This window comes from Raphanus sativus, chromosome 5 (assembly GCF_000801105.2).
Source record: "Raphanus sativus cultivar WK10039 chromosome 5, ASM80110v3, whole genome shotgun sequence".
Classification (NCBI taxonomy): domain Eukaryota; kingdom Viridiplantae; phylum Streptophyta; class Magnoliopsida; order Brassicales; family Brassicaceae; genus Raphanus; species Raphanus sativus.
Window position 1 is genome coordinate 8,735,251 of NC_079515.1, and position 115,281 is coordinate 8,850,531.

Sequence of the window (115,281 nt, forward strand, 5' to 3'; positions counted from 1 at the left end):
TTTCTGGGACTCATTCCCAAAAGGCCTCGTACTAATCAGAGTTGGACATCCCTTTATATACTAGACATTATTTGTCTAAACTTCCAATGTGGGACTTTATTTGCATTCACAACAAACCTCCTCTCAAACCAAGTACCACATGAACCCTTGGTTTCCAACCTCCAGCGAAACCTGGCACACTTCTTGTACCGCCGTAATCACCAACGGGACTCTTCACCTAACCTTTGTTACACCATTAGGATTTATCCACCTAACCTTTACTGCACCATTAGGACATTCACCACCTAATCCTTGCAGCACCGTTAGGAATATCCACCTAATCTTGTATCGTAGTTAGGGAGAGACTTTCGATACAAGTCTCCGACACCACTTATTCGCGAAGTCATCTTGAGGATTCTCCTCCCACAACCGAAGTTCCCAGGATCTTTGACTGGCTTCTGCTACGCACCCCGCCCTTCCCATCGAAGTGGAGGCTCTTCGAACTTGAAGGGTATTTTGGTCTTCTAGCAGATGTTCGTCATCCCGGCTCTGATACCAATTGTTGTGAATACAAACTCATGTCCAACTCTCTATTGTCCGATTAGTACGATATTGTCCACTTTGGGCCCGAAGGCAAAGCCCGCATGGATTTGTTTCTGGGACTCCTTCCCAAAAGGCCTCGTACTAATCAGAGTTGGACATCCCTTTATATACTAGACATTATTTGTCTAAACTTCCAATGTGGGACTTTGTTTGCATTCCCAACAAACCTCCTCTCAAACCAAGTACCACATCAACCTTGGTTTCCAACTTCCAGCGAAACCTGGCACACTTCTTGTACCGCCGTAATCACCAACGGGACTCTTCACCTAACCCTTGTTACACCATTAGGATTTATCCACCTAACCCTTACTGCACCATTAGGACATTCACCACCTAATCCTTGCAGCACCATTAAGAATATCCACCTAATCTTGTATTGTTGTTAGGGAGAGACTTTCGATATAAGTCTCCGGCACCACTTAATCGCGAAGTCACCTTGAGAATTCTCTTCCCACAACCGAAGCTTCCAGGATCTTTGACTGGCCTCTGCTACGCACCCCGCCCTTCCCATCGAAGTGGAGGCTCTTCGAACTTGAAGGGTATTTTGGTCTTCTTGCATATGTTCGTCATCCCGGCTCTGATACCAATTGTTGAGATTGTGAAAGCCATGTCCAACTCTATTTATCCGATTAGTACGATATTGTCCACTTTGGGCCCGAAGGCAAAGCCCGCACGGATTTGTTTCTGGGACTCCTTCCCAAAAGGCCTCGTACTAATCAGAGTTGGACATCCCTTTATATACTAGACATTATTTGTCTAAACTTCCAATGTGGGACTTTGTTTGCATTCCCAACACTATGATATTATTTGAAAAGTGTTTTTGCTTATTTTTCATTTTCTTCAAAATTTTAGGAATAAGCAATAGTTCTTATAATTTAATAAAAATTCTATATTATATTTATATAATTTAATATTAAAATTTTTGAAAAATAAATTATGAAACAATTACGATAATTACATGTATAATCCACATATTTATATTATTTTATCTATATTATTATTGAAAATTAAAATTTTCTTTCTTTCATGCCACTAAAATATAAATAATTTTTCTATAAAACTAATTAAGAATTATTTTTGTTTATTTTCAAGTTTTCCTAGACCCCAACGGGTGACCATGTTTAGGGAAAAAAAAGATGATGAATTCTTTGTTCCTCTAATTTTATACCATTCATGTTGGTTTTTTTGTCAATTTTATTACATGTAGGTCTCACCAAATTTCTCTATTTTCCTCATGTTTAGATGAGTTTATGAAGAAATTTAATCCTTCTAAATTTTGATGAGGAACAAATAGAATTTTTTTAAAACAGATTATTCATCGTCATTCCTCCTTTTATAATTTATTCATTTTTTCAAATGAAAATTTGTTCATTTATTTTTTCATTTTTTTGATTCATCAAAGTGTCACCAATTGAAGATTTAGGAGTGATCAATAGTTTTAATAATTTCAATAAATATCTATCATTATATATTTTAATAATAAACAGTTTAAAAACTATAGCTCTTTAATAATCTAAATTTGTTCTATTTTATTATTTTTAGTTGAGTCATTAATTTATTAACTTAAATAATATAGATATTTCAAATTTGTAATTAGAATTATCTTTATTTCTACTTTAACGTCTTAGTACCAATTCTTATTTGTCAGGTGATGTAAAACGTTTTAATTAGTGAACTTTTTTGTCATATGTAAATACTAGATATTATGTGTAAACGTTATTGAATTATTATGCTTCATATTTTTTTCAAACAAAAAATATATATACATAATAAATTGGACGTCAAAGTATTTGATTAAAAAATTAACGTTTTCACAATTATCAAACAGATAATTTCCTAGATATTATTTACCAAATAATTTTTTTTACATATCATCACCATAATCATTCTAGCAAAAAAATGATGAAATAGCTCACTTAAATTATGACATGGATCCTACTTAATGATGATATAGCTTAACACATCTAGTACTCAAAATTCAATTAAATAAATTAAAATATAAAATATTAAGTATATAATTATTAACATAATTCAAAGATTCAGTATATAATTATTACCATAATTTAAAGATATAAATAAAATAATTTAAGTTAAATATGGGATCAATATTAAACTTACACTTTGAACAATTCAATTAAAAAGCAACTAAATTTATTTATTATTTTAGTATTTTATATATATTTTAATGCTTATAATGAAAATTTATCTAAATATGATAAAATTATAAGAAAGTATTTCATTCCTAAATTTATATCTCATAATTTAATTGTTTTATATACTGTAAATACAACAAGTGCTCTATATTAGAACATTTATAGTGTTTTAAATTTTGCATAAAAACATTTATATTTCAAAGAATATACTATTTTATTTATACATAGTTAATTAAAAAGATGTGTGTTTTCTCATAATCGAAGGTTTTGCTAATAGGAATATAATATGAAATACTGAAAGATAGCCTAGATTTTTTGTTTAAAATTTTAGAATACCATATTAAAAATATTTTAAATTGATTATCACATATGATGTGAAACTTAAATAAAAATATATATTAAATTTAAATATTATTGGATATATATTAGTTCACACAAGGTGTAGGCACTAACCTAGTTAACTTTTTAATGGAGCAATATTTGATGATTTGTCAAATTATGAAGTAGTACTACTTATATAGTTAAATTAGATATTTGTGACAAGCCTAATAATATACTCTAAATGTGAGTAATAGTACACTATCATCTTACGAATATTTATTACCACATGTATTATTAATTTAAAATCATGATAAGTTATGGTTTATACTCTAAATAAATTAAATATAAAATAAAAATTATTCATATATAAAAATTAATCTATAATCTAATAATAATTAGTCTATATATTATGAATTCAAAGATCACAATAATTTATAGTTTATGCTCTAAATAAATTTAATTGAACATCAAATATTTGTATATGAAATTTTTGATCTATAATCTAATAATATTATCTATTATTTTAAATATTATTTTTGGATGAAAATATAATATATACATAATTATATTTTTGATCTTGATGTTTTGTTCACACATGTGAGCATCATCTTCTTGTATATCTTATCAATTCAAAAATCAACATAATAAGTTATTGTTTATGTTTTCGAAAATTTTAAATCAAATATCAAATTATTTACATATGACGAAGCTTTTCCATCAATATATATACCTGTTATTGTGTTGAAATTTTAAAATCATTCATATATTAGGAATATTTTAAAAAGTATCTTTATATGAATGTTTTTACTTGATTAACATTTAATTATAATTGTTCATGTATATGACGAAGCTTTTCCATCGATATGTATACATACCTGTTATTGTGTTGAAATTTTAAAATCATTCATATATTAGAAATATTTTAGGAAGCATCTTTATACAATTTTTTTTACTTGATTAACATTTAATTATATTTTTTATGTATATGACGAAGCTTTTCCATCAATATACATATATATATATATATATATATAAATACATGTGTTGAAATTTTAAAATCATTCACATATTAGAAATATTTAGAAAGTGTCTTTATACAAATATTTTTACTTGATTAACATTTAATTACAATTGTTTTATATCTTAATTTATAACTTTTATCATAGAAAATATTATTTCCAGATAACGACACAATATAGATAAGAATTATTTTTAAATGTGTTTTTAATATTATTAGATTAATTTATAATCAGTTATCAAATATATAAATTCTTTATATATATATATATATATATATAAACTGGTTAAGTTTAACAACGATTTTAACCTCTCTAACTTTTAACAAAACAAAATCTTTTTTATACCTTTTTAACTGCTATTTTTACTTTATATCTAACAATTAAGGAAAAGTGAAAAAAATCTAACAGATAAGGAAAAATGAAAAATAATCTAACAAATATGGGAAAATGCAAAACAAAATCTAATAATTAAGAAAAGTGAAAGTTGTATATAATTATTAATTAGTTTTCTCTTGTTGTTAATCACTGATTAATATGCATTCATAGATATAGAAAAGGCTGGTCAAAAGACTTCTAAAGATGAGAATAAAAAATGGGAAAAAACCACAAGCTAAAAAACAAAGCAATTAACATTTCAAGGCAGTTAGTTAATATCATGCAATGCTCTTAGGTGTGACAACGTCATGCGTTACTTTTTGCATCCACACACTGAAAACCCAGTACGCAAATTACTTTTGTTATATAAACAAAGCTATATACTAATGTATTTCCTCACAATCATCAGATTCAAGAACATTTTACCCAGAGAGCAAAACAACAGTTCTTAATCATCCAAAAAAAAAAACAACAACAGTTCTTTAGGAGTAATTTTCTGACAATGTCTTCTCTTGCTCACTTACACGTTCTTGTTTTTCTCTATGCTCTGCTCTTTTACTCAGCCGATTCTCGCAAACACCAATTACTTCATGATACTGGATCTGAAGATGGTGCAAAAGGCACAAGATGGGCTGTTCTAATTGCTGGGTCAAATTATTACTATAACTACAGGCATCAGGTTTTTTATTTGTTATCAGAAGTTTTTAAATTTTAACTATAAGAAGAAAAGGTGATTCTAAAGAGATTCTTCTATGAACAAAATCTACTGTTGTTTTGGTTCACAGGCTGACATATGCCATGCATATCAGATATTGCGAAAAGGCGGTCTAAAAGATGAAAACATTATAGTGTTTATGTATGATGATATCGCGTTTAACTCAGAGAATCCCAGGCCTGGAGTTATCATCAATAGACCTGATGGGCCCGATGTTTATGAAGGAGTTCCTAAGGTTCTTATTTTCTTACTTTTTATGCATTTTATATACTTATAAATGAATCAACATATTAAGATTTAAGATTTTGTTGGTCTTTGTGGTTGATACAGGACTACACTAAAGAAGCTGTTAACGTGAAGAACTTTTATAATGTGATACTTGGAAACGAAAGTGGTATCACAGGAGGAAGTGGAAAAGTTGTTAAAAGTGGTCCTAATGATACTATATTCATCTACTATGCTGACCATGGATCTCCTGGTTTACTATGTATTTTATCATGAATCTTCATCTGTTTTTTTTTTTAATGAATGTTTAAAGTAATTCAAAAAATCAGTTGGTACGTCAAGTGAAACAGTGTTTGAATGTGAAACCTATACACAAGTTTGAATCTACAACTATCATTAAGATGTTTCTCATGATTATACTAATAGGCGATTTCTTGATCCATGTTTATTATTCTCAGCAATGCCTAATGGTGAAGATCTCCATGCAAAAGATTTCATCAAAGTCTTGGAGAAGATGCATAGGCTTAAAAGATACAAGAAGATGGTAGTAATAACTCATTTCATTCATTGTCATCTGTCTAGCATCTTTTTATATAGTGTTCTGTTCTTGAATCTTTGAGTTGTTATGTGTTTGTGATGTTAGCTGATTTATGTTGAAGCATGTGAGGCTGGAAGTATGTTTGAAGGGATTTTAAAGAGCAACCTAAACATATTTGCTGTAACTGCTTCTAATGCGACAGAGAGCAGTTATGGAACCTACTGTGCTGGTGAATATCCTACCCCTCCTCTTGAATATAATGGTGTTTGTCTCGGCGATACATTTAGCATCTCTTGGCTTGAGGACAGGTACTTCAACCAAAAAAAAACCTCAAATCTCTATGTAATATCAGATGATTTTATTGTTCGAGAATCACTTCTTTTTGTTCAAATGTTTCTCTGTTTTGTGTTTTTGGGGGCAGTGACCTTCATGACATGAGCAAAGAGACGTTGAAACAGCAATACAAAGTTGTAAAGAGAAGAACAGGTCCTGATGCTGAACCAGGGATGAGTTCTAATGTCTGCCATTTCGGATCAGGGAAGCTTCTTAAAGACTATCTTGTCTCTTACATTGGAACCAATCCTGAAAACGAAAACTTCACTTTCTCTGGATTCACTGCTCCACAAATCTCTAGTTCAAGCTTCGTTAATGCTCGCGATATCCCTTTGTTATATCTCCAGAGCAAGGTAAAGTCTGATCTTTCAAGAAGGAATAATAAACAAAAGAGGTGCATGTTTTTGATGTTTCACTATTTATCTTTCAGATTCAAAGATCTCCAATGGAGTCACCTGAAAGACAAGAACTTCAGAAGAAACTATTTGAAGAAATGAATCATAGGCAACAAATCGATCACAACATTATAGAGATTCTGAGACTTTCACTTAAGCAAGAAAATGTCTTAAATCTCTTAACTTCTACAAGAACAACAGGGCAACCTCTTGTAGACGACTGGGATTGCTTCAAGACTCTGGTAACCAACCAAATCTCAAATCTTGTTTACTTGTGTACTACGCAATAACTATTAAACTAGTATATTATCAAATGAAAATCGCAGGTTAATAGCTTCAAGAATCACTGCGGAGCAACTATAGATTACGGTTTGAAGTATACAGGAGCGCTTGCCAATATCTGTAATATGGGAGTGGATGTGAATCAAACTGTTTCAGCTATTGAACAAGCTTGTGTACATTAAATAAAATGATGTGCATAAATAATGTGATCGACTTTAAAATATGAAAAGTATTGCATAAGATATATGATCTGTGGAGATGGTTAATGCCTATTTTTACTTGATAACGCGAATGTTTTGGTGTAAATTTGTGAACTGGATTCACCGGACAATAACCTCGTACCAACTGTACGGTACAGACTACTGTATTTTGGTTGGTGTTGCCAATAATAGTCTTCTTACATAGCTTGTGGTCCAAGACATAAAAGGTAGACAGATCATTCAAAACAAGAAAAAAGAAATAAAGAAACAAGAGCAACTAGGGCTTCTATAACCTAGCTTGTTCTTTATTTTTCATTTTTTCTATGAAGATAACAACTTCAAGGAGATCTTTACAGTTCTATGATCTATCAAATGAAAAGTCATTAGACTTTGATTAAATAAAATATTTTTTTGACACAATTTTCTGTTTGGTTTTGCTTATCTTTTGAATCATACAACCGAAAAATGATATCGCTAGATTTCATCGTACGCCTCAAGAACCAGGAGAAGAGAAGGAACAGAAGATCTGAAAGGAACATAAAGGCGAGTCTTCTCTCAGGGGAATTGTCTGATGGTAGGAGACGAGCCAGAGACCAAAACGCTGTACCGAGAGGGCATCTTGCGGTCTATGTGGGTGATGGGATGCAGAGGTTCGTGATACCGACCAAGTATCTTCAGTATCCTGAGTTTAAAGTTTTGATGGATGAAGTAGCGGACGAGTTTGGTTATGAACATGAAGGAGGGATTCATATCCCTTGTGAGGAAAGTGTTTTTGAAGAGATTTTGATTAGATACATGTCTTGTGACAAGAAGAAATAAAGTGTACATACTATATAATAATTAATAATATGATCATCTTTTTAATACTCCCCTACACTGTCTTGTCACAAGCAGAAGACATACTTATTCTTGGTAATGAAAATGGCTAATCAAGGGACAAAAACAATGCCATGTTCCTTAATGGTGTCGATAACAATCCCTAGCTTCCCTTCAATCCTCTCCCCCTTTCTAGGCTCATAAGACACAGCATAGACGTCTGCTTCCATAGAACGCTCAGCGATGAGCTTGCCGATGAGCCTGCAGGCTTCGTCATCGACAAGAGAGGGTATGTTGGTCCTTATGTCTCTAGCGTTAGTGGTGGCAACCGAGATGACTTTGCTTGTAGGTCTATGCATCACTTTGGCGTGTATGAACTTCCTGGAGAAGAAGACGTTGAGCAGGAAAGGTCTCATGTACATGTCTGTTCTTTGCTTCCATGACTTCTTGTTTGGTCTTTTCGCTGCTTCGCCTCGTGATCTTCTAGTCCACGCAGCTTGCACAAATGAGTCCTGAACAAATCAATCCATCAATACACAACTCTTGTTGATGAAAGAAACAAACTTTGAAGGAACCCAACAGATAAAGTAATGAACTTTGAAGAGAAATCAACAAGAACCCTAGATTCTGACTTCAACCCACAGAAATTACAGAACCAGCTCAAACAGACAAGAACACAAAGTAAGCTTCCAAACGAAATCAAGAACAGCATAAAGCTAAATAAGGCAGGCCATTTACGAAGCTATAGTTAGTGGATTATGTAGAGACAAACGCAATGAGAAGGCTTTTAACCTTCTTGACAATGGGAGACGAGATAACAGAGCCGATATCGATGGAGAACTTGGGAAATGAAGATTGCCATGAGAGCGAAGAGCCGAGTTTGCTGGAGCGAGTTGAACGAGTGAGACTCGAGTCGAAGGGGACGAGCGAGCAAGTTGATGAGATCAAGCAAGACATCTTCGTCGAGCTTTGATTGTGAGAAAGTTAACTGGTCGGATAAGACTCGGCGGCTCACTTCACCGTCTCGATTAACATATTTTTTTACAAACCGTATTCTGAAAACGTTGGACCGAACCGGCTGATTAAATCCTGATTGAACCGGTTCAACCGGTTCCAAAGAACCCAAAAGATTTTTTTTTTTTTTTTTGGTCAAAGAAAACAAAAGATATTTTGGATAAAATAAAGGGACAGAAATGAGCACACCCCACACCACATAAACCCTAAAAAACTTAAATCTTTCCCCATAAAATCTAAACACCAGCTTCACTTGCAGAATGTTGGCAGAGACTCCATTTCTGTCTCAACCTCAAACAAAACTCTTTTAGATCTTCTCTTCATAATCTAAAAAAGTTTGTTCTTTTTTATAGTTATGTTTTAATTGCATATTCTCTCTTTTAGCCCCTTTTTGGATCTCCTGTTCTGTCTCTCTCTGCCTAAAAAATATCTTTCAGGCAGATTAAACAGGAGTCAGATAGATATATATATATATATATAGAGAGAGAGAGAGATAATGACAATGGTTGTTCCAAAAGAAGCGTTCGTTGGTATGGTGAAGGACTCTGTTTCCTCCGCTCCATCGGAGTCTCCTATTAGTCTCCAGCCTCAGTTTCCTGACTTTACCATTCCTGTTAAAGTGAGTTCCTTTTTGTTTCCTCTCCTTCTCGCTTATGAGTCTTGTGTTATTGTGTTCTGGTGTATGTCTAATGGGAAACCAATATGTGATATGATGTGAGGCAAATCCTTATTTGCCCCTATATCTCATATGTCAATCTCTACAGGACACATTTTTTCTTTTAATTTTATATGTCAAACCAATATGTTTCTCTCTGTTGTGTGTTTTGTTGATTCAGGACTTCTTCAAGTCTAGGGAAGCTCGTGAGTTTCTGAGTGGGGCTTTAGCTGGAGCTATGACTAAAGCTGTTCTTGCTCCACTTGAGACTATAAGGTCTGTCATTACTCCACACTTGTTCTCTCCTCAACGAATAATGTTTTAACTTTTGTCTTTGTGGTGTGTGGACACCTGGCAGGACGAGAATGATTGTTGGTGTTGGATCGAGAACCATTCCAGGTAGCTTTGTGGAGATCATTCAGAAGCAAGGATGGGTAGGTCTCTGGGCTGGCAACGAGATCAACATGATTCGTATCATCCCAACTCAAGCCATCGAGTTGAGCACTTTCGAGTGCGTGAAGCGTGTAATGACATCAGCGCAAGAGAAGCTGAAGAAGATTGAGCAGGCGAAGATTGAGATCGGTGACTTTAGTTTCAGTCCGTCCATTTCTTGGCTCTCTCCCGTTGCTGTTGCTGGTGCAGCTGCAGGTGTTGCCAGTACACTTGTTTGCCATCCTCTCGAAGTCCTCAAGGTTCGATCAAAACTCCATTGATGTAAAAAGCTTTTCTTGTTGCTGTTGTTAGTGTTGATAAGAGACTGATTTTTTTCTATGATTCTTTTTTTACCAGGATAGATTGACTGTGAGTCCTGAGATTTATCCAAGCTTAAGACTTGCGGTTCCAAGGATTTTTAGAGAAGATGGAATCCGTGGATTCTACGCTGGCTTGGGGCCAACACTGGTCGGGATGCTTCCTTACAGCACATGTTATTACTTCATGTATGACACAATGAAAACCACTTACTGCAAATCCAAGAACAAGAAGGCTTTAAGCCGTCCAGAGATGCTTCTTCTTGGAGCTCTAGCCGGTAAAAAAAATGAATAAAATAAAAAGTTTCTTTTGTTTTTTTTCTTTCTCGACTCAAAGTCATGTAAATGTGGTGTGTCAGGTCTAACGGCTAGCACCATTAGCTTCCCGTTGGAAGTGGCGAGGAAGCGGTTGATGGTGGGAGCTTTGAAAGGGGAATGCCCACCCAACATGGCTGCGGCAATAGCAGAAGTAGTGAAGGAAAGAGGAGTGATGGGACTCTACAGAGGTTGGGGAGCAAGTTGTTTGAAAGTCATGCCGTCTTCAGGCATCACTTGGGTCTTCTATGAAGCCTGGAAGGATATTTTGCTCGCCTCCAACACCAAGCCACTCATATAATGACGAAATTGAAACTTAGATTACTATTGTTGTTACTTGAAGTTTAGCCGCTTCATCACATTTACTGTGGTGGCACATGAGATGTTTTTTTGGCACTTGGGAGTGTTTTGATTCCCATGAGAAGTGAGAAGCTGAGTTCTTTTTTGTTAAGGCTATAAACAATCTCTATGTGCTTACACAAGTGAAAAGAGAAAGAGCAAATCAACTTTAATCACAAATTATGTCCACACATAATATACACAAACCATCACACTTTCATCCATAGTTACAAGCACATATATACACATAAGCATTTTCCAAATACATATTTATTCTTCTAACAAACATTGTCCAAATCTGTAAACCCAAATGAAACCTCCTGCCTAACCTTCTGTTCCTCCTTCTGAAGCTTCACTCTCTACAACAATGAAACAGAACATTAGAGCATAAACTTAAGTTTTTGGTTTCAAAGAAAACAAACAAATACCTTCACCAAACAGTTGTTCGAAGCGGGCTACTATGTGTTTCCCATATGTGTACTTCCTCAAACTCTCGAGATGAATTTTCATTCGCTGCACCAGAATCTCCCTTTGCTCATCTTTACTGATCTCCAAGACTTTCTGGACCACATAATTTGCATACTGATCTTTCATCATCGCCTGCGGAAGAAAATAGTATATATGTTAAAACAAGTCCAGTGTGGTTTCACAGACCTTTCTTTACGGGTTTGTGTTCTTACCAGCAAGTGATTGTCTTCCTCGGATTTTCCCATTATCTCTTCAATCAGCAACTCTCTCTCGGTACTATCAGCATGTTCCAGACACTTCTCCACAACGTTTGACGCGTATTTGTGCTGACTCATCTGAACAACATTCCCTGTCAACTTCTCAATAATCTGTCTTCTTTCGTCAGGCTTCCCTCTCTCCAGGACATGCTATAAAGACACAAAAAAAACCAAAGACTAAGAACAAAATGAGATACAAGAACATGCCAAGGGAGACACTTATCCATACCTGAGTGACATAATTCCCATACTGATCATGAGCAAGAGCAAAAGCAGACTCCAAGATTTCATCGATTATACAACGAGTCTCCTCATCATCTGAGCAGTGCTCCAAGATTCTCTATAGCAAAAACAGAAGGAGAAATAAGTGAATATTTCAAGTCACAACACAAAAGAAAAGCCTCACTCTTATTCCATTTACCTGGATGACTCGGCATCCATAAGGATGAGTAGAAAGAGTGGCAACCTGACCACGGAAAGCTGCAATTATAAATCCAATCCTAGAGGCAGGCATACTCTCTATACACTTTTGAATAACATGATTCCCGTTCTGATCTCTAACGCACTTCAGCACATTCCCATCGAGCTCACGAGTCAGTTCTGTCTTTTGGTCAACATCTATCACTTCAAGTGCCTATAAATATCATATCATATAATACATATAACGAACTTAACAACCATTTACTTCAGACATTGACATTTATATGTAGAAACTAATATTATTTACTCATTTTACCTTTTGTATCACACGACATCCATACATCTGCAAGCTTAGAGAAACCATCTGACCAGCAAGTTGCTTCACAAGTTCTTCCCTCTGCGCTGGAGTTCCATGTTCTATGAACTGTGCAAACAAACATCACTATGTATCAACAAACTTATAATGAAGAAGAAAAAACTTTTCAATTTAGAAGAAAAAGTGGGCTCACTTTTTGGATAACATAATTTCCAAAGACGTCAGTCATCAATTTCGAAGCTTGTGGAAGAACCTCACTGAAAACAGATGCCTTCTCCTCATCAGAGCAGTGCTCCAACTTCTGTTGAATAAACCGGCTGCCATGCTGATCAACGCTGAAGTTAACAAAAAAACGAATATTATCTTTTGATGCTCTCAAAATACTAACTCAGGAATTAAAGAAAACAGAATAGAAACACTGCCTGAATTCAATAACACGCCCTGCGATATCAGACAGCTCCATTTTACGAGCGTTTGGAGACTTGAGTTCATCAAGAAAAGAATGTCTTTTAAAATCATCGACGCTGCTGCTGCTGCTGCCTCCTACTCCTCTGTTCCCTTGCCATCCACCAGGGTAAATCCCTGTGTTTCTACTAGCTCCTTGTTGTTGATGATACCTTGTTTCACTTCGTCTTCCAAAGTGGCTCATCATCCCACCACCAACCGGTGAGGATGGCATCACTGGACTAGCAAGAGGTGATCCCTGATACTGCGGCATGACTCTCACACCAGGCGGCACTGCAAAGTAGTTTCCCATGTGCCGCGGACTTTGCAACCCAAAACTTGGACTCAGTTGATTGCTCTGAGGTTCTTGATTGGTCATAAACCCACCAGCTTGTTGGTCTTTCTGCCCAAAAGAATCAGTGCTGGTCTGAAACGAAGGAGAATACGGGTCTGCTTGAGACTGTTGATAGTATTGCAACTGAAAAGGATCCACGAAAGGAGTGTGCTGCTGTCCAGTAGGTGAAAAGGATCCTCGAGAGAAGGAGTTGTTGTATCCCGAAGAAGGCGAGGAGATGTCATACGGCATAGGAACGGTAGCTTCATGAGATGGGTATCCACTCATGTACTGAGGGACAACACCAGAGACAGGAGGGTGGTAACCGCTGTAATTATACTGCGGGAGGTACATACCAGAGGACTGAAAGTTATGATTGTAAAACGGGCTCAGTGATGTCATATATGCTGCTGTTGATGATGTATACATATGAGGCGATGGCAAACCATGAGGAGGAGATTGGAAACTCGAATGTACCTCTCCAGTAGCAATCCTAGGCAAGTTCTGCATCATGTCGTGCGTACCACCCATCCTAGGATAGGTCATTTGTTGTGGCGAACTAGCTTGAACTTGATACGATGAAGGTGTGTATTGAACAGGTACTCTCCTTCCCTGAGATTGCTGTTCTTCTTGGTTCCTCATCATTCTAGAAGCAGCAGAGGATGGACCAGAAGCATCAAAAGCAGATAGATTGTTGTCCTCGTGGTGGCTCGCTACCCTCGCGTTTGATCTCTCTTTCTGCGTGTTAGTAGAACTCTGTGAGCCCAAATCAGTGGTAAAAGTATCCTCACTAGCAACAGCCTCCACAGAGAGAGAATCTGTTTCCCTCAGAAGACTCACCGAACTTATATCAGACTCTGGTACTCTTCTTGTGCTTTCTGGAGCTATACCAGAAGAAATGGCTTCTGCTATTGGATGATTCCCTGCCGAATGAGGCCGCTTGAACACAAAAGAAAGTGTTAAAGAGAGAATCTTCCTTTAAGACCTTTAAGATCAAAAGTCTAATAAGTGATAGAATCAAGCTATACCTGAATGATATCAGCAAAGCTCTTACGACGAGCAGGGAAAGAAGCATAAGTAAGTTGCTCACCAGAAGAAGCCTCCTCCTCAGGCTCCTCTCTATGTGTCGAAAGCGCAGTTCTAGAAGCAAGCAAGGAAGAAGATCTTACACCCATATCATCCCAAGATGCTGTTGGACTACCATCACCAACCCCACCCAAATGACGCAGCAAGTGCTGATTCTCACGTGAGATCAACGGAGGAGGAAGCCTCGGATTCAAGTTGATGTTGGACAAATAGTAAGCTACATAAGCAGGATCGCCACGTATCTCTTCTTCAGAGCCGTAACTCTCAATAGCCCTACTGAAAACATCAGAGCTGCTACTACTACTACCACTACCTTCCTGTTGTTTCAAGAGATTCCTAAGAGCTGCAAATGAACCTTCCATGCTAGGCGGCGCGCTCCCACTCCTACTAGGGATCTTCCCTGTATGATCACCACCACCACCACTACCACTATCCAATCTGTTTCTTTCCATAAGGAACCTTAAATCTTCAACAGCCATATCATGTGAACCAAATATCCCACTAGTATCCCTAGAGGAACCCTGCCAACTTTTCAAATGATCACCTTCCACCATCCTCATAGCGCTCTGCGTCGTCGTCATACTTTCTATACATCAAACAACAAACAAAAGAAGTAAAAGCTAAAACCATAGTCCATAACAGAATCAAAAGCTGAGAACTTTATAAGATAATGATCCTTGAATTTTTCCCACAAAAGTCCCAAACTTTGGATAATCAACGTTTATTTTGTAATCTAACCATAAAGGATCGAAATTTCAGACCATTTCATAAGCTGAAAACTTAGTCAACCCTAAACCATCATCAAGGATCATCCATCTTTTTAAAAAAAAAAAAAGCAAACGAAGCCTTTGGACTATTTTTTTATCAACCTCAGTAGATCGTATAGCAAGTCTATATCCAAGGATCAAAATTCTAAAGACACAACATACTTTAACTTTAATCCTTCTTTATTCATAAACTAGCTCCCTTCCTTACTTGTGTGACTTGTGGAATAAACAAAAGTAGATAAACAGAGGCTTGATACAGAGAGTTAAAGAGTTTACCTGATGGTGATGTTTAAGCCTCCATGAAAGTATTTTCAATCAAAAAGCTCGAGATGATATGTCTCAGAGAAGAGACCTTAGAGAGAGAGATTAAAACTAACCCCTTTGAAAAGTTTGTCTCAAAGTCGAGCGAGTCACCAAGTCAAGAGTTTTTTTTTTTTTTTTTTTTTTTTTTTTTTTTTTTTTTTTTTTTTTATTTTAATTCTTTCCCCCAAGGCAATTATTGGGGATGTTTAATTTTAATTTTTACACATTTACATTACCACTAGATTACTTGTAGATCGTTTCTCTCTCTCCCCAAAAAAACCTCTCGCATCTCTCTAAAACACACGACGGAACCCTAACTCCGGCCCGGTTAATCCGGTGCCGGAGGCATCTCTCCTTCCTTTTCTCTCTTTTTTTCTTTGCTTTCTCTCCTCTTCCTTGATCTTGGCTGATATGCTCGTGTGCTCTGGGTCGGAGTTCCTCTCAAAGTTTTTGATTGAAACTGACAGTGGTAAGATCTGGCGCTTGGAGTCGCGGCGAGGTCAACGAGATGGCGGGAGGAAGAAAGTCGGCTTTTAGGGTTATTGGAAGAAACAGATCTGGTTTTCCCCTTTTTCAGATCTCGTTGATTCCGGTCCGGTGACGGCGCGTGGCTCGGGAGACGCCCTCTGCTCCTTGATTCTACGTCTCCAGAAGACGGTGAGGCGAGCGGAGGAAGACTCGACGGCGGATGGACAGGGTATCGTTCTCTGATTTTGGAGAACACATGAACAATGACTCCCGCCGATAAAAATGGTCAACAGGAAGATATTATAGCGGTGGTTCATGGTGGTGACACATTACCCTAGTGCTGAAAGTTTTATCTTTTGGTGTGTGTCTCACTTCTCTGAAAGTCCGAAGAGCTATACCGACCGGCGTTCTACGGAGCCGAAACCCGATTTTCATTCGGATCTTGTGTCCGTTTTAGGCTGAGGGTCGCAACGTTCGAAGACCAAGAGAATGAGGAGGTCCCGATTATGCACTTTGGTGAAGAGGCTATTGGGTCATGAGCTTTAATGTCGATCATTAGGATCCTTAGCAGTTCCAATCTTATTTCGGTGAAGTCTGTAATTCTGTTGTGTTAGTAGACGTTTGATGTACCATGAGGTCAATTTAGGTGTGGTAGAAGAGATGAATCAGTCCGAGTCGTGTATTGATTTCATTCTCATGGTGGTCCAATATGCATTGAGTTAAGGTTAGGTAATGTTAGTTCCAATCAAGTGAGCTAGGATGATACTAGACCAACTCAATGCATTTGTGGTGAAAGTCTATTGTGGTCAAGTATGTTCTTGTATCATGATTTGGTTAATGATTTGGTTAATGAAAGTAGTTGTTGAGTTAAAAAAAAAAAAAAAATTTTAATTTTTACGTATTTAAACAACACTAACCTCAAAAAAAATTAAGAATCACGACGGATTCGCACACGAAGATGTCCTCTTAGCTGAGTAATGACTGAAGTACCCCCTATCGGTTTCTCTATCATGGTGGTAAAGCAAAGCTCTTTTATCGTCATTTTGTTCTAGAATTGATGAATAGGTTCGCCACGTGTTGACACACTTCTAATTGAAAGAGATACGTTCACGTGGCTCTGTCTCTGTTGCCTGTTGCTTTGCTACCACCAAACACACACACTTTAGTTTCTTTTTCTTTTTCCCTCTTACACAAATGTTAAAACTTTTTACAGGAATTTAAAACTTTAATAACAGACGCTTATAATGTTCATTTATCATTTATAGTTCTTAGGATTTGGTTTAAATATTTAAGCATGATGGTGAAGAAAAGATCTTTAGTGATTTGTCCAAAAACAATGAAAGTGATGGAAAAAGAATTAAGATTTGTCCATCACCATCATTAGATCTAGCTTCCCATCAACAAGACAAACATTGGATTCTTTCATATGTGCTTTACATCCACACGACAACACATGAGAAAAAATGGTCCCTTAATACTAAAATCTAATGACCGGAAAAAAAAAGCAAACTGTTATTGGATGTGGAACATCTTAATGCAGAGATAATTAAGCTAATGTAACAACACAATTACTTCAAAATGGTGTTAACATCATTATTATTATTATTATCAACAAGAAGGGAAAAGAACTGGAGATGGGTGTCTTTGAAGCTTCCCACCAGAAAAGTTGAGTTTCTTCATCTTCTCTTCACACCATAGCAGCTGCTCTTTACTGATTTTCCCCATCCTCAAAACCCTTGTTGCTAGTTTGATGTCAATGCCTGCAAACAAGAGCTGGACTCCTTCCCATGTCTGAGGCCAAGACTTCTTTCTAAGCCCTTTTGTCTTCTTGGACAGCTCCTTGGCTTTCGCCCTCTTCTGCAAAGGGACACTCCAATCTTGTGAGAGAGACAACCCAAAGAAGCATTTATAGAGACAGACATTGCTTAAAAGATAAACCATACCTTTTCAATAGATGACTGAACTAGTTGCAAAGGGGTTGTGGAATTCATATTGTGGTTACCAAACAAGTTGTTAACCCCATTTGGTTTCTTCTTATCCATCTTCAAGAAAACATTGAATGTAAGGATAGTGCTTTCAATGATTTTGATGAGATCCTCAGCTAGGACCATGAACTCTGTATCTTTCTCCATCTCCGTTTTATCCGTCCCTGAGATGTTTCAACTTAAAGTGTTTGTTACTACTTTCACTAAAGGTTGTAAAGTGGTGGAAACGCAAAACTACCTTGGATCTTGGGAGCTTGAAGTAGCTTAGGCATTGCGTTTCTGGCACGTGCATAAAGCTCAGATCTAGATCCCTGCTCAAACGGTTCATTCTCTATGTACCTCTGCAACAAGACGAGGAACTGCTGAAACTGTTGAGCGGTATGGTTGTAGCAAGTCAAGGTTTCGGGTTGGCATGAGATCAAGTGGCTAAGCTGCGTGTACTGACAGTGAAGTGCTTCCCAAGTGAGGCAGAGCTGAGCAACGTAGGCCGTCTCAAGATCTTGAAAAGGGTCGATCCCTGTCTGCTGCTGCAGATGCTGCTCCATATCTTCATCCTCGGGAACATCAAACCTTTTCAGAGAAAGACATCGAAAAGGAGATGGCAGCTTCTTGGATGCAGATCTTGGAGATGGAGTCGAAGGAGATGCAATGCCTAAGAAAGCGTGAAGAACAAGGTTAATAAGGCATTACAGAATATCATAGCTTAGGTTAAGGTTATTATTACCAGATTCTTTAAGCTGGTTGGAGCTTAAGCGATCGAATAAGAGCATACGCTCGCAATACTTTTCATAGACAGCATCGAAACCTCCCCACCATTGAAGTCCTTCAGCGACCACATCTCTCCACACAGTTGATGAACACTTGTCTTCTCCTTCTCCTTCATCTTCGCCTAGATAAGACTCCTTGTCTTCTTCTTCTTCGTCTTCTTCAGGTATCAAGACCATGAAACTGTTTCTCCTCAGCTCCTTTAGCCTTCTCTTAACCTCATTGGTGATGAAATCGTCGTCTTCGTCGTCGCCGTCTTGGATCTCGTCTGATTTTGCGGAATCTGTCACAGTGTTGTTGTCACTCCTTGGTTGATCTTGCTCATCTTTCTTCTCCTTGTCTAGGTTTGGCTTCCTTGACTTGAGAAAGTTTCCAACTTTCAAGAAGTTCATTTCCTCGAACACTTGGAAGAGAGAGAGTGTCTTTCTTAGATCTAAATTCAGATTCTTTGGATCAGAGAATCGAAGAAATCACAAAATGGAGGAAATGCATGATGATGAATCTAGAAAGATCTCAACAGAAACTCCTTTTTTTTTTTGTATGAAACTTCAGATTCGGAATCCTCTACCAAGCAAATAAGAACACTCTGCTAAACCTATCTAGACAGTCCACTGAAGCTACACTTAGAGAGTGTGATGGAGAAAAAAAAAAAAGACAGAAAGGTTTGAACTTTAAGTAAGTAGGCAAGCAAAATTGAAAGATGAGAGAGACGAAGACCAAAGACAAAGACAGGAGCTATCAAATGAAAGAGAGATTGGTGAACAATTTGCAATAGAGCGAGAGAGAGAGAGAGAGAGCTTTGTTATGTCTTTTAGTCCTAATCAAGTTTTATATTTGTCCTTTACTCCTAATCAAGTTTTATATTAAGGAGAACAAGGATAATGTGAGAAGAGGTATTGTTTTCGAAACAGATCTCATTAGATTCATAATTAGCTTTTTTGCGATTTCAAATTCCCAAGAAAAGAAAAAAAACCCTTACCAAGAGGAAGAGGTTCTTTCTTGGGTCAATTGACCCGACCCTTTTTTTCCTTTTTTCTTATAGGTCGAAATATTATTTCACTTTCATTAAAGTCTTATTTCTTTTATTAATACTAACAAAGAAGAAAATAGTAATTTGAAAAGAAAAATTAAAAAGAAGAAGAAAAAAAAAGGTCTTTTTGGTTATGGTCTGAGCAGCGAGAGAGATCTAAGAAAAACGTGGGGGCAATTGGGGTTAAACAGTACAGAGAATATTGTCAGTAAAAGCCACAATCTCTAGTTTGGTCACAATCACGTTGCCTCTCTTCTCTAAAATTTACTTCTTTAACCTTCTCTCCCACATCTCTCTGTATCTATTCTATTCTACGACCCTGGTGTACTGAAAAATAGTGGGCTTCTCTTTATTGGGTTTCTCTTCTTCCTATCCATTCAATTCTCTAGTCTTAATTGATTACGTTTTGTTTTTTTTGTTGGTTGATATAAAATAGAATTGGTTTGGGTTTGGAATCTAACTCCAGTTTCCGGTTCGGTCTTGGATTAGATTAAACCGAATCAGGGAGCCTGGTGGTGGGCATGGATCCATGTGTTCATTGCTCAGTTGTCTTTGTCTTGTCTTGTCTGTTTGTTTGTTTTTATTTCCTCTGCCACGTCGTCTCTTCTATCTCACAAACTAGTTTCTTTTCTCTTCTTCTCCAGGGACGTCCTCACCTCTGGTAAGTTAATTCTATCGTTCGCTGATGGAAACCGTTACTACCATTTGTACGATCAGATTGAATCAGATTCTTTTGGCTCCGTTTTTCTTTCCAATGAATCAGATTGATACGATCATATCTTTTAGTATGTTTTTTTCTTGTTATGTTAAATCTATATTCCTTTTTTGCAACTGAACTAAAATGTTATCCTAATCCGTCTTCTTAGTCTTTGTTGTTTGCCGTATGAAATTGTCTAACAATCTTATTATATATATGTGAGATTCTATGTTACTGTTGTGTTTGTTACTCTTAATAGGCATTACCAAGTTACTAAATGGGTACTTATCACAACAACAAAAAATGTTTTGTTTATCCCTCTGTAGTTCCTGAATTTTTGGAGACCTCCTCCTCATATGTAAAAAAAAAACGTGTTGTTTCAGGATTGTCAAATGTCAATGAACCGAAATAAAGATAAAGTTGTCCCAACAATTAAAGATGATAGTCCATTTGGGTATCTACAAGAAGATCTCTTGATAGAGATATTCATCAGAGTTCCAATATTAGACTGGGAACAAATATCCTCCGTTAGAAAGCAGTGGGCTCATTTGTTCCGTGGAGAATGCTTATGGCAGGCCGCTTTGAACCGGTCGTATCCTCTTGCTAGCAAAACTCAGAGATGGACTGGACCAATCAGTCAAGGGTCAAGCAAACGGTTTATAAAGATGCTAGCTGAAACGTTTCATTCTTCCATATATCTTATTTAGGTAGATTCAAGAAACTTAAATAGAGTTTTTAGCTTTGCAGGAGATTTGTGGCTCTATACATCAGCAGAAACATATTAGGCGTGGATACAGACATAGATGAAATGCTGGGACATATTTACTTATTCTTGAAAGATCGGCTTCAACTTTCAACTACGCCTGCTTCTGGCATTCTGCACGGAACCATGATCGGTAAACTATGTTCTCTATTAGTATGCCATCGAGACTGCTTAATGAACCCCAAACATGTTACCTTATGTTACTGGTGGCAGACCAATTGATTGTTTGTGGCAAATCCAAAGAAGAAGCTGATGAGCTCGTTACAAAGATTTGGCTGGCTCTTCTCGACAATTTAGAGGACACAAAACATACCTTTCTTGTTCTGAAGTCCATTGCACAAGAATATGATGTAAGAGAAACACACATAAATCCTTTTAGTTTTTTGTAGAGAAAACTAACTAAACTCATTATCTGATTATCAAGTTGCAGGGGTTTCTTCCATATCCATATTCAAGACCGATCAAAGTGCAGTGGAAAGTGTTTGAGAAACTGTTTGTGGACTTCCGCGACTTGTTGTTTGATCATTCAGAGTACTGCGACTTAATAGGAATCGCCAAGAAGAAGTTTCAGACATTACCACATCTTTGGTTAGGCTATTAACTTAAACCAAGTCTCCATCTTCTGTAAGAAAAACGTATAAAACACTGATTCTTTATGGGTCATGTAATATTCATGTTTGCTTTCCAAAAGTAGAAAAGTCAAAAAAACCTTTCAAAGACTCTTTTAACAAATCTCTTCCTTGTTAGCAAACCCACTTCTTCAAATATGGTTCTCATAAAAGTGATAACGTTTCTTGCTCTCTTCGTCTCTCTACTACCACCGTCGTCCTTGGCCTTGCCCCAGGCCAAAGATGGTGGTGGACACGTCTCGTTACTCGTCTCTCAAACGGGTCTTGACTTCGCTAAAGACTTCCTCGTCCACAAGGTGATATCCACGACCCTTCCGCTTCAGCTACCTGAGATAGAGAAGAAGGTTAAGATTCCTTTGGTTGGGAAAGTAAGGATGGGTCTGACGAACATAAAGATATACGCGGTTGATGTTCGGTCGTCGAGGGTCGAGACCGGAGGAGATGGAATGGTTTTGAGTGTTTCAGGGGCGACGGCAGATGTGAGCATGGACTGGTCTTATGCTTACAAAGCTTCCTTCTTTCATATCTCTGATCATGGTGTTGCTTCTGTTAAGGTAACAGTAGAAACAAAGTTATGTTCTTTATGATATGTGTCTTGTTCTTTTGTGTTCATCTCATTTGAGTAAATGATGATGATGATGATTGTGATGATGAATGGAAGGTTAAAGGAATGGATTTGAGAAGCAGTGTCAGTTTGGTTGGTGAAAATGGAAGTCTAAAGATTGCTTCAAGGGATAGTGATTGTAAAGTGAAGAGCATTGGTATTCATATCAATGGTGGTGCTTCTTGGCTATATCAAGGGTATATATATATCACTTGCAGCTTTTAGTCTCTAAAGATTAAAAGAAAAAACAAAAAGACTCTTAACATTTGTTTTTTGTTTGCTAGGGTGGTTGATGCATTTGAGAAGAAGATTATTTCAACTATTGAAGAGACTGTTTCTACTAAGATTCTGGAGAAGATGAAGAAGCTTGATGCTAAGTTGCAGTCACTTCCAAAAGAGAGGAAGATTGATGACAATGTTGCTGTGAACCTCACTTTTACAGGAAGCCCTGTCTTGGATGATTCTTCTGTTGAATTTGGAATCAATGGTTTGTTGTTCATGCCAAATGGTGATGGTGGTAAAGCTTCAGGATCTCGGTCTTCTTCTTCTTCTTCCTCTTTTCCCAAGGTTAAAAGAATGATGGGAATTGCAATTAAAGAAGAAGTTTTCAACTCTGCAACACTTGTCTACTTCATTGTAAGAGAGTTCCAAAAGATGAGTTTGGTGGAACAATAAAAGTTTCTAAAGCTTGTATTCTTTTTTTTTTGAATCCTCTAGGCAAGGAAGATGCATGTGGATATCGAGCAAACGAAGAACGGGTCGGCTCTAAGCACATCTGACTGGAAACTCATACTTCCAGAGCTCTACAAACAATATCCAAATGTTAAAATGATGCTTAACATGTCGGTTACATCTCCTCCCGCTGTCAACATCAGAGAGACTGGCATTGATGGAATCATTGATTTAGAGATATCAATCGATGTCCAAAACTCTGGGGTAGTCCTATCCGTGGCACGCATGTCAACGGTATATGCTAATAATAATAAAATAATCCACAAACAATCTAGTTAAGAAGCAAGCAGTCCATGATCACTAAAAAAGGTCAGAATGTTTGCAGGTTCTTGAAGTTGCGGGTACTGCAGAGATAGCAGAGAACAATTTAGCAGGTAGCCTCAGAATAAAAGGTTTCAATGCAACAATGACTTGGAGTAAACTTGGAGATCTTCAAGCAAACTATATTCAGGTAAAAGTTGTGTGTTTCTTGTAGATCATAAGACTATTATTGCTTGAGACTAACTAAACTGGGATGTTTCTTGCTCTTTTTGTTTAGGATGTAGCGTCGACGATTCTTGAATCCTTGTTTTTGCCGTACGTAAACGCACGTCTGAAAAGAGGTTTCCCTTTGCCGTTTACGCACGGTTTCAAGATCAAAAACACAGAGATAGTCTATGTTGAAAATGGCATTATGGTCGGCAGTGATGTAGCCTTTGGTTAGATTAATGAACGGTCTCTCAAGGTGATTGATACCTAAAAAGCTGGTGCTATTTCTGTATAAAGCTGCGTTGTAAATCTGTAAGTAAGACTTAAAAGCATCAGCATGTATATATCTCTCAGGTACTAGTTTGAATTACCTAATACATGTTAGAACAACATTTATACTGTTTATACAGCTTGTAGATAATTTACGTAGTTTATACTGTTTGTGTATAATATAAATACAAGTTACGCGTTAAAAAAACATTTACATTTATACTGTTTATAATTTTATTAACAACAATTATACTGTTTGTGTATATGTATATACAAGTTAAAGTCTTTTATATAGTTTTGTTAATTAAAATGCTAAATATAAATTTAATGAAAAAATAATTGTGTTTATTAAATTGTTGTTGATTTAAAATTATTAAAAAAATAATCAAATAAAATATTGCTATTTTAATTAAATTCTTCATATGTGTAAAATCTTAAAAACATTTATTAATTTGAAACAAATGCAGTAAAAATTTCCTTACATCTAGTTGGGCCGAAATACATATTTTTATCAGTTATGGGCCTATTTTGAGAAAATCTTTCAGTTATGGGCCTATTTTGTATATATGGGCCCAAATACATATTTTTTTGGAGAAAATCTATTTATTGATTTATTTCTTCCAAATAAAGTTAAATAAGAAAAAACTTTTTAATCTCTCTCTAGAGAAAAGAAAGTCATCATCAACTTTCTCTCTCTAACTATCCTCGGCCTCTCTCTCCTTGGTGTCATTGGGTATTATCATCATCAAACTCGTTACAACAACTCACAGAGTCATACAATTCTACCCGCCAATAATAAAAAGGAAGCTCCTTTTCAAACTTTATAAAACCCAATCTAGGGTTTCTCCTCTCGATCTTCTTCTAGGGTTTCTCCTCAATGGATGTGGATGTTCCGGTTAACGGCAACGGAGGAGAACCAATGTCTCCTCCTCCTCTTCCTGCGAAAAAGCGACGCTTTAACGAAGATATGAACAGAGTGGCGGAGATTGTGCTGGTTTTGTCGGCGCTGGGGAGGATGCGAGGAGGGAAAGCCCCGACGGAGATGGAACTCGAGCTGATGGTCGAAGCTAGGTCGAAGCTAGCGGAGATGTGTCAAGAGTTCACTCCTAAGGATATCATCGGGGGCGGTGATGTTAGAGGTGTGATTGAAGATCTGGGTTTGAATCGTAATGGCCAGAGATTAGGTTTCCGAGCTCCTGAGATCAGTATCTCCGAGAAGCTGTCTCTTGGCAAAAGAAAGGTTGGAGCTTTTGTTTTTAGATTCTTGAAAGGATGTCATTTTTTTTTCTTTGTGGGGTTTTTGATCATGAACTTTTTTTTTTCTACAGATGGAAGAAGCAAAACAGTTTCTGACGCCTATGGTATCTCACTTGTCACGGCCTAACAATGGTGTTGCGTCTCCAGGTCTTGGTACGGCTTATGCATACTGTACGCTTTTAAAAAAAAAAAAAACCATAGACCTATGTTTTCAGGCATCGTGAATGTTTCTTTGCCATTTGTTTCTGCAGGTAAGAGTGTTTCTGTGGCTAATAAGTGCACTAGTGGTGAAGGTACTGCTGTTAATCCAGCTGGGAGCCATCTCAGGCCTAAGATGGTGCTTAATGGTGCTGCTCCTCAGGGCACTGGTAAGTGCAACTCTTTGTTTTTCTTTGTAGTGATAAGAAATTGATAGCCTTTTGACTTTGAAAATAGCTTAGTATGGTTGGTTTGCTATGGCTTTATACTGTAAGAGTTGTACACTTACTAAAGGGGATTAAAATAACCATATACTCAGATGCTATCATAAGGTTCTTAGCTCTGTAGCTCTAACTAGTCTTCTATGCTCAGAAATATGAATACTTTTCGTGAATGTGATCATTTTCTTGCTTTGGAGTTTGCAAAGCTTACTGTTTATGACTTGTGAAAAATGATAAATATTGCTTCCTAGTTCTCTAATAGCTTCATAATCGCTGATATTAATTTTTCAAATTTTACTTGTTTAGGTGTTCCTGCAAATTACTATGCTGGATCCTGGTCTACCCAACCTCAATCAACCATATCACTCGTTTCTGCACCAAGTAAGAAGGTGCCTATTCAAAGTTCTGTCAGGGTAAGAGATCCAACCTCTAGGCCAGTCATGTCTCAAGCTCCACATGGTACATTCCCCGTCACAAATCAGCCGATGCAGGGAGTGCAATACGGTCAGACTTCTTCGTTTCAAAACAACCATAGTGTAGTCGCTAAGATAGTCCATAATGTTCTGCATCCACGGGTCAAACAGTCTCCTGTGTGGATTCCACCGTCCAGAGATTACATGAGCAGCGCGATGACATGCCAGATGTGTGAAGTTACCATCATTGAAGTGGAGACTGTACTGATTTGTGACGCCTGTGAAAAAGCATACCACTTGAAATGTCTGAAGGCGAACAATTTGAAAGGGGTTCCAAAATCTGAATGGCATTGCTCAAAGTGTGTGCATGCAGCCAATGGGAAGCCATTCCCTCCTAAATACGGCCGTGCTGTTAATACGGCTAGTGCAAAGAAGGTTGGTTCAGTGGATACGAAGGTTAATCTACAGAAACCAATTGTAACTACGGGTCCCAGAGTACAAAATGTTCCTGGCTTTGTTGCTGGAGCAGCAACTACATCTCGTTCTGTGACTGCTAGTGTGAATGCAAATACAACTGCAATGACCACTAACACTGGGACACAAAGCTTTAAGGATAGTCTTATCCGTTGTAGTAATTCTCCAGCACTGGCATCTCTTACCAAGACTCCAAATCGTACAGCGATTGCAAATAAAAGTACTGGGATAAACAATGGCTTCATATCAAAAACTCTGAAACCAGGTGGCACTATGAGTAGTAGCACTTCTCCATTGCCTGTTGGTAACCTGGTTCCTGTGAATGCAATCTCAAACGCTACTTTGAGTGCGCCAGTAACTTGTAGCCTTGTAGCAGAAGCCCCATCAGTTACCGGAAATGGAGACAGCAGCTCAAGCGCCTCTGGTGCTGCTGACCAATCTATGCGAAAAACGGAGCTTACAACTCAAGCGCAGGCATTGACCGTTACTTCAAGTGGCAATTCTCAACCGGAAGTGTCACAATCTGAGACTGCAAAACCAACTGAAGATGCAGCTATAGGTCAATCATTAAAAGCTGATGATGGACTCCAAGCTCCTATGGAAAATGTTTCTAGGTGTGAGAGTCCATCAGAGTCTCTGAATGATAAAACAACGCCAGTGAACGGCCAAGAATCAAGCAAGGATGCCACTGAGGAAGTTGCTTCTGAAACTTGCCAGAACCACTCAACAGAAACCCCAACGGCAGTTGAATCAGATCATGACTTGAAGATGACTGCCGAACCATCCATGCCAAAAGAGAATCCAGCTTACCAGACAGAGGAAACAGCGTCCCAGCCTCCTTCAGTGTCATCTAACTGTCAGTCACAAACCGAGAAGGAAACAGCAAATGCTCGAGATACTGTACAGAATGCCCCGGGAGATTCGCAAGAAGGCAAAGTGTTGAATGGTTTAGATGCTAGACATAATGAACAGCCTTCAGATCCTTAGTTTGATAAATGAGATTCGATTAAGGAAGCAAACGCTGCGTAAAATTTTTGAGCAATTAACATGGGCTCAAACTTCACCAGCAACTGTTATCTTCTTTCAACTTTAGTTGTCGATGATATAAAAGTGAACAAAAAAAGTTGTCGATGATAGGAATATACATCTCATCTGTTAGGTAAAAGCAGAGGAATGCTCAGAACATTTGGAGCAATGAACTTGCGAAAGCAATAGCAATAATAGATATGATGGTTTTGATATAACATATGGGTGTACTTGCATATGTGTTCTAAATCTTTAAAGTTTTCGGAATTAATAGAATCAAGATACAGGGTTAACCTTGAACCTATGAATTAAAGTTACTTGTATATTAGTTCAAACCAATTTGGATTCTACAATTCATGTTTAGAATTCATTTGTTTTACTGGGAACTGATTGTCCTCTCACGAGTCCCGAGTCGTTCCAAACTTCTCAAATATTATTGTTAGATGAAATGATACATGTGTTACAAAAAAAAGAAGATGAAATGATACATAATCCAAAAGTGCACCAACATAAACCAAACTATGTTAAGACTTGATATTGATACTCAGTACTTTTGATTTTGTGTCTTTATAGTGTACAAGTCTTTTAAGATGAGTGCATGGTTTGGGTTAAAACAGTAAGCACATAGCTAAAACTGGGGGATGATGGGTATTAATCATAAGGGTTTTTGAAATTTTTCAAGAGCTCCGGAATGTTATACCCCAACATATCATCAACAGTCTGCAACATTTTTGGCTTTAGCTTCTCAAACTTGTCGAAGTTGTAACCACTTAGCACCTCCCTAAAATGGTCCACGTTTGGGAAATCTCCTTTTGGTAAATGATGCTCTCTTTGTACCTGTTTCCATGTCACACTTATTGTCACTAAGGTTCTCGGGATTAGAAATTTGCATATTTATAAAGATCCTTAGATATCAGATTAACCTTTCCAAAGACTTCTTCCAAGTTATCCATCAGTCTCTGTTGAGTTTTGGCTTTTCCCATTATGGCTGGCATCTCTTTCTTTAAATGGCTGATGATGTACGCATGTATCTTTGCAGCTCTTGCCCGTTTCACAAACTCATTTATCTGTTTATACAGAGAGAGAACACGGTTAGATCCAATCGGAGGGGAGGAAGGAAGAGAAGGAAGCTTCACAGTCACACTCACTCGACGATCACAAGCTTTCTTTGGAATGTTTTTCAAATCAGAGAGAAGGTCATCTTGCTCCATTTCAAACAATTCTCTCCCAGTTGGACCAGTCGCAGCTTCATTTATGGGCTTATCACTGAAGGAGCTGTTTAGAGCAAGCAAACAAGAACAACAAAACATCAAATTCAGTTTCAAACCGCCGCTTTTTTGTTAAGCAAACCACTGCCAACAAGGTAAAGATACAGGTAGAATTTACCCAATGTAGACACGGACAACCTCAGGAGTATTGAGAACTTTCCCAAGTGACCACATGAGAGCTCCATACACCCTCATTAGCTATACAAGACAGAGAGACAAGGGTGTAAATGTATCAGAACGTGGAAAACAATCAAAAGGAGTGTGTGAAAGAAGGAACGGATTGGAGGGTCAACCTGTTGAGTGTCCACTTGGTCAGCCTTATTCAAAACAACGCGGATCTTGTCATCATGGCCGCGTAAAGATGAAATAACCCGCTTGAACTCATCGCTTACATCCAGCTTGTGTGGATCGAACAGGAGGAGGATGAGATCGCACTTCGAGGCAAACCATGACGTAACACCAGTGAATTCATATGCTCGCTGTGTCCGTTGCTTTTCTCCTGATAAAACTCCGGGAGTGTCAACAAATGTTACGTGCTCCAGCAGCTTTAACAAAAATGAATGGATCAAAAAGTTATCAGTAAATCAATATACGCAATAATAAAGAAAAATCTCTAATGGGAAGCGTGAGGTTATACATACAGGATGAGGCATCTGAGAACATTCAAACTTTGACAAAAAGGCAGTCCCAAAAGTTGTAAGACCATTGAATGGCATATCTGCTTGAACCGCTACTGTGTTCCCTGGAATGCTTCTTTCATCAGGTCCAGACTGTGAAACACAATAAACTCATCACAATCACCTTTTATGCAAGGTGGAAATGAAATGCCGGAATGGTTAATACATCCTCCCACAAATGAAACCATTAGTAAACTACAAATTACCATACCATGACAACAACAAATCTGTCAGTAGTTGGTTCCGGTCCGATATGAGCTCCTGAAACCATTATAGTTGATGTTACAAGAAGCAGTTTTATAGCGTAGATCTGCTTTTATCCTTTTTAACATCTAACCTACTTAAGTCCCAGAAAGAGAAGGAGAGAGGATAAGGTGGATAACTTGCCTGGATAATTTGATTTAAGCATATGCTTAATGAACGTTGTTTTCCCTGTGGAGTACTGACCCAGAAGCATTACCATAGGTTTTGCATCAAAATCACTGTTCGTCTAAGCAAAACACAAAGTAATTAGTTCGATGGACAGTTCAATACCATTATCCAGAATTATTGTTAGAGAGTACCAATATGCAATGCCATCTTACCAACACAGGGGATACAAAATCGTTAAACTGATAAGCAACTTCAAGTGGCTTTAGCTTTTGAATGTACAACCTCTTCAAGCCATCAACTATAGATGTTACGGAGGACAGAGATATCTGAGACACCAAGATGTTAAGTTTCAAAAACTGTAGATGTTATTAACTAAAACAGTTGTAAGCAGCTAAGAAATGATCTTTTTGAATCCATAATAAAGATTAGGTAAGTACGACAATCAAACAAATACAATAACTTCTAGATATGGAAGCATTGGTAGTTAAATAGTCTGGTTGGAGAAAAAAACAAACCTTTTTTGAAGATTTTGAAGAGAACCAATGAGATGTAAGCGATGGATCTGCAGCAGGAGTACCTGAACAATAATGAGTCAAATGAGATATAAAAACTACGAAACTTGAAACTGTTCTGTTTTAATATAACGAGATTCGTCGTACCAGTCGGATCACTCGACTTCGGTGAATGCTTCTTCTTCTTCTGTGTTAAATTGCACAGACATAAGTAACATTTATTAAAACTCGAAAGACATGAAATGGGAAAACGCAGGCCCAAAATACTAACCGCCATTAATACAATGAGACCATCCATAACAGGAGGATTCATATTTTTGAAATCAACTGCAATTAAACCAGAAGAAACATGTCAGGAACTAGAACAATATATTAAACTAGCCTTACGAAGCTAATATACATTGAGCGTATACTGCGATGAAAACAAATAACTGATTCTAGTTTTTGATCAACATACCGTCGCTATGAAGAACTTCATGAGATATCTCATGTCCAGTTTGAGCCAAAGAAACAAGCTGAATGATAATAAGAATAGATAAGATTCACACAATTTAAAAAAAAAATGGGAGATGCAAACATGAAGCTAGGAACCTGCATAGCAACGATGAACTCTTTGAAACCAAGATACCCTTGCCTCTTAGCATCTGCAATTGCCCACACCTACGAGAAGAAGACTTCATCAATAAGTGTAGAAGCAATCAATTCGATAACGAATCTCCGTACCTGCTTCAACTCAGGTCGAGGCAAATTGGACATGGAGAAGAACTTGATCGCATCGCCACCAGTAATGCGTCCATCTCCGTCTGCTCAAACAGAGGAAGCTATCAGCTGCCATAGATTGAATCTAGAGAATCCTACGACTGAAGAAACGATCAAAAAGTGAAGACCTGAATCGGCGAATTCGAACCAGTCCTTGTAGATGATTTGATTCGCCTTGGAGCAAGAACCAGCTGCGACGGAATCGATCTCCATCTCCGATTTCGAAAATCTGGAGATGTGTGTGAATCCAGTCCAGATTTGCAGAGGTATTATTCAAAGTTCAGAAAAGGGGAGTTTTGAATACGTGAGATTACGGTTTCTGAGACAGCGGGTTCTTCGTCCCGACGCCAAGGGAGGGGACGGAGATTTAGAAATGCAAGAAACTGCCCTTTATTTATATAAAGTTGTACATTTGCCCCCAATTCTTTTGATTGATCGTAGTAGCCCCTATTAGTTATTGATGCCAAATATTTCTGTTTGGTTCTCAGTTATTTATTGCTAGAAAACTTTCCTCCAAAACATAGAAATTTTATTATAGAGGTTGATTTGCTTTTTAATATATATATATATATAGAGTTTCCTATTTATAAAAAAATATAGATATTAACCATTTCTATCTCTAAATATAGAGGTAAAAAGTATGATTTTCTATATTTTTCTCTAAAACAGAATTTTTTTTATTATTGAGACATACAGTAAGAGTAAATTCACATCTATAATAAAAACATATATTTAAGAGGAAAATGTAGATGTTTTAAGACTTTAACCCTAAAAGCATCTCCAATCCCATTTTATTTTTCTACACTAAAATAAAATTTAAAGTAAAAATTCTTCAATAATACTTCATTTTCTATTCTATAATAGATAAAAAAATATTTACTAGATATATAAATTAACTTGTTTTTTTATCATCACTCTATTTTTTATTCTAAATTATAGTAGTATTAGAACAACACCTCTATTATAAAATTATTATATTTAAAATAAAAATAGAATAAATCATTGGCGATTGTCTTAGTAAATATTCTTTTCTGCCAACGTAAATACAAAATATTTTGAGACAATGAGTCAGATTTATATGATAATGGAAATTAATAGATTCTTAATGAAAATATATGGAGTATATTCAATCTAAAATTTGAGATGATTTGATTTTTACCGAGGTTTTAGGTGATTTCAATGAATTGAGACATTAAAATATTTTTTGTTAAACCACCCTAAAATATCACCTAAAACTATGAGATTTGGATTTTTTTTTAACTAAGAAACTCCACTCAAACATTCTAAATTCTTTTGAAAATTTTAAAACTCTATAACTTAAAATATTTTCAATAAAGTGGATTGCACAGTATAAAATTTTAAGTTCAATAACACTATATTTCAAAAGTTTTTAAAATTCATATTTAAATGATAATAGATTTGTCATTTTGATAAAAATCACCTAAAACTCTCAGTTGAATGCACCTCGTAGTGTTTTGAAATCTACAAAACAATTGACCTGATTTAAAATCTGTTTTTCTATTAAAATATATGTATATATACCAAAAAAAAAATAGAATGCACTAGGGGTGGGCGTTCGGGTACTCATTCGGCTTTCGGTTCAGTCCATTCGGGTTTTGGATTTTCGGAGTCAAAGATTTCAGCCCCATTCGGGTATTTATAAATGTCGGTTCGGGTTCGGTTCGGATCTTTGCGGGTTTGGTTCGGGTTCGGATAACCCATTTAAATTATTTTTAAAATTTTGAAATTCATTATATACTTTAAATTTTCAAAATCTATAAGAAAGGTAATATATTACATATAAACTTTAATAACAAACTAGATTTTGACCCGCCCTTTAGAGGGCGGGACAATCGTTTTGTTTTAAAATTATGTTCTTGTTTGATTTTTTCATAAGTGTGTTTAGGCATGAGTATCCGGGTTAAGATCGATTATTGTTAATAAATTTGGTTTGATCCAACATATATATATGGGTGACCTCCCGGGAATGAGATCGATTTTTTCAAAGCGCGGGATAATTTCTTATTTAACTATTTTGATTTAAAAACAAAGAGTGGGCATTTGGTACTAATTCTGGTTTTGTTTGGGTTTATATTGGTTAAAGATTTCAGTTTCATTCGGAAATTCAGTTTGAATTGAGTTCGAATCTTTGTAGGCTTGGTTCGCGTTTTGATAACCCGTTTAAATCTTTTAAAAAAACTTAAAATTCATACACTTTAAATTTCTCAAAATTTAAAAACTAATATATTGCATGTAAGTTTAATACATAAATTGGTTTAACTTGAATATTTAGATATAGAATCAATACATATTTCAAATATTTTTGATGTTTTGAATATTATTATTTATTTTTGATATTTATTTTTGACTATTTATATATTTTTAATATTTTGGAAAATTTCAAAACAGCTCAAATTTTAGATATTTTTATAAATTAAACCTAAAAAAATTGCTATAAATATATATACATATAAAATTTAATTTAGATACCCAAAATAGTTTTGTTTGGGTTTGATTAAATTTTGGTTCTATAAATACTAAATTTTTAATTCATTCAAATATTTAATTAATTTCGATCGGATACAATTCTATTTTTTGGATCAAATTCAGTTAGTTTTTTTTATTTGGATTTTTTTCCAACCCTAGTAAAAGCAACAAAGATTTTTGGTATAGTTTTATATAAATTCTTAATTGCTATAATATGTGATTCTAGTCAAACATATTTTATTTAGACTTGGGCTAACATATTATATCATCAATTCTAAAATAGTTATTGCATGGAATAATCATCATCTATCTTATTAAAAGAGAAGTACCCAATAAAAAATACTCCTTAATTTTCAGTTTTATTTACAATGGCATGCCACTGAGAATTAACTAAGTTTCCTATTTTAATGCTTGTCTTTTTCAGTTTATTTAATGTGTTTTCCAAAATTATTATTGTCTTTTCTGATTTAGATTCATTAATTATTGTTGTCTTTTCTGATTAATAAATATATTTTCCTTATTTGAATTTAAATAATAGATTTAAACATTTAATATTTTTTTCTGATTTAAATAATAAATTTCCTTAATCATATATTAACCAAAATCGATTTCTCTATATATTTTGTATTAACTTATTAAATATTAAAATCACATAACATAATCAATTTATATAACATATAAATATAATATAAAATAATTTATTCATATATTATTAGTATAATGGTTTCAAAATATAAGTTCAATTAGTTATAAATACTGGATTTGTTTATATGATATACTGTGATATAATAGACAATTAAAATCATAAAATATAATTATTTAACATAATAAATAAAAAAAATATTTTTAAAAATGTAATATTAACAATAATGTTATAGAGTTTAATGTACATATATATATTATATCATTAGTTCACAGAAAAAATTAAAGTGAAAAAAATATTTATACAGTTACGGGTCGAATCTATAAATAAATAACAACAGCGCAAGATTATTTTCTTTAATAAATTTATTTTAACAGAAATTATAGTTATAAATATGTTTATATATTTTATATTTTTATAAATTTATTTTATTTGTTTATAAGAGATGCTAAGATTTTAGAATTAAAAAAAATATGACCCGATTTTATATTATTTTAGTTAGAAAATTTAAAATTTATATCTGAATATTTAATTAAATTTTTAATTTTAACTTTTTATTATTACTACCAAAATTTATTTTTAGTCTAAAATTTATGTTTAAAATATCGTAAATTCATCATTTAATATAAACAAAAAAACTAAAAATATAAAATAAACACCCGTCCGGTCGGACGGGTCAAGGTCTAGTTACTCATTAAACCCCGATCCAGTTCCGGGGTTGAACCGGTAAACCCAGCGACCAATATAAATCCGGTTCGAATTTTCTAAAAAAAAACCAAAATTTAAAAACCCAATAAAATCCGCTAAAAATCACTAAAACCGGAAACCCGGTTACTGGTTGAAACATTAGTTAAACCAATAGAAAGCTTTTATTTTTGAATTATGTTTTTAAATATATTTTGTATAATTTCTAATTAAAAAATTATGTTTTTCAGTTTTGTTATTGACAATTTATTAATGATATTTTACTTTTGGTATATTTTGTATTTGAAATTTAATTTATCACTTTAAACTTGCAATTATTATGAATTTTTAAATTCAGAAACCCTTTTCCAGATATTCAGGTATAACCAAATCCTGTGAAGATCAAATCCCCAATCTCCGCATAATGAAACAATAAAAACAGTCAAAATGTAAACTAAGTTTTGATATTTTTGTTAGATGTCATAAATCTTAACTTGTTACAAAAAAAATTGAATAAACTAAAGTATTTTTATGGAAGCCCCCTTGGTCCAGTGGTTTGACTAAGGGTTCAATTGCTTCTATATCCGGAGGTCTGGGGTTCAAACCTCAGAAAATACCACATTATGCAGATTATGGAGAAACATGTTACATGAGATCTTTAGTTTGGTGCATGGTGTACCATCGAACATGGATCTCATAGGACGGCTCAGAGTGGTGCAGTCAGGCGGGTATTTTCACAGGATGGTAGAATTGTCGGCTGTAAAATCGTCTTTGTAATATTCTCACCATTGTAATAGCATAATTAATCGATAATAATCGACTCAGACGTTCAAAAAAAGTATCTTTAATATTTTGTATGTTAAATAAAAATAAATATAGAAGCTAAAGTTAAATATTTGTTAAACATAAAATATATACATATCTAAATTATTATTTTGTTTATAAAAATATTTGAAAATGCTTAGTGTAGTTCTATGTTTTTATTTTGTAGCTAATATATTATTATATATAATAAAATTAATTATTTTATTAATTTGAGGTTCATCCGTGATCGATCCGATAACCCGAAAGGTCATCTGATTCAGCATCTGAATCTGGTTTTAAAACATTCGGATCTGGTTTTAAAACATTGCTCAGACGTGGACTAACATTCTACGTCATCATTATTTTCTATTATAATATGTGATTTTAATCAAACATATTTTTCAACTGGAACACTAATTTAATTCACACAAATTTTATATTTTTATATCACCCTACAAAATTTATCTTGTTCCAAGTTTTAAAGACAGCTTCTAAAAGCTTCAGGAATAACCTGCTTGACTTAAGCTCCTTGCAACCTTCCTAATTAAGTAATTTCTGTATTAATCACCTTAAGCATTGAGAAGGAGTTTTTGAGATGAACCACTTCTTCTTCAAACGTCTCTCGGTAAAGCATTATTTCAGATCTTTGAAATGCAAATGGTACTCCCACAAGCACTCTGAGAAATTTCTCAGCAGAGCCAAGTTCATCTAATACTCCTTAGTAGCTACACAGCTTCAACTCTTCTTCTTTATTTAGACGGCATCATCTTCACAAATACTTGTAGTTGCTGTAAACACAACCCTTCCCCTGAAACAAAAGAACGGTTTACAATCAGATGAGATCCACAACGATTCGAGCTGATCCTGGCTTACTTTTTCCCAAAGCGGAGCAAATTTAATCGCTTCTTGCGTTAAGGGCTTTCAAGAAAATGGTAAAGTTCTGAAATCTTTTAGGTTCAAGAAAGTGTTTTCCTGGTGATGGTTGCACTTCCCTTCTTCGTTCTTTGTGGAGATTTGCATTGTGTATCCAAATAGCGACTCGATCATCTCTTCCTCCAATCTGTGTATCCACAAGACAAATACATAATCATACATTCTAAAAAGCTTTAGTTAATTGTGTCTAAGGCCAAAGCAAGTTGTAAACTTACTCGAAAGAGATTTATTAAGCATATAATAGACCATAGTCCGGTGCTGTGAGCCCTGACTTTATCCCAATGAAGTACTTTCAGCATAGGTAATGTTGCTTCATCTTTACCTAAAGGTCTACGCTGAAAAAAAAATCAAGAGACAAAGGAGGAGCAGCCATTTTGTTCATTACTTGAGCTTGTGTCGTGGAAATGACAGAGTGCGAAGAACTCTGTTTCGAAACTGCGGAAGTGGTGGCGGAGGAGTTATTCCGAAACCCTTTTCCAGACATTCAGGTATAACCAAATCCTGTGAAGATCAAATCCCCAATCTCTGCATAATGAAACAATAAAAAACAGTCAAAATGTAAACTAAGGTTTGAAAATCCAATCAAAACCTTTCTGGATCCATAATATCAAACAATAAAACTTCCTTGGTGGTTCTATGGCACATCTTTAACAATACATTAATCCATAATAAGATGCCCTGAGATCAAAATCAACTAACCTCTTCATCGCTTTCATCCTCAATTCCACAAAGAGTAGACCTTTCTTAGAAACAGTCGTTTTTGATTCTTGATGTTAATTCCTTTGATCGATTTATAAAAGAAAACAATGTCGATAGCATCGTTCTCAAACGTATGACTCTTGAATTAAGATCATAAAAGAAAAGCCCTAATAGCCATCACCCGAGAAAGCTTTTTCCGGCTCGAAAACTTCGGGTAGAGATACGTTACAGTTGCTATAATTACGTTGATTCGGATTTTTTCAAATCATTAAAATTGATAATCATTTAATATTAAAACCATACTTTATAAATAATTCAGTGGCATAAAATAGTAAATAAGTACAAAAAGAAGGGGACCTCAAAAAAGGCCCTTTAGTTTTAATAGTATAGATATGTCAAAATACCTAAATTTAACATATGTATTGGTTTTCTTTGAATATTTGGATAGAGAATCAATATATATTTAACTATTTTGGTGTTTTTAGTATACTTTAGCTATTTTAAACATTTACTTTTTACTATTTTCATATATTTTTCGAGTATTTTAGAAAACTTAAAAGTATCTTATATATTTTGAATGTTTTTAGTATACATTATATCTAAAAATAATTTATATATTTAAGTATATAAATCTATTTCGGATACATTCGGGTACCCGAAATACTTCGGTTCGGATTGGGTTCGGTTTTGGTTTTTTAAATACCAAAATTTTGAACCCGTTCGGATATTTAATTAGTTTTGGTTCGGGTTCAGTGCTCCTTTTTCGGATCGGGTTCGGTTCAGTTTTTCGGGTTCAGATTTTTTGCCCAGCCCTAGAATGCACAAAACAGAACTTTGAGAACTTTCAAGTTTATACTTCAAAAAGAGAACTTTGAAGTATTAAGTTTATACTTCAAAAGAGAACTTTCAGATTCGTTTCAAATCTTGCAAGTAAACTGACTTAAATTTTGTTTTTTTTATTGAACTAACAAAGAAAACAGATTCAGAAAACAAAATCACAAAGTCAAATATAACAAGTTCAAACTCACAAAACAGAGGCAACAAAGGTATGGGACTTTGTAAGACCAAATATAATTTACCGTAGGATCTCTCGTTGAACATATGAAACTTGTTACAACCTCAACGCATTAAAGAACAAACAAGATGATTTACAAATGATCAAAAAAAATTAGGAAATGGTATATGTTACAAAGAGCCTCTGTGTACACCCACATATGTAAGCAAAATATCATCCAACAAGGGGAGCCAAAACTTCGATGATCCAAAAAATGCTTCAAGAAATCCCAATGGTCTTACCCAAAAGCCAGAGAACAAGTGACATTTCAATCCCGAATATAGTATGAAGAGTACTTCTATCAAGTGTAAACCCAAACACCGTGATTCCTGCTTTGTTGTTCTCAAAGTAATTCACTGCAACAACCAACAAAATGTTGCGAAGATGAGTATAATTAACTAGACATGTCAAAGATAATGAGATTTGGTGTGAATAATGTTACCTAGAGCTTGTCGTTTTTGGAATGATATGGTGCTATAAGCATAAGCAGGGATGAGATCATTGTTATCAAAATCATCTTCTTCATCTCCATAATCCTCACTGTCATCTATATCTCCAGTATCAACACCTGTTGCATAGTACCCGTGTCCGCTTGCTCTATCAACCAACCGTGGAGTCTCTCCATCCACTGTCTCAAAAGACTCTATTGTCGCGCAGACATGCCACTTAGCAGCAAGGCAAGTAACCGCCTGAGCCTTGTGTGTGATCTTTGAAGCACTTCGTAGTAGAATGAGCAGCGCAGTGAGTAGGGTCATTGAACATAGCTGAGAGAAACAAAAGAGTTAGCAAAATTTGTCATCAAGATTCTATGGCAAGTTTTAAAAGAACAAAACTCACTGCGAGTTCTCCAGCTCTGTAGATATTCAATTCAGCATATGCCTTAGTGGTGATAAGCAGAGAGTAAAACTGACTTCCGGTGACAAGAATCAAGGACAACAATATGAAGGTTCTGTATCTGTGACTAATGATCCTCAGGTGACGTCTGATGCGGAGATGTTCAGACAAGATTGTACCAACGTCCGAATCCATCTGAAAGACCTGAGCGAAGTCTTGGAGCCTAAGGATCTGGAGATGGCAGATGAGACGGAACAGGACACAAACAAGGAAGATCACGGTAGTACGGTATAGCCAGGAACAGAGCTCCATAACACAAGCGACCGTATCACTCAAGATAACGTTACCAAGAAATGGAATCTGAGAAGCTCCTGAAGCGTACCACCATATCTTGTACGAACTCATAGCTAAGAAACAAGGAGTGACGAAGTAGGACAGAATCTTAACCGATCTCTGCATAAATTCAAGAAATGAAACTAAAATTTCAAGAAAATCAAATCAAGAATGCAAAAAAAAAAAAAAAAAAACTTGCGTTGAGCTGATTGGTGTATCCACGCCTCACAGTCTCGCTCTCGTCCCAAAGCTTATCGAAGAAGAGGAACCGTCGGAGACCATATTTACTAACGAATCTAGAGAGGCAGAGGAAAGAAAGAGCAGCGAAGCTGCTGAGAGAAAGCTGGACAATGGAATCGTACGGCCTCGAGTGATGACTATCGCAGTCAGCGCAAGCGAGCATGAAGTGAGACGTGGCAGGAACAACGATCGTGAAAACAACGAACATGGACCAAGAGAGAACCGCCGTCCAGGGGCTCGACTGATCCACGCACATCCATCTCAGATACTTCCGGAAACTCTGGAGCTCGTCCTGCGCGTGGGAGACACATCGCGTGAACTTGCTTTCACGGTTGATCAACGGCTCTCGTCCTCCTCCTCCTCCTCCTGCTGTTCCGACATTGTCGATGATGTCCGCCATGATGAACTTGTTCTCTGTTTTCTTTCCAAATATGATTTGATGACGCGGTAATTGGAAGCAGAAAGGACAGAATCAGGAACAGGTATAGTAGTTGAGGTTATTTATAGACATGATTGATGCTTACGTGGCATTTTGACAACTCATAAAGATACAACTACAAATTGTTAACCACTTGCTTATGATGAGAGACTTACGGAAACGGAAACAGGCACATTGTATTTTTTTTTCTCATTGACAGACACATTATGAGTTTGAGATACTTTTTGGCAACAGCTGTCATTTTCTTGACCATTACTGCCCTTGTGTGGCGTAAGTATATTGTTTTCTCTCTTGTTTCCTTTATAATTAATTGTTACGTGGTTTCTCGGTTTGTAACTAGTGGAAGACTCAGTTGCAATTAATGTTCAAGGTACTTTGGATGTGATAAAGTAAAATTGATTTGGACCGTCTGTTACTTTGAAATTCTCCTTTAGATGTTTAATTTCGGTGTCTTTCCTTTGTATTTCTTCTTCAACTCTTTCATGTTCGTTAATCAGTTTTCATGGACAAGGTTTCATGGACAAGATTTTGTTGATGGATTTATGTGGACGATATATTATGGTCAAGGTTCATGTTCTAACAAAGTTCCCAGACATTGCATACTAAAGCTTGCACTTGTTTGTACAAAATTTTGAAATTCAAACATCCAATAGCATATCTTCTTTATGAAAACGTTAACACAATTCTTCTTGTCCATAACTATTTCCTCCTCCATCTCCGTTACCACTTTTGTTTTGATCACCACCTCCACTATCACCTACACTTCTATTACCACTTTTGTATCCACCTTCGAGAAACCGTCTGCAACTCTTATGATGATATCAACACAAGTCTGACCACAAGAGCCTCATCCACAACTCTTCCGACCACATAAACAACATCCACACACACATTGACCAAGAGAGCCATCGTCACCTCCATGCATACCACCACCTCCACTATCTCCTCCACCTCCATTATCCACAACTCTTCCGACCACATCAACAATATCCACACACACATTTCCAAAAGATCCACTGTCACCTCCATAACCCCCACCGCCTCCGCTATCTCCTCCACCTCCATTATTAACTTTGTATCCACTACATGCACCTCCATAACCACCAACACCTCCACTATGGTATCCACCACTGCCTCCACGATCTCCTCCACCTCCATTACCACCTTCCACCACCGCTACCTCCATAACCACCACCGCCTCCACTATAGCATCCACCGCCATCTCCACCACGGTGTCCAATACCTCTTCCATTTGACTGAGCACCACCGTTCATAACTATCACCGCCTTGTTCAAGATGGTGAGAGACGTTTGTATTCTGGGATCTCCGGATCTAAAAAAATTTTTTGAATCAACCGTCTCTCACATACAATTGAATCAAAGTGTATCACAACAGGCAGTTAGTTGCTTAGATAGATTGTGTGGACTAACCTTCCATGTCGAGAGACCACGGTGTCAATGGAGATGATTGGAGAGGGTAAGTAGAGAATTGTTGGGGTCGAGGTTTAGATTAACGGCAGTGATGGAGATGATTACTGAAGGGTATGATGAAGAAGGAGAGAGATTGAGAAGATGAAGAAGAAGGGGATTCCAAAATCAAAAGGAGATCTGAAGAGGAGAGTATCAATAGTCATTGCTCAAAAAAAAGAGTATCAATAGTCTAGATAATAATTAGGTTTTCTCGTTTTTCAATTTTAGATTGAAAAGTACAAAGAGGAAAGAGCTCTTGAGAATATCGATAATGTTTATTATCATTATTTTCATTATTATTATTTTTTTTTTAACTAGAGTCAAGTTAAATATAATGTTTGGTTAGAAGGTTTAGTTGAGGGTTATAAGAGTAAAAGAAATGGGTGGAAAGTGTGTGATATAGAAATGTATTCTTTTATGATATTAAAACGTCATAATGTGTCTCTGAGAGTAATATTCTCGCTTATGATTGATTACATCGCGTCTCTGTGTGGAGCCAAAGTGTAAATCTGAGTTTAACAAGCGAACTTTTGTTGTTGAACCATTTGTAAGATTTGACTTTGGTTTTGTAATAAAACAAAAAGAAAATGTAGTTATTCGTAAGACAATCATGATTTTGACAATCACGGGACACGTAGTATTGCTGATAAAGTTTTTTTCTTTTCCTTTAGAGATTTTTTTAGTTTTATAACCTAACTACACTAATGGTTTAAGAGCATGAATTAGTTTGCTTCTGACATTATGGGTCTAAATGGCAACATGTGTAACAACTGCGGTGCAGTATAGTACAGTTTGTAGATATTCAGACCCTATGTAAACATTATGCTAACCGGAGATTTAAAGAAAAATCAAAGTATAATTCTTTTCAGTCATAAAAAGGGTACAAACTCTTCCTAATTTATAAAATATGTATACATGTCAAATAGCTATTGCTTTTCTATTTGTAACAAAATTGATGTAATCAGTTTATTTTTAAATAATTGTCCACATTTCTTAGTTTTTAAAAGCGGAAAATCGCATAGAAAACCTTCAAAGTGTCACTTACTAGCACTTTAAACTTTGGAGGTTTTTCACTAACACTTTTAACCCTCAAAGTGACATTTGTATCATAAAAAACTTCAAACGCAAAAATTTGACTTGTTCAGCAGGTAATTTTTCAAAAGTAATTATTTAATTAATAAAATAAAATAAATAAATGAATAATAAATTTGAAAAATAAATAAAAATCGAAAATTTTAATAAAATTCATAAAATGAAAACATAAATCAAAAATTAAATTATAATTTTAGAAAACTAAATAAATATTTTAAAATTAAGTAATTTTCTAAAATTTTAATAAAACAAAAATAATTAAAAATTAATAATAAATAAGATTAAATTTAAATAGAGAAGAACTGAATAAAAAGTTCACAATTTTTTTAAAAATATAAAATTAAAAATATATTTTTTAATTATAAGATTTTTTTTCAAAAAATATATCGTATCATCGTGGACTATAACAATTTCTAATATATCACTAGTGACGATGGTGGTTTCTCACATAACCATTAACAATGACGATAATTGTCATATCTCCAATGACAATTTCCAATATCATCATTGAAAATAATATTTATGAAAATATATTATTTAATTAATAAAATAAATAAAAATCAGAAAATTAAAAAAATCGTAAGATTTAATTAAAAAATCATAAGTTAAATAAAAATCAGAAACCATCATCGTCACTAGTGATATATTTGAAATTGTTATTGTCCACGATGATATGATATATTTTTTGAAAAAAAAATCTTATAATTAAAAAAATATATTTTGAATTTTCTATTTTTAAAAAATTTATGAACTTTTTATACAGATCTTCTCTATTTAAATTTAATCTTATTTATTATAAAATTTTAGTTATTTTTATTTTATTAAAATATTATTTATTTTCTAAAGTTTAATTTAATTTTTCATTTTTGTGAATTTTATTAAAATTTTCGATTTTATTTATTTTTTGAATTTTTTATTTATTTATTTTATTTATTTATTTATTTTATTTATTTTATTAATTAAATAATTATATTTTAAAGTTTATCTGCGGAACAGGTCAATTTTTTTATTTGAAGGTTTTTTATGATACAAATGTCACTTTGAAGGTTAAAAGTGTTAGTGAAAAATTTTCAGGGTTTAAAGTGCTAGTAAATGACACTACGAGGGATTTTTATGAGATTTTCCCTTTTTAAAAGTGAATTTCTTTGTCTTATGGACTACACTTTTTATTATTATCATTTATCGGCGGGAGAAAATACGTGGTGATTAAAAAGTAATACAAAATATGAAGAGTTGAAAGAATACAAAGATGCTAGTGAACAAAACAGGCTGTAGGACAGTGACATGTGATGTTGTAATATTTAAGCCGTAGATTACGCAGATCACCGTACCTACGGCGCCACGTATGTTGTCAAGCTGTTCCTAATCACCATTAAATTAATTTGATGTCTAAACAAAGAAAGAAAATATATAATTAGATCAAACTCACCTAGTAAACTCTCAATTTGTCTTCTTAATCTTTTAATCATACGATTACTTAAACAAATTGCAAATCCCCGGCGGCATGTTTTAAGTTCATTGGAAGGATGATGGAATCTATTTAGAAGGCACTAGAAATGAATATAAATAAATAAGTAATATTTTTACAATTTTAAAAGAATTATCAATTTGTTCCGAACACTTTATGGGCTTGGTTTCTGATTGCTTGTGACCTTGTGAATGGCTACCCATTCATGTCTGTGGTGTAAATTTTTCTTAAAAATATAATACTATCAAGGCAAGACAGAGTTTAATGTATTCGCAATTATCTTTCTTCAAATGGAGAGGTTGTATATATTTTATTTTCTCAATAGTGAAACACGTTGAGTTGTTAGAGCATCTCTATTGAGAGTTCTTGAGGGGGGGGTTCATACATTTCCCAAGAAAAAAAATATTAAAATAAACAAATTTTATGAATTTTTCTCCAGCGAAGCTCTTTCCGGTGAACCCCTCTCTCCTGAAGTTCATCACTGTAGTGTGGACTCCACGTGTCATGGCGGCCCACGATTGGTCTATTTTTTTTTTTTAAATCAAAAAGAAAAATAAAAAAGTTTAATAATTAAAAATTAAAAAGATGAACCCCAAGAAGGGATTCACCAATGGAGATGCTCTTAGATTGAAGATTTTCTTTATTGAAGAGTAAACGATTGTTACATATTAATATATTATGATTCTTAACTCTAGTACAAACTATGATACCTTTGTAGTACTACTTTGCGTTTTATTACGAGTATATGTTACAAACAGTTTTCTTTTTGTCAACATGTTACAAACAGTTTAGCATACACGAAAATGAATGATAATCGTATGGACGTATTGACAGTTTCATGGTAAATATGCAGTTAGCAGCTGATGGATCTTAAGATTCAAACTTTTCGGTATGCCATGATCAGAGGCGGTTCTATGTAGTTGCATAAAACCAAAATTTTGCCCCATAATACCATTACACCATATATTTTGATATCTTTATATATATATATAGATTCGGTGCATAAATCTAGCATTTCATGAGCTTTTATTACTGCCCTCATCCTAATTTCTAATTTTTTTTTTTTGTGACGAACTGCACGCAGCGTATGTTATTAAGTGGTGAATGAAGTGGGAGAGATCTGTAGAAACGGGCCGGCATAAGCCTTTATGGGATGACAGAATTTCTGTCACAAAAATACAAGTCGCGCCCGGAACACGCAACCCACTAAGCCATTTCTCGTATAAAAATTGTGTTTAGACATCTTCAGACGTTGTCAGAAATTCTTAAATCTCCAACGGACAATTTTATAATTTGCGACTGGTTTTTGTTAGTACATCTTCTCAAGAAATTAGCTGATAATATATTGTTTTTTGATGGTTTGGATAAGAAAGAATCTATTGAAGATTATGATTTAGCATATGCATGCTATAAGTTATTCTGAGGAAATATCTGAACAATTTTTAAGTTAGAAGAAGCTAAAATGTAATACCCAAAATATTCGATCCTACAGCAAACGTAGCCATTATGAGAAACTCAAGCTTGAACCCCTCAATTCTCGAAAGGCTACAACAGTAAAGGAACATACTTTTTGACCAGAATTTCGAACCCCAATAAGAAAAGAGAAAGTGACTAGAGAATTGAGTTAGGTTCAAGCAATAAATCTTTACAGTAAATAACAAGACACATCATGGCTTTTTACCTCAAAGCCGGAAAAAAAACAAATACAAAAAGATCGGTTTTACTTCAAACCCAGAAGATTCACTGTCTGAATCCGTAGCAGAGAAGTAAAGTAGATACCAAATCCGGGACAACTCAACCAGCAAACTCTTTAATCAGATGGTCAAAACATAATTCTAACACCCAACGGCATTTACAGATCGACATCACCTCAGCCACCAAACTTTAACCTAATGATTTGGCCTTTGCTCATTGAGCTTTATCAATCACCCAACTCACTCACCGCCCATTGACCATGCCCATCTCCATCTCCACACGAAAGAGAAAGTCTTTCTCGTCTCCAAGCATCTGCAACTAAAAGGCTGAATGAACAAACATCAGGCTTAGCACTAACAATGAGTATTCCAACTTCTTTCTTCGAATCACCCAATCTAAGGTAGCAAAGCCGCTTTCACCATTTTCTTTCTTTCAAAGCTTATTACCACAAGGTGAAGGCATTCGGATCTTCTGCACATGTCTCAGTAGCTCAGATTTCTAAAGTAGAAACCCTAAATGTAACAAGAACAAAGACAAAACAAGTTTCTGTGTTTACAGAGCAAACTGTTTATAACAATGCAGCCTCATACCCCAAAACATAAAGCACATCAAGGATACTCTAAAAAAATGTACAGACATTGGATTTGAATCATTAAGAATCATCATCAGCCATAGAATGTTACATGTAACAAAGGGTTGATCTTAATAAGAAACAGACAAATGAAAACATAGATCTGGTTCTTACAGTAACAGATCTTACACACAATCTCTCTCTCTTTTATATATCGTCACCCATCTTCGTTGTCATTGTGATTCCAACAACGATGAAATCATCATCATCGCTGCTCCCTTTTTTTTTTGTTTAATTCCTTGTTTTAATTTTACTTTCAATATAAGATCAAAGGAAAATTAAAAATTTTGAGATTTGGTAAATCTTTTTTTTAAGTACCCACACAAATCAAAGACGTAGATCGGTGCAGTGGAGATCATCATCGAATAAGTCAACGCCATCCAACGGCGGATAATTAAGATCAAACTGAAACGGCGGTTTCCTTCTCGAAACGATGTCGTCTCCGTCATCAATCACCGACGACGACGAATCGCAGCCGCTGTGGCAATCCTCGGGAGCCACCGGCGGAGTCCGCGGATACCTCTTCGCCGTCGCCTGCTTCGCCACGGAAGAAGAAGACGGCCTCTGTCCGCTGAACGATTTAACGGTGCTGCTCATGCTGCTGCTCGCCGGGCGGCTGATAATCTGGTTCTGCTGCTGCTCGCCTCCTCCGCCGTATAACCGATGGTCCATGAACGGATCGATCTGGTTCCGATTCGCGGCGGAGCGGTGGTAGAGCGGCGGTTGTTGGAGAGGGGAAGAAGGAGAGCAGTCGATGGGGAAGTTGGTTTTGGCCTTGGGACCACGGAGGTTACGAGCGGCTTGATCGTAGGCTCGGGCGGCTTCGACGGCGGAGTCGAACGTGCCGAGCCAGACTCGGGACTTCTTTAACGGATCGCGGATCTCGGCGGCGAATCGGCCCCATGGTCTCTTCCTGACGCCTCTGTACCTCGGCTCCTTCGCGGATCCGTTGGCGGTTACCGGAAGGGCGGGTGGAACGGCGGAGGAGACTCTCCCTTTCCTCATGGTTGGAGAAACCAGAAGTAATGTGGTTGAGAAGAGATCTGTTGTCTGAAGAAGAAGATGAAGAAGAAGATGGAGGGACAAGGGTAGCAGTTGGAAAAACAAAACCAAAAAAAACTCTCTTACAGCATAAAGTCATTTTAAAAAAAAAATCAATATATTATTATTTCTTTTTAAAAATTATTTAAAGAGTTTTTTACTGTTATTATTTGTAATAAACAATAATTTGTGGTTGGAATAGTTTTTTTTTTTTCATTCTCTACCTTCCATCCCAACCAGACCGACCAAATCGTTTTAACTTCGATTCTTTTTTTCCTTTTTGCTTTAAACTTTTTTTTTTGTCAACTGCTTTAAACTTTTATTCGCTGTTTATTTATATTTGTTGTTCGAAAAAATAATAATCTCATTTTTTGGTTTTAGAAACAAAATATGAAAGTCTTGAAAAGAGTTCACATGAGATATGTCTTGAAGAAAGCAAAAGAGGGTAAGCACTTGCTCTCTGTCCCGACCCTGACCACAACCTATAGAGTATTAAAATTTTCTTTGTTTATTAATTTTTATTATTTTAATCGCCTAAAAAGACCAAATAGTCGAGCGCAATGACTAAAACACCCTCGTCTGTTTTTTTTCTTTTTTGAATTTAAAATAATATTATAACAATTATGAAATTATGAAGTGAGGTCTTCTCCTTCCTTGGGACCCTACACGAAAACGAGACGCGCTCTGCCTTGTGAAAAGTAAATGATTTTGAGGAAATGCATTAATGCAGTACACACGGATTTGCTGTTCGTATACACTGAATAAAACTCTCTCGTTTTGAACCCAATTTTTTATATAAAAAAAACACATTTAAAGAAAAAGAATCAACATTGCTCACCTCTTAAAAAACTTGGTTTTCATAATAGCCTACTGAGGGATTTGATGAGTAGTTTGAGGTTTTTTCTTGTGGCTTCATCGCCTGTGAATCCCAGAATATCTGAGCTTATGCTCTACAATGAAACAATCAGAAACCGTGTTAAACCACTTTCTTTAACTTGTTCATAAGCTCTCTTACTTTTGTTGAATAATAGCAAAAAGTTACCTCGACGTTCTTCAGAGTGTAAACCAGAGTGTAGATTGACTTCTGGATTAGTTCTGTATTCTCAGGTGTCATAATCGACGAATGAACCTTTCTGCAATGCAAAAAAATTGAAAAACGTAAACTTTTATCCCTCAAGAAGATTTACATTCTCGCAATCTTACTACCAGATTATCTAACCACAGAGTTCATCTCTCAGTCAGGCATTAGTATGGTAACGAGCTGTGACATAGATGTGGTCTTAGTAAATGCATTAAAGTGATAGAAACAGCAAACTTTGGTTTCAGAAGATAAAAAGGGCAAACAAGATCATCAACTGTTCCAGATTGTAAGACAGTAGATCAAATCCGACACTTCATTTGACATGGAGCTAGTAAGATAGACACATCTATAAAAAGTTCTGCGGTGAATCTTGTTCTGAAGTTAGTCCACAAATATAATGTTTAAGCCACAAAATATACCAAAAAACAGAGATGTAATTCAAGGGCATGATTGAGTATCTAAAAAGTTGACACTTTCTATGTGAACTTCCTCACAAGACTATCTAACCTAAAGCCCCAATTTTGGTGACAAAGACTAAGAGTCATTACCTCATATCGTCAGAAGCTTGGGTAAGGCTTCGAGTAAGAGACTCAACTTCCTTGAGCAAACCGCTGTCACGAAACTCAGAGAGCAAAGGTTGAGCATCTTCAGCCATGGCTTGAATCTGTGACATTACTACATCAAAACCCCAACCGGTTAAGCATATTGACAATACATATATTTTCCCTCCCTCCCTCATTCTTCTCAATCTTATTTAATAGTATAAATTAGAACCAGCAAAAACTACTCATATCACCTTTCTGAGCAATGGTTTCGCTTCTTCAATAACCGACGCTGCTCTCTCAGCAAGCGTATACGCATTGACAACACCAATCGCCTCTACTTCACGTCCAATACGAGTGAATATCCCAACCAGTGCATCTAAACTCACCCCTTGCTCTCCCTTTATCTTCTGCCTATCACAAACAATCAGACCTTCTCTACCACATTCCGGATCCAGAGGCCCAACAGAAGGTTCCGGTATAGGATTCCTCGGCGTGATATCGATCATGGTTTCCATCAGAAGACCAGACTGATTCACCTCCACCAATGAATTCTTAGGGATGATGATCTTATCATCTTCAATCTACATAAAAAAAAAAAACCTAACATAAGAAATAGAAAACAAAACATATGATTCAAAAGAACAAAACCAAAAAAAAGCCCATACCTCAGCAACAGCTTCAATGTTCTTCAACGAAGGATTCACACGGATAACCGTACCAACAGTCACACCACGGATCCTAACCGGCGTCCCCGTGCAAATACCAGAGGCTTGACTAAGCTCAAACACGGTCTGATACTTCCTGAACTTGGACCGCATTTGAAACCCTCGCATCCAAGCCCAGCTAAGCGCAAGAAGCGTAGCTCCGGAGACGATAAACAAACCGACCCCACCTTCCCAAACACTTCTCTTACCAAACCCAAAATCACTCAGAGGTTTCAAAGTCTGTCTCCAGATATTCCTCGGGACATCCAAAACAACGGTGAGAGGACTCTTCCCTTCTTCATCAGACGATGGTTGACCGTGTGAATTGGATGCAGCTCTGACCACTAAATGCCTAGTTCTAGGTTTGGGTGGGAGATAAGGAAGCCCATTGGGAGAAACTCGAGGGCGAGCCATCATTGAAGACGATGGCATTAGTGATGATGAGGGAACTTGAATTACAGGATTCCCAATCATCTTCCAAAAAAAAACTAAAGTTCCAATTTTTACGACCTGCAGAGGTGTTAAAGAGATTGTTCAACAAACCAGGGAAAGACAAAGAACATGTGAATTGCCTGAAACTTCTACTTTATTGATCGAAAGAGAGATAGATAGATACCTTGGCTCGAGGGAGGTTTTATTACCGAACTGCTGTCGTGAATCTGAGAATGGCTTCAAAGACTTGCTGCTAGGAAGATAGTACACATAGACGGCAAATCCCATGTGTTATTTTTTTACCTTATTAATAAAAATAAATCGCTGTAAAAGTACTTTACTAATAATAATAAATAATAATAAAAAATTATACTAGTTAAAGTGTAAAAGGGAGTTGTGGAAAGAGGGGCAGTTTCGTAATAATAAAAAGTATACAGTGAATTGAACCACTCTTAATCTGATGTACTACTTGTAATGCTTCGCCCTTTGGAGAAGCGGTAAGACAGAAGTGTTTGCTTTCCCGTTTGAATACAAATGGTGGATAATAACTCATAATCAATTTATTCATAAAGCTTAACAACAACACTTCCTCGGATAAGGTCGATTAATGTAATGTCAAGATCAACAAACCAACCATCATTATCTTCTTTGAAGTAACATCATGCTGAACACACAAACACTGAGTTTGAGTTTCAGATTTTATTTATTGCGAGACCTTACGCTGATGATACGTCTCTTGTGTCACACAAGCTTCGGTACACTGAAGGAGGATCTTTTACTTTTAGACCATCTTTTTACCAACCGACAAGCAGTAACTTAAGAAGAGCCATTCTAATGAACAAACCATTCTTTGCTTGTCTGAAGTAGGCAGCCCTTGGATCAGCGTCAACATCTGGAGTGATCTGTGCAAATAAAATTACAGAGATTGAGGATTGTGTGACGGTTCATAGCAAGAGAAAAAGAAGAGGTTTTTATCAACTTACTTCATCCAATCTAGGTAAGGGATGCATGATAACAGCATTTTTCTGCATCACTCCTAACAGTGCCTTGTCTACGATATACTTCCCACGAGCTGCTTCGTAAAGGTCAAGCCTTTCTCCAAACCGCTCTCTCTGGATTCTGGTTTGGTAAACTACGTCACACTTGGATGCTACTTCCATTAAATCTGAGCTTTCTTCCCATTCCACACCATTTGATGTCAAATACTCTTTTATATCATCCTACCCCATTCACATAATTAAAAAAACATTTAAGCAACAAACCAAAATGATGTTTCCGAATAACTTGAGTAATTTTTCTTCAAGTTTGATGAGGGTGAGAAGTTTTAGTAAGACTACTAACCTTCATCTTAACAATTTCAGGGGAAACAAAGTATATCTTCACGTCTTTAAATTTGGCAAGCAAGTACGCAAGGGACCGTACTGTCCTTCCATTGGCAAGATCACCAACTAAGGCTACACTGATGCCATCTAGTTTCCCAATTTCACTTTGGATGGTATAGACATCCAAGAGAGCCTTCACAAGACATGAGAAACCAGGATATAAAGCGAGAAAACTAAAAGGCTAATAAAGGTTATGATGAACACAACAGACCTGAGTGGGATGCTCTCCAGGACCATCACCTGCGTTAATGACAGGTATATTGGCAGTAGCTGCAGCTCTTTTAGCAGCACCGCTTTCAAAATGTCGCATCACTATTATATCTGAGTAACCCTCCACCGTTCTTATCGTGTCTGAAAAAAGCCCCCCCCACACAATCAACAAGGTCAAAAGAGTACCAATAATTATATACTTAGCTGAAAAGATGAGAGATACCTTCAAGTGTTTCCCCTTTAGCAGCAGATGAGAACTCTCTAGCGTTCTCAGTAGTCAAGACTTCTCCTCCCAAACGTTTCATGGCAGATTCGAAGGAGAGCCTGGTACGCGTGGAAGGCTCGTAAAAGAGGGTAGCCATTAGATAACCCTTGAGTAACTCACTCTGAGAAGAGCTCTTTTCTATCTTCTCCATCTCACGTGCAACATCGAAGATAGCACTTAGCATCTCCCTATCAAACTGTTGCCCTTCAATCACGTCACTGAGCTGAAACTTCTTCCCAGGGGTAAACAGCTCCTTCGTCTCCACTTGCATAGCATGACACCTGGTTGCTAGGATGGGAGCAATGTTTCTGGTCAGATTCCAAGTAGAACTTTTCTTGGGATGTGTAGTCAAACAAATCTTCGAGCTTTCGAAAGGACTCGAGAGATGAGTTCTTGGGAACTCATTGCTGCAAGCTAAAGCTTTTGGAAAAACTGAGGGCCCGCAAAGTGTGGCTGAAGTAAGTGATGATGTGATAGACATTGTGGTTAGATTACACACTTCCAGAATCTGCAAAGGTTATATTGGTTTACTTATAATACATCAACAAATGAGAAGAGAAAAGGAACTACCAAATGTAACAATGAAACATACTGATGGAAATATTATCTCTTTTGTAAAAGAAGTAACCATAACCATGCTTTCACATTTGTACTATTCAATTTAACTATAAACTTTTTTTAATATGAGAATATTGATCTTTCTCTTATCATAATCTGAAAATAGCAAAGTCCAATTTTTTTTCTACAATAACGTAATCAAAAGCGACCAGCAGAACAGAATCTCAGGAATTTACAAAGAGAAAAACTTGCACAGACCTTAAGGATCGTTTAAATCAGTAGAGCAGTGAAGTAGTGAGACTCTTCCGTCACTGTATAACGCCGCCGAGAGAGAAAAAGTTCAGTTTTTTAGCCGGAGAACTGACGGCGGGAGCCGGAGGAGGAGCGTAGGGTTTATAGATATGAATTCGAGACGTTTTTGGAATAGCGGAGGGAAGAAAACGATTATTGTTGGTGGGCTTATAAGGCCCCAAAAGGCCCAACTAGATAGTTAGTCAGGTAATCATGGTATGACCCACCGGTCAAGGTTTGGATTCTGTTTATTTATCATATACATAATATTATTTATGTTTATGTTTATTATTATTTATTATTATTTAATTTATTGTATATTTAAGTGATTTAGAGTCTGACAAAGAAAACAAAAACTTAAAATTTACATCAACATCCTACCCTAAAACTGAAGAAACCCACTAACGAATATATAATATGGTCTCATCTCTGAAAATCTTTCAGTTAACCTCTGGTATACTCTGCAAAACCGGTTTCCATAACCGGTGCTGGTTGCATTCTTCAGTTTTACGATCAAGACCAGGCGCTGCAGCAGAACCGGTTAAGTCATGGACGTTGACTTTACTAAGCAAATCTTGGAGTTGCTTCTTCGTTAGTCTGATCTTGATCTCGTAACGAGATGGATCACATGATTTACCGTCTTCTGTGACAGTTTCTGTTTTGCTAGCCTTAATGGAGGTCTTCTTAGAGCTATGATGATGACGATGGTCTTCTTCATCTTGTGTGGTGAAATCATCCCAATCTTCACCAGCCCAGTGCATTTCTGACTCGTGCCTTAGACAATTCCCCATTCTTTCTTTTCTTCTCTGTGGAAGTATAATTAAGTGAGGTCAGAGATGATTTATATAGGACGTAGGTAGAAGGTGGTGGGATATTAGAATCATATAAATAAGATAAAGATTAGATCAAATGCAACAAGAACATACACTATTTGCCACGTCGGATTTAATAGTACTTTTGTCCCACGTGGACACGTACTGTTTGTTGAACTGATCACGATCACCAGCTTCTGTCATTTTTTTCCATGTGTCTTTCGCGGCTTGGATGTTCGGCTTGGATATTTTTGTTGATTATAATTTGTTATTTTTATTTCCAGTGTGTCGGTGAAAATACAAAGCCCATGGAAGATGGAAGAAGAAGGATGATAATTGTATACCTAACGTGACGTCTGACGAAATCAGAAATTCACACGAGAGTTTGTATATCACATGGCTAAAGAAACATGTAAAGCATGAATCTTCTCCATTTCCATTATCCAATACTCCCTTTTTCATTATTTACAGGAAACTATTTTGAGTAAAAATTCTACAGGAAGCTTTGTTTGTATATGAACAGATTTCATTTATCATTTTCCCAAAAAGACATTTCTTTACAATTTTGAGCATGTAAAATATATAACACATGTATGTTCAGAAATATACATATATGTAATGTATAACTTATATAAAGCGGATATGAACTATTACTTTCGGTCTATTTGAATATCTGAGAGAAGATCTATTCATGAGCTGCACCTGATATATGAGATTAAGTCTATGTTTTTAATAGATCCAGATTTAATTTTTCAGAACGGGTTTTTTGATTAAATGCCAGTGGAAAAGTCTGAAACGCTAACATGTTTTAGATTCGATCCTCCTATTGTGTGAAACTAAGTTACATTATTATATCCACCTAACCTAGATATACATCTATGCTTTAGAATCTATTTTGAATACCTTAGAAAATAAGTTAATTTGTGGATTTACGACTCCTAGATTCAACTAAATTTAAAAAAAAATAGTTTACAAAAAAAAACTCATATAACGCAACCATCCAAATCATAATATTTATCCGGAAATGCTAATTTAATTTTTATAGTATATATGATTAATGTAAATGTATTAATATAAATATTCACATTCTTTTTAAAACAAAAAGATAATTTTGTATAAGATTATATTTGAGGTAAAAGACTATTAACATGTAAAAATCTAAGACATCATAACACTGAAAATATATGAAATTTTATAATTTATTTTAGGAAGGTGTTATTTATATACACACAAAAAAACAATTAGAAATGTGGATCGAGCCGAGCTTGGAGGAAGCCGAGTGAAGTGAAGTGTGAACACGGCACTTGAGGAGGGATCTTCAAAGTGTGAACGCAGGCAAAGGGAACAGAATCTCTGAAGCCAAAGATGCCATCCAATTTTTCAATTACTCGACTAAGCCATAAGACATTATTATCTAATCTATTAAAACTGAAGTACACTTAGAATTTAGGTCTAAGTTTTCTTCAATATTTACATTCTTATGCCACTACTCTTAAAACACATTAGTTTCATTTAAAACTTTTCCTTGAAATTAAAAACATGCCACTTAACCCATACAATACAAGCCCATCTAATTATAATATTTACCCGTTCAAATATCGTTGAGCAAAAATTATGAAACACATGCGTTTTGGTCGATTTACTAAGTAGTTTAAAATCTTTTTTCTTGACTGAGTAAACATGACAAAAAAAATTGGAAGTAAATTTAGAAATCGTAGTTTTGATAAAAGACAAAAAAATAGATATCATAAAGCGAGAAACTCTGAAAAAAAAATCTTAAAGTGAAAAACTCTAACGTAGGACTAGGCAAAAAATTCGAATCGGAAGAACCGAACCGAACCCGATCCAAAAAGTAGCACCAAATCCGAACCGAAATTGATTAAATATCCGAACGGATTCAAAATTTTGGTATTTAAAGAATCGAAACCAAATCGATCCGAACCAAAGTATTTTGGGTACATAATTTATCCGAAATAGATTTATATAACTAAATATATTAATTATTTTCAGAAATAATGTATAGTAAAAACATCCAAAATATATAAAATACTTTTAAGTTTTCTAAAATACTTAAGAATATGTCTAAAATAGAAAAAATATACTTAAAACACCAAAAATACTTAAATATCTATTCATTTTATATCCAAATATTCAAAAAATCAATTTATATGTTAAGTTTAAGTATTTTGACATATGTTTTTCAAATTTATATGTAATATATAATTTTGTTATAGATTTTAAAAAATTTAAAGTATATATGAATTTTAAAATTTTAAAAACAATTTAAATGAGTTATCCGAACCCGAACCAAACCAGAAAAGATTCGAACCGAACCGGAACCGAAATTTAAAAATACCCGAATGGGGCTGAAATCTTTGACCCCAAAACAAGAAACCCGAATAGATATGAAACCGAACCCGAATGGATACCCGAACGTCTATCCCTACTCTAACATGTCACTGATCAATAAACATCAAAATTTTGTTTTAAATTAACAAGAGGAGGACAGGCCACAAAATATTCGATTGTACAATTAATATTCGATATTTATGAAAAAAATAAAAATAAAATAACACCCGCACGGGTGTGCGGGTCAAAGACTAGTTTATCATTTATTCACATGCACGTCTCCGCCACCTTTAACCCCCATAATTTTCACTACACTTTACTTTTCTCTCGATTAGTTTTAAATGTAGAGGTGGCCTTGGATTAATCGTTTTCCATTTTTTTTTGGTCAAAATTATTCGTTTTCCATTTAGTTCCCCTATTTAAAATTATAAAAATGGTTCAACCTTGATAGCTATAATGCCATTTGACCGTACTATTGTTGGTGTGAAACAAACAAAAAACTTCGTATTGTTTATTTGTCCATTACTTTTTTTTACAAAAGTTTTTTTTATTTCTTACAAAATGTTATTGGTAAGTAAACTTGGACATGCCAAAAATAATGAAATTAAAGAACTAAATCGATCCTAGCAAGCTGAACAAATAGCATTTCTATTTATTATGGAAACATATTAGTTTTTCACATATGGACCGAGCTTAACATCAGTGTTAGTGTGTTACCCTACAAATATTTTTTTAAATATACTTTCAAACGTAACTCAACAACTAATATACAAGACGAAATATCATTTATTAAAAGTCAAAATCTCAAAGTTGGTGCTACGTCAAACTTATCACACTATACTAGTATACTACAACTAGCTTTTTATGTAGTATCGAATCGACCAAGAGCTCGAAGTTGGTGCTACACCGAATTTATCCTATTACTAGTAGTTTTTGTTTTCTGTATTATCGATCACTTTGAACCACAGAATCAAGTAATATTTCTAGGCGAACCTGAATTGTAGGGATGTATTGGTTGATCTATCGATCTCTCGCACGTCTTATTTCTTTTGTAAATCAAAACCGAATTATAAATATGTTAGAGAATCTTGGTGTTCATACCCACTATATAGATACGACAAACATGATCATTTCTATATAAATGCTTTAATATAATAATATCTATCCGTATATATTTATATTCTTATTGTAAGATAAAATATTACAATACATACATAGCTTAGTGCCTAGTGGAGTTAGGGAATCAATACGATGTGTCTGTTTTCAATTGCTGTGCATTTTTAGCTTTAATTTCTAGGTGTTACATTACATATCTTTTAATTATTTCAGCTGATCTAGTCGCATGGTAGTTCCACCAGCCATTTCTATGATTTTTTTCCAATCATTTCATTATACTAAAATAAACAAATTGAGTAGCATACGTCCTAGTCTTAGAATAGTGACGATTCAAACTGAGATTCTAATTATTTCTATTGACCTGGTGACTAAGTCCATCCGAAGACTTTTTGATGGAAGACTAAGGTTTAGAACTAGTCTTTCGTCCATAAAAATGAAATCTTAAGATGAAAACTAGATAGGAACTTCCCTGGCGTTTGTACAATATTAAGTTTCAAATATAATAAACGATTTATATATTCAACGATCTACATACACATTGGCACGGCACATAAGACCCATGCAATGCTTAAACGGGACCATGCTACAAATATGTAATGAGGTATATATGGATCAATGATTCAATGTACGCAACCGCAGATAGTATTCAAGTTGTTCTGTCTCGATATATATAACAGATAAAAAGGATAAATCTAATAAATCCAATAATCCAGCTAATAGTGTTCAGATTGTTCATTGTATAATCCATATAACAATAGATACCAATGATGGCCACCGATCCACCACACAAGACAAGGGCACATGAACAAATTAAAGGCTCATAGTTGAGGATTGAACCCCTACTACAACATCTAAATCCTTCGTAAGTAAATGGGCCTTGATTTCATCATATATGTTGTTGGGCTTTTGATGCTGAAAGAATCATACACATAAAAATGTTTCCTTTTGCTCTCTCACCCCATGATTTGGACATGTGAAAGTAATCAATTTTATACAAATCAAAGATACTGTAGTATCCATCCCCACACCTCACTCATATGCATCTTGTTTCTGTGTCACAGTTCCAAATCAAGCAAGTCTGCATCAATCATCACGAGCTCTCAACCTTCCATTTCCATATCCATCTCTCTCTCTCTCTCTCTCTCTCTCTCTCACGCATTTTGCGTAGCTTTCAGATTCTTAGTTGAACCTCAAATTCGACAGCTACATTACCCGCCACAGGACCGAATCGGAAGATGAAACCGAGATCGACCCGTCAGCGAAGATCCGGCGTCACCGGCAGGAGGAATACCAGACCGGAGACTTCTCCAGTGAAATGTAAAGCGGAGGATCGGAACAGGGAGCGATGCTGCGCGGTTGAAGAGGATGAGGATGATGATGGTGATTGGAGCAATCAGGCTGATGAGACACAGAGCAAGGAAGGAAGGGGAAGTGTGAAACCTGATACTGGAAGGAAACTCGCGGCGGGAGTGTGGCGGTTGCAAGCCCCCGATGCGGTTTCTAGCGGTGGAGATGAGAGGAGGAGAATGGATGCGTTAGGGTTTCGGGTACCCTTTTTAAAGTTTTGAGCTTTTGGCTCTTTCTACGGTTCTCCGTTTTCTGAAAGTTTTGAACTTTTTGGTTTAGCTTTGAATCAAAAGATTGGTTTGATTATAGGATCTCCACACTAGCCGTCACTGTTTGATCATATTTCTGGAATCTGATATACTCTGTTTTTTTTGGTGTGATGGATCTGAAGTACTCTGTTTTTAGTTCATATGGAAGATTAAAATTTTCTATGGTGTTATCCTTCAGGGAAGTGGTTGTGGACATTTGGGTCCTCTGTTTTTCTACCATCATGATCACAAACATTCTGGCTTTCAAACTAACAATTTAAGAAGCATCCCTTGTCCTCCAACAAAGGGTGGGTTCTTGTGTAAGGTGTGTTTTCATATCCTTAAGCTCCAAGTGTCTCAATCTTGAAATGCTTCAACTGTCACTTTTACATGTTGCTTGATCGTAAGTTAATCTTGTGGTTAACATCAAGTTTAAGAGAGTTTAGAGTTGTTTCTTGACCTAGTATAGATATCTGCCTTTGGTTTGTTAACAGGAGCCTGCACATTTTATACTCTGCACATTTCTTTCCATGTGACTGTTTCTCTTTAATCATCTCCTTTTCGTGGGAGGTTCTTGATCTGAAATATTTAACTTCTTCTTCTGCTGTTAACAGGAGCCTTCGATACCATTTCCTGACTCCGCGATGGAGGCGGCAACAAAATGGGATCCTATACGCTTAGATGCAAGGGATGACCTCCACCAAATCTACAGCAACGTGAAGCTGATTGATCAACAAGGGAATGCTGCTTCTTCTGTTGAGCTGAAACTTGAGGAAGCTCGTGCTCGCATCCAGGATCTCGAGAGTGAGAAGCGATCTCAGAGAAAGAAGCTTGAGCAGTTCCTGAGGAAAGTCAGCGAGGAGAGGGCGGCTTGGCGGAGCAAGGAGCATGAGAAGGTCCGAGCATTCATTGATGACATGAAAGATGGCATCAACCGTGAAAAGAAAGCTCGTCAGAGATTAGAAGCTGTTAATCTAAAACTAGTCAATGAGCTTGCAGATTCAAAGCTGGCTGTGAAGCGTCACATGCATGATTACCAAAAGGAAAGGAAGGCAAGAGAGTTAATGGAAGAAGTCTGCGATGAGCTTGCTAAGGAGATAGAAGAAGATAAAGCTGAGATTGATGCATTGAAGAGTGAATCCGTGAGTTTGAGAGAGGAAGTAGACGACGAGAGAAGAATGCTGCAGATGGCTGAGGTTTGGCGTGAGGAACGTGTCCAAATGAAGCTCATTGATGCCAAAATAACACTCGAGGAGAAGTACTCGCAAATGAACAAGCTCGTAGGAGACTTGGAGGCGTTTCTCAGTTCAAGAAATGATACTACAAGTGTGAAAGAGGTGAGAGAGGCTGAAGTGTTAAGAGAGACGGTTGCATCAGTCAGTAATGTGCAAGAAGTCAAGGAGTTTACGTATGAACCTTCAAAACCGGATGATATCTTCATGTTATTTGAAGATATGAACTTGGGTGAAGCCAACCAAGATGAAGAAGGCCACGGTTCAGAAGTTGACAGGGTAAGCTCAGATGTCAATTTGATCAACAATGGGAGACACTCTAATGCCTTCACCGACCAGAATGGTGAGTTTGAAGAAGAAGATGACAGTGGTTGGGAAACTGTGAGCCATCAGGAAGAACACAGATCAAGTTTCTCTCCAGATGAGAGCGCCCATTTCAGTAGCAACAATCATCAACGTGACAGCAATGTAACGGCGAATGGCACAGAGTTTCAGAAGACTCCATTAAGAGAAATAAAAGAAGTATGCTCGGTTCCTAGAAGGCAAACCAAGAAAGTGTCGTCAATGGCGAAGCTATGGAGTTCATTAGAAGGTATAAACGGAAGGGTTTCAAACGCGAGAAAGTCAAATGCGGGGATGGTTTCACCAGGGAAAGGCGGATTCAGCAGGTTGGACTTGGTGGGCTCGTCACCGGACTCAGCATATGCTAATGTAAACCGAGGAGGGATGAAAGGGTGCATAGAGTGGCCTAGAGGTACTACACATAAGAACAGCGTAAAGACAAAGCTTATGGAAACACAAGTCGAGAGACAAAAGGTTCAGCTGAAACATGTCCTTGAGCATAAGATCTAGGCTACTACATACTCTGAAACTAGTCTTTGTGGCTGAGCAGCAGCTCAACTGCTATTACCATTGTCTTGTGATCTAGCCGGTGAAGCCAATCACGGTGGTGTATTGATGGTAGCTATAGCAAAATAACCTTGTGTTTGATTACTGCCATAGGTTGGCTGAGCTAGCTTTAGCGACAAACCCAACTACTTGTTGGTTGCTAGGAGCAAAGACTTTAATGGTACTTTTCTTTGACCAATTTTGTGGCCATCTTAGCCCAAATTGAGATGTTAGGTCAATGATATATCTTCTTATATTTTACTACTACATTGTCAATATACTTGTAAAACTGTATGATGCATGTCTCTAGCTATAACTTTACCATTCACAATAATGGAGAGAAGTATCTTTAAATGAGACCTTGAGCGTTATCCTTTTCCCGTTGAGGTACAAATTCTAGCTTCATATAATCCATGTCAAACCACAACCTGTGGATATTTGCATTTAGTGTTTTTGGCTGTGGTAGCATTGCCAGACCTAGATGCTTAGTTATGTCTGTCTCCGAAAGAAACGACACTCTTTATATCAGAATTTTCTTTTGAAGTAAAGCTCAAAAATCAAAATTGTCAGAAGATAAAAAAGTAAAGCTCAAAAATCAAAATTGTCGGAAGATAAAAAAGGTAAAACTCCAAATATTAGGTAAAATAGAGGAAATTAGTGATATATATCCAAAAAGTTGCGTAATGTGGCAAGTAATCAATCACCTTAAGCTGGTACTATTACTAAATCTATCACCCTAAGATAAGAGTAAGTTTGGTTACTATTTGTTATTCTTTCATGCTATCTTTCGGGCCGTCTCGCATTATCTATGTACCCTATTCAAAAAATATTAATAGTATATATAACGATGTAATAGATTAGTTTAAAAAATTTATAGCTTTAGCTATAATTTTTATTTGAAATTATAAACTCTAAATTTTGCAGCATGTCTAAAATTTTAGAATTTTATATCATGATTTATATATTTAGTTTCAAAAATTCTTAATTTTTTTTTAATTTTTGACTTAGACCATTTTCGACCGTTCCACTTGTACGTGCTGTTAGACGGCACTGTCAAGAGACACCAACCTTCTAACTCCCAATAATAAGATTGATGAAGATAAAGGCATTTTTTCCATAGACGGAAGGATAAACTTGAAGAAAACGACATACTTTGAGAGGTATTTTGCAATATTCCCATGATAAATATAACCACCACCACCTTTATTGTCAACCAAACAAAGATGCTTCAACTTTTAGTTTTTACATTTCAAACACGAGGCAACAAACACAGCAGTTAGGTATTAAGAATAAAGAATCAACAGTAGTGTCATGCAATATAACTTCATAATTATCTGGAGTCTTCCTAGCATCTAGAGCATCTAGAGATGTCAAATGAGCGGACTATAAATGGGTGGCCCGTGTCCAAATTGATATGGTCTGAAATGGACAGGTCCATTTTGATCCGTAACTAAATTTTTGTCCATATGGACGAACCCAATTATATCATGGACAATATTGGGTTTAACCAATTGGACAATGGGCGGCCCAAAAATCTAAAATACCTAAGTTTAGCAAATTTGGAAAACACAATTTTTTCCGACATTTTCCTTCCTAAAACCTAAAGATTTGATTTTTACATGTTTATGTGTGATTTTTATTTTGGAAAAACACAATTACCCGCGAAAATCGAAAACCGTAATTTTCCGTCAAAACCGAAAAATATAGTTGCCGCCAAAACTGGAAAAACGTAATTTCCCGCCAAAACTGGAAAAACGTAATTTCCCGCCAAAACCGAAAAATGTAATTTCTGCTAAAACCGAAAAATCCAATTTCCCACCAAAACCGAAAACGCAATTTCTCGTCAAAACCGGAAAAACGCAATTTCTCGTCAAAACCGGAAAAACACAATTTCCCACCAAAATTGGAAAAACGTAATTTCCCGCCAAACCCCGAAAAATACAATTTCTGCCAAAACCGAAAAATCTAATTTCCCGTCAAAACTGAAAACGCAATTTTTCGTCTAAACCGGAAAACACACAATTTCCCACCAAAACCGAAAAACGTAATTTCCCGGCAAAACCGAAAAATACAATTTCTGCCAAAACGGAAAACCCAATTTCCCGCCAAAACCAAAAACATAATTTCTCGTCAAAACCGGAAAACACAATTTCCCACCAAAACCGGAAAAACGTAATTTCTCGTCCAAACTAAAAAACGCAATTTTCTGAAAACACACAATTTTCCGCCGAAACCGGAAAATGCAATTTCTCGCGAAAACTGGAAAACGTAATTTCCTGCGAAAACCGAAAAACACAATTTCCCAAAAAAATCAAAAGAACTGAAATTATGTTGTTTACATTAAATGGACGTATGGATCCCATGAACAGCCCAACAAATCATGGTCTTATTTGGTTATGATCTCATTTGGACATGGTTTTATTTGGGTTTCGACCAAAAATGTCCAGCAAAAAAATGAAGCCCATTCGGACACGCCCAGACCCGCCCGGCCCGCCCAATTGACATCTCTACTAGCATCTCCCTCTACTCTATATAACTCTCACTAGTCTCTGTTCTCTGCACTCGACTCACATCTAGTATAACAATAAAAGATGAAGAGTCACTACACAAAGACCGTTTCTTCTGTAGTTCTCTTGTTTTGTCTCTTCATCACGTCTGCCTCTTCAAGTTCCTTCATACGGCAAGTCACTGATGACTTCATCACAAACTTGCAACGTACGCACAACTCTTTTCCTCTTATATACCATATAGTTTATGGGTGTGTAAGTCTTTTTGGGACTATTTTTTATAACATTGTGACACATCAAATGCTATCTTCTCTGTCTCAAAACAGATGGTGATGGAGATGGACCAGACCCAATCCGAGGAGAAGCGCACTACTTGCGTAAACATGTTCAAGATGGAGATGGACCAGACCCAATTCAAGGAGAAGCCCATTACTTACATAACCATGATCAAGAGATCTCATCACGTGACTATAAGGTCTCAGCTTCAAACACAGTGAAGGGTCTAAGAAGTCGTCCACCATCTTCTTACTCTCTAAAGATGGAGTCGTTCAACACGCTACTCAAGTCAAAATACTCGGAGAGATATGTATCTCGTCCTTTCTCAGCCGCTGGCTATAACTGGTATATACCTTTGATAACCTGATCTTCATTCACTCAGATTAAGTAGTATATACTAAAAAAACATAAAAAATACAGGACACTTGTTGTGTATCCGAACGGGAACAAGAATGACAAAGGTGCAGGGTACCTCTCGCTTTACGCAGCCATAGAAAACTCCACTCTCGCTCCACATGAAGAGGTTTACGTTGATCTCAGGTTTTACGTCTTCAACAAGAAACAGAAGAAGTATTTTACCATCCAAGGTTTTTTTTTGCTAATTTAAAACCTATGAAAATATGATATTTTTAACAAGAAAAATGCTATTATATACACTAATATCTATGTCTTGTTACTGCAGATACCGATGTATGGAGATTTAATATCTTCAAAACGATGTGGGGGTTCTCTCAGGTTCTCCCTGGTTATACATTTAAAAGTCCGTATAACGGATACCTCTACGATGGAGATCACTGTGAGTTTGGTGTTGATGTGACCATACCCTCTGTCTTTCAAACATCAGAACTTTTTTCAGTCACTGGTAACTTCAAAAACCCTACATTCACCTGGACACTTCTGAAGTTCTCCACATTGCTCGAAGATACTTACTTCTCTGATGTGTTCTCCATCGGAGGAAGACGTTGGTGAGTCTCATGACATTATTTCAAAGTAGAATCTCTTTTGAGTTAGTTGAAGTAAAAGGGTATAGTAACAACCAAAATTTCCTAAAAGTTGGTTAAAGCGGCGCCTATGCGTCGCACAATTTTGTTATAGCCAAAATGATTTCTAAAAATATAATTTAAGCCGTTGAAATCTGTTTAAATCATACTCCATCAGTTTTGTGTCAAATCATATTATGACTAATTGAATTATCAATTTCACCATCAGTTTTGTGTCAAATCATAATTTTCTTTTCTCTAATTTTCTTTCTTAGTACAATTTTAAAAGTTTGTCTGAGTTTTTTGTATATCTATATTTTATCAAAGCAATTTTGTAATTAAATATGAAAATATCACATCTAAATATAAAATATAGGTAAGAAATATTGTTAACGTGCAGACTTTGACTAGATTTTCAAATAATCAGTTTAATCTTTAATTTTCTTTGAAACGTTTAGTTACCGTCTAACGTTTCTTTTGAACGTTGGTAACACCTAACAAGTTATCTTTTATATGGTCAGGAATATACAAGTGAATCCAAGTGGTCGTGACAAGGGAAAGGGAAAAGCTTTGTCCATGTATCTTATCGTTAATAAGACCGAGGAACTCAGACCCTATGAGAGAATTTATGTTCGAGCCAAGCTTCGAGTTCTTAACAAATTCAAATTCAGAAACGTTGAAAGGCAAAGTAAGCAGATGATATTTATACATATATATGCACATATTAATAGCTATGAATTATTATTAATGAGTGCTTTTTACGTGATATTTTTGTAGTTGATAACTGGTTCAGTCGCTGGGAAACTGGACGTGCATATGGTTGGGGTTCTAGTGAATTTGTCCCTCTCTCTAATCTCAGAGATTTATCAAAGGGCTTCCTTGTTGATGATAAGTTGACTGTCCAAGTCGAAATTGAAACCGTTTCTAAAACCATGTACTTTCCAAGTTAGAGTTTCTCTAACCACGTACGGACATGCAACTCCATGTGTTTGCTTTGTTAACTGTTTTCAACCACCTAAGTACTAATAAGTCCGTCTATGTGTTTCAATAAGTGAGTTTGTATTAATAAGTACGTGTTTGTGTTACAATAAATGAGTCTGTATTCTCATCATGCATCTATCAAACATCTCTCGTCTTTAAGCACCAGGAAGTTTTAATTTACCGCAACCCAAAACCTTTTTTTGTTGGTAACACAACGCAACCCAAAACTTTCTAGAGGTTAACGTGTATGGAAGTGTTTTGTCTCTTCAAGTATGAAAAGAAAATACAAAGCATTTATTTTATCTCAACATTTACATCAAAAAAGAAAGAAAATACAAAGCATGTGGGGACGATTTAAACCCTCAACGCCGAAAATTGAAACCAAGTTATATTAATATTGGAATTCAAATGCTCATTGCAAAAGAAAAAAGGTTACAAAATTGAAAAGTACTATGGATTTTTATGTATTACTCGTCTTTATGGAAAGATCGTTACAAAATACACCTAACAAAGGCGACAACAACTGGAATCTGATTCTACAAAATCTGAATGATTTCTCTTATTGGAGAATATAATAATAACACTATCCAAAGGCTTCTTAACTGTATACAATCTTCTATGTTCGACGTGGAGAGACGCTTCTTGTCTCTTTTTTTTTGTTTGCTTTGATCACAAAAGACTTCAATTTTTATTATACTCTCTCTTATGTTTCAAAAAGATTTTATTGTTTTATAATATAAAATATTTACAAATTTAAATAATTTTAGTTTTATCAAAAACTTATATTTTTTTATCTTTTATTATATATATTTATAATTAAATAAACTAATTTTAAATTATATTTGATGATTTTTTTAGTTTTTTTTAACACCAGAGTGATTTTGATTAAAAAAAAGTAGTTTGGCAAGGTAAGATATTCAAATAATATGAAACGGAGTATATTATAAATAACAAACGACTATGTTGTAAATTGTACCTAAAACTTCAAACGCCAATATCAGATGGGATCAAAAGTCAGTGATAATAATCACAGACAACGTTAGTAAACCAATTTGATATTTCAAATTTATGATTGAGAACCCCAAAATCATTTGCACAAGTTAATTTAACGCTTGTAACATATAAACTGGAGTACCTTCTGATTAAATTGAACACCAGATATGAACCTCAAATCATTAAGGAATTCTAATCAAATATTGTACTTAATACATATTAAGTCAACAGCACACGAAGGTCCTAAAACAAAACCATTTATTCTTGATTAAGGTAGTTTGCAACCAACCTAATGGTTGATATTATAATCCCACCTAAACCATGGTTTCCTCTTATTTGTTCTGACATTATCCGAATCTAAACCCTTCCTGGATGAGATTTGATGGTGCTCTAGAGTGTTGCAATACATTCAATCTCAATCTTGGCGTTTAGTGGCAAGGCTGCGACTTGATATGTGGATCTTGCTGGAGAAGGAGCTGGGAAGTCTGCACCAGGAAGAAAAAAAAAATGGTTCCCACTAGTTTCAAAACCAGTTAATAGAACAAAAGTAAGGACACTAATGGATCGTATCAACGAACTCACATTTGGCGTAAATCTCGTTCACTTTCTTGAAGTCGGCTAAGTCAGCAAGCCTGTTGAAATAAAAACAAAAGAGATCAGTTTTTTTTGTTTTTCTTCTTAGATTAAATAACTTGCAAGGATAATGATTCTGTTTTAACACAACATACATGATGGTTGTCTTCACCACGGAGGAGTAATCAACACCACTAGCTTTCAGTATCTCCCCCATGTTCTTGAGGACCTTCAATATTCCAAAAAATGACAATTATAGAAGCAATCACACAAAGGTGAACAGAGCAACTCAAAACCTCGGTAACACTAGGAGTAAATCTCAAGACTAAAAAATACCAAATCAATCAGTTCAAAAGCTCATAAGTCCCAGAGGCTTCTTCTAGTGTCGTGAAGGTAGATTAATCTCAGCTTGAGTTAAGCACAATAATTATATTTCAGTCACATTTCTGTTTGTCAAACAACATCTAAGACAACCTAACATCTTCTGCCTTTACTTTGGACTAGATCACCAAACTAGTGTAAGCAAAAGAAATCATTATAGAGACCGACCATGGTGGTGAGAGTTTAAAAGCAACTTCACCTGCTCAGTCTGATCTTCAACGTCGTCCGAAACAAACTTTCCAGTCTAGCAGTCCACACAGAACCAAAAAAAAAAGAAGCATCTTAGAACCCCCACAATATTGGTAATATAATTATAAAATAAACTACAAAGCCGTGAAACAGAGACCTCAGGTATAAGACCAAGAACACCGGAGACGAAAACGAGATTGTTGGCTTTGATGGCCTGAGAGTATGGTCCCAAAGCAGCTGGTGCTTTCTCTGTAGCCACCACTTCCTTCTTACCTTCATTTAATAAAAAAAAACACTATCAATAACACAACATTAGACATTGTCTTATGAAACTTTAACGGAAACACTGAAAGGTTTAAAACCCAATACTAATCAACAGATGAATTCAAGATAATCGATATCAAAATCAAAACTTTCGATCCGGACAATCATCAAAATCACAACTTTAGGCACTGCCACCAATATGAGAGATGTATAGTGGTTACCAGAAGCAGCAGAAGCTGAGACAGTGAGAGAAGCGAAAGGAGGAGGAGATCTCGAAGAAGACATTCGGAAGAGAGAAACACCAGCGAGTGTTGTTGCGCAGCCTGCACCTGCGGCGAACAAAGGGCTACGAGTGGAGGAGCGAAGTGCGGCGGAGATGTCGAGAGTTTGAGGGTTTATGGATCTGAAGACCGACCAAGTCATTTCACTCTCTCTCTCTCTCCCCGGCGCTGTCGAGAGGTACAAAAAGGGCAGAGTGAGTGAGATAGAAGAATGGTAGGTGAAGGAGAAAAGACTTTAAGCTAATGTCCGAAGCGATGTGGATTTTAAGCAGATGATACTCGTGCTCCTCATCCTCCTTTTCGTCTTCCAAAATATCTTTTTCATTTCCGACTTTACCCTTAGTTAGGTACACTGTGTTAGCTCAGAAATAATTAAAAAGGCCTTTTATTTTACAACTGGATAGTCATTTTTATATTGTGGAGTTTGGACCCACTACACCATGAAGCCCATATCTATCCCATAGCGTGTTATTTATTGCCTTCCAATTTTTTAAAAACATCTTGGATTGGATTTTTGTTCATTTGGCATGTTAACTCTGACAAGAACGCATTTAGCTTTATAGAGTTAGATCACGATATTATCTGATTTGAGTTTAAAATATTTCCCATTAGTATTAAGGCATCACAGTATCGCATGTTACCAGATTGACCAAGGTCCAAGTGAAATGATGTGAGAAGTGTTTTTAGCATATTTTTACATGGAATTTGCTTAGGAAAATACATATTTAAATTTGTAATTTTTTTATGAAAGATGGTCTCTACAAATGGGGCAACTGACTTGCCTAAGGAACCACTCATCTATGCATTTCATATGAAACGTGTGGCCACATCTCTCTAGCTTTCTTCCCGCTTGTCCTTCTTCCCAATCCTACCCACCAATCAATTAATATAACTACGTATGATGATGAAATTATGATTACATTTAATAACGTACGTCCTGATTTTGGTTACAAATTCATTACCTGTAAGCAAATCGAACAACTCGAAGTTGTTTGATGATCACTTGAACAACTGAAGTAAAACGTGGGGATGTTCTTGATAGAGTTCACCGTTAACCCTTTTGGTTCTTGGTCATAGTGGTACATGTCTGATATTTCCAAATAACTTGTGTCCAATCCCATTATCTGCAATATAGTAGTTTGTTGATTCTTTTAATCTTCTTGTTTTAGAAAAAAAGATCAAAAACTCAATTTTCTTGGCATTGAATTGAGATGGGCACACCATCAACTAATACAAAACTATTATATTACACATGGTCAAATTTCACAACCGAAATTAAAACTAAAAATGTTTATTAAAACGAGATGAAAAAAATAGAAGAATAGAAAAGGGAGTACTTACTTGCCATTGATATGCTTTGAGCACAGCTGGTCTAACCAATCCCATGATGGCTTTCCCATTCATTATTCTCCTTATTAAAGCACTAACCTGCTCAGATCTTCTTCTTCTTATTATTATTATTATCAGCAAACTAGTGTTACCAAAGCATATGATTGATTTGCCTTTAATTGGTTGTATATAGAATGACAGTGACCTTGGACAAAGGCTGATCACTATGTAGCATTAGTCCAAAGAGTTGGACCGCGGTGATAACTCCAGCGACAACTCCTAGCACACCACCTCGAATAAACCCAATATCTGTGGTTTGACCTTCCATGGCTCCTGCAATGGTGGCTACCACAACACTAGCTGCATCAAAGATAGTGACAATTAGTGATCTTAACTATGAAATAGGTATACATAAGAATGTGGATAAAATCAAGCCATGTGATATGTTAAACACTACACTACTAAAAGGAAACTGTCTTTTGAAAAAGAATGTATAAAATATAAGATGTAGGGAATCCATAGATAAGATAACTTATTGAATTCAATTAAGGTAGTAGGCATGAATACATAGTGGGTGTGGCCATATCACACAAAGTTTGGACCCCCACCATCTTACTATATATGTACTCAACGAATTTAAAGCTTATTGTACTGTACATTCTTGTGTTTGTTTGTTTTTCTGTCAACTGAACTCTTATTAAGTCAAATTTCGAATAGGTTGTCTTGTCTTCCTCGACAACTAGTCATTTAGGTGAAAATTTTAAAGCGAATGAAATGCAAACAAAATCCCGACTTCAGATAGTTTCTGGAAAGAAAAAGAATTGCTTATCTACTGAACGCTCTAGAATGCTTGAGAAGATGAAGATCCATGAACCTTCTCTTTAATTCTTTTCATCATACACACACAAGCTAAGTAATGTGATAATGTGAATATTATCGCAAGTAATCTTATAATATACCTAAAGAAAGGTTTTTTTTTGGAAAATGATTCTTCACGTTTTATCTTTAATTCTTTATAAGTATGTTAAAGATATTAAAGATAAAACGTGAATAATCATTTTCCAAAAAAAACCTTTCTTTATAAGTATGTTAAACTAAAGCCCTTTTTCAAAAAAAAAAAAAAAGTATGTTAAACTAATGGGCATGTATGTAGAAGAGCAAAAATAGAAGAAACCATTAAATGATGATTAGCTGATTAAGATCACTTGTAGGATTACCGGAAGCAAGAATGAGGATGAATAAGCCCAAGAAAACTCTTTTGATTGCTCTAATCAACATTATGTGAACCGTGCCAAGAATCCAAAAGGGAACATCGTATGTGAATTTTTGAAGAATCATCTGAGCAATGCACATGAAGAACTATTATATTTTTATGTGATTTAGTTTGTTTTATGGGGGGTGAGAGCTTGAATTGGAGAGTGGAGTGGAGAGTGGAAGAAGAGCCTTTTATAAAGAGAAAAAGAAAAGAAAAGAGAAGGATTTGCATTTAAGAAGCTGACCTACCCATACTCCTAATCTACATTGCATAGAGCATCTCTATTGGTGCATGCATGCATTCGCCCACAGAGTCTTAAACTAAATAGTAAGAGAATTAATGGAGAAGTTAATGCAGCTTTTGAAAAATGGATGGCAAGGCATGGGATAAGCTTGGCATGAGTCCAGTTTAAGTCCCAGCATGATGTGAAAATGAGTTGTCATTTTATTTCCCATATCAGATCAATAGTCCTCCTATTTTTTTTTTTTAAACTTTCAATGTTAAATTCTTATACAGTGTTGTTGCATCACTGCATGTAGTAAAAGAAAGGGAAATTTGATCACATGTAGATATAGATAACACAGACCAAAATTAAGTTTATACCCGTAACAACTAAGATGTTATGATATTTATATAATAATTGCTATCGTATCTTTACCCACTTTCACTTTTCCTTTTTAATTAATTTTATAAGTTTAAAAATTAAGTATTCAAAACTTTTTATTTACTTGTAAAAACATAAATTCTTTTGTATATGCCATGTTTTTTATTTTGTAGAACTAACATATATTTAAAAAATTAAATATGTACATCCATATTAAGATTTTGTTATATTATATTCTATTTACAAAACATAGAATATAATTGTAATTATACACTCTTTCTTTTGCTCAATTTCTGCTTTGCTCTCTTCCCTTGTTTCCCTCCCTTCTCTGTCTCTTTATAATATATAGTGTTAGAATAATGTATTGTTGTATTCTATTCTATAGTTATATTTCTGTTAAAAATGATATATTCCATATTGATATTATAAATATATCATATCTAATTGTTAAAACGATCTATTCTATATCGATATTATGTTAAAACGATATACTCAATAGTTGTATTTCTATTAAAACGATATATTTCTATATTGATATTATAAATAGAATAGTTTGTGACATACAAATGTTCATGCGCTAAGTTGGACACTAATGTCCATTTATGTGGTAAATTGACATAATTTCCAAGTTATGGATATATTGTTAATTCTTTGCGTATTATGGTAATACAAAAATTCTCCCTAAAAGAAACAAGTAAACATTTTTAATCAATGGAGTGATCAATTTGTATTGGTCGCTCTTATTATACTAAAAGGTTTAAGACTTTAAGCAATCATACAACAATTTTGCATAAAGAATGAGGACTTATCATCATAAAAATGTATGAACATATACATTACAGTAGATGAGCTGGAAGTGGCATTGAAGGAATATGGAATGGGAGACGACGCAACAATCAAAGAAGTTCTCTCAAATGTCGACTCTGATAACACAAGTAAAACATGTCCTCTTGTTCTTTCAAGAAAACTAGTCTTGATTCCATAATGTTTTGCTGGTCATGCATGATGGTAGAATCAACTATGAAGAATTCTGCGCCATGATGACAAGTGGAAATCCACAACAACAACAACAACCCCGACTATTCTAGGGGACATTGCTCAATATGATTCAAGTCTTTTTGTTTGTTTTTTCTTGTAATCCCAGAGATTCTCAAGATCAAGGGATAAACGGTTTGTATCCAATCAAGAGGAGCTGTTTTGATATTTATTCAGACAACGACCACATTAAAACAGGAAGATACTCAAAACTCTTAATGATTGTGTTTTGTACCATTCCTTAAGTGTTTTGTCCTTTGTGGGTTCTGTACCCCAGTACCAAGGCTGTTGTGATAAACAGAGGGAGAGAGGTTACATTCTTTTTAAATGACTATAAATATAACAGTGTATATTAAATTTCAAGGAAGATTTGAATCAAACCAAACTACAATTCTCGGACATTCCCATCAATTACTTCTGTAAACCACAAACCCCAAAACAGCAACAAAAACCAAACTAATACTACTACAACAATACACACAGACATTTGCCTGACACAAGACAAGAGGTCGTCTTCTTTTCTCCTCAACTATCACCCTAATAGAAGTTTTTCTTCTTCACCTGAATAACTTAGATTTGCACTTTTGCAACTTTGCAACATCAATCAAGAACTCATTAAAGATAATTGGATTTTCTTAGGGCTCTTATCATGTGGTAGGCTGACGAGTTTTCAGCTTTCTTTTTCCTGGATTCCTCATCCCCCTTTATATATAATGGACTCTCTTCACTAGGTATCTTTATTCTAGCTGAACACAAAAATCTCTTCCCATTAACCGACCCTCTTTCTTCCTCAACACTGAGAAAAAAAAGAGTTAGACACAGTAACAAAGTGTTTAAGCAACGGAAACTCTTATTGACTAGCAAACATGTTCTGCAACTATGGATTATCAAACATGCTCTGCTTTTCCCGTATATTAAAAACTCTAGAAAGACTAGAACTAGTCAAAGATTCATATCAATATTAGACTTTGGATCATGGTACCTGTAAATTGGTTTAGGCCACTTTTTCTTGGAGCAAATTTCATACAACTTCCTTTTAGCATCTTCAAGTTCAACCTCCACACTAGCCTCATCAATAACCATAGCAATAGGCGTACATTCAGAAAATTTCCTTACTGCTTCCTTAGCAGCGAGCAGCTTGGCGATATCTTTGTTCTCAGCACTTCCAGAACCAAACAACTCATCATCAAGATATACGCCAGCGACATTGCTTTTGCCTTCTTTCAAATACTTGATCTCAAGTCGCTTGTCGTGTTTATGACATAACTGGAAAATCATACTAATAGGCTGAGGTTCCCGCTGCAGTTCATCTAGTGTCCTTATAGGTTCCAAAAGACCCCTAAAGATCTGTAAATCGAAAGCCTTAACATTAAGCAATCAATGTCTAACTACCGTCTAGCTAGCGTATTATTGAACGTTTTAAGGATGATAGAAAGAGAGACAAGGCACAGACCACCCAGAATCTTTGCAGATCAAAGTTGACATCTATGTAAACAGCTCCTGCTATAGACTCCACGAGGTCAGCGAGAACTTTGGGAGCTTTCACTAATCCACCATAGTAGACTGAATCATCCTCTTTACACACAGCCTCTGAGAACTCTGTAACCTATCAAAACAACACCAAAGTAAACATATCATTCTGTTCCGACCAAAACAATCACTCTTGTATTCTGTTCCGACCAAAACAATCACTCTTGTTCCGACCAAAGTCAAGATTCAAAAAAATAGAACAAGATCTGGTTAACCTTTTCATCTAACGAAGGAGCATTGCGTCGGAGAAACCGGTACAGACCGTGTTTGAGTGCGACACGAGCGAACTTCTCGTTACTCACGTTGGCAGCTCTCAGCTGAGACAGCACGTGGGGTTCGAGGTTAGGGTAAGCGAGGTACAAGTAGTTCGTGAGGGCAGAGCTTATGGCGCTGTCACCTAACCACTCGAGCCTTTCGTAAGAAGGAAAGTCGACGCAAGATGTGTGCGTTAGCGCTTCCTCGAGAAGACTCTTGTTCGTGAAACTGTAGTTCACGATCTTCTCCACGGCTTGCAGAGACTCCATCTTCTCCGACGAAAGCGAATAGGATAAGTTAGAGGGAGTGATCGTAGGAGAGTTGAAATCCGGAAAGAGAAAGTGATCCATGGAGAGGGAAAGAATCTATAAAGCGAACTCCAAGCGACGCCAGTTCTTTTGCTTTCTCAATATTTTTAAATGTTTTTTTCCCAATTTAATTACTTTTGACTTTTCATCGACTAACAGAAAAACATTAAATACAAAAATAAAAGATTTTAAATAGAGTTGTTTACGTTCTAAGACACAATATGTCTTTTTCTATCACTTAAAGACACATAGCACATGTGAGACACTTTTTCTTGGAAGTATCTGAGTGCTAATGACATGCATACCCTTTAAGACATATCTAGTTAAATTGTGAAACAAAAAGAACGCTTTGGTTTCGTTCTGGATAAATATTAAATACATTAATTTGTTTTTTTTTCCTTTTAATATATTATTAAATAATTTTCCCACCTATGTATTTGTATAATGAATTTTTTGTTTTATAATAAACATTTAGCTTTTTTATTTGGTCCTATTAATTATAATATTTTTTCTTTATATTTTAACGTCCATATGTATATATTAAATTTGAACTTTTATAAAACTGAATTAAGTGGACGTATAGTATTATGGATAATATGTCGTGGACAGTGCAATGTGGACAGTGTTATTTCGACAAATGAATTGTGGATGGTATGTATGTGGAATGAAAGTATATGTTGGATTATATAAGTGATGACCATGATCTACTAAAATAATTAACCATTTAGAACAATAACATGAAAAGAATAGAAAAGCACACTAATGTAATTCTTGTAAAGAAGGGGAAACAAAAATAACCATTTAGGATATTTTTTGATATAACAAAACATAAACTGATGAAGTTGTTCATAGGCTAGTTGTGTGGACAAAAGAGATGTGGATATGAAAGTTGGGTGTGGACGAGTTGTGAACATGAGAGTTGGGTGTGGACGAGTTGGGGACACATGAATTGGGTGTGGACGAGTTGATACAACCTTAATTCTTCATATCCACCGCCGCATCCGCCATCACCGCTTCCAGTTCTTCACATCCACCGCCGCATCTGCCACCACATCCGCCATCACGCTGCATCCGCCATCACCAGTTCTTCACATCCTCCACCACTCTCATCCGTGAAGCTCTCCTCTTAACCAATCAATGCACATGGATCTCGATCAGAAAGAAGAAACTAAAGACAATATAAAACAATAAGATCTTAATTTAGAAAAGACTCATCAAATAACAGACACAATTTCATCACCGCAAGATAAAAGCTTTAAGCTTGGATAAAACACATCAAAACATACGTATTCAATTAAACACCACATGACTAAAGGTTCCAATTTTGAAAAGAAAAACTAATTATATAACTGATATAAGAACAATCATCAATGAACCATAAATCTTTAATTGCAAGAGACCTGTCAAAAAGAAAAAGAAGCAAAAAGATCTCACTTTGCTCTCAATAAATTAAGGTTCGTAACTCCTAGCCATCTAAAAAAAGAAAAGTGTTGCCTTTAATAATCAATCTCAAATCTTCTTAACTTTCAGAACATAATGGTCACATGAATCAAGATATCAGGAATAAGTTTTAGCATCATGTAATAGAGATTGAGATTTAATCGAAGATTAGTTTGTGAATTGAGACCATATCTGGAAAAATAATTTTTTCTGGGTTTGTTTTTTATTTTTAAAGTGTGGATGAAAGGAAAAGGTTTAGATTGGAGAGAAAGAAACTTTTGTTGGAAAAGGGAAACAAGAGTGAATTGTTTTTACAGGGTATATTGGTCTTTGAACAATAAGAAAGTGTGTGGCAAGTGATAAGTGTCGTATTGTGTTATTGTAAAGTCAAAAAGTGTCTATGAGTGTAATTTTTTCTTTTAAATATATGAGTCGTCGTCAGTGTTCTCAAAATGAAGCTGTAACCGAAGTTGAAACTGTTAGACTCGTACAAATCAAAATATGGTTCGACGGGGGTTTAACCGAATTAAATATTTTTTGAATAAAGATCTATTCAATCGAATTTAGTTAATTTTAATCATAAATTATATTTAAATAGTTTGTTAGTTGGTTTTGGCAAGTTTTATAAATATAACTGAATTTAATTACTAAAGATTTGCAGTATAATTAATTATGAAATAAAATTTAAATACAGAATAAAATTAAAATGAAATTTAAAATATAATTAATATTTTAATTTACATATTTATATTTTACTGTGAGTTATGAAACTTTTTTAAAAAATATTCCCTCCGTTTTCTTTTATAAGTTGTTTTAGAGGAATTTTTTTGTTCCAGATTATATGACGTTTTGGGTTTTCTATATAAAATTTATTAACAGTTAATGTTGTATGAACAATGATAATATGTCTTCTATTTTTCATTGATTGATTTGTGGTTATATAAATAATTAATATGTTTTTGTCTAGAAAATATAAGAAATTTATGTTTTTTTTAATTTATGTGTAAGATTCTAAAATGATTTATAAAAGAAAACGTAGGGAATATTAAATATAATAAAAGTTGATGTTTTATTTGTTTATAGTTATAAACTTATAGTAATTAAAAGAATAACTTTTAATAGTAAACTAGATTTTGACCCGCCCTTCAAAGGGCGGGTATATGTCTTGTTTTATATATTTTTAAAAAAATAATTTAATTTAATTTTTGTGTTTTATAATTATATTAGTGTTTAATATTAATTTAATTTAATATATTTTTGGTGACTATATTCAATATATCAAGTTGCATAACTATACATTTGTATCATATGCATTTCAGAAACCATTTTAAAACTTTATTCCTAAAGTTTGCAACATATTATATTTACTTGATAGTTACCTAACATAATTTAGTCAAGAATATTTATATCCCAATCGCCCTAAAAATAAAAGTCCCATATTCTATTAGGCATGATGTATATATTCGAATGGTTTTTAAATTAGTATATTCGAAACTAATATCAAACTCAACCCGCAACTAAAACCGAACAAATTTTTTTGAAAAATGTTTAAAGAAATATTTTTAACATATTCTGTTATATATATGTAGTTGGGTTAAAATGGTCTTCACTAACTTTAAGTAGAATCACATTTAATAAATATTTTATTCGAATAACCTATTTAAAACTCGTTAAACTAAATGAGTTCATATGAATATTTATTTCCATTAAAAATTCACTTAAACCAGTTAAACCCCGTCAATCATCAAATTAAATTTTATTAATAACCCACTTCCACCATTAATTAATATCAATATTAGTTAACTTTATTAGTTAACTTTTAAAGTTTCATAAGAAATATATTTCCATCGTTTATATATATTTCTGTTTTAATTTTAATATATATATATATATATATTCCAAAATATTAATATTTGTAAGCAAAACAATTTTGTGTTGTATATTCAAAGGACGGGTATATTTTTGTTTTATATTTTAGAAAAAAAATCATATTTGTGTCTTTAATCATATTATTTTTTGTAATAATATTGTGTAAAATATTTTTCTTAAATTACTAATAAAAAGGTTTAATAATTGTATCTATTCTATTAATTTTGCAGTTTGCCCTATTGATATATATTGGGTCCAATAAATATAAAACAAATTAAACAATCTGTACAACCATAATCATCTTCTAATAATCGATGCCTATTTTATAACTTCCACTACAATATTTTCGGCACCACTTCTTTTTTTACCTATATTAACCTGACAGTTATATATATTATATACAATAACAATTATTCATTTCTTTTCCTTTTGGGTTTATACCAAAATTGTGATCGCTAATCTATGTTTATTTATTAAAATATCAATGTGATATTATCATGTATTCGGTTACATTTTCTTTTTGTCAGTATTCCACCTAAATTAATTTCTTTAGTTTTTACATATTTCTTTTCATTTGACATACAAAATATCAAAAATAGTTTAGAGTATTTAAATTATTTTTGGAACAAATTAAGATTTATAACATCTAACAAATATTATCAAGACTTAAAAAATCATAAATATTTATATGTGTAATGTGAATAACAAATTAATTTCAAATTCAAAGTAAATCAAAAATAAAACATTATTAATATATTAACTGAAACAAAACTGAAAAACCTAACTTATTTAACAAAAACTATACAAAACAGGTTTTAGAAACATAATTAAGAACTAAAGGAAAAAAGTAAAAGTAAAATTTATCTATTAGTTCAACCAATGGTTTAATCGATAATTGGTTTCTGGGGTTTAACGAGTTTTAGCGGGTTTTATTAGGTTTTAAAAATATTAGTTTTTCTTCACAAAATCCAAACTTTATTTATCTTGGATCACCGGATTTATCAGTTTAACCGTGGGTCCGTATCAGTTTTCAAAACACTGAGTATGAAACTTTGGTTTTTGGTTGATTCCGAGTCGGGTCTTTTTGAGTACGAATATTCTTAACTAATTATGTTAAGTAACTACTAAGAAATATAATATGTTGTAAATTTTATGAATAAAATTTAAAAATTTTAAAATGGTTTCTGAAATGCATATGGCATAGGTGTATAATTATACAACTTGACATATTTAATATAGATACTAAAAAGATATTAAATTAAATTAATATATTACAAATATAATTTTAAAAACACACACAAATTTAAAACTTAAGTTTCTCAAAAAAAAACAAAAAATATACCCGTCTTTTAAAAAGGCGGGTCATAATCAATACTATTAAAATATGAAGATGTCCTGTTGATAATAGTTGGGTCCAATAAAAAAAATATCATTGCTATATATAACTGCTTATGTGTGTATATAACGTTATCTGGAAAAAAAGATAATTGTTCACGGTTACAAAACGTAAGATACAATAACTAACAATTTTTATAACTGCTTTTTTGGTAAAATCTAGAAAAAAATATACAATTCTTTTATATACACACGCATATAAATAACAAAAATATTTTCATAACCACTAATATCCTATTTTTTAAGCAATACGTACATAACAAATTCTATTTTCACAAAACCAAATATATCCTACTAAATTCTGATAGTATTGCATATTGAGATTATATTTACAAAATCAATTTGCGGGTGCAGGTTATAATTATTTTATGCGGGGTTGAGAATGGGTTGGTGGATTCTGGATCGCGGCTACCCGTCGATCCGTAAAGTATTTAAAAATAATAATTAAAAAGTAAATATTTTTTTTAAATACAGGAATTTGAAAATAATAATTTAAAATTTAAATCATGTATAAATTTTTTAATATAAATATATTTTTTATAATAACTAAATTAAATAATAATTTTTAAAATATATATAACCCGCAGATAACCACAAAATTAAGCGGAGCGGGTAAGGATACAAAATTATTTGTTTGCGGATTGTGCGAGTCATATTTTTTAACCAAAACAAAATTAAAATCCGCGGGTTGGCGGGTCAGCGCGGCGAGTTTGACCCGTAACCCAGTTTTAACTGTGCGTATATCAGATCAATTTTTAAATTGTTATTATTTAATAAAATATATTTTGATTAAAATTTATACACAAATATAATTACGAAAAATACAAATATAATCAGAAATAAAAACAAATATCAAAAATTAAATTTAAAACAAAAATAAATTCGATTTTTAATACTGCAAAATTAATAGAATAGATTATAAATAAATTCGATTTTTATCTATTCAATCTAAATATGTTCCCCGATTGAAGGTTTAATCTGACCGCCGGTTCCGTCTGGTTCAAAAACACTGGTCGTCGTCATTAAAAGGGCAATAAATAAAAATAAGCGGTTTAAACCCTAAACGGATTGTTGTCTTCCTCATTGCATCGTTGATGAGGTTGAGGTGTGTTCTCTGATGATATCTCGATTATAGTTCAGAGAAGATCGGTGGTGTTTCGAGGTTAGCCTCCTTCTCTGTTTTTTATCTAGCTATTCATTTAAAAGTTTTGATTTTGAGATTTTTTTTGTTTATTCATTTATAAAGATCGTTCCTTTGATGTCGTATAGCGACTTTTATCGCGTATTCACTCACAATCGTTATTTTCTAAATGGGTTTGCTGTAAAAGTTGGGGTTTTGAAGTTTTGTTTGAGTGGATCAGAGTGTGAACTTTGTTTTATGGGAAGCTGTGTTTGATTTTTTGTTGTTGTTGTTGTTGGGATTTTAGGTTTTGGTCATGGAGGGAGAAGAAAGTGTGTTGGATGCTATATATGAAGAAGATGACGGGTTTGATACCATGGAAGATGTTGATATGGTTGATGTGGAAGAAGGGGAGATTTTCGCAGAGCATGATTTACATTCTGGAGAGAGACATAATGGTGACGACAAGGATAAAGAAGGGATCTTGGGTACCAAGGATGGGCAGAATCAGCCAAACAAGAACAAGAGGAAGAAGAATAAGAAGAAGAAACGAAGGAATGGTCCTGTGATGGGCAAACCCATGGATTTAGACAGGTATCTATCTCTGAATCCTTTTTGTTCTTCTGTAACTCTTGCCTGATTTTTCGACCTCTTGTGTGATTTTTTTGAAGTTTTATGTTCATTTTGTTGGATATGGTTTGTGGCAGGTTTGTTAGGGATACTTGTAGACGCCTCAAGGAGAAGAAGTCTTACATGGTTTACACTGCTGTTGGGTGTCTTGGAATTCCTGCCTTGAGTGATCTTGTCAATGAGGTATTAATACGATATAACTTTACTTCAAGATGCTTTCTTTGCTATTTCAACTGGAATCATGTGATTTAAATTGACATATTGTGATTTCATTTCATCTATGACTATGAGCGAGATCAACAGTGTCAAACGAGAGATGACTGTCTATCCTATCAAACCACGCTTTGTGGATTCTCCTCTGTTGCTCGCTCTATTTGCTTGAACTTGGTTTTAAAGATTTATATTCCGGTTTGTCCTACTAAAGTTATTGAGATATGATTGGTGATGGCAAAATTTGTATGTTTGTCTCAGGTGGAAGCAATCGAGACATGTGGAGGTCAGGTGACTGCTGATGGCAGTAGGAAACGGTCAGGAGGTGGTGTGTTGTGGAACATCATCAAAGCGAGACAGCCCGCATCTTACAGAGAGATAATGAAAAAGACCAAGGAGTTTGAGGTTTGTTCTTGCCTATTGTCTTATCACAACATGCTTTGATATATATCGTGTTTCTTTAGCTTAACATTGTTATGCCATGTTTTCTTCACTACGCCTCTCACCTCTCTCTGTGTCTTAAACTATTCAAACATTGCAGAAGCAGTTTAGGTACCCAAACACAAGACCGAAGTTAGGGCCGAAAAGAGATGAGGGTAGCTCCTCCGAAGGACTTGCCTCTGCAAATGCATCTTCTGATGAAGCTCTGGGCACTGAGATGTGTGCTATGCCTGTAGCTGAGCAGACTGAATCCAACCCGCAGAAAAAAAGGAAGTCTGTTCATGAGAGGATCAGAGTTCCTGTTTCATATGATGACCTTTTCGGAGAAGTACCTGTGGATACTTCAGAAGCACAAGCACAAGACTCTTCTGTTTAAGTTCTTCACGTTATAACATGTTTGCCTTGGAATTTTTTTTTTGGACTGGGTAAACAATTATAAGTTTATATAACTAAGCAGCTGGGTTACTTGCGGAAAGCAAAGATTTTGTTGAGAAATATATTAACCGATCTATAATACCCACTACCAAAAGCTATCTACCTAAAAAAGTTACTACATAGGATCAGTCAAAGCCATACAATATTGATATGTTAAAGTTTCCGTAACATGCCGCTGGTTTAAAAGATTTGTTTTCTTGTTTCTTCATCTCTCATCTATGAAGGCCATTATTCTCAATTCCCATCACTGCTTGCAATGGCCATGTCTACATATCACCTCTCGTACTGACGTTGGGTTCAGAGCTAGCTTCAAACATGTTGGTGTTTGTATTCGCCATACATGGCGAGAGGATCATATTCGGAGAATCCGGGTCAACTTGTAAACCTGGATATATAAAAATGGAGTTTGAATATATGAACTTGTAAATGGTAAGTAACAGGGAGAAAGGGAGAGCTGACTTGTGCAGTCCTGCTAGGTAAAGACACCTCTAAGCAATTTCTTTGACCATCAATTCTGCAAAAACGTGGATTTGGTTCAGAATGATCAACAGACCACATCTTATTTCAATGAGAACTAGGACTTCTAGGAATAAACTATGTGAGAATTTAAAACCTCCTGCTAATCGAACGTTGAAGATACTGGTCCTGCTGTAGAAGTCCTTGACCCCCATATTTTGTTTCATCAGAGTTCAATATCATCTGCAGAATCCAGGTAATATTTTCAGGTGAAATGGAAAAAAAAAACTTATAGGCTCTTATTATGATGGATGAATATATATACAGAAAGGAAAAAAAACTTACGGTATATTCACCAGCTTCCTCTACGCCGACACCATACTTTTCATATGAATCCGATGGGTGGAAGTTAAAGATAAACAGGAAAGGACCCCTCGAGAATGAAATTACCTATAGATGATGAACAATACGTTGTAATCCTGATGCATATTTTTGGCACTCTCATTTTGCTATTGTTAATTTCTGATTTCGTAATTCTGTAAATGTGTTTAGAGAAACCTATCATCCGAGAGGGCAACTGGTTGTATTTCTTTTGTTGCCACTAGCTAGAAAATATATTGTATATAAAGAAGGCATATGCAAACACTAGCATGCCAGTGGGCGCTTTGAATTATATTATCTTCTGGTTCATACGCTACACCCAAACAATTTTTTTTAAGTAGAAAAAAAAGAAAGGAAAAGGAGTCAAAAATACCATATTTGTATCATTAACATGGTGGATGCTGGGTAGACCTCTTGAAAGGATGCCCTTGCTTTTATCCAAGTCCATTACGTCCTACAAATATAAAAAATAAGATCAGTAACTATGATGCATTTCTTCTGATCCAAGAGCAAATAGGGCTGCAACAATTTTCTACTCCTTACATGTATGAATGTACAATTTTAATAAGGATGTGTACATCTACAAGGAAGCAAGATATATATACAAAACTAGTTGCCATTGAGCATCATCGACAGTAAATCTTTTCAAGGTCAAGTTCTCGAGTATTAGTGATAACAATCATTCCACTCCTTCACAGACCAGTGCAGTATTGAATTGCTATGACATTTTACATACACAAGCAGTTTTCCAGAGAAAGTACCAGATTGATGGATTTGGAAGCAGTAGTTGTATAAAGAAGTGTGACGGAAGATACCTTGTCAAATGAAAACAACTGATGATGGATTCCACTTTCCAGCAGGTCCCAACGGCGGTTAGCCAGTGAAAACGAGAATTTATTGCTCTGTGTAGGAAACTCAACCCTCTGACACAAGCGTGATACGTCAGAAACATGACAGATTATAGTCTTTAGAACAGTGAGAACATGGAAAGTTACCTCAGGATGTCCAAATTCGTTTCCCATGAAGTTGAGGTAAGCACGGCCACCAATTGTAAACGTAAGAAGTCTAATCATCTGGTTTAAACAAAGATAAAAGAAACAAAGCTTTCAGATAAAATTTCTTTGGCTGGATGCAGTTCGTCTTAAGAGTTGGAATAAGACAATATTCTTCTCTTAATGAGAGCTGGATGCAGTTTAGAAGTAGGAGATATAAAAGCAGTAAACCTAGCGCAGAGAATATTTGAGGCAACAATATGCTTTGGTAAAAACAGAGGCTAGTAATTAGACAATCTTCCCGATTTCATCTTTTCACTTTTCAATGCAAAATTAAAGAGTAGGCATTCAGTCTCATCCTACAGTAGTTCTCATCACGAATAAGGATTATGCTAGGTTGTGGATGTAGTGTGTAAAGGAGTAGAAGATATCTAACGAAAGGGGTACCTTATGTAGTGAAACCCCCCTGTCTAGCAACTTTATCTCCTTTTGGACTCCACCAAGCAAGATTTCGGCGAATGAACGCCCTCCCGATATGGACTAGTGGGGGAAAGTAGAACACACAACAATGTCAATGCAACCTAAAAGTAAAGTGGTATAGTAGATAGCATAAAGGTTTAGACATCTAAAGTTGTAAAGTAAATACTTGGTTGTGACTTTCGGCATAGCTGAGCATCTTGTCCGTATACTCTTTGTTAGCCACCAATGTACTGACAATCTGCAGAACTGGCGAAACATCAGAAAAAATGGACCAAAGTCTTGTTCTGTCATATCTAACAATGAAACTTAAAAAGATAAGACCTTGCTCATGCTCCATTCACTATCCGGTACGCTGTCAAGGAGAGAAACCCACATTTCTGTCGCAGAAAGGTTCACATAATAATCAAACCCTAGTCCACCTTGAGAAACTGGCTCACACAACCCAGGGTAATATGTTGCCTAATAGCAAAAAGAAACTTCATTAAGTTTCACACTGATTGCATAATGGAACCCCAATGATGCAGATCAGCAGAAAAAAGAAAAAACTAAACAAACTTATTAATTTTGAACCACTGTACAGCTGAGATTCATAAAAGATAATTAGTCAGAAAACTGTTTTCACTGCCTATGGTCAACTTCATTGGACACACACAAGCCAGTCGACACAGTGGTCTGCTGTTATGGGTTGTACACGAGAAAACACATACATGCATGTTATCTTCTGCTCATCGATTTTCATTAAACTAGTAATTAAACAAAATTATGTGTTATCATTTTAAACAAAACTATGGCTTAACCTGAAACCAATGCCTAAGCGCCATATGCCCAAACTAACTATGCTTTAAATAAGGAACATTAAAATGATGTGTAACTTATTGACAAAAGAAGAATGATGTGTAGCTTACATCCTCAGCAATTGTTATTATATCTGGATGTAGATCGTGCAGGATTTCATTGGCCATAATGAGGTACATGAGAGCATCTCGGTCAACATACTGATTGCAATAGCTGCAGCAGGACAAACATCAACAATTTGACCAAACTGTCACCGAAATCCAAATTACACAAAGCATCTAAAGAAATGTAGATGTCTTACTCATCAAAACCGCTATTAAAGGGAGCAAAACCATTGTGCGTGTAGATCATCGAGGCAAGTGAGTGAAATTGGTAGCCATCAACTTGATACTCTGTGATCCACCTACAAAATCCAATTGCAACAGCAATCAGAGATTCCTATCCTAGAAGTGCAAGATACTTTTCTGCTAGACCAAAAGAGTGAGTACACCCAATACATCATTATTCACATAACAATGTGGTTGCCTTTACCAGTTCAGATTTGAAATGAGAAAATGAAAAACATCCAAGTCGCCGTATTTGAACATCCGTGTGCCCCAGTGTTTGTGATGCCCCCTTTTACCTATTTGCAAGATAAAAATTGGAACATGGTGTTTTAAGAAACGCAGTCATATTCAGCTATATACGAACATATTTGAGGGCATCTTTAGACTTCAAAAGAATATGAATATACTTTGGTTGTAGCACAATAACTATGTTGCTTACTTTCCAGTTACATAGCAATGACTAGGCCATCAACACATTAAACATTAAGGAATGCATGAGCTCTGTTTGAACATCCAAAGGCATGAAATATATTAAAGTAAATTGCCATTTAGAACATTACCATAATGAAAATAGCAATCGTTTGAACCATCAAAAAGCGAAAGCCCAACCATTTGATCAGCTGCTGCATAAGAATGCACAATGTCTAAGAAGACAAGGAGTCCTAGGCCTGTATGTACATTAGTTCAAATTTATTATATATATGCTTCATCAACAACATGTTTGACTCAAAGGTTCTGCAAGAGACGCGAGAAATACTTACCATGTGCTTCATCAACTAATCGTTTGAAGTCATCTGGGGTTCCAAATCGGCTACTGACAGCAAAGAAATTAGTAACCTGAAATGGTGATGGATAGAAATTATGGAAAATGAGGAAATAAACCTTCAAAAAGCTTTCATGCACAACAGAAAACGAAGCCAAAGATGATGTATAAATCAGCAGTTGCCCTATTAGGATAAAATCAGTCAATAAAAGATAAGCTAAAGAGAGGTGTTTAGCATGCTGACCCTATAACCGACGGTATAATAATCCTTGTGCTCAGGGATACCAATCAACTGGATTGCATTGTATCCTGCTCTTTTCACATGAGGGAGGACCTGATGTTTCATAAGACACAGAAAGACTTAAGATATGTGCATAACAAGATTGCATTTGCAAGAATACAATGGACGCACTAGGAGGTACCTTGTTGGTAAATTCTTCGAAAGATGAGATTTTCGCCTCAGACCCACTGATTCCAACATGACATTCATATATGCGCAAGGACTTTGGTTTGTCTGGCTTGGAGTGTTTCCACTTGTATGCAGATTCAGGAGAAGGTTCCCAGTGAATGGCATAAGCTTGCTTTCCCTCATCCTCTGTTTAGAGATCAGTGGCTCAATGCTACATTATCAACAACATAACAAATAAAGATGGCAGACGCTATCAATACCTGGTTGCACATACGTAGCCCAAGCAGGGACCCGTTCAAGCGGTCCATCAGGAGTATTGAAATACAATCTATACTTGCTTCCATGTGGAACAGCAGGAATGTATTTATTCAACCACGCCTTCCTTCCTTTACGCGTCTCTAACCAATAAGGAATCGGAGGTGACTTCTCATAAAACTTCTTAGTCCATTCCGGAGATGTCACGACGTTATAGATATCATATGGTTTGCCTCGACCGTCATCAATGATGTCGCATGGAGGTAGATTACTTGGTGGATCATTCTTATGCTCCTCTTTGTACTGCTTGTACCTCGTCTCTGCATCCGGTATATCTCCTAGATCCTCTAACGTCTGTGGACTGTTGGGACCAAACAGCTGCTCGTATAGTTTTGCAGGAACTTCATAACGGTTCTTAATGAACCGGTCCTCACCAGGCTCCCAATACTCATCGTTAGCTTTCTGGAAAACCTCTTCAGCTGTTACACCGCTGTCACCTTTATCATAGTCATCGACGTAGTTATACTGCTGGAAGTATAGTTCTTCTGGCTCTTCGCCTTCTCTCAACTTATCTTCGAGAATGATGAACCAATACCCGTAGTCATCATGGCCAAACAGTCCTTCTCTGGCGGAGTTTTCAGTTGGAGACCATCCGTTGAAATCTCCAATAATAGCACCATAGCGAGCACCTGGTGTTAAGAGTTAAGTTAGAGTATTATTATCAAGTAAAGAAACTGAGTAATGAAGTTGTTGTCAGAGACAGAACCTGGACCCCAGTCCATGAAATCAACACGGTGCTCCATGTGTCTATGCATCCCAAGTAACTCAAACCTACAAAAGAGTAGAGAAGAATGATATTCATTAGACAACACCCATCTTGGTAGCTAATAGTAAGTGTGATACTATATACCCTGAAGCAAGATCTCTGAGATCGAAGTGACGCTTGAGAATCTCATCTTTAAGGTCTTTTAAAGCTTTATGCCTACAAAAGGAACAGGCTTTTTTTATATTAGATAACTGTAGCAAAGATTACAGCTTTGAAACTCGTTCTTCTCTGTTTTATAAGTGTTAGCAAAGAGATAAAGTTTCGAACTTTATAGAAAGGTTACAACTTTTGAACTCTTTCTTCTACCATTTTGTGATCAAAGTTGAGATTTTTTTTTATTTTAAACCTTTCTCGGAGAAACTGAGCGAAGATTCTGTCAGCGATTCCGAGTTTGGTGAGGAACCCAACTGGGTTTACTCCTGACTCGGCGTCGCTAGTAGTGCTCTGACTCTGACTCTTCTTCTTCTTTTGCTGTTGCTGGCGTGGTTGGTCAGCGGCGAAGCACGTGACTTTCACCTTGATTTTTCTGGGGAAGTTGAGTCCGGCGGCTCCCAGGCGCGTCTTCTCGGGAACGAAACGGTTGTTTGGGTAGAAAGAAAAGCTGGTTTGATTAGAGAGGGAAACCATTGTTCGGTTTGGTGCCAGAGAGAGAGCGAGCGAGAGAGATTTGTTTAATATACACACACACTCACTCTCAGGGTTTAAGATAAGAGGTTTCTTGAGGAGTCGACTCTTGATGAGCACGAGTTCACTCGCCCTTTGGATTTTTTTTTCTCCTGGATTTGAATTGAACCAAACCGAATGCAATGTAAAACCGGTTCAATCTTACAAACCGATTGATGGGAACACCGAACGTGGATTAAGTTGGGGTTATTGGTTCTAGTATTTTAATAGATTTAGAAATCTATGGAGAATTTAGAAATTTTCAATAAATTCATTGATTTTAAAATCAAAAAAGTATATTTCAGAATCAATGATATATATTCTAAAATCAAAGTGATATAGATTTAAAAATCAAAACAAGTGGATTTGTGATAAGTTTAGCCTTATAATAAAATAAAAATATAAAAAGCCAAAACATATGTTTTCCCATTTCACATATCATATATTATTTTATAATATAAAGAAGAGCTTATAGTTTATTTAGAAATTTGTTAAATACGTCTATCTCTGGTTTGAGATATTGAGGAGGACGACAAATGCTTCGAACTGGAATGACTAGCTAGTTATTATAGTCTGGAATTTTCTTGCAATAACTAGCTATTTAGATCCTAGTTATATTATTATGTTGCATTAGTAACCATTTGATCTAGTACACCGGCAAAGTGTCAATCCACGTCTATAAAACAAAAAATAAAATAAAAAATAGAAAAACTCGGAGAAAACCAATAAAACAAATCCACTCAAAATGACAAGGTATAACATGATATTTGCCCCTTTGTATTTTACTCTTAAAGTCACTTATAAATCTAACCAAATCCAAATCTAAATCAAATATTTAAAGAAATCCCTACTATTGAATAACACTTGATTTTAAAATTTATTTTAAAATCACAGAACTAATAACACCTGATTTGAATATATATTCAAAATCATATAACCAATAACACTAGATTTAATTTGGATTTTCAAATCCATTAAAATGTACAAACCAATTACACCTCCTAAGAACCTTGTATAATGATGTTAGGTGTATTTTACTAATATAATGATGTTAAGAGACAAAGTGTAGAGACACATAAAAATGAGTACATTATTGCTAGGACTTGTAGTTGTATCTTAAGAATTATTTTTTTCAAAATATTTATTTAAAATTAATATTAAACAGTAGAATAAAAAACAGGAAAAAAAATAGAAACTTGGAAAAAGAAAAAAAATTACAAAAAAGAAATATTAAGGAAACCAACATTTTATTGAATTCATAAAAACTAAAACATCATATCTAATTTTCAAGATGTCCAAACATTTCCCATATATTTTCAATCAAATCTTGTTTTAATTGGTGATGAATATGTGGATCCTTGACTTCTTCGCGACGACCATCCACAATAGGTTGTTTTGTAGACTTTTTAACGGTAAATGTAAATTCTTCATCTTGAAATTCTTCAACAGTGTCTGAATCCCGTTCATCTTCGACAATCATATTATAGAGTATGAGACAAGCTTTCATAATATTTTTAATTTTTTTGTTATCCCATAAATTAGATGGATTTCTAACAACGGCAAACCTAGCTTGTAGGACTCCAAAGGCACGCTCAACATCTTTTCGAACGGATTCTTGTTTTTTAGCAAATAAAGAATTTTTCGGACCCTGTGGTAGTGTGATAGATTGAATAAAAGTTGCCCATTTTGGATAAATACCATCCGTCAGATAGTAAGCCAAATTGTACTCCCTTCCGTTGACATATAAGTTTACTTCCGGAGCTATCCCGTTAATAATGTCATCAAAAACAGGTGATCGATCAAGAATATTAAGATCGTTCATGGTACCTGGAGCTCCAAAAAAAACGTGCCATATCCAGAGGTCATATGAAGCAACCGCCTCCAACACTAATGTTGGTTTTCCGGTTCCGCGTGAATACATTCCTTTCCAAGTGCTGGGGCAATTCTTCCACTTCCAATGCATACAGTCGATGCTTCCAACCATCCCGGGAAATCCACGTTCTTCACCAATTTGGAGTAGTCTTTGAAGATCCTCCGGTGTGGGTTGTCTGAGGTATTGATCGCCAAACAAGTGGATTATTGCGGCGGTAAAATGGTGCAAACATTTAGCAGCTGTTGTTTCACCAAGTCGTACATATTCGTCAACTGTATCAGCTCCACCACCATACGCCAATTGACGAATAGCTGCGGTACATTTCTGGAGCGGAGATAGACTCGACCTACCGACTGCATCTTGTGTTGGTCGAAAATACTCTACTTCTGTAGAGAGACGATGCACAATACTCAAGAACAAAGACTTGTTCATTCGAAAACGTCGCCTGAATAAATTGTGCGGGTATGTCGGAGTTTCGCTAAAATAATCATTCCAAAGCCTGGTGTTGCCATCTTCCCGGTTTCTCTCGATAAAAATTCGTTTTTCCGCTCTTTTGGTTCTGGAATAGGATTGTTGGTAAAAAATTCCTCGAACGGAACTTCTAAATCTGCATCGTCATTTATGTTGTAATGATAATGGTAATGGGAAGAAGATGCCATTTAAGTGGAGAAAAAATGTATGAGTAAAAGATGGGGGATTTGTGTATTTGTAAACACACGGCATTTGTCATATTTATAGCTTAAGTATGAGATAGTCATCTTGATGTTGGGAAAATCCCGTGATGATGGTTCTTGTGATATTTTAGACTCAAACAAAAACATGTGATTGTTAGTTAAAATAGTAGTATGCATGTGATCTTTTTACACTCGTGTTGTAACCATAACACGTAGAGAAAAGGCATGTGATCTTTTTACACTTGCTAGTGTACCAACCACACGTAGAGAAAAGGCATGTGATACAAAAGATACAAGTTGAAATAAAAACATACATGTTACTACAAGTACAAGATACAAGTTCATACAAGTTTAATACAAGATACAAGTTCATACAAGTTTAATACAAGATACAAGTTCATACAAGTACATGTTAACATACAAGTTCACAAGATACTACAAGTTCATTACAAGATACTAGAAGTTACTACAAGTGCAAGATACTAGAAGTTACACTAAAAACCGAGTACAAGTTTAAACCGAGTACAAGTTAAACAAGACATACAACAAGCAGTAGCTTATGACCAGCACTACTTCAAGATAATCACCATCCCTATTATCACTAACACAACAAGCATAGCACCTAGAACGAGTTCAAAGCGTTTCCCAATTCTCTCAAGCCTCACCAACTTCTGCTCTGTCTCGTTATGCAGTAGCTTAGCCTCATCAAGCTGAGTTTCGTAGTCACTCAGAAATGAGAGATAATCAACCTTATCACTGAGCTGCTGACACAGTGTGGATATGGCTCTGATCTCCTCTGTAGCCGCCACATCCCACCACTTCCAGACATGGCAGTCTCCGTCGTCTCTGTTCGCACAGGTGTAGAACCTCCTCCCAGGATCAGTTGCTGTGTAGGAAGTGGCGGTATGTGGTTCACCACCACAGTAGCACTCTTTCGGGAAGCCAAACTCTACTTCAGGCTGGGGGGGTACTGACGCCGCGCTGCATCAATCTCAGCTTGGTCGAGGAGTATATCAGCCTCTGTTTCGCTGTACCCACTATCGGCGTCGGCGTCGTTGTCATAATAATCCTCTGACCATGATGGCTGCGTATAGCTGTAGTTTCCCATTTTCCTTTAACCTGCAATGAAAAGAACAACACACTATTTTATTTCATATATTTAAAAGCACATATATTTCAAACATATATTTATATGGATAGTAGAGAACAGGGAACACACGATTTTATTTCATAAAGTAGACAAGGGAGTTCAAACATTAAAAGCATAGTTCAAAGAAAACAGAAAATTCAAATAAAACAACAAGTTAACACATATGATTCATAGTTAGAAATACTGGGCAAGCAGTTTATCCTTGACTATTTCTTCAGCCTCCGTGAGTGACTCCTTCTTAGCAAGGAGAGTGTCAAGTATGGAGAGCTTGCATAGTTTCTCCTTCTGAGCTAGATCAACCATCTTCAGGCTGCACATGTCCTTATACTCCTCAAAAGACTTCCCTTTAGCATTGTTCCTTCTTGCTTTTGCCGCCTTTATACCTTCAGGGCGCTTCTCATGTTCATCAACACTGGCACTGGCACTGGCACTGGCAGTGGCACTCGAAGCTTGTGGATGGACGTCAGTTGTTTTCCTCTTACCAGTAGCATTTGTGTTGAGACACATCCATTTCTGTTCATACCTCAAGATACACCAAGCATGCTCTAGAGTAAACTTGGTGTTATAGTCCTTGAAGTAGATCACATGAGCCTCCTTTAACACGTCGTTCTCATTCTGCCCGCTTGTTTGTCGTCTCTCTGCAGCAGCGTAAGCTCCACAGAACTTGTTCACCTTCCCATTGATCTTTGACCACCTCTGCTTTAGATTCTTATGAGAGCTCGCACCACCACTCTGGGTAACGTGAGGACTTGCTGCGTAGTATGCTTCAACTCGTCTCCAGAAGGTGCCCATCTTTTGCTCGTTTGCAACTATGGGGTCCTTAGAAGTGTTTAGCCAGGCGCTAATCAGAACCTCATCATCCGCTGGCGTCCATTTCTTTCTCTCCCGAGCCACCGGCGGTGTGTCTTCAGTTACAGCTGGAGCCTCTGAGTGTTGGGAACTGAAAGGAGGGATGTCGGGTTCTCCAACACTAGAGGGAAAACTTTCAAAAGGAAAGTTTTGAAAGTTTTCTTGAGAGAAAACTACATTTTCTCCTTGACTGGTTAGAAGCCCTACGTAATTACTACGATATTGGTATATGGATTCGTTGAATCCATGTCAGGATTCGTTGAATCCATAGCAGTTTTTTTTAAAGAAGAGAGAAAGAGGAGTAAGGATATTAGCTACATAAGGATGGGATTTTATAGTTCAATAATGCTTTATTACAAGTAATATGTGACAACCACCAAACCATTATCTACCAAGGTCTAATCGTGAGTTATTACCATTAACAACTACACTACTTATTACACAACAAACACCTACAATCGTGAGTTATTATAAACAAACTACTAACCTACAAGTGATTTTTAGTTACAAGTAACTAAACAAACAATCGTTAGCATTAACTAATAAGTAACTACAAACTACAAGTGATTTTTAGTTACTACTCTACAAGTGACTACTACAAACTACAACCTACAAGTGAATTTTAGTTACAACCTACAAGTGATTTTTTAGTTACAACCTACAACTAAAATTAACTACTCTACAAGTAACTAGGTGACCACAACATCCCAACTAAAACGAGCTACTCTATGATCAAAAGCTACAACAATTTAAACCAACAATGAAACTACAACAAGCTTTTAACAAATCACAACAATGAAACCAACATGATCAAAAGCTTTTTAACAAATCACAACAATGAAACCGAGTACTCTATATAACCAATCACAAAAATTAAAACCGACTACTCTATCAACCATATTTTTTCTTAGATCAAGTACACAATTATTACCCAAATTTTAGCAAAAATATTACACACTTATCAGATTCCACAATTATCAGATTCCACATCACAACAGTTAAACCAACAATTGAAACCGATCAATGTAAAAGTTAAACCAACAATTGAAACCGGAATCAACTAGCAACAACAACAGATGCGGAGGAGATAGATCGACGTACCTATTTTTCTGTCTCAGTCGAGAGAATCGATGTCGAGAATCGGAGAAGGATCCACCGCGATGTTTGTCTGAGTCGAGAGAGAGATGCAGGAGCCCACGTCGTTGATTCGCCGTGGAACACGCCGTCGGCAGAGAGAGAGCGGAGAGAACACAGAGAATCGCCAAGGGAGTCGCCTTTGAGAAGAGAGAGCGGAGAGAACAAGATAGGTTTGTCAAACGACAAAGTTCTTTTGCCCTAATTGCTCTGTCCAATCTCATGCTGACACATGTCTGAAGGACCAGCCCAATTTGTATCCAAACCAAGGACGTTGTGCGATGTCTCTTAGCTTAATTCACCATTTTTCATTTATTTTTAGCCCAAAAACATAAGGACCAGGGCTTTAGAGCCCGCGATAAGCATGCTCTCAGGGTTTAAGATAAGAGGTTTCTTGAGGAGTCGACTCTTGATGAGCACGAGTTCACTCGCCCTTTGGATTTTTTTTCTCCTGGATTTGAATTGAACCAAACCGAGTGCAATGTAAAACCGGTTCAATCTTACAAACCGATTGATGGGAACACCGAACGTGGATTAAGTGGGGGTTATTGGTTCTAGTATTTTAATAGATTTAGAAATCCATGGAGAATTTAGAAATTTTCAATAAATTCATTGATTTTAAAATCAAAAAAGTATATTTCAGAATCAATGATATATATTCTAAAATCAAAGTGATATAGATTTAAAAATCAAAACAAGTGGATTTGTGATAAGTTTAGCCTTATAATAAAATAAAAATATAAAAAGCCAAAACATATGTTTTCCCATTTCACATATCATATATTATTTTATAATATAAAGAAGAGCTTATAGTTTATTTAGAAATTTGTTAAATACGTCTATCTCTGGTTTGAGATATTGAGGAGGACGACAAATGCTTCGAACTGGAATGACTAGCTAGTTATTATAGTCTGGAATTTTCTTGCAATAACTAGCTATTTAGATCCTAGTTATATTATTATGTTGCATTAGTAACCATTTGATCTAGTACACCGGCAAAGTGTCAATCCACGTCTATAAAACAAAAAATAAAATAAAAAATAGAAAGACTCGGAGAAAACCAATAAAACAAATCCACTCAAAATGACAAGGTATAACATGATATTTGCCCCTTTGTATTTTACTCTTAAAATCACTTATAAATCTAACCAAATCCAAATCTAAATCAAATATTTAAAGAAATCCCTACTATTGAATAACACTTGATTTTAAAATTTATTTTAAAATCACAGAACTAATAACACCTGATTTGAATATATATTCAAAATCATATAACCAATAATACTAGATTTAATTTGGATTTTCAAATCCATTAAAATGTACAAACCAATAACACCTCCTAAGAATTTTTTTTTTGTGGACTAAGAATTTCATAAAGTCTTAGAACATAAGTGGGGCTTATTGGATTAGACATTCGAAAGAATTCTGGTTTTTTAACAAATACTAGATTTTGATCCGCGCTTTTAAAGCGCGGGATTATTTCTGTTAACGAATTTGTTAGTCCTTTTTTCACTAAAATCTTTAGGCATGAGCATCTGGTTTTCGATTCAGTTCAATTATTTTTTTCTTAGTTTTCGGTTAGGTTCTGGTTCGGTTATTGTTTTTGAATTTTTTCGGTTGAAGAGATAAAGGAACCGTTATGTATGTATGAATTTGTGTTTCATTTTGGTTTGGTTATTTTAAATTTAGATTTGGTTTGGATAACAAATTTAGGAATCCAATAAAATTCGAGTTTAATTCGATTCTGGTTCTGGTTTGGTTCTATTTTTGGATAATTTTGAGTATTACGGGTAAAAATCACATTTTAAGGATTTTTCTAAAATATTAGATAACTCGTATAATTTTAAATTTTTGGATAAAAAAAATATTCGGGTGGTTCAGTTTTATTAGGGAATTAGAATAGTTTCAAATATTTGGAATAAAAAGTAATATTATAAAGCGGGGTTTTTGGGTAGTTCATTTATAAATAGTTATTTATAATATTTGATAATTTACAAAATGAAATAAAATATAATAGTTTTAAGTATATAAATTGTATTTTGGATTGTTTTATTTTCGGTTTGGTTTCAATTTTTCTGTTCCAAAAATATAAAAACTGTTCAGATATTGGTGAGTTTAATCAATTTTTCTGTTCCAAAAGACCATAATCTAGAGCTGACCTTAAAGCGACAACTCCAATAACTTCCATAACGTAAATGACGAAACCTAGAGCTGACCTTTTTGATTAAATGATTATATATATTCATTTGAGGTAAATGACGAAATTTGATTGGTATAACTTATTTCCATATATTTTAAACTAAAAAAGGTAATGGCAAAGTTTGTAAATAACTTAGAGATTCTACTTTAATAGTATAGATTACGGTATTTCATCAATAATATTTATCAAGAATTATTCTAAACTATCTAAAAAATGATTTGTAGTTAAAGTTCAGTTAGAAAAAAGACCATCTAATCTATACTATTATTTGCGAAGTAATTTTTTGCAATCGAGCTCTCACGTTAAAAGTTAGAGTGGTTAATATCGATATTACCCTTAATGAATTTTATGTATAATTAATTACATAATCAAAAACGAAATTTTATTATTAATATTAATTTTTTTTTAAAGTAAGATAATTCTTATGTAATCTGTTGTTATCTTAAAATATTTTTCAATTATAAAAGAAGTTAAAAGTAAGATATAAAACAATCTATAATAATTAAGTGGTTAAAATCAATATTACCTTTAATGAATTTTATATATAATTAAATATATAATTAAAAACGATTTTATTAATATTATTAGAATTTTTTAAATAAGATAATAGTTATATATTGTGTTGTTATCTTAAATTTTATTTTTTCAATTATAAAAGATAAAAAATAATATATAAATGATTTATAATTAAATATTAACCAACTAAAACCATTGTGTATAAATATATCTTCTAGAATATTTCTAATATGTGAATGTTTTCTTTTACAATATTAACACAATTATAAATATATATTTTTAATGAAATGTTTTTGCCATATATATATAATTTGATGTTTAATTTTTGAAAATATAAATAATAAATTATCATATTACTTTTTAAATTAATAAAATAAAAATATTAAATATTTGTAAAATGGTCAAGCCCGCACGTGCGGGCAAAACATCTAGTGAGATGGTTTTTCACAAAAATAAAAAAGGATTTCATCTTTTTCGTTTTATCGTCGGCTAAAAAATACAAACTCTGTAATCTCATCAAGCTGCCACCACCACCGGCACCGGCTGTCGTCATCCCTGACCACCTTCCATTCTCACTAGTCGGAGATGTTTTTTCTAGAGAAATTGCCAAAAATACCATTTTCATAGTACCACTTTTCATGTTTACACTAACCACTTTTACCACTACTTTTAATGAAGGGTTTAGATTTGAATGTTTAGGATTTAGGGTTTAGATTTGATGTTTTAGGGTTTAAGGTATATAGTTTAGGGTTTAGAGTTGAGGATTTAAAGTTTAGAGTTGAGGATTTAGGGTTTATAGTTTAGACTTTAGAGTTTAGGGTTTAGGATATTGAATTTAGGGTATATAGTTTAGGGTTTAGGGTTTAGAGTTGAAGATTTTGGGTTTAGGGTTTAGAATTGGAAGTTTAGGATTTAGAATTTTGGATTAGAATTTTGAAAATCATATAAAAACAAAGATGTAAGAGTCTTTACCATTTTAATAAATAAGGTATTTTTGAAAATGTGTTTTTAGTGGTGGTAAAAATGAATAATGGTATCTTGAAAGTGGTATTTTTGAAAATTCCCCTTTTTTCTATGTCGGTTATTGGATCCACCACTAGAGATACACTATACATGATTCTGTTCTATTCATCTAACAAATTTTTGTTTACTTGATCTTGATCTGATGATGATTCAAACGGGCAAGTATTCAACTGTGATAAATCAGAAGCTAAAAAGAAATTATTTATGTAGACAGGTTTTTTCGTTGATGTAGTTCCATTTGAAGCTTGAATGATGTGCACGTGTCAAAGGGAGGATTAACAAAGCTTTTGTCTAGTCGTGATAGAAAAGTTTCTAGTTTCAAAATTTTATCCGTTCAATTCATTAAAAAACTTAAAAGTTTATTTATATCTAAAACTCTTAAAACCCTTTTTAATCACCTTCTAAAGTTTTATGTAAATCCCGAGTTTTTAGAAATTCCTTTGAATTTTGTATATAATGAATCCCTCTCAAATCATCACTTCAATAAGCCCCCAAAAGGTTTCAACTTTCAACCAAATTTTTGTACATTGAATATTTGGCATTTGAGTTCGGATCTAGTTTTATAGTCTATGTTTAGTTGAGTTCGATTAATAATAATATTGCAAATTCAAATATATTTTTATAATTCTATCTAATCTTCATTTTAAATGTGAACTTATTTCAAGTTAAATTCATGATGTTTCAGATTTGGATACTTTTGTAAATTAAATAAAGATAAATGTGAAATTGAGTATTTAGATTTGCTTATTTAGGTCTTAAATGGTTAACTGGGTTGTTTTTTTTTTTGGGGGGGGGGGGGGGGGGAGGTGCCGAGGTGTTTCAAAAAAATTAGGTTTTCATATTTTTTCGGATACTCTCCTTGGAAGGAGAGGGATTAAGATGATACCAGTTACTCATACGGTCCTGCATGATCCTTCAGATATTTATACAGATAGGATGCAATAAATATTTGAATATTTTGGTCTGATTCAGTACAAATGCTCAGGTGTAGTTTTGAAGTTCAAATCAATTTTGATAAATTATTTACAGATTTATAGTTGAATTCCTGACGCCAATTTGTTTGGCATTAAGCAGCTGTTTTGGTCTTCTTTACTGCAACCTCCAAGTTTCTCCTTGTAATTTGAAGCTCTCTTGTGTAGTAATGCATTCTGTCTATCACCATTGCCAAGAACAACACAGTCCCTTTTTCACACAGAAGATTCAAAAGAAAGCAATCAAGAATACATCAAAAACCCAGGCAAAAATTATGTATGAAATGAAATAGTGTTTTTTATTTATATTACCCATGAGGAAGGCTTCTAGGAGGCGATTCGCAAACATGACTTGATCAGTCGGGTTGGCTACACCACCAGACTCGGACACCCTTCTGTTGATCTGAATCGTGCTGAACAGAACAGAGCCAAACAGCACAAGCATAGTGACTGCAACCGTTTTTGTAACCAGTGGTCCTCGGCCTCGCTTCAACAAGTCTAGTAATTTCACCACCACTCTTCTTACCGGAGTCCCAAACCCAAGTGTTAATATTAGAACGGCTTCGATTGATACGACCGTGAATAGAAGCTGGAACATCTCTATGAACATCTTTTTAGTGACATGGAGAGGTTGTTTAGAATGGATCAGATACAAATTTGCTTGAGTTTGTTATAAACAGTGTTGAAAGAGAACGTGTTGTTGAGTATAAAGAATATCAAAGTTGCTTGATGCAATGGATATGTATAATGTAGGAGTAGAACTAAGCCTTTGGAATCGAATGAAACTGTATACTTTATGTGCTCTCAAGAAGCGTTAGATTTTGGTTTTGCAAAGTTATCTTGTATTACACGAAAATATTAAATATTCATACCCACAAAAACATCAATATTCTTTTAACTTGGCAAAAATATCCAATCTTGCGATCAGTCTACCATATAGGGAAAATGTAAAATGTTTATTTCGAATTAAAAGAACATTAAATCATCCCATCACCCAATATAACATCAGATGTGATTTGACCAAAAACAATGTGTCCGAGTGACTGCACCACCGCTAGAAGGTCCAAGTGTGGCAGACGTAAGCTCTGTGGAGGATTGTACTTGAACCGAGGAGCAATGCAAAGAAGGCGCGCAAGGAGTGATGAGTCAATTATTTTGGAGATGATGGGTCTGCTACACATTATGAAGACCCACCAGCATTTTTAACGTTTAAAATTTGAGTCGATAACTACGTCGTCCATTTCGTATTTCCAAACCCCATGTTATTTGTGTTTAGTCGTTCTTTTGGTTGAGGGTTAAGAATAAGATATTAGTTTTAACCATATGTTTAATCTAAATCAGTTTCATGTTTTTCTATATCTTGACATTGTCATCCATGTAATTGATATGGTCTTTAATATACTATGGCTTTTGTTACTCTGCTGATTTGAGCTTAAGTTGGTGAATAACAGACTTCAAGAGATAACATCTTTACAATTCCCAAATGGTATAAACTATCACTCACAGTGGCCAACAAAGGCCAATCAAACACAGACGTTTTTGGGAACAAATAATATGGGGTCAGTTGCGAGGCAGGAAGCATTTGCGAAACCGTAAAGAGTACTTAGTATTATATTCAAATCAAAACTTTGGTAAGTGGTACGAAGGCCAATCAAACACACACAAAATATATACAGATTCTTATGAATTGAGCTTAAAAGCCCAAAATCTTTACAACCCAAAAAATTAGTATTTCGTGGGAAAATATTTTAGTACATTTTAAACCTATTAAGACCTGAAAATCACTACAACTCTGTACGAGATTTGTATTCCACTTCTTAAAAACTTTTTCCAAAATGTTTGTTATCAGAAACAAGTTACGGAATAATAAAAGTTACCACAATAAAAAAAACAAATAACAACCAAGTTTGGGATATTGATCACTATTTGAAAATTCAACATCAAATATACCCCATTAAGGCACTAACCATAGTACGCTGCTACAACAACAAAAACATACATACTTGAATTGAAACACATTCAATAACCACAATTGATCACTCTACCTCAACCCTATTAAAATACTAATCTCAGCAAATCAAAGACCAGGACAAAGTTATATAAAGCAACACCTACGTCCTCGACCCCGCAACACAGTGAACCATAACCCAACTACAATCCAAAATTGGGATGTACGTCGCCTAGACGTTCGACCTCTTACATGCATTTACGAAAATTTAGATATTATATACCTTCACCTTCACCTGACCATTTTATTTGAATTCAAAATCATATGTAAACAAAGTGATTATACACTTTCAATTAGTCTGCCAAATTGAAAATCAGGAAAGTACTAAATAAAAAACACATAAAGTTGGAACATAAACGACCTTACAATTAAACTATAAATTACAAAAAAAAAAAGTCTTACCTCATCATCTAATCAATTATAAGAAAGACCAATAATTCATACACCATGTACAAAAAACTAAAACAACCTAACTTATCTTCCCATTAAGGGATCCATCGCAGCAACATATACACACGGCGTAATTGTTTCAAAAGTCAGCATTTCATGCAAGCCTTTTAACTTTGACATCTAAGGAACTGTTTATTTCTAAAGATCTCAGATTCTATCACCAATGGTTAGAGAATCACATGAATCATTTTCAACGACCCTGCGCTTCCGCGGAGCTCCGCCCTAGTTTTTTAAATAACTCTCTTTGTTTAAACATTCAACAGACAAAGTCATAAATGTACTATTTTGAAAAAGTAAAATGGTTTCTTAATATTATTGAGATTCCATTTATGTTAGAAACAAACGTTTTTAAACAGCGCAATAATGGAACGTACGGTGTCTGTCTACTATGTGGACTCCATATCTATAGCATGATTTCCAAATGAAACTAACTCTGCCATCGTTAGTCGTATGCTAAATAACAAAAAAACTGGGTCTCCCTAATTGTCTCTCTTTTGTTTAACAACTATAACAAAAAAAATCTGAAAAGTATGCATAAACGTAACTAATTAGCCACTAATCCTACGCATTTAATTGTTCTAAATCCAAATTCATACCAAGTCAGTTAATTACTAATATACGAAATAGTATTCAATTACCATTTGATTCAGTCATGTAGACCCATAAATGATAAAAACACGTGTTATTTGTCTCTAGTTTTCCACAACTTGGGTCGTTTGAATGGTTCTGTGTTTAAGTTTGTTTATACTTCCAAATATCCTCGTTATCTGTCATTTATCATACACATTAAATGGAATTAGCCCAATAACTATCTCTCCTTAAGTTATCTTTTCTTGGAAGAAAAAACTCTCGCTCTCGCTTCTCTCATTGCCTCTCACTTCTCTCTTTGTCTCTCACACTGGTGATCACAGCCATGGATAAAGAACCACTACTTCAGAAAGTGAGGATTCAGGAAGACCTCGAGTCAGATAAGAAGACTCATGTGAATGGCGGAGAGGATGACGGCCCCATCACGTTTATTTTACTCCTCACAACCTTAACTGCTCTCTGGGGCACTTTCTCCTATGGGACTGCCGTAAGTTCCCACATCTTCACTTTTCATGCTTTCTCTCTTGTGCTTGCTAGGATCATAAACCGAGGGCCTAAGAGCATCTCTAAAGACTTTCTATTTTAGAGTTTCTATATTAGGTGTTTTAAAGTGTTTTTCTCCAAAAGTAAAACTTCAAATTTAACTTTAAAATTATTTGTAATTTATTGTATGATCCTTATATTTGTCATAATTAATTTAGATTTATAATTTTTTATAAATAACTAGAACATACTATATAAAACCTATTACAACAATATAAAATTATAATAGAAATAAATAACTAAATATTAAAATACAAGAAAAATACCATATTATTCTGTAAAATTATTTTTGCAATGCTCCATATTTGGTTACAAAAAAAATTGTTTGGATAGTATTTTATAGATTTTAGAGGTTTATGAGCTAAATTACCAAACCGTTACTGTTGTTGAAATATTTAATTGTGCATAATAATTTTTGTCTTCATTTACCTTTAAAAAGAATAATTAAATTTATTTTGTAAAATTCTTGTTGTCTGATTCTAGTTTTAAAATACAATATTTTTAATTTAATGTTATGTTATGTCTAAAACTTGAGTTTTAAAAATAAATCTGAAATTATTATGAGATATAAAAAAGTAAAGATTAAAACGATAAACAAAAAAAATATTTAAAAATCATAAATGTGATGTATAATTAATTGTAATGACTAAAATGAAAATAAAAAAAATGAAACTTAAAATTTGAAGTTTTGAGTAGTGAAATTTCAAATATGAAGTTTCACTCCTAAAAATTCTAAATTTGAAGTTTTGAAAAAAAAAATTGGAAAGCAAAAAATTTTATATTTGAAGGTATAGATTTTTTTTCGGAGATATTCTAATAGAATAGATAAAAAAACAAAAACTATTGACGTATGTTTCATACATAATTATATGTTTTTTTGGAACTTTACATAATTATATGTTATAACTAATAACTTAGTTTGTTTATTTGGTTATGTCATGTATAGTAGTACTAAGTAGGTTAGATATCCAATGGCAAATCATTTATGTTGGAAGATTGCTGACTTACATGTTTTCTTCTGTTTCTACTTCTCTTGGAGGGTCCAATTTCAAGAAAATTGTTTATCAATTGATGTAGATTTTCGCCGTCCAACGATAGCTGACTTTTTTAGTATAATTTTAGCTTTTAGTTTTTTTTTTCTTTTGGCAGGCTGGCTTTACGTCACCAGCTCAAACTGGGATGATGGAAGGACTAAATCTCTCGTTGGCTGAGGTCAGTGTTGAATTGTTGATTTTATTTGCCGGGTTGCTGATATTCAGTAATTTTAAAAATATATTATTACAAAAAAAAAGAGAAGATATTTTTACGTTGAATAAAAAAACAATAATTTTGATTACTTTTTTTTTAATTTGTTATTCAAAATTATTGTTCTTTATACGGATGCAGTTTTCATTCTTTGGATCTGTATTAACAATTGGTGGACTCGTGGGAGCCGCGTTGTCGGGAAGATTCGCCGATCTTTTTGGTCGGAGAGGCGTAAGCCCATTTTCTCATTTTCCTGATGAAACTAATTTACAATCCCATGTTTTACATTTTTATTTATCAAAAGCTAGGTTTTGATGACTGATTCTATGCGCAGGCTTTGTGGGTGTCAAACTCATTTTCAATGGCCGGCTGGCTTATGATAGCCTTCTCTCAGGTTTCTAAGAATCAGTCAAAATTTTCTTTTTATATCTAATTTAATTTGTCGCATATTGGTGTTACTACCTCAACCCATATAATGTTCGAAATAATTAACTCCGGTTCGGAGTTTCACGCCTGACATTAATGTAGATAAAACAAAATATATCTTGAATCAAAGTCAGGAGTCAGGACTAGTTTTTTGTCGTGGTTTTATTATCAATATGAAAAGTACATCATATGAAACTTGGCCATACAAAACGCAGTTAATTATTAGTGTTTAGTCAAAGAGAATTACGTTTCCTAACGATTCTAATTTTGCTAATATATGCTACTAAAAAAGATTTATGTTATATCGATACCAAAGAAGTACTCGGTTGCACCAAATTTTAGCAAAAAAATAAAGAAGTACTCGGTTACATATCATATGAAAAGTATACAAAAAATTGCAAAGAAAAAGATGAATATTTTAATATATTAAATTCCCGTCAACATTTTGGAGAAAAAATGAATATTTTAATATATTAGAATTCTTTTCGGGTTACAAATACAAAAAAGTATTTAAATCTAAATTTCCTAATTTAATTATTAGAAAAAAGAGTTTTTGATCCAAAATCTACATCCTACAAATAAAACTATGAAACAAAATACACATTTTAATACATTGATTACCAATATGAATATTGAAGGTTTATTAGTTATAATATTAAACTATAATTTGTATCTTACTTAATAATTTATTTTTTTATAAAAATAAACATTAAAATTTATTACGTATATATATTAGTCTACACAAGATGTAGACTATCAACTAGTTTATCAATATTTATGTATATACTAATAAGAGCTATTTAGCTCAATATACATAAAACGAAAGTTAATTAGGTGTGGAAACAGGAAATTTTTTAATTAGGTATCTTGCGAAACCCGGACGTGGGAATTTACAAATGTGGCCCGTACGCAATATATCATTTGTATAACAATTTGTATGAGCTGTCAGAAGACAAAGAGGTTTTGTCTTTCAAAAGATACCAGAAGAAGAAGAAAAATATAAAACTATGGTATATTCCAAAATCTGGTCGGCTCATTTTGGTAAAACGTGAACCAAAACCGGTTCAAGTCCTTGAGGTTTCTCCACGGTCCAAATCTTCGCCGGTTCCACCATAACATCCGCCATCACAATTCTTCCGTCGGCGGTAACAACACAAAGCTTCCCTGCCACCGCCATAACTTGCTGAGCTCCTTTAAGCAACTCTTCACCACCTTCCACCACCGTCACTTCTCTCCACTCTCTCTTCTCCTCATCGTATATTCTCAATGTTCCTTTCTTCTCGTCAACTGAATAAAGTGTCTCCTCCTTCATCGCCGCCACCGGACCTCGCTATCCCGCCACCATTTCCTCCGGCATGGCTTCCCAATCGTCATTAACGACGTCGTATACGGCTCCTTCTTTAACTGCGTCGCCTTTTACATTCACCATTAAAAGCTTCCTTCTCCATCCAACTCCCTCAATGGCTTCACGGCTAAACCGTAAGTCTCTCATCTTTCTCAGTTTCTCCCACTTACTGTCATTATGATCCGTGAGATCGAGTTTCTCGATCGATTTCGCGACGGTTAGCGAGAACTGCGAACTCATACCACTAGCGATGTAGATAACTCCCCCGCAAGCTCCGGTTGCGCACCAACGTCTCGGCGATCCAATTGGTGGCCCGGAGGTCCATGTAGAAGAGATTGGATCGAAAATCAGAGGGTGAGATATCGCCGGAGAAAGCTCTTGGTTACTCTCGGGGATGATATCGAGTTTCCCGGCGGCGGAAACGCACTGAATCGGTTACTCTCGGGGTCGAAACACATAAACCGGATTGCTGAGTTAACCCGACGGAAACCCGGAGCCGGATCCGAGCTCGAGGCAACGAAAGCGTGTATTATTGCGTGTCACATATTGCGTGTATTATTGGTTCAAATAGTACACCTACAGTAACAATTATTTTGATATAATTTAGGGAGATACAACCTATAGGGTACTTCTGTAAAATCATCTGCCCAAACACTGTTTACGAAAAGCATTTTACCGGATTACTAAATAATCTTTGGTTCTTGTATATCCGACGCAATTACTCTACTAATAAATGGTTTATATAATAATAATATATTAGGGGACTTTGTCAGTTGATATTGGAAGATTTCTTCTCGGGGTCGCATCTGGCGTAACTTCTTATGTGGTACGTTCTCTAATTTAATGATCTTTTGGTTTCAATATAATACAATTTTATATTTTTTACACATATTAATAAAATATTAAATAAATGGATAACTTTATTTACTATTTTTTTGTAATTCTAACTAATAATATTTTATTAATTACAATTAAGTTTTTTGAACTTTACAATTAATCATTATTAATTGGTAAAACATGTATTGAAAATTTAAAAATATTTTTAAAATATTTTTTGAGAAATATTTTAGGATAGCACTACAAATTTTGTTTTCAAAAATATAGACTCTAAAAATTAAAATGACCAAAATATTTCACTAAAGATATAAATATACACTTATACCTCTTAGATTAACTAATCTAGACCTCTAGAATTTAGAGTTAAGGAGTGTGGATTTATGATTGAGGTTTAAAATTTTATACTATAAAAATAAATACTAAATTTTTTAAAATATTTTCAAAAAGTATTTTCAAATTTCAAAAAGGGTTTGAAAAAACAAATTCGAAAAGAAATTAAAAAAGAAAGAAAAAATTATGAAAAGTTAGAATTTTTAAACATATAATCTGAAATTATAAAAAAATATTATTATAATTTTAATATATTTTATTTATTTATTGGTATTTATATATCTAGGTATAAAAACATCTCCAATGGGAGATACTCATGGAGTGTTTAAGCATTAAAAGAAAATATAAACTAAAAAAATAAGGAAGAGATACAATATTTTTTTTTTAATTATGGTACTTTTAGATCCTTAGAGCATGATTATCGATGGTGTGGGGAAGGTTTTTACGGGTGCGCCCCACCATCTTTTTGCAAAAACCGTGTCAAAATGTTGCTAAATAAAAAACTTTTCACAGGGTTTTTTGTACTGTTTGCGGACTCCACTTATACGAGGTAACCTACGATTGGTTCGTTTTTTTTAATCAGAAAAAAAAAGAAAAAGAAAATTTAAGAACTCCAAAAATGTTTTTACCGATAATCATGCTCTTATACAAAACCCACATACCACATGTTTGCTTTTAGATGGCTACATTCCCCAAAATCATTAAAACATAAATACAATAATTAAGTAACATTAAAATATACATAAGATTTATGCGAAAACTCCAAAATAAGAGATTTACCATTGGAAATGGTCGTATTTTCCTATTAAATAAAATATTTTGGTTATTTTCTTCTTGAAGATATAAAAACTTGAAAATTGTCAATTTTGGAGAATTGACCTATTTTTTATAAAATATGTATTTTTTTGAAACAAATGGAATAAACTGATAACTAGGGTTTAGTAACCTATAAGGCTATAAGGAACGTTTGAGTTAATTATTAACTCCAAATATATATATGTAATCGCGATCTATAGGTACCCGTCTACATTGTAGAAATTGCACCCAAAAGAATCAGAGGCGCATTCTCTGCGGTTAGCATGGTAATACCGCTAAATATGATATCGTTACTAACAATATATAAAAAGTTTCTAATATGTTTTTTTCTTACAGCTTGTGATGTGTGCTAGCATGTCCTTCAGTTTCCTTGTTGGATCAGTAATTTCATGGCAGAAATTAGCTCTCATCAGTAATTTGTTTTTACTTTTTCTACCAAAAAATGATAAAAGCGACTTAATTAAATTTAGCACCATGTTCTTATGATTTTAAATTTACTCTAAATCAAGTTGATACGAGTTGTGCAGATACGGTTCCTTGTATTTTAGAATTCGCCGGTTTGTTCTTTATACCGGAGTCTCCTAGGTGGCTGGTAATTAATTACTCTTGTAGTTTTTTCATGGTCATGTAGCTCCGACGTGCATACTTGCGAGTAAGTAGTAGGGTTGATGGTTTTGTAATTTATAGTCTAGAAATGGGCGGGTTAAAGAATCGGAAGTTGCACTCCAACGTCTACGAGGAAACAGCACTGATATCACCAAAGAGGCTACAGAAATCAAAGTAAAAAAGATGTTCAAGAATTTGGCATCATTTAGATATTTTTTAATAATCTTCTTCTTTTTCAGAAATATATGGAAAATCTTCAAGAATCCAAAGAAGATAGTTTTCTTGAACTCTTCAAACCGCGATATTCTCGTGCGGTTGTTGTAAGTGTTTAATGAAAATTGTAGTTTCTTTTAACAAAAACGTGTTACTGAATGACTCGGTTATCTTTAGGTGGGGATTGGATTGCTAGCACTGCAACAACTCGGAGGTCTCAGTGGCTATACATTTTACATGAGCTCGATTTTTAACAAAGCGGGTACACAGTAAAATTCAAGTCCCTTACTGGACAAGGATTAAACCTTTTTGTCAGAAAAGAAAGGACAATGATTAATTAAAAATTGATTTTTGTAGAAGAAAATAATCTGCAATTTAATTATTCCACAGGGTTTCCTAACAACGTAGGAGTGACGGTAATTACCGTGGTGCAAGCCACGATGAGCGTTTTCGGATTAGCAATCGTGGATAAATTTGGGAGACGACCTCTTTTAATGGTTGGCTTATTTTAAATCCCTGTTCTTTTTTTTTTTGAACTTAAATCCCTGTTGTTAAATGGTCCTATTGTTAAACGAAACTATATAAAATATGTTTAATGTTAGAAACGATATTAAATACAGTCGAGAAATAAGATATTAGCGTCGTTTTGTTTATGTGAAATACTTATAGGTTGCGACGGGCATGATGTGTTTGGGGTCACTCATCACAGGGCTGTCGTTTTTGTTTCAGGTATTTTTGTTCACCTGAAAGAATTAGTATATTAGTTAACAATATAAATTCAGCTTATATTTTTTTTTCAAATACATAAAAAATGGCTGATATAAATTCAGCTTATATTTTTTCCAATATATAACTGAAACAATCAAACTAATTTGCAGAGTTATGCTTTGCTCGAAAATTACACCTCGATTTCAACACTGATCGGAGTGCTGGTACGTAATCAGTTTCTTCCGTTCGAAGAGATTAAATAGTCTTGCTTTGATAATTTTAATGTTAACTAAGGTAACTATCTTGGTAATAAGTGGCCTGCCACAACTCTTGTAAACGAAAATATTTTAGTGTAAATTTTAACATTAGCACCAGAAAAAACTAATGCTACTATCTATTTTTAAGAACGAGTGGTTTAAAAATACAAAGGTTTTCAATATAAATTAACTACTAATAATGCATTATAAATTTAAAACATAAATTTATGAGACATATACCCTAGTATAACTCTGATAAAGTTTTTGTCATAAATATAGTTTTTACAGATAAAAATTACAAAAATATTTTATTAAATAAGTAAATATATATATATACTCCTACGGTTAACTAATTTAGATTTTAGTTTACAGTTAAAGGATAAGGTTTTTGGATTGGAGTTTAAAACTTTATAAAATAGAAAAAAATATTAAAATTAAAAATATCTTTTTAAAATAGTTTTAAAAAATATTTTGAATTTCAAAAAAAAATTGAAAAATAAAAAAAATAAAAAAAAATATTATGAAAAGTTTCGAATTTGAAAACATATAATTCAAAGCTATAAAATAATTATTTTTTATTTGTATTTATATATTTAGGGTATAAAGTTTTTTAACTATTAAATGAAACATTTTAGTCATTTTTATTCTTAAGAGTAATTTCTATGACAAAACTTGAAAAATATCTATTTAAGAGACTTGCCGTAAATTTATTAAGTTACTATTATTTTCAATTTGTTAAAAATATTTAATCACAAATTATGTATTTATGAGTAAACTTTAGTTTGTTTTCTTAAGATACAACTAGATTTTGACCCGCACGCCCGTGCGGGTATATATTTCAAAAATATATTGCTATTTATTTTTCATATCAATATCAAAGCTGCAAAAAAAAAATCAAATCCGAAGAATAGTAATACCAAACCCGAACCAAAATTGATTAAATATCCAAATTATTTAAAATTTTGATATTTAAACAACTGAAACCATAACCAATTCGAACCAAAATATTTTGAATATAAAAATGTATCCAAAAAAAATTATATACTTATATATATTAATTATTTTTGGTTTTAATGTATATAAAAACATCCAGAATATATATATATGATACTTTTAGGTTGGTTTAAATACTTGAAAATATATAAAAATAGTCAAATATAAATATGTAACAAAGTGGAAGTATACTCAAAACACCAATATTTAAAATAATTATTGATTTTTGATCCAAAATTTAAACCAAACTAATTTATATGTTAAGTTTAAGTATTCTGACATATGTTATTCAGATTTATATACAATATATTATTTTATTTATAGATTTTAAAAAATTTAAAATATATAATGAATTTTAAAAAATAATTTAAATGGGTTATCCAGACCCGAACTGAACCCGCAAAGATCCGAATATAATTCGAACTGAAATTTAGAAATATCTGAATGGGGCTAAAATCTTTGACCTCGGAAACGTAAAACCCAAACAGATCCGAAATGAACCCGAATGGATACTGAACGCCAGCTCTAGTTATAATTCGAATTGAAATTTAAAATATATGAATGAGGCTGAAATCTTTGACCCCGGAAACTAAAAATCCAAACAGATCCAAAACGAACCAGAATGGATACCTGAACGCGCAGTCCTAGTCAAATATATGTATCATATATATGTCATCATATAATTAATCGTATTGGTCCATCATATAAATAATCATATAATTAATAATATTTTTATATGTACCATCTTATGAATAATCATATATATTATCTTCTTGACATATTTTTATCAATGTTTCAAAATTTTAATTTTTTGCATTAGTTTTCTATGAATTATTATTAATTTTATGATTTTCTTTTTGAAAATTGAACTCTTGAAATTTTTATATTTTACTAAACTAAATAAGGTAATAATACTGTTTTTAAAAATTGTTTTATATAATATACTATATATTTCAGTTTGTGTTTTTATTTTCACCATCAAAAATGTAAATAAAAAGAATTATAAATATAGTGACAGAATTGTAAATAAAAAGAAATATAGAAAGAATGTTGTTTAATTTATTGTAAAAACAATGGCTAAATTTTTAAATAAAAAGAAGTATTAAATATGTTATTCATGTTTCTAAACAATTCTCATTTGTTATTAATTTATTGAAAATAAAATGGCTAAATGTGTAAATAAAAAAGAGTACACATCTCTATTATCCATGTTTCCAAACATATCTCGTTTATTCTATAATCCTTGTTTCTAAACAATCCAATTGTGTACTTTAACTTTAATAATATAGATAAAATAAAGATACTCGGGTCAATTCTGTTAATAACTTAGTTTTTTAATTATATCTTACACAGAATCGATGGTCTACCAAACATGAGTGAATAGTATTATTAACACATTTTAACATGTTTATTATATTATTATATAACATGTATATCAATGTAAATGATCTAAATTTTTAACACAAGACTGGGTACTAAGCTCCTGATGTACAATCTTAAATTATTCACTACATGCAGTTTACACAAATGACTTTCATAGTGTTGATTTTAAGATAATAGGTTTATTACGTATTTTCTAAAGTTATTTTTAAATGATAGAATAAATGTTTAACCCGGTTAAATGTATCAGACAGTTATTGGTTTATAAACAGTAGTATTTGTGAAAGAATGAAACGTGTACGTCTTGGAGAAGAGTACACATACATTTAATTACTTCCCTTACTGGATAATCCGATATTTACTATGATAATAATAAGTGATCGTTTAAAATGGATGGTTATTATTAACTCAATGGCATTAACTTGTAATTATTGTGCAAAACTTATGGCTAAGTACTATTTGTACTTCAGTTTTAATAGATTAGATACAGACTATTCGATAAACAATTACGGAAAATTAGTGCAGGTGTTTCTAACTTCGGGCACAATTGGAATAGGTGGTATTCCTTGGGTCATTGTCTCCGAGGTAATCGTGGTTTCAATATGATGTAACTACATAATTAAATAGTTAAACAAAATAGTTAGGTTTTAATACGCACAACAATAATATATGTATACCGTTGAATTAATTTTAGAAAACATAACTGATGGCTGATATACACTTACCAAATATTAATTTCTATATTTCAATTTTCATTGTGGGATAATTAGATGACACCGATGAATATAAAGGGTTCATCAGGGACGCTATGCAATATAACTAGCTGGTCCACTAATTGGTTCGTTTCGTACACATTCAACTTCCTCTTCCAGTGGAGCTCTTCTGGTAATTCACTTCATTTTTTTACAAAAAATTAAGTAAATCCAGTTATTTAATTATTGACCAATTTAATATTTGTTGATATTTGTAAAATCACAGGTGTGTTTTTCATATATTCAATGATATCGGGTATGGGCATCGTATTTGTGATGAAAATGGTACCAGAGACTCGAGGTCGTTCCCTCGAAGAAATTCAAGCTGATATCACCCGATAAGTTGTAAAATGTCAATGGTTCTTGCCATTATCTTGATCAATGCTTCATAATATTAACTAAGAACAGAAACACTTCTTCTTTGGAATTTGGATAGTTTGGACTACAACTTTATTTTTCATTATTTTAAATATAAAACGAAGACAACGGTTGGACTATCAACTATACAGGTAAGGATAGTGGAAAATGTAGAAGAGACTCTCTTAAACAAAAAGTCGAGAAGAAACAGAGAATTCAAACAGCACCACCTATAAAATGTGAGAAAACAGAAATCAAAATTCTAATTATTGGGAACTATTGTATGTACACAATGCACTTGGAAGCAACTTCTATTCTCTCGATCCTGATTTTTAAAATTAAAACTAACCTAAAAATGTTTATGTTCCCCTAAGATCAAACTTTGAATGTTACGCATGACCTCCACCCGTATAATATTTAATTTTGGTGATGTCTCAAGCACGTATGACTTAATGGCTTCTACTTCAAAAGGCACAGTCCATAAAGCCATTGTGGAGACGACTTATATGCTCAAGCAGAACATGGGTATATCGGCCATTGTTAAGTTTTACAAATCGCTTCAACCATAGCTGGTGGTAATCAATCATCAGATGCGACAGATGCAAAACCTCATAAATTTTTCATCACCCAAATAACGCTCATTGAAGTTCTGTAACAATTCTGTTCGGGGAGCATGTGAAGGCTTCTCTAACATGAAATAACAACGATCCAGTATAGTCTTTAATAATCCAAGCACCTCTACTATGTAAAACATGATTTCTACAATTGACATGTATAATCTTTGATTTACTAGTGGTCTTAACCAAGATTTAATTGCACATTAGAACGAAATATTTCCAAATAAAATACAACAGCTCAAATCTATATAGGAATTAACTTTGTTATTTTGAATGGGTTACAAATTAAATAGTTGTTAACCACATGTCTAATTCTAAAAAACAATGAATCTTAAGGATTTCTAAATCTTGTGGATTTTCAAAATAGCAGCCGTTAATTCAGCGATCATGTCGGAGGTGACTTGATCAAAGATTTATTGATACAGTTCTATAAATGCCAATGATATTACACAAGCCATATATCTATCTTATTAAAGTAGAAGTACCTAAATGATTTGTTTGGTGACAAGGATATCTATTAAAAAAATTCTATGTTTGGAAACATGGATAATATATTAAACCAGATTTTCGGATGGGTCTTTGGCTAATCTATTAAGGATTTGTTTGGTGACAGGGATATCTATTAGAAATAATTTTATGTTTGGAAACAATGATAGCATATTACAACAGATTTACGGATGGGCCTTCTGCTTAAACGAATGGGCTCGGCATTAAGTTAAAAAAAAACGATTGGGTTTATATATAAATTAATCATCAAAATAAATATTTATTATTGTAACATGTATAATATAACTAATTATTTATTATTATCACATGTATAATTAGATTTTATTATCAAACATAATTGCCATACAATAATCATCTAAACTATTTCTGAAATATTTATTTATGATAACTATTTATGATAAGTAAGTTATAATTATTTATGATAACTACTTAATTGCCATACAATTATCATCTAAATTATTTCTAAAATAATTATATCATATTTATGTATATAATTCACATTAGATTTTATTATCAAACATAGTAGCTACTTAATTGCCATAAAATTATCATCATAATTCTTTCTGAAATAATTACATAAATATAGATGTATATAGTTCACATCATAATTATTTATCAAATATTTTCAAATGTTTGGTGTAGATCTTCTGATTTGAAATTTTTTACCATTTTGATCTCCTCAAGGTTTTATCTACAAATATCTTAACATTAAATATTATAATTATCATTTACAATAAAAGTATCACATTTAGATCATAAGATACTTGCTAATCACTGATTTATAGCCTTGAAAAAAAAACGTTTCCTACTTCCCCGCAAGAATTTAAAAAAATACCATATCAATCAAGTAATATAATTGATTCATTAATCTTAATAAATTCATATTCCCAAAACGTATTCTACTTTCTCGCATCAATCAAATAATAAATCATAACAAGAAATACAATTAATTCATTTTTCCTAATATATTCAATTATTCCTTCGCAAAAGGAAAGTCATTAACTAACAAAGTCGTAATATTCTGCAATTCGAAACTTGCAAATCATATTTTACCTAAATACTTGCTAATTGAGAATTACAAATATTTTACGATGTAAATATCTAACTTACCTACATAATCATAAAATTAAACACACTTTTTTAAAAAAAATATTGAATACATTAAGTATATTCCTTATCTACACACAACTTGCTAACCAAGTTTTCTATTTACTAATTAAGATTTACTTATCAAAAATATCTATATATGATGACCAGTGTGATTAAAAAAT

The 115,281-nt window shown here is 34.4% G+C and overlaps 25 protein-coding genes, 1 long non-coding RNA gene and 2 pseudogenes across 30 annotated transcripts; 9 read left to right on the top strand and 19 right to left on the bottom strand.

Moving 5' to 3' along the window:
- The first annotated feature begins 4,869 nt into the window (after positions 1–4,869).
- LOC108861855 (vacuolar-processing enzyme delta-isozyme) lies at positions 4,870–7,176 on the top strand. Its single transcript, XM_018635827.2, has 8 exons — positions 4,870–5,129; positions 5,236–5,400; positions 5,496–5,652; positions 5,849–5,934; positions 6,034–6,236; positions 6,350–6,614; positions 6,692–6,898; positions 6,983–7,176. The coding sequence occupies exons 1-8, from the start codon at positions 4,953–4,955 to the stop codon at positions 7,118–7,120; spliced, it is 1,398 nt and encodes a 465-aa protein (XP_018491329.2). The 5' UTR covers positions 4,870–4,952; the 3' UTR covers positions 7,121–7,176.
- Positions 7,177–7,383: 207 nt separating this feature from the next.
- LOC130495214 (auxin-induced protein X15) lies at positions 7,384–8,004 on the top strand. Its single transcript, XM_056986558.1, has one exon. The coding sequence runs from the start codon at positions 7,604–7,606 to the stop codon at positions 7,955–7,957; it is 354 nt and encodes a 117-aa protein (XP_056842538.1). The 5' UTR covers positions 7,384–7,603; the 3' UTR covers positions 7,958–8,004.
- On the bottom strand, positions 7,952–8,980 carry LOC108861857 (uncharacterized). The gene is made up of 2 exons (XM_018635829.2): positions 8,747–8,980; positions 7,952–8,466 (listed from the first exon to the last, which is right to left on the bottom strand). Exons 1-2 carry the CDS (start codon positions 8,909–8,911, stop codon positions 8,068–8,070), a joined length of 564 nt encoding a protein of 187 aa, XP_018491331.1. The 5' UTR covers positions 8,912–8,980; the 3' UTR covers positions 7,952–8,067.
- Positions 8,981–9,185: 205 nt separating this feature from the next.
- LOC108861856 (probable mitochondrial adenine nucleotide transporter BTL1) lies at positions 9,186–11,132 on the top strand. Its single transcript, XM_018635828.2, has 5 exons — positions 9,186–9,587; positions 9,805–9,899; positions 9,982–10,315; positions 10,413–10,650; positions 10,732–11,132. The coding sequence occupies exons 1-5, from the start codon at positions 9,465–9,467 to the stop codon at positions 10,986–10,988; spliced, it is 1,047 nt and encodes a 348-aa protein (XP_018491330.1). The 5' UTR covers positions 9,186–9,464; the 3' UTR covers positions 10,989–11,132.
- Positions 11,133–11,174: 42 nt separating this feature from the next.
- On the bottom strand, positions 11,175–15,554 carry LOC108861854 (pumilio homolog 5). 3 transcript variants are annotated; one of them, XM_018635826.2, is made up of 11 exons: positions 15,395–15,554; positions 14,294–14,937; positions 14,106–14,204; positions 12,910–14,003; positions 12,681–12,822; positions 12,488–12,595; positions 12,173–12,385; positions 11,981–12,091; positions 11,707–11,901; positions 11,455–11,626; positions 11,175–11,385 (listed from the first exon to the last, which is right to left on the bottom strand). In XM_018635826.2, exons 2-11 carry the CDS (start codon positions 14,930–14,932, stop codon positions 11,351–11,353), a joined length of 2,808 nt encoding a protein of 935 aa, XP_018491328.1. In that variant the 5' UTR covers positions 14,933–14,937; positions 15,395–15,554; the 3' UTR covers positions 11,175–11,350. The 3 variants fall into 3 exon arrangements, with proteins under 3 accessions (XP_018491328.1, XP_056842537.1, XP_018491327.1); XM_056986557.1 differs by having other exon boundaries at positions 12,910–13,628; positions 13,743–14,204; XM_018635825.2 differs by having other exon boundaries at positions 12,910–14,204.
- Positions 15,555–17,291: 1,737 nt separating this feature from the next.
- LOC108861381 (uncharacterized) lies at positions 17,292–19,472 on the bottom strand. Its single transcript, XM_018635232.2, has 4 exons — positions 18,599–19,472; positions 18,113–18,526; positions 17,833–18,038; positions 17,292–17,746 (listed from the first exon to the last, which is right to left on the bottom strand). The coding sequence occupies exons 1-4, from the start codon at positions 19,029–19,031 to the stop codon at positions 17,498–17,500; spliced, it is 1,302 nt and encodes a 433-aa protein (XP_018490734.2). The 5' UTR covers positions 19,032–19,472; the 3' UTR covers positions 17,292–17,497.
- Positions 19,473–20,205: 733 nt separating this feature from the next.
- LOC108861384 (putative BPI/LBP family protein At3g20270) lies at positions 20,206–24,050 on the top strand. The gene is made up of 11 exons (XM_018635236.2): positions 20,206–20,330; positions 20,750–21,021; positions 21,114–21,262; positions 21,343–21,479; positions 21,560–21,717; positions 21,877–22,312; positions 22,420–22,559; positions 22,647–22,998; positions 23,080–23,328; positions 23,420–23,545; positions 23,633–24,050. The coding sequence occupies exons 2-11, from the start codon at positions 20,759–20,761 to the stop codon at positions 23,795–23,797; spliced, it is 2,175 nt and encodes a 724-aa protein (XP_018490738.1). The 5' UTR covers positions 20,206–20,330; positions 20,750–20,758; the 3' UTR covers positions 23,798–24,050.
- A 413-nt stretch (positions 24,051–24,463) lies between these two features.
- LOC108857121 (PHD finger protein At3g20280) lies at positions 24,464–27,639 on the top strand. Its single transcript, XM_018631054.2, has 4 exons — positions 24,464–25,072; positions 25,161–25,242; positions 25,341–25,457; positions 25,815–27,639. Exons 1-4 carry the CDS (start codon positions 24,710–24,712, stop codon positions 27,380–27,382), a joined length of 2,130 nt encoding a protein of 709 aa, XP_018486556.1. The 5' UTR covers positions 24,464–24,709; the 3' UTR covers positions 27,383–27,639.
- Positions 27,640–27,833: 194 nt separating this feature from the next.
- Positions 27,834–31,381, bottom strand: LOC108861380 (EH domain-containing protein 1). 2 transcript variants are annotated; one of them, XM_018635231.2, is made up of 16 exons: positions 31,138–31,381; positions 30,974–31,053; positions 30,842–30,910; positions 30,708–30,765; positions 30,522–30,577; positions 30,398–30,434; positions 30,254–30,315; positions 29,951–30,064; positions 29,754–29,856; positions 29,578–29,627; positions 29,331–29,459; positions 28,983–29,234; positions 28,808–28,887; positions 28,570–28,696; positions 28,345–28,488; positions 27,834–28,258 (listed from the first exon to the last, which is right to left on the bottom strand). In XM_018635231.2, the coding sequence occupies exons 1-16, from the start codon at positions 31,220–31,222 to the stop codon at positions 28,073–28,075; spliced, it is 1,632 nt and encodes a 543-aa protein (XP_018490733.1). In that variant the 5' UTR covers positions 31,223–31,381; the 3' UTR covers positions 27,834–28,072. The 2 variants fall into 2 exon arrangements, with proteins under 2 accessions (XP_018490733.1, XP_018490732.1); XM_018635230.2 differs by having other exon boundaries at positions 30,398–30,437.
- A 4,381-nt stretch (positions 31,382–35,762) lies between these two features.
- Positions 35,763–37,473, bottom strand: LOC130512649 (uncharacterized). Its single transcript, XR_008946216.1, has 4 exons — positions 37,260–37,473; positions 36,776–37,085; positions 36,501–36,687; positions 35,763–36,435 (listed from the first exon to the last, which is right to left on the bottom strand). It is a non-coding gene; the product is annotated as an uncharacterized LOC130512649 (long non-coding RNA).
- An 831-nt stretch (positions 37,474–38,304) lies between these two features.
- Positions 38,305–40,200, bottom strand: LOC108861413 (uncharacterized). The gene is made up of 4 exons (XM_018635273.2): positions 39,680–40,200; positions 39,151–39,600; positions 38,756–39,077; positions 38,305–38,669 (listed from the first exon to the last, which is right to left on the bottom strand). Exons 1-4 carry the CDS (start codon positions 40,118–40,120, stop codon positions 38,533–38,535), a joined length of 1,350 nt encoding a protein of 449 aa, XP_018490775.1. The 5' UTR covers positions 40,121–40,200; the 3' UTR covers positions 38,305–38,532.
- A 518-nt stretch (positions 40,201–40,718) lies between these two features.
- LOC108861414 (glycine-rich cell wall structural protein 1.0-like) lies at positions 40,719–41,849 on the bottom strand. The gene is made up of 2 exons (XM_018635274.2): positions 41,590–41,849; positions 40,719–41,491 (listed from the first exon to the last, which is right to left on the bottom strand). Exon 2 carries the CDS (start codon positions 41,409–41,411, stop codon positions 41,007–41,009), a length of 405 nt encoding a protein of 134 aa, XP_018490776.1. The 5' UTR covers positions 41,412–41,491; positions 41,590–41,849; the 3' UTR covers positions 40,719–41,006.
- Positions 41,850–46,521: 4,672 nt separating this feature from the next.
- On the bottom strand, positions 46,522–47,637 carry LOC108861415 (ethylene-responsive transcription factor 7). Its single transcript, XM_018635275.2, has one exon. The coding sequence runs from the start codon at positions 47,517–47,519 to the stop codon at positions 46,842–46,844; it is 678 nt and encodes a 225-aa protein (XP_018490777.1). The 5' UTR covers positions 47,520–47,637; the 3' UTR covers positions 46,522–46,841.
- Positions 47,638–48,244: 607 nt separating this feature from the next.
- Positions 48,245–50,657, bottom strand: LOC108861417 (protein TRIGALACTOSYLDIACYLGLYCEROL 2, chloroplastic). Of its 2 annotated transcripts, XM_018635276.2 has the most exons (6): positions 50,502–50,657; positions 49,847–50,395; positions 49,433–49,762; positions 49,185–49,300; positions 48,598–48,688; positions 48,245–48,505 (listed from the first exon to the last, which is right to left on the bottom strand). In XM_018635276.2, the coding sequence occupies exons 2-6, from the start codon at positions 50,357–50,359 to the stop codon at positions 48,413–48,415; spliced, it is 1,143 nt and encodes a 380-aa protein (XP_018490778.1). In that variant the 5' UTR covers positions 50,360–50,395; positions 50,502–50,657; the 3' UTR covers positions 48,245–48,412. The 2 variants fall into 2 exon arrangements, with proteins under 2 accessions (XP_018490778.1, XP_018490779.1); XM_018635277.2 differs by lacking the exons at positions 48,245–48,505; positions 48,598–48,688 and having other exon boundaries at positions 49,185–49,311.
- Positions 50,658–50,855: 198 nt separating this feature from the next.
- On the bottom strand, positions 50,856–53,140 carry LOC108861418 (aspartate carbamoyltransferase, chloroplastic). The gene is made up of 6 exons (XM_018635278.2): positions 52,991–53,140; positions 52,133–52,682; positions 51,911–52,050; positions 51,659–51,832; positions 51,301–51,537; positions 50,856–51,219 (listed from the first exon to the last, which is right to left on the bottom strand). Exons 2-6 carry the CDS (start codon positions 52,653–52,655, stop codon positions 51,112–51,114), a joined length of 1,182 nt encoding a protein of 393 aa, XP_018490780.1. The 5' UTR covers positions 52,656–52,682; positions 52,991–53,140; the 3' UTR covers positions 50,856–51,111.
- Positions 53,141–53,308: 168 nt separating this feature from the next.
- On the bottom strand, positions 53,309–53,887 carry LOC108861419 (uncharacterized). The gene has a single exon (XM_018635280.2). The coding sequence runs from the start codon at positions 53,812–53,814 to the stop codon at positions 53,464–53,466; it is 351 nt and encodes a 116-aa protein (XP_018490782.1). The 5' UTR covers positions 53,815–53,887; the 3' UTR covers positions 53,309–53,463.
- Positions 53,888–58,285: 4,398 nt separating this feature from the next.
- Positions 58,286–61,372, top strand: LOC108863443 (uncharacterized). Its single transcript, XM_018637871.2, has 3 exons — positions 58,286–58,847; positions 59,095–59,220; positions 59,510–61,372. The coding sequence occupies exons 1-3, from the start codon at positions 58,536–58,538 to the stop codon at positions 60,977–60,979; spliced, it is 1,908 nt and encodes a 635-aa protein (XP_018493373.1). The 5' UTR covers positions 58,286–58,535; the 3' UTR covers positions 60,980–61,372.
- Positions 61,373–63,567: 2,195 nt separating this feature from the next.
- Positions 63,568–65,921, top strand: LOC108857511 (uncharacterized). The gene is made up of 6 exons (XM_018631504.2): positions 63,568–63,730; positions 63,849–64,143; positions 64,219–64,385; positions 64,481–64,763; positions 65,300–65,466; positions 65,556–65,921. The coding sequence occupies exons 1-6, from the start codon at positions 63,607–63,609 to the stop codon at positions 65,726–65,728; spliced, it is 1,209 nt and encodes a 402-aa protein (XP_018487006.1). The 5' UTR covers positions 63,568–63,606; the 3' UTR covers positions 65,729–65,921.
- Positions 65,922–66,920: 999 nt separating this feature from the next.
- LOC108857007 (reactive Intermediate Deaminase A, chloroplastic) lies at positions 66,921–68,709 on the bottom strand. The gene is made up of 6 exons (XM_018630921.2): positions 68,381–68,709; positions 68,053–68,168; positions 67,906–67,950; positions 67,481–67,554; positions 67,335–67,384; positions 66,921–67,237 (listed from the first exon to the last, which is right to left on the bottom strand). Exons 1-6 carry the CDS (start codon positions 68,580–68,582, stop codon positions 67,143–67,145), a joined length of 582 nt encoding a protein of 193 aa, XP_018486423.1. The 5' UTR covers positions 68,583–68,709; the 3' UTR covers positions 66,921–67,142.
- Positions 68,710–69,031: 322 nt separating this feature from the next.
- Positions 69,032–71,195, bottom strand: LOC108860471 (NEP1-interacting protein-like 2). The gene is made up of 5 exons (XM_018634346.2): positions 70,987–71,195; positions 69,975–70,129; positions 69,782–69,868; positions 69,403–69,564; positions 69,032–69,308 (listed from the first exon to the last, which is right to left on the bottom strand). Exons 1-5 carry the CDS (start codon positions 71,120–71,122, stop codon positions 69,183–69,185), a joined length of 666 nt encoding a protein of 221 aa, XP_018489848.1. The 5' UTR covers positions 71,123–71,195; the 3' UTR covers positions 69,032–69,182.
- Positions 71,196–72,980: 1,785 nt separating this feature from the next.
- Positions 72,981–74,841, bottom strand: LOC108859534 (ribonuclease 3-like protein 2). The gene is made up of 4 exons (XM_018633439.2): positions 74,409–74,841; positions 74,117–74,269; positions 73,646–74,010; positions 72,981–73,459 (listed from the first exon to the last, which is right to left on the bottom strand). Exons 1-4 carry the CDS (start codon positions 74,796–74,798, stop codon positions 73,279–73,281), a joined length of 1,089 nt encoding a protein of 362 aa, XP_018488941.1. The 5' UTR covers positions 74,799–74,841; the 3' UTR covers positions 72,981–73,278.
- Positions 74,842–80,445: 5,604 nt separating this feature from the next.
- Positions 80,446–82,358, top strand: LOC108805103 (uncharacterized). Its single transcript, XM_018577068.2, has 5 exons — positions 80,446–80,622; positions 80,888–81,174; positions 81,288–81,393; positions 81,682–81,825; positions 81,962–82,358. Exons 2-5 carry the CDS (start codon positions 80,897–80,899, stop codon positions 82,235–82,237), a joined length of 804 nt encoding a protein of 267 aa, XP_018432570.1. The 5' UTR covers positions 80,446–80,622; positions 80,888–80,896; the 3' UTR covers positions 82,238–82,358.
- Positions 82,328–88,706, bottom strand: LOC108805102 (1,4-alpha-glucan-branching enzyme 3, chloroplastic/amyloplastic). Its single transcript, XM_018577067.2, has 21 exons — positions 88,326–88,706; positions 88,064–88,135; positions 87,920–87,984; positions 87,159–87,842; positions 86,912–87,084; positions 86,734–86,823; positions 86,488–86,563; positions 86,287–86,394; positions 85,932–86,022; positions 85,702–85,803; positions 85,511–85,613; positions 84,927–85,064; positions 84,772–84,843; positions 84,573–84,665; positions 84,129–84,206; positions 83,949–84,056; positions 83,507–83,587; positions 83,098–83,202; positions 82,910–82,995; positions 82,756–82,810; positions 82,328–82,681 (listed from the first exon to the last, which is right to left on the bottom strand). The coding sequence occupies exons 1-21, from the start codon at positions 88,604–88,606 to the stop codon at positions 82,649–82,651; spliced, it is 2,694 nt and encodes an 897-aa protein (XP_018432569.1). The 5' UTR covers positions 88,607–88,706; the 3' UTR covers positions 82,328–82,648.
- Positions 88,707–91,758: 3,052 nt separating this feature from the next.
- Positions 91,759–92,297, bottom strand: LOC108858128 (uncharacterized protein At4g04775-like; annotated as a pseudogene).
- Positions 92,298–92,513: 216 nt separating this feature from the next.
- On the bottom strand, positions 92,514–93,457 carry LOC108858129 (glutathione S-transferase T3-like). Its single transcript, XM_056985628.1, has 2 exons — positions 93,396–93,457; positions 92,514–93,309 (listed from the first exon to the last, which is right to left on the bottom strand). The coding sequence occupies exons 1-2, from the start codon at positions 93,455–93,457 to the stop codon at positions 92,514–92,516; spliced, it is 858 nt and encodes a 285-aa protein (XP_056841608.1).
- A 5,541-nt stretch (positions 93,458–98,998) lies between these two features.
- LOC108859949 (uncharacterized) lies at positions 98,999–99,708 on the bottom strand. Its single transcript, XM_018633849.2, has 2 exons — positions 99,345–99,708; positions 98,999–99,243 (listed from the first exon to the last, which is right to left on the bottom strand). The coding sequence occupies exons 1-2, from the start codon at positions 99,640–99,642 to the stop codon at positions 99,128–99,130; spliced, it is 414 nt and encodes a 137-aa protein (XP_018489351.1). The 5' UTR covers positions 99,643–99,708; the 3' UTR covers positions 98,999–99,127.
- Positions 99,709–102,336: 2,628 nt separating this feature from the next.
- LOC108858130 (putative sugar transporter ERD6-like 13) lies at positions 102,337–112,990 on the top strand. The gene is made up of 17 exons (XM_057011128.1): positions 102,337–102,565; positions 103,771–103,833; positions 104,008–104,097; positions 104,201–104,260; positions 106,398–106,463; positions 107,821–107,886; positions 107,957–108,032; positions 108,148–108,212; positions 108,308–108,400; positions 108,466–108,546; positions 108,617–108,701; positions 108,830–108,936; positions 109,109–109,168; positions 109,318–109,371; positions 112,303–112,362; positions 112,548–112,662; positions 112,756–112,990. The coding sequence occupies exons 1-17, from the start codon at positions 102,404–102,406 to the stop codon at positions 112,869–112,871; spliced, it is 1,419 nt and encodes a 472-aa protein (XP_056867108.1). The 5' UTR covers positions 102,337–102,403; the 3' UTR covers positions 112,872–112,990.
- LOC108857855 (F-box/kelch-repeat protein SKIP25-like) lies at positions 105,102–106,164 on the bottom strand (annotated as a pseudogene).
- Positions 112,991–115,281: the final 2,291 nt, after the last annotated feature.

Coding starts and splice junctions, on each gene's coding strand:
- LOC108861855 (XM_018635827.2), top strand. CDS start 4,953: ATGTCTTCTCTTGCTCACTTACACGTTCTTGTTTTTCTCTATGCTCTG. Junction 5,130..5,235: donor ACTATAACTACAGGCATCAG/GTTTTTTATTTG, acceptor TTTGGTTCACAG/GCTGACATATGCCATGCATA. Junction 6,899..6,982: donor GGGATTGCTTCAAGACTCTG/GTAACCAACCAA, acceptor TGAAAATCGCAG/GTTAATAGCTTCAAGAATCA.
- LOC130495214 (XM_056986558.1), top strand. CDS start 7,604: ATGATATCGCTAGATTTCATCGTACGCCTCAAGAACCAGGAGAAGAGA.
- LOC108861857 (XM_018635829.2), bottom strand. CDS start 8,911: ATGTCTTGCTTGATCTCATCAACTTGCTCGCTCGTCCCCTTCGACTCG. Junction 8,467..8,746: donor CGTCTCCCATTGTCAAGAAG/GTTAAAAGCCTT, acceptor TGATTTGTTCAG/GACTCATTTGTGCAAGCTGC.
- LOC108861856 (XM_018635828.2), top strand. CDS start 9,465: ATGACAATGGTTGTTCCAAAAGAAGCGTTCGTTGGTATGGTGAAGGAC. Junction 9,588..9,804: donor ACTTTACCATTCCTGTTAAA/GTGAGTTCCTTT, acceptor TTGTTGATTCAG/GACTTCTTCAAGTCTAGGGA. Junction 10,651..10,731: donor TCTTCTTGGAGCTCTAGCCG/GTAAAAAAAATG, acceptor GTGGTGTGTCAG/GTCTAACGGCTAGCACCATT.
- LOC108861854 (XM_018635825.2), bottom strand. CDS start 14,932: ATGACGACGACGCAGAGCGCTATGAGGATGGTGGAAGGTGATCATTTG. Junction 12,596..12,680: donor GAAATTATGTTATCCAAAAA/GTGAGCCCACTT, acceptor TTGTTTGCACAG/TTCATAGAACATGGAACTCC. Junction 11,386..11,454: donor CGAACAACTGTTTGGTGAAG/GTATTTGTTTGT, acceptor TCATTGTTGTAG/AGAGTGAAGCTTCAGAAGGA.
- LOC108861381 (XM_018635232.2), bottom strand. CDS start 19,031: ATGAACTTCTTGAAAGTTGGAAACTTTCTCAAGTCAAGGAAGCCAAAC. Junction 18,039..18,112: donor TCAAGCTCCCAAGATCCAAG/GTAGTTTTGCGT, acceptor GAAACATCTCAG/GGACGGATAAAACGGAGATG. Junction 17,747..17,832: donor TTCAGTCATCTATTGAAAAG/GTATGGTTTATC, acceptor GTCCCTTTGCAG/AAGAGGGCGAAAGCCAAGGA.
- LOC108861384 (XM_018635236.2), top strand. CDS start 20,759: ATGTCAATGAACCGAAATAAAGATAAAGTTGTCCCAACAATTAAAGAT. Junction 21,263..21,342: donor TCTGCACGGAACCATGATCG/GTAAACTATGTT, acceptor TACTGGTGGCAG/ACCAATTGATTGTTTGTGGC. Junction 22,313..22,419: donor ATGGTGTTGCTTCTGTTAAG/GTAACAGTAGAA, acceptor GATGAATGGAAG/GTTAAAGGAATGGATTTGAG.
- LOC108857121 (XM_018631054.2), top strand. CDS start 24,710: ATGGATGTGGATGTTCCGGTTAACGGCAACGGAGGAGAACCAATGTCT. Junction 25,073..25,160: donor TGTCTCTTGGCAAAAGAAAG/GTTGGAGCTTTT, acceptor TTTTTTCTACAG/ATGGAAGAAGCAAAACAGTT. Junction 25,458..25,814: donor TGCTGCTCCTCAGGGCACTG/GTAAGTGCAACT, acceptor TTACTTGTTTAG/GTGTTCCTGCAAATTACTAT.
- LOC108861380 (XM_018635230.2), bottom strand. CDS start 31,222: ATGGAGATCGATTCCGTCGCAGCTGGTTCTTGCTCCAAGGCGAATCAA. Junction 30,911..30,973: donor CTCGACCTGAGTTGAAGCAG/GTACGGAGATTC, acceptor TTCTTCTCGTAG/GTGTGGGCAATTGCAGATGC. Junction 30,578..30,707: donor TGAAGTTCTTCATAGCGACG/GTATGTTGATCA, acceptor GTTTAATTGCAG/TTGATTTCAAAAATATGAAT.
- LOC108861413 (XM_018635273.2), bottom strand. CDS start 40,120: ATGGCGGACATCATCGACAATGTCGGAACAGCAGGAGGAGGAGGAGGA. Junction 39,078..39,150: donor ACAGAGCTGGAGAACTCGCA/GTGAGTTTTGTT, acceptor TGTTTCTCTCAG/CTATGTTCAATGACCCTACT. Junction 38,670..38,755: donor CCAAAAACGACAAGCTCTAG/GTAACATTATTC, acceptor TGGTTGTTGCAG/TGAATTACTTTGAGAACAAC.
- LOC108861414 (XM_018635274.2), bottom strand. CDS start 41,411: ATGGAAGAGGTATTGGACACCGTGGTGGAGATGGCGGTGGATGCTATA.
- LOC108861415 (XM_018635275.2), bottom strand. CDS start 47,519: ATGAGGAAAGGGAGAGTCTCCTCCGCCGTTCCACCCGCCCTTCCGGTA.
- LOC108861417 (XM_018635276.2), bottom strand. CDS start 50,359: ATGATTGGGAATCCTGTAATTCAAGTTCCCTCATCATCACTAATGCCA. Junction 49,301..49,432: donor CGAAACCATTGCTCAGAAAG/GTGATATGAGTA, acceptor GTAATGTCACAG/ATTCAAGCCATGGCTGAAGA. Junction 48,689..49,184: donor CAAGCTTCTGACGATATGAG/GTAATGACTCTT, acceptor TTTGCATTGCAG/AAAGGTTCATTCGTCGATTA.
- LOC108861418 (XM_018635278.2), bottom strand. CDS start 52,655: ATGTCTATCACATCATCACTTACTTCAGCCACACTTTGCGGGCCCTCA. Junction 52,051..52,132: donor TAAAGGGGAAACACTTGAAG/GTATCTCTCATC, acceptor GGCTTTTTTCAG/ACACGATAAGAACGGTGGAG. Junction 51,538..51,658: donor CTGAAATTGTTAAGATGAAG/GTTAGTAGTCTT, acceptor TGAATGGGGTAG/GATGATATAAAAGAGTATTT.
- LOC108861419 (XM_018635280.2), bottom strand. CDS start 53,814: ATGGGGAATTGTCTAAGGCACGAGTCAGAAATGCACTGGGCTGGTGAA.
- LOC108863443 (XM_018637871.2), top strand. CDS start 58,536: ATGAAACCGAGATCGACCCGTCAGCGAAGATCCGGCGTCACCGGCAGG. Junction 58,848..59,094: donor TGGATGCGTTAGGGTTTCGG/GTACCCTTTTTA, acceptor GTTATCCTTCAG/GGAAGTGGTTGTGGACATTT. Junction 59,221..59,509: donor AGGGTGGGTTCTTGTGTAAG/GTGTGTTTTCAT, acceptor TGCTGTTAACAG/GAGCCTTCGATACCATTTCC.
- LOC108857511 (XM_018631504.2), top strand. CDS start 63,607: ATGAAGAGTCACTACACAAAGACCGTTTCTTCTGTAGTTCTCTTGTTT. Junction 64,764..65,299: donor TCCATCGGAGGAAGACGTTG/GTGAGTCTCATG, acceptor TTATATGGTCAG/GAATATACAAGTGAATCCAA. Junction 65,467..65,555: donor CAGAAACGTTGAAAGGCAAA/GTAAGCAGATGA, acceptor ATATTTTTGTAG/TTGATAACTGGTTCAGTCGC.
- LOC108857007 (XM_018630921.2), bottom strand. CDS start 68,582: ATGACTTGGTCGGTCTTCAGATCCATAAACCCTCAAACTCTCGACATC. Junction 67,385..67,480: donor GTGGTGAAGACAACCATCAT/GTATGTTGTGTT, acceptor TTATTTCAACAG/GCTTGCTGACTTAGCCGACT. Junction 67,238..67,334: donor GAACGAGATTTACGCCAAAT/GTGAGTTCGTTG, acceptor TTCCTGGTGCAG/ACTTCCCAGCTCCTTCTCCA.
- LOC108860471 (XM_018634346.2), bottom strand. CDS start 71,122: ATGTGCATTGCTCAGATGATTCTTCAAAAATTCACATACGATGTTCCC. Junction 69,869..69,974: donor GTGATCAGCCTTTGTCCAAG/GTCACTGTCATT, acceptor AGATCTGAGCAG/GTTAGTGCTTTAATAAGGAG. Junction 69,565..69,781: donor TCAAAGCATATCAATGGCAA/GTAAGTACTCCC, acceptor ACTATATTGCAG/ATAATGGGATTGGACACAAG.
- LOC108859534 (XM_018633439.2), bottom strand. CDS start 74,798: ATGGATCACTTTCTCTTTCCGGATTTCAACTCTCCTACGATCACTCCC. Junction 74,011..74,116: donor ATCTGCAAAGATTCTGGGTG/GTCTGTGCCTTG, acceptor TTCGATTTACAG/ATCTTTAGGGGTCTTTTGGA. Junction 73,460..73,645: donor TGGCCTAAACCAATTTACAG/GTACCATGATCC, acceptor TTTTTTTCTCAG/TGTTGAGGAAGAAAGAGGGT.
- LOC108805103 (XM_018577068.2), top strand. CDS start 80,897: ATGGAGGGAGAAGAAAGTGTGTTGGATGCTATATATGAAGAAGATGAC. Junction 81,394..81,681: donor TGAGTGATCTTGTCAATGAG/GTATTAATACGA, acceptor TGTTTGTCTCAG/GTGGAAGCAATCGAGACATG. Junction 81,826..81,961: donor AAAAGACCAAGGAGTTTGAG/GTTTGTTCTTGC, acceptor CAAACATTGCAG/AAGCAGTTTAGGTACCCAAA.
- LOC108805102 (XM_018577067.2), bottom strand. CDS start 88,606: ATGGTTTCCCTCTCTAATCAAACCAGCTTTTCTTTCTACCCAAACAAC. Junction 85,614..85,701: donor TTTAATAGCGGTTTTGATGA/GTAAGACATCTA, acceptor GTCCTGCTGCAG/CTATTGCAATCAGTATGTTG. Junction 82,811..82,909: donor CAACGTTCGATTAGCAGGAG/GTTTTAAATTCT, acceptor ACGTTTTTGCAG/AATTGATGGTCAAAGAAATT.
- LOC108858129 (XM_056985628.1), bottom strand. CDS start 93,457: ATGGATTCAACGAATCCTGACATGGATTCAACGAATCCATATACCAAT. Junction 93,310..93,395: donor ACCAATATCGTAGTAATTAC/GTAGGGCTTCTA, acceptor TTTTCCCTCTAG/TGTTGGAGAACCCGACATCC.
- LOC108859949 (XM_018633849.2), bottom strand. CDS start 99,642: ATGTTCATAGAGATGTTCCAGCTTCTATTCACGGTCGTATCAATCGAA. Junction 99,244..99,344: donor CCTAGAAGCCTTCCTCATGG/GTAATATAAATA, acceptor TGTGTGAAAAAG/GGACTGTGTTGTTCTTGGCA.
- LOC108858130 (XM_057011128.1), top strand. CDS start 102,404: ATGGATAAAGAACCACTACTTCAGAAAGTGAGGATTCAGGAAGACCTC. Junction 103,834..104,007: donor TAAATCTCTCGTTGGCTGAG/GTCAGTGTTGAA, acceptor ATACGGATGCAG/TTTTCATTCTTTGGATCTGT. Junction 108,401..108,465: donor AAGAGGCTACAGAAATCAAA/GTAAAAAAGATG, acceptor CTTCTTTTTCAG/AAATATATGGAAAATCTTCA.